This window comes from Chrysoperla carnea, chromosome 1 (genome assembly GCF_905475395.1).
Source record: "Chrysoperla carnea chromosome 1, inChrCarn1.1, whole genome shotgun sequence".
Taxonomy (NCBI): Eukaryota; Metazoa; Arthropoda; class Insecta; order Neuroptera; family Chrysopidae; genus Chrysoperla; species Chrysoperla carnea.
The window spans coordinates 51,388,236-51,532,414 of NC_058337.1; the positions used below are offsets into that span (position 1 = coordinate 51,388,236).

The 144,179-nt window shown below is 29.1% G+C and overlaps 16 protein-coding genes across 18 annotated transcripts in view; 9 read left to right on the plus strand and 7 right to left on the minus strand.

The window, feature by feature from the left end:
• Nucleotides 1-4,371: 4,371 nt before the first annotated feature.
• Nucleotides 4,372-12,885, minus strand: LOC123305769 (mitogen-activated protein kinase p38b-like). 2 transcript variants are annotated; one of them, XM_044887586.1, is made up of 7 exons: nt 12,684-12,885; nt 12,342-12,449; nt 9,648-9,981; nt 8,245-8,479; nt 6,358-6,437; nt 4,617-4,869; nt 4,372-4,558 (listed from the first exon to the last, which is right to left on the minus strand). In XM_044887586.1, exons 2-7 carry the CDS (start codon nt 12,443-12,445, stop codon nt 4,482-4,484), a joined length of 1,083 nt encoding a protein of 360 aa, XP_044743521.1. In that variant the 5' UTR covers nt 12,446-12,449; nt 12,684-12,885; the 3' UTR covers nt 4,372-4,481. The 2 variants fall into 2 exon arrangements, with proteins under 2 accessions (XP_044743521.1, XP_044743520.1); XM_044887585.1 differs by lacking the exon at nt 6,358-6,437 and adding an exon at nt 8,031-8,110.
• A 2,874-nt stretch (nt 12,886-15,759) lies between these two features.
• Nucleotides 15,760-37,015, minus strand: LOC123305664 (zinc finger protein Xfin-like). Its single transcript, XM_044887448.1, has 10 exons — nt 36,826-37,015; nt 34,193-35,790; nt 32,200-32,503; nt 23,254-23,406; nt 20,078-20,888; nt 19,952-19,987; nt 18,661-19,212; nt 17,723-18,031; nt 17,560-17,653; nt 15,760-16,484 (listed from the first exon to the last, which is right to left on the minus strand). Exons 1-10 carry the CDS (start codon nt 36,967-36,969, stop codon nt 15,821-15,823), a joined length of 4,665 nt encoding a protein of 1,554 aa, XP_044743383.1. The 5' UTR covers nt 36,970-37,015; the 3' UTR covers nt 15,760-15,820.
• Nucleotides 24,995-27,067, plus strand: LOC123305762 (zinc finger protein 41-like). Its single transcript, XM_044887578.1, has 2 exons — nt 24,995-25,209; nt 25,282-27,067. Exons 1-2 carry the CDS (start codon nt 25,045-25,047, stop codon nt 26,506-26,508), a joined length of 1,392 nt encoding a protein of 463 aa, XP_044743513.1. The 5' UTR covers nt 24,995-25,044; the 3' UTR covers nt 26,509-27,067.
• A 6,794-nt stretch (nt 37,016-43,809) lies between the features above and the next one.
• On the minus strand, nt 43,810-54,323 carry LOC123305674 (zinc finger protein 2 homolog). The gene is made up of 7 exons (XM_044887458.1): nt 54,267-54,323; nt 49,962-50,375; nt 49,395-49,695; nt 47,707-48,070; nt 46,228-46,423; nt 45,631-45,798; nt 43,810-44,508 (listed from the first exon to the last, which is right to left on the minus strand). The coding sequence occupies exons 1-7, from the start codon at nt 54,282-54,284 to the stop codon at nt 43,810-43,812; spliced, it is 2,160 nt and encodes a 719-aa protein (XP_044743393.1). The 5' UTR covers nt 54,285-54,323.
• Nucleotides 54,324-56,625: 2,302 nt separating this feature from the next.
• On the plus strand, nt 56,626-61,114 carry LOC123305774 (sperm-associated antigen 7). The gene is made up of 5 exons (XM_044887596.1): nt 56,626-56,932; nt 57,000-57,156; nt 57,740-57,911; nt 57,970-58,129; nt 59,755-61,114. Exons 1-5 carry the CDS (start codon nt 56,854-56,856, stop codon nt 59,856-59,858), a joined length of 672 nt encoding a protein of 223 aa, XP_044743531.1. The 5' UTR covers nt 56,626-56,853; the 3' UTR covers nt 59,859-61,114.
• Nucleotides 61,115-63,549: 2,435 nt separating this feature from the next.
• On the minus strand, nt 63,550-65,587 carry LOC123305781 (ejaculatory bulb-specific protein 3-like). The gene is made up of 3 exons (XM_044887607.1): nt 65,554-65,587; nt 64,936-65,141; nt 63,550-63,909 (listed from the first exon to the last, which is right to left on the minus strand). Exons 2-3 carry the CDS (start codon nt 65,138-65,140, stop codon nt 63,692-63,694), a joined length of 423 nt encoding a protein of 140 aa, XP_044743542.1. The 5' UTR covers nt 65,141; nt 65,554-65,587; the 3' UTR covers nt 63,550-63,691.
• Nucleotides 65,588-66,218: 631 nt separating this feature from the next.
• Nucleotides 66,219-92,735, minus strand: LOC123305682 (calcineurin-binding protein cabin-1-like). The gene is made up of 27 exons (XM_044887471.1): nt 92,563-92,735; nt 90,949-91,050; nt 90,674-90,882; nt 88,435-88,660; nt 87,134-87,727; nt 85,645-86,513; nt 85,179-85,247; nt 84,878-85,090; nt 84,682-84,816; nt 84,441-84,573; nt 84,187-84,308; nt 83,932-84,121; nt 83,459-83,615; nt 82,566-82,713; nt 82,369-82,503; nt 81,922-82,090; nt 81,459-81,731; nt 80,827-81,008; nt 79,746-79,919; nt 79,405-79,609; nt 78,251-78,934; nt 77,700-77,937; nt 74,777-75,027; nt 72,768-72,931; nt 72,119-72,458; nt 71,329-71,463; nt 66,219-68,984 (listed from the first exon to the last, which is right to left on the minus strand). Exons 1-27 carry the CDS (start codon nt 92,614-92,616, stop codon nt 67,491-67,493), a joined length of 7,665 nt encoding a protein of 2,554 aa, XP_044743406.1. The 5' UTR covers nt 92,617-92,735; the 3' UTR covers nt 66,219-67,490.
• Nucleotides 92,736-94,586: 1,851 nt separating this feature from the next.
• LOC123305780 (oligosaccharyltransferase complex subunit ostc-B) lies at nt 94,587-95,668 on the plus strand. Its single transcript, XM_044887606.1, has 3 exons — nt 94,587-94,782; nt 94,859-94,932; nt 95,388-95,668. The coding sequence occupies exons 1-3, from the start codon at nt 94,644-94,646 to the stop codon at nt 95,622-95,624; spliced, it is 450 nt and encodes a 149-aa protein (XP_044743541.1). The 5' UTR covers nt 94,587-94,643; the 3' UTR covers nt 95,625-95,668.
• A 1,409-nt stretch (nt 95,669-97,077) lies between these two features.
• Nucleotides 97,078-98,792, plus strand: LOC123305764 (zinc finger protein OZF-like). Its single transcript, XM_044887580.1, has 2 exons — nt 97,078-97,243; nt 97,336-98,792. Exons 1-2 carry the CDS (start codon nt 97,109-97,111, stop codon nt 98,560-98,562), a joined length of 1,362 nt encoding a protein of 453 aa, XP_044743515.1. The 5' UTR covers nt 97,078-97,108; the 3' UTR covers nt 98,563-98,792.
• A 2,552-nt stretch (nt 98,793-101,344) lies between these two features.
• On the plus strand, nt 101,345-104,027 carry LOC123305766 (RB-associated KRAB zinc finger protein-like). The gene is made up of 2 exons (XM_044887582.1): nt 101,345-101,546; nt 102,842-104,027. Exons 1-2 carry the CDS (start codon nt 101,415-101,417, stop codon nt 103,907-103,909), a joined length of 1,200 nt encoding a protein of 399 aa, XP_044743517.1. The 5' UTR covers nt 101,345-101,414; the 3' UTR covers nt 103,910-104,027.
• Nucleotides 104,028-105,808: 1,781 nt separating this feature from the next.
• Nucleotides 105,809-109,860, minus strand: LOC123305710 (zinc finger protein OZF-like). The gene is made up of 2 exons (XM_044887507.1): nt 109,732-109,860; nt 105,809-107,916 (listed from the first exon to the last, which is right to left on the minus strand). The coding sequence occupies exons 1-2, from the start codon at nt 109,858-109,860 to the stop codon at nt 106,723-106,725; spliced, it is 1,323 nt and encodes a 440-aa protein (XP_044743442.1). The 3' UTR covers nt 105,809-106,722.
• A 1,184-nt stretch (nt 109,861-111,044) lies between these two features.
• LOC123305754 (zinc finger protein 845-like) lies at nt 111,045-115,433 on the plus strand. The gene is made up of 3 exons (XM_044887569.1): nt 111,045-111,198; nt 112,849-113,734; nt 113,980-115,433. Exons 1-3 carry the CDS (start codon nt 111,064-111,066, stop codon nt 114,963-114,965), a joined length of 2,007 nt encoding a protein of 668 aa, XP_044743504.1. The 5' UTR covers nt 111,045-111,063; the 3' UTR covers nt 114,966-115,433.
• Nucleotides 115,434-116,161: 728 nt separating this feature from the next.
• Nucleotides 116,162-119,466, plus strand: LOC123305765 (gastrula zinc finger protein XlCGF57.1-like). Its single transcript, XM_044887581.1, has 2 exons — nt 116,162-116,534; nt 117,876-119,466. Exons 1-2 carry the CDS (start codon nt 116,382-116,384, stop codon nt 119,070-119,072), a joined length of 1,350 nt encoding a protein of 449 aa, XP_044743516.1. The 5' UTR covers nt 116,162-116,381; the 3' UTR covers nt 119,073-119,466.
• Nucleotides 119,467-123,933: 4,467 nt separating this feature from the next.
• Nucleotides 123,934-132,397, plus strand: LOC123305720 (probable WRKY transcription factor protein 1). The gene is made up of 8 exons (XM_044887519.1): nt 123,934-124,065; nt 124,163-124,390; nt 124,485-124,696; nt 125,991-126,303; nt 127,672-128,012; nt 128,078-128,215; nt 129,152-129,604; nt 131,703-132,397. Exons 1-8 carry the CDS (start codon nt 123,944-123,946, stop codon nt 132,395-132,397), a joined length of 2,502 nt encoding a protein of 833 aa, XP_044743454.1. The 5' UTR covers nt 123,934-123,943.
• Nucleotides 132,398-133,214: 817 nt separating this feature from the next.
• Nucleotides 133,215-136,502, minus strand: LOC123305771 (pyrroline-5-carboxylate reductase). The gene is made up of 5 exons (XM_044887588.1): nt 135,872-136,502; nt 135,531-135,808; nt 134,213-134,449; nt 133,761-133,972; nt 133,215-133,445 (listed from the first exon to the last, which is right to left on the minus strand). The coding sequence occupies exons 1-5, from the start codon at nt 135,960-135,962 to the stop codon at nt 133,376-133,378; spliced, it is 888 nt and encodes a 295-aa protein (XP_044743523.1). The 5' UTR covers nt 135,963-136,502; the 3' UTR covers nt 133,215-133,375.
• A 3,031-nt stretch (nt 136,503-139,533) lies between these two features.
• LOC123305779 (AP-1 complex subunit sigma-2) overlaps nt 139,534-144,179 on the plus strand; it is a 7,322-nt gene continuing 2,676 nt past the window's right edge. For both annotated transcript variants that reach the window (XM_044887604.1, XM_044887605.1), the window contains exons 1-4: nt 139,534-139,690; nt 139,777-139,955; nt 140,026-140,134; nt 141,594-141,731. In XM_044887604.1, the coding sequence (XP_044743539.1) occupies nt 139,688-139,690; nt 139,777-139,955; nt 140,026-140,134; nt 141,594-141,731 (429 nt within the window). In that variant the 5' untranslated portion in view covers nt 139,534-139,687. The remainder of the gene's footprint in view (nt 139,691-139,776; nt 139,956-140,025; nt 140,135-141,593; nt 141,732-144,179) is intronic.

Below are 144,179 nucleotides of genomic sequence, written 5' to 3' on the forward strand. Positions count from 1 at the left end.
AAATGGCATTAAACTAAGTTCTCTTAATCCAATGATTATGTTAAATAAATCTAGCACATTTTGTCTATTAAGTCTGTTCACGCTGTCAAATTTGTCTAAGAAATTGATCACTCAGAGTTTTCCTGCTGCTCAATGCATGCCAAGTATCTATCACTGAAAACACACAATTTCTTCACGCACTGTGGACACTTCGAAACTTTGGTGAATATCATTATTACGCACATACCACGGAAATTCATTAATTTTTCGTAACACTATTGTTGAAATCTTTGCAGAATTTCGATATTACTATTGCTAGCAGTTCCCTATACCTAGTTGAATGACATAGATTATCACGCAGTTTTCTTTTCAACCAGATGTGTTTACGCCAAGTAAGTCTTCTATCAAGGTGTATACCCAGATAGTTGACTTCATTTGGCTCTGGAAAACTGACACCGTTCATTGTACCAGCTGGACTCGTTTCTTTTCTAAAAATGAACGTTACTTGAACGGATTTCATATCGTTAACTTGAATACGCCACTTATTCAACCAATGTTGTATTTTATCGATACTGGTCTGTAGTTTTTAGAAGCTACACTTGGATCTACATCAATGGAATAGAATTTCAGAACGCCAGCTTTCCAATATCGCTATAGTTGTCGTTTGTGATCCCACATTTTTTTAAATGTGATTTAAAACAGAGCAATATTTGCCACCATTTCTCTAAGATATTTTTATAAAACTTGAATTAAAAACTGGGAGCATTATCTCCCACTACTGCTATGATACATAACCATAACAAAGAAAAACTACAGAAGTTTTAAAAACTCTTAAACTAGACTTATAATACTGTTATTTATTACTCTATAAAAAATGGTTAAACACTCAATTTTAACTGTAATAAAAATTTACTGGGCAATAAATAAAAAAAATGAATATTATAAAATAGCATGGTATTTATTTGTTTCCAAATTACAGTACATGAATGAAGCTCTGAAGATAAAGTTTGAAATTATGTGGTCCACAATTTTTTATCAATAGATCAGATCATTTTTTGCAATAACTATTAAAAAAAATATATAAAAAAAGCTTCCCACAAAAATATGCCTAAACTTTATCATCGGGCATATCATTTTATAGGGCACACTACATAACTAGTTTGTTAAAAACCACACAGGTGGAAAATTTTATAATTGGAAAATATACTTATTCTTATGCTAGAGTTTCCTAGGAGAATATTGGCGTTATATAGCGGCCGTAATGCAACATTGAATGTACAAACTATGTTTATCAACGTATTTTTCCACCGCTGTATAACGCCGCCGCTCTGCTAGAAAGGCAAAGCTCTATTCATTTTTTAAGCATTTTATACTTATGTATAACGTTTCACGGGGAATATTACCAAAACTAGTAAACAAGGGAGAAATTTAATTGTACACGAATAAAAATTCATGATTTATTCAAATTTCACATTTTCAAACCAATAATCTGCAGTTTTTTTTTCATTTTAGTCAAATTTTTTCTTTAAAAGTTATAAAATATAACTTTCAGCACTTTGCATTTCTACATTTTCCTAACAGTATACTAGTCCATGATTTATTAAATTTAATTAATTAATTGCTTTAGCGACTTGCATCATTGAATGCTAACAATGAACGATACAGTATGCCAAAAACAAAATTATTAAATTATTTTTTAAACTTATTCCAGATTTTAATGGCTTAATAACAAGAATACTAGAAAGCAGCATGAATAAAATAGCCCTAATACATAAGATTGTCATATTGTCTAGGTATAGACTTGGGCTGTGAGATAGAACAAAAAATGTATTGGCTATAATAGATTAGACATAGTAATAGTTCACGAAATCATACAGTAAGAACAAATTTATACTTTGCGGCTTAGTTTGTTTTAAATTCGCCGCTACCTTCATTCTTTTGTCTAATTAAACACTATTTTAACCAATGATGTTTATCCTGCTTTCAAATATTTTACACAAAAATCTAATTCAAAATTTCAAAATACACAATAAGTCTTTTGATAAAATAATAATAATAATTTTGTTCTTTTTTGAAAAGTATTTCATGCCACTTTGTGTATATAATATCAGGCAAATGTCTTAGGCGTAGGAGTAGCGCAATACAATTGGAAAAGTCATATTAGAAATATTATCATACAACATTACACATAGAATTAAGCAATTACGTTTGGAAATTAATGAACTTTTTTCATCAAAATAGATAATACTTACCGTGTACTGTGTGATTTTTATGTACAACATAATCATCCCTTTAAAAAATAAGCATCTGAATCGAATTGTATTATACCTTGAGCAATTTAGTAATTTTTCTTATTTTACCTGAGGTTATTGTCGCGAAACTTTTTGAATTTATCCAAGTCGACTATTCGCCGCTTGGCAAAAAAATTTAAGGTTCAGTAAAAAATCAGACAACATGAAAACATTGTCGAAACGTGAGGTCTGAACTGACAAAAAAATAATCAAATTCATTGGCATGTGGCTGGTATTATATATCACACAAAATAAAAATTGAAAAATATTTTTTCAAGAAAAAAATTTCATGATATCTCGTACATTGTCGTTGTTTTATGAAAGTTTAATTTTAAAAATATAAAACCCTTTCACAAATATAGTGGTAACAAATGACTAGCTACTGTTATATTTTTACGGCACTTGGAAAAATGACACTTGTTGCAACATAATTTCTTTATACAATCAACCTGTCCATAAAATTGTATTTTTTATGCTTTGATGGTGTGCACAACTCAACATTGTATACTTATTTGAAGGTTGGTAAAACGTAATCTAATTAATTAAATGTAAAACGTAATGTATAAAAGGTTAATACAGGGTGGGGGTTAACGATTTGTTATTTTAAACAAAATGAAACATTTTTGAATTGCTGATCTCAAAAAGAAATTAAATCGTTAAATCTGGAAAACTCTAATCGAGATACTAGGCCTCCAAAGAAATTACACCTACTATAGAGTACTCGTCCTGTTACTTTAAAAATTACTGCTGCCCATCTAATTCTAGATTAGGTATGTATTATATTTTATATACATTATACAGAAACTTTAAGCATTGTACTTATTTTTGAGATAACAAAGCTAATGTCTTATCTAAGGCTGAGCCGCTGAGTTTTAAAAAAGAATATTTAAACTGGACTTTCAAAAATCTACTTTTACCGGAATAATTCATTTTATAATGAATACCTTTTTCCGCAACTCTGGCAGTAAAAATTTTATCTAAACATTTAACAATAATTAAAAGAGTTTATTAATTCAAAATTATAGAAAATATTTACTCTAAAAGCAACCATCATACATTTCTTTACTCTATTTCAAATTTAGTTAGTTCAGTTTTGCAACACAATCCCAATGATATTGTGCAGCTTCATAATTCTTACAATAGCAGTTGAATATTAATATAAAAAACAAAGCCATAATTAAAACTTTATCCATTTGGATAAGAAAAAATTTGAAATAAAATTTTAATCTCAATATTCCATGACATTATGGAAGAGGACAAACAATCTGAGACAAAATAACCGGTTATAGTTGCCAAATTTATTTGAAAATCTTTATAAAAATAGTATTAATACAAAATATGGAGTAATTAATTGTATTATTTTCTGACCAATTCTGTAATTTTTCTTATTTTATCTGAGGCTAATTTGGCGCGGCACTTTTTGGATTTACATTTTCTTTTATTAGTTATATAGTTATCTTATATAAAAATATAGCTTGGAAAAGTTCAATTAAGACCTATCCGTTATCGAAACCATATTCGAAATAATCACTATGTTTCTAACTGGAATGGATAAAAGTCTATATTCAAAGTGATACATAATGCAAATTATAATTTTAATATTTCAATATTGAATCATTTGTTCCTCCTGTTACGCTTCATCAATTTTTTTTTATGTAAAAACAGCCGTGCTAGTGAATTTACCGCATGGTTTACAGAAAAGCAAAAATTAATTATAATATATAGTCACTGTTGTGCAGAAATATATTAGAAAAGTAACCAACGCAACAAAAGAAACACTTAAAAAATTTTGAAATATATATCCAAATCCAGAAGTTTATAGTCGGAACAACCTTTGGAGTTTCAATGAACAGGAAGAACTTCACTTATTTAGCTTCTTCTCATTAAAAAAGCTTCATTTTAAAAATTAACACAAGAATAAAATATTACTCTGTTTTTAAAAAACACAAATTCAAAATAAAAGTTAATTTTTCATCGTAAATTATAAAAATTATTGCCTATATTTTTTAATATATTAAATTTTATAATTTTAAATATATAAATTTTTATGAGCACCAAATTCAATTAATATAAAAAACAAAATTAACAAAATAAACGTTAGGTGCGACCATTTTTTATCTTTTTAATAGGTCAAAAACAAAAAATAACAAACATAATTGGAATTTTACTTTAAAGTAAATACAAAACTAATTAACCAGTAATTAGTACTACCTATGATTCACCATTATCGGTTTCCAGTTGATTGGAAACTGGTGGTACGAAGCTAGTCACTTCTTCATATACTAACTCTGGAAAAATATAACTATTAGATTGGGTCCTATATATAATTTAATAAAAAATGTATACCTCTCCATTTGTCTACTGGTAAATCATAATCTTCAAATGTTTGATCATATAAAGCAGATTCGGGCTCATCACTTGGATCGGAATATTGTGCAAGATACTGATGTGCTAATGCTTGTGTTGCTGTTATACGTTTATCGCTGTCTAATTCTAACATTTTATCTAGTAAGTCAATGGCTAATGGTGATGCGCCACGGAATACTTCATTTAAATCTCGTTTTCTTAACGGTGGCAGAGATTTTATATAATTTCGTGCCTGAAAAAAGAGGAGATCCTGTTTTTGTTATTGTTATTTACGAAGATTATTTAAAAAAAATGATTAAACTTGAAATTTAAAATGGTAATATAGTTTTATAGAGTAAGCCATTTAAATCGATAATGGAAAAATCTTACAGGGTAACTAAAGCATAGAAAAAATTTTCAAAACAAAAAATATTGGTCTGAAAGTTTGATATCTTTTAGATTCATTGAATAGCATACTAGTAAAGGATAGAGGGATGCTTTAAATAAGAGCATTGGTATTATAAATATTATCAAATATAATAAATGATAGCTCTAGGATATTTCGAAATTTATTAAGAAAACTCAGGGTAGGTCAAATTCAAAGTATCTAAAAGATATTCCTCTTTGTTCTTAACTTTATTGTTTTATAAATTTTCTTGTATTTTAGTTACCCTACAAAATTTTCTAATATCACAAATAATATACATTTGTAATATGAAACATTTAAAATAAATTTAAAACGCGCTTTCATAAATTCGATTATACTCTACTTTATTTTTTAGATTTGATTTTGGTGAAACATTCTTAATCTATCATCGTTTCTGCTAAATCACCATTAATTATTTACAAGAATAGAAAAGTATAAAGAAAAAGGCATTTAAAAAGTAATGACTCGAATTTATAAATATTCCATCGCAAAAAAATAATTGATTCAAATAAGGCTAATGTTACGTTCCCGTCGATTTAACAAACGTTTTTGCCAACACACGTTGTTTTCCATGCATCTTTGTTAGAATTATAACCTGTTAAATAGAGCGTTGAAATTGACGATCGCCTGAACAGATCCATTTAATACATGTTTAACGCAACGTGTAACTTGGGCTTAGCGGAATATTTAAATTTTAAAGATAATTCATGAGAACTTTAGGTATTTGATATCACATGTCAAATTCGTCTTAACGCCTAGCTCGATTTAAAAAAAAAAAAACAACAATTATAAATATATATTTCAGTTATCTGGTATCAATTAGCTAATTGTAATTACTCTCCTGAGAAATGTTACTCTCACTAATTTAATAACACTTCTAAGGTTTGGTTAAAGGATTCTAGGTTATATTAAATTCAGGAGAATAATTACAACTAGCTAATCCATACTGAGGATGACTACATGGTGGAAGTCCAAATATTATGTATTCATAATACATATTAAAAGAAATTATAATAAAATAAAAAAGTGAACTAGGCATTGAAGCGAATTTGAAATTTTATTTTCACTAAATGTGTTTTTACATATTGAAATGGAAAAATGATTCTTTTATACTTTCGTTTACCATCACCATTTACTTTCTAATAAGTGGATATAAAGATTCATTTCGTATAATAAATTATTTATCCAAAAGTTATTATTTTTAAAATAACAATCACTGATAAAACATTTACAAAAGCCAAGTTCCAAACAGTGTAATTTATATTTCTTTTCCTCATAAGTAATAATATCCAAAAATACATAGAAATTGTTTACCTCTTCACTAGTAATTTTATTGAGTGTTTCTTCACATGGTAAACCACGCAGAAAAAATATTCGTGTTATTTGATCAATATCTAATTATGGTTAAGGCCAGAGATTATTATATAGCATAAAAACAATGTTAAATAATTTTTAGTTTAAAACAAATTATTAGTATTATCAAACCTTTGGTTTAAGTGTTTGTTAAGAAAATACTTTCGAAATGTGTTTATCTTAGTACAGTAGAACCTCGATAACGTAAAAACCTCTATAAATTAAAAAAAATTTTTGTTTCCTTCTTTTCAGAACTAAAATCTCTTTTACTTAAAATACAAAGCCACTTTAACTTATACAAATAATTTGGGCATTGGACCTCAGTAACTTCAAATAATGTTTTTAAAAGCTAAATAACTTAAAGCAGCTATATTTGTATTCATAATTTGACCTAGCCTTGTGTGTATAATAAATAATAATAATAATACATTTATACACAACACAATATGTATAATCAATAATCCAAGAACATAAATATTGTTCATTAAATAAAAATATGAACCATAAAAAAACTCCCTAACTTAAACACTTGATAACTTAAATTATTTAACATTTCCCTTGCTTTTAACTTATCGAGATTCTACTGTATTACAAAAAAATTCCGAAGTTATAGTTATTAAATAAATCAATTTTAATGTTTAAAACTATACGATTTTATTTCTCATACTATAAAACAAAAAATAAAAAATATTTTTGACGTAATTTGGGAGCTTTTGAGGTATTTATGTTACAATTTCAAAAATAATATTATAGAAAAAATTTAATTTATTGCATCAAAAAAGGTCTCAAAGAGAGTGATCTACGTACAGTTACCGTTATAAAAAATTCGATCTAACAATAAGGTTCACGTTCCATTATTAATGCCAGTAAGCTGCCCAACACGGTTATCATTTATAATAATAAGATAAGTTATCATTAATAAAAGAACGCAAGCTAAATTAAATATTTGTTGTTAATTATATCCGTGTTCAATTCAAAATTCGAATCTTTTTTAAGTTACACGTTTGCTGCAGTTATACTAGCTGTGGCAGTAGACATACGACATTTAATCACAATCCAAATTCTTTTGATAGGTTCTACAAAGCGAAGTATATAATAAAATAGTATACAATGAGTTGATATTCTAAGTTGTGTCCCTATCAGGAATCGATATAGAATTTAAAAAATGCTTTAAAAACCTAAAATAAGCAATGAACGCATAATCACAAGGTAAAATTTCCAACAAAGCAAAATTTCATAAAAATAGGCTTAGGATTTGTATTTTGACTGTAATAAGCAGTTTTTTAAAATCATTACTTCAAATCAAAAATTATTATTTCGGGCAAGCATGGTTTGTATGGATTTTGAATATGCTATCTTATTGATCGTTTCCATATACCAGACAATCGTAATCACCGCAGCTCACAGCTGCATACAAAAAATAACCTTCGTATGGCTTTGCCGAATATAGAAATACTTTTTTCTGAAGGGTTCACGTTATTATAAAATGTCACATGATTGCACCGATTACAATTGTAGGATATTAAAGTAAACGTGTTAACAGTGCGAAATGCTTTCATACATAAAAAACAGTGTTTTTATTATTGGTTTAGTATAAAATCACAAAACTTCAAAAAAGGTTTTAATGAACTTACACTCTCTGATGATATTTTTTGCATAAATTCATCATTTGGTGTTCCAAGTATTTCCATTATTAAATTCAATTGATGAATATCTAAAAAGTTATGACTAAAGGAATGATATTATCGTGTATTATCAAAAAAAATAACAAATCTACTTTTAGTAACACTGTTATCAAGGATTTCAAGGGTATACATCAAACGAAAATATTTTATAAGAAAAGGATACGGTCTGTACCAGGAAACAATGTTTTTCCTGTTAATAATTCTGCCATAATACATCCAACTGACCATATATCAACAGTTTGATTATAATGCATCCAATTCAACATAATTTCTGGAGCACGGTACCATCGTGTTGCCACATAACCAGTCATTTCATTTTCTGTTGGACGTGCTAAACCAAAATCCAATATTCGTAATTCACAATCTTCATTTACGGCAATATTTGAAGGTTTTAAATCCTATTAAAGAAAACAAATTTTTGAAAGAGCAAAAAAATATTTATATGTTTAAGTAAACAGAAAACACAAACTAAACTACTAAACTTTATTATTGAAGAAACGATAAAATTACACAGAAGCTGAAACTCGAACACGGGTACTTTAAATATTCGGTCTAGTACGTAACCAACTCCGCCACTTCTGTTCTATGTGAGTGACATCAATTATATGTAACATATTGTGTTTTTATTCTATTTATGGGTTGTGTATACCGAATACAAAAACGTTTCGTAATATTATACAAGTCATAAAAATTACATATTTTTTTATTATGAAACTTAACTTTTTACATTTATTTCAAATTATTGTGTACTTTATATATAAGTTAAAGTCGCTCTTACAAGATACTTTCAATAACTTTTATTATATTAACGCATTATATACCATTTAACATATGAGAGTGGGACTGAACACTTCAATGGAAAACGCACATTACGTAATTTCAGAAAGAAACGCAAATATTACACAGAAGCACGGATTTGAACCTCTAAATATCCGGTGTTGGGCGTAGCAATGGAGGATAGCCGTAAGGAGCACAATCTTAACTAAGAGTTAAAGTGAAAAAATAGCAGTTCTAAAATAGATCAGAATGGCGCTTGTGTAGCAAAAGGTGTTTGATGTGAACTTCTCTATTCTTCTCTAACAACTTATTTAGACCTTCATCTTATCTTAGTAGTTTGTGTTTTATCTGAACTTCTCTACCCTTCTCTAACAATTTGTTTAGATCTTTATTTTACTCATATGACTTTTTTTTAGAACTTGCACTTTTTCTACAGTAGCCCTAGCAATTTTTTGCTTTACGTGGAAACATTTTATAAATAGAGATGCTTCTCCTTGCATTTACCCTCCATAGACGTAACCAACTCTGTCACTCCTTTTCTATGTAACCTCTTCGTATCTTTTATTCTATTTTTTTTATGTTTATGTAAATAGAACGCACAAACTAAACTACTAAACTTTATTTTCTTAGTTTCATTGTAATTGTACTGTACATTTTCTTCTTTTTTAATCAGCCTTATGAAAAAAAAAATGTATAATTCAAAACGTTTTGGTCACAATACTCTTCACTCCTAATGTATGAACAATTTACATACCAACCCTATGATATATGAACAATTTAGATACTAACCCTATGTATAATACCAGCAGAATGAATATATTTTAATCCACGTAAAATTTGGTAAACTAAAAATTGTACATGGTCATCACTCAGTCGCTGTGTTCGTACAATATTATTTAAATCAGCACCCATTAAATGTGTTACTAAATATACGTTATTAAAATCTTCTAAACCATTTTTACCCGGATGAAATACATCTAATAATCCAATTACATTTTCATGATTCATATGTTTCAACATACGCAATTCACGATAAGTACGTTTTGCATGCACAGCACTTTGAAATGGACGTGCTAACTTTTTTATTGCTACTTTTAATCCAGTTTGTGAATCAATAGCTGAGCTAAAAACAAAAAAATGCTATTATTACTTCGGTTAATCTTCATGAAGTATTTCATCAGTTTTGAATGTACTTTAATCTTTATAATTATAATCCAATCGATAGGTAATTTTTTTTAATCCTTTAGAAAAGCAATTTTTTAATGGTAGAAGATTTCTCCTTGAGTATAAATTCAAGTTTTGGACTAGGCTTACAACAAAATTGTAAATACCTTCATAATAAAAAATAAATTTCCTAAAAGCTTTATTTTTTAAGTATTAGTAATTGCCTAAGGTAATTGCCTTCTATCGATGGCAATTCTCTAATATCACAAACGCTAGAAATCATGGCCGCAAGCTTCGTATAATATCAGATGATATTGTGCTAATCAAAACATTAAGATATTGGCTAGAACTTTTTCGGGTTGTTACTTGGCTAGAACCTTTTCGAAGTGAAATTTAATAAATTTTTAATGAGACAAAATAATAAAAAACAAGGCCGTCTTATTTTAATTTGAAAATAATAAATAATTATTTACGATGACTCAAGGTAGATTGATAAATTTGGCCATAATAACTAACGAATCGAAAGTTAATTTCAAAACAGATGATATCATTAAAAAGTTAACCTAATTAACTTAAAAGCTAGAAAAATTTAAAGCTCGTCCGAGTGTTTTATTTCCTATTAAATTTAACTGTTACTTTGTGCCCAGAGAGGAAGGGATTTGTAAGAGAAATTTGTAACGTTTTCAATGTTTTAATCACATACATTATACGATGTTATTCTCTAAAGTGAACTGTAAAGGTTACATGTTGGAGAGAACACGTTTATGTACAATTAGTTTCGGTGGCCTCAGGTATATACATTAAGATGTGATCCATGGTGTATCATAATATTGTGCTATGAATCACAAGTTTTTATTGATAACTACTTAATATTTAAATTCTCAAAAAATACATAATATCTAGGAATAAAAGAGCTATAAAAAGAGACTTCTCTCATGGTTATTTTATTATAAAAAAAATAAAAATCAACCATAAATGTTAATTTTTATCCCTGGTACTACACTCTCTCCTATTCATTTTTTTTTTCAAGTGTAATTACTAAAAACGATTTAAATCAAATTCGATTTATAAAAATACCGAAAAGACAAAAAAAAATTCAAAATTCCTTCAAATTTTTTTATCCGAATCGAGCTTTGAATTGAGATTGATTCAAATAGATAACTGGACCTGAAAAAAGCGAGTATAATAGACCTTTTCATTTTAAAAAGTGATTACCTTTTGTTTCGGACAATGTTCAAAAAAGAATGTGATAAAATGAATAACAAATATCTTGTATCTTCGTCCTTTTTATTACTGTCTGTACGAAAAAAAATAAAGAATCATAATTCAAATGAAAAGGTCTATTCTGAGCGAAAAATTATTTTTGAGTCCATGTTAAAAATTTCATAGCTCACTAATAGATTTAAAATGAAATTTATGTGTCGAGTGCTTCTCGGCGTCAGTTAGTATTTCTAAATTGAATTTCTGACAATGTATGGGGTTATACCCATGTATAGATCTTGTCGTTTAATTACTAATAATTTTTTATTCAGGCAAACAATAAGTTTGACAAAGACAATGGTTATTCATAACATGATTTAAAATTCGTAATATTACATTAGAATTTACAATTTACGCCTAATTTGCGTCCTCACGGGTAAACAGTGGTGTTTACAAAAAAATGTTTCAAACAAAAGTTATATATTTTTTGATAAGGAAGATTTTTTACATTTAAACTTTTTTTCTATCTCTAACGGTTTACAAGATGGTCAAGACCCAATTGACCTGTGTTGGTCATTTAAGAACTTGACCTCACTTCTTACGCCCTGAGTACGCTGTAAAAATTTCAGCTTGATATCTTTTTTCGTTTTTGAGTTATCGTGTTGGCAGACAGACGGACAGACAACCGAAAATGGATTAATTAGGTGATTTTATAAACACCTATACCAAAATTTTGTTCATAGCATTAATATTTTTAAGCGTTACAAACTTGGGACTATACATAGTATACCTTGCATATTACATATATGCATGGTATAAAAGGTCTATTGTTATTCTATAAAAACATTACTTAAACAAAGACCCATATACCATTATTAAATCAAGAAAATTGTGTTGAATCTATTCTTGTTTAAGAAAAAGTCATAGTTATTCGATTCGGTGTGATAAAAATATCAATCAAATGCATTCAATTTGAATGATTCTGACATTTGGGATATATTTATTGTATGATGGATATCAAGCGGTATATTCAACTGTTCTTGTAGAATTCATTTGTTATCAGATTTTAAATCGTAAAAATATTTTATACTACAAAAGCTTGAAAAAAAAAATGCATACCAAACTTGTCCATATGCACCAGAACCAACAGCACTTAATTGTTTATAACGAACAGGTATATCCCACTCAGTTTTATTAATTTCCATTCGATAAAATTCCGTCATCTTTCTAAAATAACAATAAAAATAGTATAGAAATTGATTCTGTCAGTCAAAATAATTACTAAAGTGTTACTAATAATATATTTATAATTCAGGTGTAATCACGCATTAAAACAGATAATATATAAATAAAATTTATGTGTCTGCATACAACCACCTACATTAAAAATAACTTGAGTACTTCTCTAGAAGTTATGCGATAATATTTATTGTTATTTGATTTAGATATTTTATTACATACCAAATTTTTCTTGGTTGATCACAAAATCTTGGTTGTATATAACGTTATATTTAACAAACAAAACTCGTAAACTGTATTAGATAAGGTACATAATTGACTATTATTCGATTATTTTACAACATTTGTACATTTTATCTGTAAGGTTAATTATTTAATGGACTTCATTCGATTTTATTAGCACCTGGCCATATGACTCTGTATGACTCCCACTCAACAAGATGTGACCATTCATAGACAAACATTTAAAAATATATCATATCGGCGGTGTGAAGTTCATACAGCTTATTATTATTATGTTAAAATTGTAAAGGCGCGCTCTCATGATTCAATATTAATTGACCAATTAGAATTATATTTGAGCATATGTACAGATTCAACTCAACTTTTATTGATAAACTATATTCAGTCAATTGGCTAGTTCAGCAGAATAATAGGCGTTTTAATTAGAGCGTCTCACAACAGTATATACTAGACTCAAGACTGCCGACTATGAGACATACTATAACATGTTTTTAGCTATATTATGTATGTTATATTAGTCATTACTTTATACGCACAGGTAGCTCAGTTAGTGTAATTTATTATTTTAATGATTACTTAGTTCAAATCCAGCAGCAGTCTCAACATTTTTTTTTTAAATTTATTATCATACTAGAGTGATACCTACCCGCTTCGCTGGGTTTAAAAGTAAAGATTGATAATGATTGCTCTCGCTTATCCCCTTTCTATAACACTCGAAATAATAGTAAGGATTGATTTACACAGGTAAAATATATGTATGGTTTTCTACTTTTTAAAAAAAATATATATTAGTCGTAATTATTCATTGAGTATATAAGAAAAGATGGCCGTGAAATATTTTATATTGACTATTTTTACAGAAATCTGTAATTTATGGTAATGTCAAATGACTACTTTTACAGAAATCTGTAATTTATGGTAATATCAAATTAATTTAATTTTTAAATTTTTTTTTCCAATTAATTAATTAATCTTTATAAATTATATCTCATGCGTTATTCTGAAGTATGAGCTATTTTGCTGTACAGTTTCATTAAAAACCATTCGTTAGTTTTAGCGTGAAAGCGTAACAAACAAACATGCTTACTTTCGCATTTATAATATACTAGCTGTGAACTACCCGCTTTGCTGGGCAACATCCCCACTTGCACCCCTCCCTCCACATTTCCTTGCGTGGGATAACAGTTTTGTAATGTATACGTCATGCTCTTTTATTTGATACCCCACTTAGGTATATTTGTAAATATTCGATAATTCCTTCCCCCTTTCTCGCTACACCTTTCTACCCTCCGAAGGTTAAAAGTAGATAAAAACAATAGATCTTTGAAGCTGGTTGTATATCGTGTCAATATTTGAGCTTAATCGATGCACAACTTTTTTAGTTTTTGAAGCATATCCCTTTCAACCCCTATTTCAACCCCTTACTCTACTATAATATGGATGTATTATACATAAAAACCTTCCTCTTGAATCACTCTATCTATTAAAAAAAAAACCGCATCAAAATCCGTTGCGTAGTTTCAAAGATTTAAGCGTACAAAGGGACATAGGGACGTAGGGACAGAAAAAGCGACTTTGTTTTATAATATGTAGTGATAGAGATAGAGATGTAACTCTATTAGATTTTTATCTATTTCATTTTTGTTGTCTTGAACATTTCTTATTTTAATTTTCGATAACTATGTATTATTGTAATTACGTGTTGATTGGGTTTAGTTTATCGACTATAGTATAGTTGGTTGGGTTATGAAGTTTTTCAGTTCATATGTTCAAAAATGGGAAACCATTACAGAAATCGGAGATGTTATCGTAACCGATATTTTCTTTGTTCAAAGATATTATATAAATATAGTCAATTGAGTAATGCGCAGTACCACTGTTTACTTACTGTTTCGGCAGCCTAGCATACTGCCACGAGACGCTCGAGTCTCAATTCGTATTATTTTTTGTACGATCACATAAAAGCGCGATCGTTCTTTTACACCCTGTTTACATTGTCAATTGAACAAAGTTCTTTGTCCAAATTTTTTTATATGATTAGTCCAAATTAGATGGCTTTAAATGGCAGTATAAGCAGTTTATATTCCAATCCAATAATTTAAATAAAGACAATCAAAATTTTTAATTTTATCCATATATATTATATCATGTATATATGAAATATATCAAGGTATACTAAGTTTAGTCCCAAATTTGCAACGCTTAAAAATATTGATGCTAAGAACAGTATTTTGGTATAGATGTTCATAAAATCACCTAATCTATTTCCGGTTGCCCGTCTGTCGCTACGATAACTCAAAAACGAAAAGAGATATCAAGCTGAAATTTTTATAGCGCGCTTAAGACGTAAAAGGGAGATCGACAGAGAATATATCGGTAAAGAGATCGAGTTCGTAAATGAGCAACATAGAACAATTGGGTCTTGCGTCCGTAGGCCTATTAATAACTATGTATTGAAGTGATATAAAATCAACAGCTAGTATTGAGCTTCATTTGATTGATCAAAAGGGTTACTTTCTTACGATTAATTTGGAAAAAAATGGAAAATTTCATTAGTTAAAAACTTGAAAAATATTTTCCTATAAAGAAAATTATAGCAAGCGGAACTCGTTTTTCCATAAAATACATTTAAAGTTATGAAATGAATGGCATTTGTGTGCTACTTCTTCTAAGAGGTATTTCCTACAAATCTTATATAATAAGATTTATAATATATTTATATTATAAGCATCGATATTTAGAAAACTATAGTATATATCGAACAATTTTACTCTTAATTTTCCAAAGTTCTAACCGAATCCACCCTGAAAATTTTAAACAGAAGTCTCAAATAATTTCATACTTAACGGCATTTCTTATCGAAGAACGTCCTTAAATCGACGTTCACGTATCTCTATCCTATAAACATACAGTTAGTTCTATTCAATTATTCTCAATAAGAAGCAGCTGTTAAAAATTCAATAAAGTAGAATTAAAGTAACCAGTATAAAAAACTAAATTTCTTTATTTTAATATATTTGAAGCTATAACCAAAAATTAACATAAACCATATAATATTATAATACATTAAATAAAATTAATAAATTACTCTCTATTTACGAAGTATATAAGTACATTCAAATTTGAGAAGTAAAAATTGAACTATTAAAACCTTCACCTAATTCTGATTTTATAGACTGCTGTTGGGGATGTGTAGTTGGGGATGTGGTTGACGATTGGATTAATAAAGATGTTGTTTTTAAATGTGATGGAATTTCATTTATCGATTGCTGTTGAGAATTTGTAATAGGTGATGTGGATGACGGTTGAATTAATAATGATGATGTTTTTAAATGTGGCGGAATTTCACTAATTATTGATTTTTTTTGTTGTGTTTCATTAAAAAAGTTTAACATGTGTGATACTGGCAATGGAAACATTGTATCAGCTCCCCCACTGCTTGCATCTGTTGAAATATTATTATTACGTCCAATTAAATTACTAAATGCAGGATTACGTCGAATTTCTGGTTTGATAGGTTGTGGTGCTGATTGATTTAATCGTGCCAGTGGTTTTTGTGATGCTGGGAGATCTACGCCGTGAACATTCTTTTTATGTTGTGTTAACATGTAGCCCATTAGAAAAGCATCGTTACATATATCACAATAATAACGTTCACCAGTATGACGACGTATATGTGCTTTTAGATCATTACTCTGAGCAAATGCTGCATCGCAATATGTACACGCATATGGCTTTTCACCCGTATGTGTACGCATATGTATTGTTAATTTATATGCTCTGTAACAAATAAATAATAAATTATCGGAATAAAGATTGATTCACATTATTAGCTTGGTGCAGAACCACCTTTCAGAAATATTTATAACTTCATACTATAGATAACTTGTTACTTGAGTATAGAATGACTACAATGCCAACTCAATGGTACCGGCCTCGTTTATTTTTTTACTAAAGTAACTATAATTAAACTGCACACTTGAACATATGCATGTTGTTTATAGTCAATTACATGAGATAGATTTTAGCAAATTTTTAATATTCTTTATTCTACTATCTGCAATATCTTCTATGGTTAATTGCTAGTTCATTATTTAAATAGTGATAATTATGGCTAACTCTGTTCTGCACCCAACAAATACATGCGGTTCGTTTTGTTCTTCATAAAATATCCATAAAAATATTTAATTAAATTTTGAAAATAGATATTATATGAATAAATATGACCAGATATGGCTCTATGACAATCGATGTCGTATTACTAATGCTGCTCTTGAATACATTTTGTAAGTCTATATACAGCATGTTCGAAAATTCTGGACCGGCCGATTTTTTGGGAAGAGAGGCTAGGTATCAAAAAATGACCTGTAGAAAAACTATTGAATTTTAAAAAACAAATTAAATGATAATGTTCCCTTTGGCCTTGAAATGTTCATATGAAAACTCTTATTATTCGCCCTAGATTTCCGAAAGGCGCTTAACTTAACGTACAAATATATATCCACGTGCCAAGTCAACATGGGATCAATTTAGAGTCAAATCACTAAACGTAACCTGTTTTACTCATTTAATTTTTTGTTTTTCGGCCATATCTTAAAAATAAAGATAAAAATTAGAGCATACGTAAACAATTTTTACGAGAATTAGGATTAAACGGAGTTCTAGGTTGGCTGTAAGAAACACTCTTACTGACACTGGATGGGTGAATGGGGATAAAGATTAGAAAATAGATTAAATAATGAAGAGATCTCAGAAATTATAACCGCTGTTTTAATATGATATTAAAAAATATTTCCCTGGTTTTACGCGGCAGACATTTAAGTTTTTATATAAAAGTAAATTTAATAACATTTACCTTCCAAAACCTTTTCCACAAATAATACATAGATGATTTTTTTCACCAGTATGACATTTTTCATGGGCTTTTAAATCCGTAGTCCTAGGAAAACCTGTTCAAAAAGTATCAACAATTACAAAAACTATTTAAGAAGTTTGAAACTTTTAATGAAAAAAATTACCTTTGTCACAAAATCGACATTTAAATGGTTTTTCGCCACGATGTCTTCGAATATGCACCAATAAATAATCACGCTTAGTAAAACGTTGTCCACATTCCGAGCATAAAAATCGTCGTGAACAATCATTAGCCACTTTTAAATGTTTTGCTAAATCATCTTTACTTTCAAATTCCTGATCACATCCCTTGCATCGGAATACTTTCGTTTTATTGCCATGTGCAAAAATATGTGTATCTCGATATTTTTCCGTTGTAAATAATTTATCACATATATGACACTTAAATTTTTTATCAGGTATCAGCTTTTCACCTAGAAAATATATTTTCCTTTAACTAAACAAAAAATTTTCGGCTCAAAAATTGCAATCTATTACAAGTGACATTTGCTGAGTGCTGAAATCCTTTCTTCAAGATTGGGCAACAAGTATTCTTACTAAAATACCGATTGGAAAGGTTGGAAAAGAATGGAACTATTCACTAAGCCACACATGGTGGATTTCGTTCACATACAAGCCGTGTGAATGGTACAAATTGCCTGCGGATTATGTTTGAGCAATCTTTATAGTTCAACAATTAAAGGAAAAGCAGAACAAAAGTTAAAAATCAGTGACATTTACATCATTTTTGTTGATTTTGCAAACATTCGATAGCATAATTCGATAAGCCATCAGTAGATCAAACGTTTCGTCGATTTACGTGCCTTTTTGTCATCAATAGATGTTAAGATTGGAATTGTTGGATTAAACCCTAACACCAAAAAATAAATAACTGAGGCCTGTCGCACATTGAAATTATCATTGCCGCACCATCATTATTGAATCAACTTAAAGTTTCAGGAAGAAATAAGAGTACGGTGGCGCAGTATAGTTAACGTCTTAGGCAGCCTACAAGGTGAAAAGGATTTTTGTATGAAAGGAATTTATTTATATCTTTTCTTACCAATGCCATGTTTAGCAGCACGATGTTTAACCAATAATTCTTCCTTTGAAAAATGTTTTTGACACTCTTCGCACGTGAAAGTATGTCTATCAATTTCATGTACTTTTAAATGACGTAGCATGTGATCACGTCGTGTAAATGTTTTTGCACATAAACGACATTTAAATGGTTTATAATTCTCATGACGACTATTCATATGCCGTTTTAGATGATCAGCTCGTGTAAATTTTTTATCACATTGTGTACAACTGAATATATTTTTATTTTCTTTACGATTATGTCGTTGTTTATGTACTTCAAGATTTACTAGTGATGAAAATCGTTTGTCACATTGATCGCACGGTAGGTCTAACGTTTCAAGCTTTATTTTTTCTGCTAATGTTGCGTATGTTTCTAAAAGGTCATTATTTTGTTGTTCATTGTTAGTGCTACTGTTCTGTTCATTTTCGATGCTATTTACATTTACTGGTTTTATATCTTCATCACCTTCGTCAATATTATCTTGAAATGAGGATTCTAAATAATTATCATCACCACCTTCGTCACTAGAACCTAGTCAATAAAACAAATTTATTTAGTATCATTAAGTTTTCTAAACGGTTATTCTAAACGACGCTATTTTGTTGATTATAAAAACGCAAATGTAACTGTTTCAAGGCACAATAATTTTTGATATAAATTCTTTATTGATAAAAAAGTTATAATCATCAGGTATGTGAACTGATTTTAACTTAATTGGTGAAACGATTAAAAATAAGTCCATGTATTAATTCTTTTAGTTTGTTCAAATTTACGGACTGGGTTGCAGATCGTGTTTAGTAAAACTGCTTACAGAATATGTATAATTATAAAAATGATCATGCTGACCCCAAATTTGATGAAGCAATCCAAAAAAGACTAGACGCAACTTTTGAGAGCCTTGAAGGAATTATAATCATGCCATACGGTAAGGAACTAAAACAACTTATAAGGTAATTTAGAATGGAGTATATGTATACCAAGTGTTTTAATCGAGAAGTATATTAAATTTCCGAAATGTTTTGAGTTCAGGAATGTATTACAACAAAGCGTACATTCATTTTTCTAATGACCGAGTACTTCCCCGATCCAAAAGTACTGAGTATATATGCCCTACTCTGTATGAACTAAGAAAATTGAATGTTATAATTCTTTGCGCTCTCGGGCTATCGTGTCCCATTTTTATGAAAAATGTAATATTTTTTTTTATAAAAGTGTGTTTCATATTTGGTGAATCTCATGTACAAATGAAAAAATTTAATAAAAAGACTACCTTGGCAATCCACAGTGTGACCCACCAATGGTTGAGCTATAAAGAGGAAATACATTTATAACAAATGTTTTTCAAATTTCATTTTATAAAGGTAGAACAGAAATAAAAATAAAATATACAAATTACCTGAAGAATGATCTGGATTACTACTATTTTGATTACAATTATTTCCTTCTAATATATTAACTTGTGGTTCTAATAAAATATGCTCTCGACTATTCTGATCATGTTGTTCTGACGACTGTGTTGTTGTTTCATCCGTACCAAAACAATCTTGAATTTCAATATAATTATCGATATTATCTAATGAATCTAAAACTAATGAACTTTCAGCGGATGGTTCATGTGATGTCATATGTACTTGTAAACTATCAGCTCGCATAAAACCACGATTACATATTGGACATATATTTGGTCGTTGGCCAATACATCGACTCTCATGCGAATATAAATTATCAGCTTTATTAAAACCACGCTTACATGTACGACACACATGCGGTTTAGTTTTTAAATGTATAACCATGTGTCGTTTTAAATGATCCATACGTGTTAATGTACTATTACATATTTTACAACGAAATCGTTTACTTGGGAAATGTTGACGCATATGTCGACTTAAGTTTGCTTCACATGCATACACTTTTGTACATATTTGACAGGTATGTGACGATGACGTTGTTTTAATATTTGGTTTTGTATCATTTTCAATTTTAGTAATGTAATCTTCTGTTTTTATTTCATTATTATCACGAACAGGGTATTCATTGAAATCTAAATCATCTGTTGATATTATTTCTTGTTTGATATCATTCTTTTTTATTAATAATCGAAAACTTGAATCAATTAATTCACATTGTTGTTTAAATGTGTATGCATTTATTAATTTACTAATACAGATTGAACATATTAATGTTGGCAGTCCATCTCCGTCTGTTACCTGATAATTAAACGATAGAAAATTCACGATTAGATTCAAAATTAAAACTGAACTAAATATTTTTGTGTTTAAAGTAGTTGTTTCACAGCACTGTAGTCAAAAATTCAATGATTTGAAAAATGACCGAATTAACTAAGGAGCTTGGCATGAATCAAGTCCAGGTTCGATTCCTGGTGCAAGTGTACTTTTTTTAATTCTCTTTAACTAAGATTGACTCGACAAGATAAATTTACGCTAGCTACGCTAGTCTGTATATAGTTTACGCCATTTGTATCATAATAAAAGCGTCAATTATAATCGAGAAACTTTGGCGGTAAATAAAAATTGTATACATGAGTATAATAAACAAACATAAATAATAAATAAAATGTAATTCTTTATCAAATACCATCAACATTCCTATTAGTAAGAGAGCTTGTGAACAATTTTAACTTTATTAAGGGTCGACTGGTGAAAACCCCATCTTTCTAGCATGTATGGGCGTATTTTTTCAATTTTCCGGAGAGTTGCAATGAAAAGTTGAAATTTTTCGCTTTTTCACGGAGGTTTCACGAAATTTCGCGTCGAATAAAAACCCCGCATCTTTCTAGCATGTCTAGAAGTGCCTTAGAATTTGTATTGTCAGTAAGTGAGTAAATCAGTCAGCTTCACTTTGCGAATTTGGAACAGTCTGGTTAACATTTAGACCCGACTAGCTTGGTCTAGCTTTTTGATAATTCCTTAAATACTTAACTACAGGATATAAAAATTTCAAAATGTCTCAAGAACATTTTTTCATGAAGAAATTTCTCTTTAAAAAAATTTAAGCGTTGGAAGGATGTCGCTACTTTTCAGCCAGACTAACTTATTTGGGCGTCCTTCAAGGACAACTCAAGATTTTCCTTAGTGCCTCAAGAATGTACTTCAAATTGTTCACCAGCTTTCCTACTATATAGCTAACTATTGACGTTTTTATGAAAAACGCACATTTTCATAATGCGAACTGATTTTAACAGATTTGATATACATAACCAGCTCACCTTTGAATGATTCTATCGACAAGTAGTTTTCGAAATATTCTGTATTTTCTGAAAATGTAGTAGCAATTTTAACGTACAAATTCTCAAACCTTATATCCATTTTGGAAACCTGAGTCTACTAATCTATTGAATCATCCACAGGTAGCCTTATGCATACTAAATTTGTTAAAATTAGTTCGCATTTTGGAAATGTGGGTTTTTAATTAAAACATAAACAGTTAGCTATAGGAAAGTTGATAGTATTTGAAAACAATTACATTTTACATCTGCTTTTGATTTAATATGCGGAGTGATCTTTTTAAAAAAATACAAATTTGATACTTTTCGTGTTTCCCGAACATCCTGCGCATTACGAAAATAATTTTAAAAAGTACAGCCAATATGCCTCCATCTATCCCAGAAACAAAATTTTCTTAAAATCAAGCAGTTTGTCCTTAATCTTTCTTGTCGAATAACGTGAATAACTCTGTATACTTTTAAAGATTTTTATGTGTCGCATTTCGATAAAGATAAAAGCGCCAATTTTTGAAAGTATAACATTATTATACTTATAGAATTAAAAAAAAATGCAATTTATTCAAATCCAACCTCTTGGTATGTAACTTTTTTCATGAAGTCCAAATAAAGTTCCGAAAACCTTTGCATATTTTTATCTATAAATTGTTTATGGATTAGACCAATAACCATTAGCTAGGAATCTGAAGTTCTGCTTAAAGTTATATGGAAAAATTCAAGCATGCAATCTTACGTATAAGCTTAAAATTAACCGATTTTTTAACATTCTAATATGTTTATGAAGATAACTAGTTGACCCGTGCGTGCGCGCGACCTCAATCAGGGCTCTCTTAGCACACTTTGACTCTCTAGTAAGTCTGGAAAGTCAGCACCCTTCAATTTCAGTCAGGTGAAATTTTCACTTAAAATGAATAAAGTGCCAATGATTGGCATTTTATTAAAACGAATATTTAAATTTAAAACTTTTCCAGTAGATACAATAAATAATTGGAAGACACTATACATGTATTTTGAAAATATTTATCCAAACACCTAAAGGTCGTATCCACAAATATTCGGTCACACGGACTGGCCCGTGAATTGCTCGAATGTCAAACATAATGATATAGAAAAATGTTCCAATGTTAATTTGTTGGTTCACATATTCGTAGCGAGATTGGGTCATCATATTTATAATCAAAAATTGTACAATTTGACGTCTGACACATGATCGACTCACAAATCAATCTGAATGAGAATAAGTATGTTTATTAGAGACCTTTACTCAATCAATAAAAATCATTAGACAAACATTTAATTAAAATGTTAAATAAATAAAAATTTGTGTTTACTTGAATTGAAGCACACGCCATTAACATATCAGCAAAACGAAACTTATTTTCTAGTATTTTAGAATTTTCGAAAATATATTGCATATCACTCGATTCATTTTTACAAGTCCTACATAATTTTTGAATTTTAACATCATCACTATCCATTTTTTTAAATATTGCACAGTATAAAACGTTTTTATGTATGAATTAACTTTTTTTTTTCTGAAGTATTCACGAATACCAATGACGACTCAAAATTAGTGATGGGCTAATTAAGATTCAATCTGTAATATATTTCATAAACTGTCATATTTTAATTATTTCTATTCGTATTTAACAACCAAACAATGAAAATTGCGATTATTTTTGTAATAATATTTTTCATATTTATAAACCATTTAATAAATTACACAGATTAAAGTAAAAACATATACACCATTTACTAATGTTTCAAAAAAAAAATTTTTAATAATCGCTCATCACTAATTCAAACGTAAATATTTCCGTATTCATTTTCTTTAAAATAATCACGAATCCCTTCACAAATATTATTATTAGGTCGTATATAGGGTGGAGTTTTTAATATATAAAATTTGTGACATAAAAACTGAAAAGTGTGACAATTAAAAATAAAAAAATTTCAACTTTTCGTTGTTGAATTTTAAATTCAGTATGGTGACGTCATCGTTGACGTTACCGTAAGTTATGACGTCAATGTAATGAAATGTCAAAGCATTTTGAATAACATACTAACAATTAACAACTGACCACTTTGGTCATGGCGTCTGGGGTTAAAATTCTAACTATAATAAAATTTTATAGGATTCTGTCAATACTATATATTTGGTCAATACGCCACCCAGCTGATATGTACGCCATATTGCTGGATACTAACACTGCATAAGAAGTCGAAGCGAATTATATAAATGTCGTACAGAAAAACAGCTTCGAATACTTATGCAGAGTATCTAGCAACGTCATATATATTTGCTGGTGCAGAGCCGAGACACCAAGGGGTGTGACATTCATATTCTCATCTGTACCACGTAAAACTGACCTCATGGTGCTTAAATTTACTTTTACATATTATAGAAGCATCTTTTTCAACATGATTCCCGGTGGGTCATTTCCCACGAAAAATTTTAGCATGAGCTTGTAGTCTCAGCTGTGTCTCAGCCTCGTAATGACTAAATAACATTCGAAAATTACAGTCCATAAAGATAAAAAAATAAAACTCTAAGAAAGAAGACCAATAGTTGTGAGTGTAGATTATTCTACAGAAAACTAAGTATATCCATTAAAATAGTGAGTAATGACGTCATAACAATGTAATATCAAAGCGTTTGGGAAAATTAGGACCGCATAGTAACAATACTGGCTATAATCCAGGACCTAAGTTAAATATAAGGTGTCTGAATACTCCAGCCACGTAATTATTACATTCGAAAATTACAAGTTATATCCATTACGATAAATACTCTTATGTCTTAGTCGCACCTACTTATGGAATAAAGTATTAGAATTAGAATTAGTCTTCCAGCAAGAAGACTAATAATTCCATAAGAAGGTGTGGCTTATTTTAGTATATAGTATAGTATATCCATTAAAATAGAATGTAGAAGGTAGTGTATAGCCGTGGATAGCCTCCATAAACATACCGTTAATTCATTTATACTTTTTTGTGGGGCGGGATTTATTTAACTCTTTTTGCATAGCTCAGTAGTTACAGTCTTTTAACAAAACTATTTGTATTACTACATAACCATTTACTGCATTTATAGCATTTCAAATGTCAAGCGTGACCTTATTATGGACAACAAAGACGTATTTGGTTATTATTTGACAATTAATTTAAATACCATTTGTCGTGTATGTTTAGGAAAACCAAATATTCCAGAAAAACTAACACCCATTTTTGATTCAACAAAATTTTCTAGTGTTTCAAATTTAATAATGGCGTGTGCCTCTGTTCAGGTATGATACTATAGGAAAAAAATAATAAATTTTATAAATAATTGAAGTTTTTTTTTTTTTTTTTTTTAATAGATAATTGAAGATGATGGTCTACCTAGTCATTTATGCGATGACTGTTTAACACAATTACAAATCGCATTTCAATTTAAAACAAAATGTGAACAGTCTGATGTACGTTTACGTGAATATTTATGTTTATCGACAAATGCAATTATTGAAAAACAAGAAAGTGATGAGCAATTTTACGATATCACAAATACCGTGTCAAAATGTACTACAAATGATGAAAATGTTTTTAATATCATCACAACTTCCATAGCAACACCTACGACAAATGTAAACACTGATAATGTAATCGATACTACATCGTTATTAATTAATTCCACTAATATTGAAAAGACTAGCAGTGAATCTCAATCTACTGTAAATTACGTATTCAAACCAAATTTTGTTATTAATATACCAGAAGATGTTATAACTAAATCAATAATAATTCCAAATTTCCCCACCGAAAACGAGAAAATTAAGGCTGATGAATTACTTGAACGACAACATATAGAGGAATCAACCAAAATTAGCGTTGAAGATGATTTAACAAACGAATTTATTATTTTACATAAAAAACATAAAACGAACGATTATGGGAAAGAAAATAAAATTGTAGATGATAATAAAAAATCGGAAATAAAAGAAATAAAATATATAACAAACCGGCAACATAAATTCGATAAACGTAATAGAAAACGTACTATTTGTAAAATAAACTCATCGTACATTCCAAAACTACCTAAAAAACATCAATGCGATACCTGTGGCAAAGTTTTTAAAGCAAAACAAGGTTTAATACAACATCTTCGTATCCACAGTGGGGAAAGACCATATGTATGCCATTTATGTAATAAACGATTTATTAATGGTGGACATTTGCATACACATATGCGAACACATACCGGTGAAAAGAAACATAAATGTTCGGAATGTGTAAAAGCATTTGCTACAGCTCAACAATTACAAAAACATATAATAGCAATACATACAATGGATCGGCCATATCAATGTAGTTATTGTCCGAAACGTTGTGCGAGTTCGTCAAATTTAACAACACATATACGGATTCATACCGGTGAAAAAAATTACCATTGTGATCGATGTCCGAAAGCGTTCTCAACCAAAGGGCAACTATTACAACATATCTTAATACATACAGGACAAAAACCATTTTTATGTGAATTTTGTCAAAAAAGATTTACGCAACGAGCACATTTAACACGTCACATGAAAATGCATCGAAATTCATAATTACATTCAATAAAACAATATTTTCGAAAACATATAGAATGGGTTAAGAGAAACGAAGTAAAATAATTTATTTTTAACCAGTAATTAACATCGAATATGCCTTCAGTCATATAGAAGAAAAGGAAAAAGTCATTAATATTGAGATAAAAATCAAAACCAGGATTTGATTAATAAGTTTTCTTTTTTCCCTTGGATCCATAAACAATTCAGTCAACTAGTCATTGACACTATATATAAAATCTGCCCAATATGCAAACTGTACTGTGTGTGCGCTATCGAATTGATGAAAACGGCAGAAACATTGATCTGAGTCTTTCAGCCGAAACTTCAAGTTATGGAAACAATGGATTTTAAGTTTTGATTTAGAGAAATTTTTACGAGTTCTTAATACAAACCGGCAGCATTTACGGCTTCTTAATATAATTTGAAAACGAACTAAGTTAAATAATAACATCGTTTTACTTCTAATGTACAGAAAATTTTTCTAAATTTTTTTTTACTCTTGACTTACACTATTTATTTAAAAATATGTATTTATAAGCTCGGAGATATGATCAAAAGTTGCCTTCAAATTTAATTAGATTTTAATTCTTGAATTTTACTTACAATTAGTCTGTCTCTGATTTAAAACATAAATCTGAAATCCCAAAATAAAAGATTATTAAATTTAATTTATATTTAAAATATAAGAAAGGTATTTATAATTATTTATTTTGTAATGATTGCTACCTGAAAGCTAAAACAGACTAATGCGACAAAAAGTTGCCAAACATTTTACCTTTTACCAAAACAACATTTTGTTTTGTTAACCAATATTTGTTTGATCGGTTCACATTGGTTTTTATTGAAAGCACGTAAAAAAACATTGGAAACAACATTTTTGCTGCACCACCGTGTTTTGGGTCTTATGCGCTCTATAATATATTATAAAATAAAAATACTTATGAATCGAAAAAACAAGATGCTTTCAATTAAAAACACACGTAAATCTTGGAAAAAAATAGTTAGGTAAACAAAGTAATGGAGTGGAATTTATCCCAACTCAAATAAATGGTATAGACTCCGCTAAGAGAAGGATGAAAATTGTCCCTCATAACCTGTGTGTATGTGAAACCTCTGTTTATAATAGAAAATATCATTGTTGTAAACCTTCGAAATCTGTTGTCTCATCTTAAAACAAATTGATATTAACAAAGAAACGTACGTAAACTCTAAAAATAAGTAAACGTATTATACATATTCTAACTAAATCTAATTATATTATCTAAGATTCTAAGACATAGTCTTTGCCACATAATAGATAATTATTTGTATGAGATTAATTCGCTACGCATAGGGTAACGTCAAATTACTTTCTCATATCATTGATAAGTTCTTTTAATTTACTAAATGTTAAAAATTAATGTGATATTTGTATATAAAAAAACTAAACTAAACTTTTTTACTATAATATATTGTATTTTTAATGTTTCAACCTTGCCTTTTAATTATGATAAAAATTTTTAAAGGTAAAAAATCAGATAGATAAAATATTTGGAATCTGATCTGTACTATTTTTAAATATTAGAAAAATCACTCATGAGGTCAAGCAGTCAATATGGAAGCCATAAGCAAGCTTAAATCTTAATAAAATAAAGTTCAAGAACTAAAATCCCGATAACTACAAGATCACGCTCTAAAAACTATGAAACAAAAAAATATTATCATCTGAAATTGTTATGGTAAGTAAAATCATCATTCCAGTCGGGCGACCTCTTTGATTTAAGTTTTTCTACAGGACGGTTTCCCGATTATAATCAGAATTTTACTTATCATAACAATTTCACATGATAATATTTTCTTCGTAAACCCGATCATCTTAGTCAAAAAAGTGACCAACCTCAAAATCTAACGGAATTAGCTGAATTTTTGTGCAAACCTTTAATTGATGATAAAAATGTTGTCTCAAAAGATATATATTCTCACGCTCTCACGCGTGCGCGTCCTTAGATATTCAAGTCCAAAGATAGCGAAAATCTATTTTTTGAAATAGAGGGCGCATCAGGTTAGGCGCTCAGCTTACCGTACTTAAGTGCTGGGTCAATATTTATAAATATAAGGTATTAAATAATGTCTATTATACGGTTTATAGCTGAGATACTGTTTGTCTGAAAGCTTTTTTTGTACATTGGATCGTTTTTGAAATAAACGGCGCAGAATATGGAGCGCAAAGATCTGATGTCAGAACATGATGTATCACATCAAACTCTACAAATTTTGTTGAAGTTATTTTTTGATTGATTAACTACAAAACGAGATATTTGGGTGTATAGATTAAAATGAACCACCCTGTATATTTTTTAACTTTCAAATAAAGTGCTCTCAAATTGTTATGTATTAACTTAATATGTATTAAGCTAATGAAGAATTATTAGCGTAAAAGAGTGTAAGTTCATTTAAAGCAAAATTCAGCTTTTTTAACTTCCCACTATAGGAAGTTATTGTAATGGGTCCGATTTTGGAAATAGAAATTTTCAACATATCTTTACGTTTCATGGTTAGGACAAGGCATTAACACCAATTTGGAGAAGAAGTATGTGTGTATGTACGTGCGCATACTCTGCGTCACGGATTACATAATTAAAACATATACTATATGTAATCCGTGCATTTTTTGTGATACTGAGATACATCATATTCACTATAACAGGAATGGCGGATCAATAACACGCAAATCAATCACAAAGTTCACTATGAAGTATTATAATACGAACGAGCGCGCGCTCGTTTGTTATTATAGTTACATCATAGGGCTTTTCATTTTAAAATCATGATTCACATTTGTTTCGTACTAAATGATTTATAACCAATGTGATAAAATGAATAACAAATATCTTCTATCTTAGTCCTACTTATTGCTGTCAGTACGAAAAAATAAACTCTGCACTTGCGCATATGACATGATGAAAAGGTCTACTACAATTGCTAATGACACATAGTTTGGCTGTATTTTAAGGTTGATTTATGTTATATTTACGATTTTTTACGGCGCTGAGATCTTGAAAATATATTCGAAATGACATGTGTTCCTAGACACTGTACTCTGTACATAGATTGTGTCATTTAATAGACCGACCTGTAATTAAAATCTTGAGATTTCTATTCGTAAATTTTTTGGAGAAAAACAGTCTTATAACAAAACTTTGAATAATAAAACTTAAATAACAATTATGAAAAATAATATTTTTATTTACAAATAAAATTTTAACTTTTTAATTAATTATTTAAATTCAAATTTATAATTTATTATTTATAAAACGTGTTGACGTTGATACTCCAGGTGAATTCTCATTTTGAAACAAAAAATCTACGTACTTACAAGTTTTATGGTGAATAGGCTATTTTAAGATGTAAATTAAGCGTTAATCACGAAACGTACATTATTTATCTACGCATTTCCGAGATATTTGAGTTCATAGATATTTTTAGTTATAAATTCTTAAATAATTATTAAAATATGTTTGGATTTTGTAGTTAAAATCAAAGCCATATGAAACCGTATTGTATCAAAATAAAAACAAAACGTTTAATTTACACCTTAGACTACAAATCCATTCCATTACCAAACTTATTTTAGTACGTATGTTTCTTTTTTCAAGTATAAGCATTTTACAATTCTCTTGGATTATGGTCATACATTCGACTATTTTACTAATTAGTACCAAAAATATGTTTTCATTTTTATGTTTGGGACTTATAACGGACACATCATTCTGTTTGCTATTAATTATCCAAATAATTATTAGTATGTGTGGCTTGCCATTTTATGACATGTCATATATTAATGAAGGCTGTGTCTATTGCATTTTATCTTAACAACATAATTTGTACAAATATTTATTTCGATTAATAAATTCATATTCTGAAGTCATTTTTATTATTTCGGGGTTTTAGGGTTGATTTTCTGGAGAAAATACTTCCAGCATATAACCAACAGTTATAGACTCCTATACTCGGATTGAATTTATTTAACATTATTTTAAAATTGCTAAAAAAATCTGTAGCATTAAATAGAAATCATTAATAAAACATTTAATTTAAATAAATAAAATCTTTTTCTTCTATAAAATTTTAAAACCTTCGTTAAAATTCTACTTTTAAATAATATAAGTTTATCAAAGAAAACCTTAAACCGTATTTAGATGTTTATCTAAATGAGGCTAATTCTAGACAATCTAGAAAATTGACGGCTATTAAGTAAAATAGGGTTTTTCATTAAGAAGTTTCTTTGGGTTGACTTTAGCTAAACTCTTGAAGAATCTGTAGTTTGTGATAAAATCTTTCGAACAAATTTATTAATTTATGATAAAATTGTTCAAAACATCAAATCATAAGGTCAATTCAAATGAAACTTCTTAATGGAAAGCGCTATAGATTACAAAAGTTGAATTTGCAATAAAAGAAAAAATGCATAGGCTAGTAATTACAATGTTTGACTAGATGAGCTACAAGTCTCCCAGATGCCTATAAGAATAACGGTCTACTCTAATAATCGTGAACATTACAGCTCAGTTACATTAACAAATTTTAGCCTCAAAAAGTGAGCATCAAATTAATTTGAAATAAAATAATAGATACAGTACGCCAGGGACGTGTTAAAAAACATAACTCCAGCTGGTTTATGTCACAGTATTCTATATTATAGCTTATAGTTTATAAGCTCAATTTATCTAATAAACACTGGACTTGACCGGTAAGATTATCTAAAATGATATATATCGTTGAATCGATAACATTATTTGAATATTTTTTAAACAAAAACTTGCATTTTTTTAAATAATAAAACATTATTATACGTTAAAAAAATCAACTAATATCTTATTCGTTTATAACGTAAATACTACATTTCTTGACGAAAAAAAATAAATAAAAATCGAGTTCACAGATGATATCAAAAAACGAAAAAGCAATATACCGACATGTCAAAATTACTTTCTATATTTCAATAAATAGACTTAATTTTTTTTTTAAGAACTTAAATTCGTAAATAGTTGTTGCCCTGAGAGAATATATTCTTGGAATGTTATCTAAAGCTCTAAATATTTATCACACTATTTTTCGAAAGACAAAATTTTTAATTTATTTATATTCATCTTGCCAAATACTCAGTTAAAACTTAAAAGTATTGATCATTTCTCTTATTCGACTCATGATTTCCATAACATAACAAACTTGATTTTAATTGTACTTTTTAACAAATTAGAGTAATTTTTAAAATACAAATTCATATCTTACAAAAAAAAAAAAAACATAATTTATGTTATGTTTACCAAAAACCTCCTAAGAAAATGTCTAAATGTGTCTGGGAATGTTTGGGAGAAGCTTTGACTAGTCAAAATTATAAGTAAGTGCGGGAATCCTTAATTTATTTATGGTAAATTGAAAATTTTTGAATTTTTATTATAAATTTAAAAAATGAAGTAAATATTTTGTTTGAGGGCATAAATCGATCCGCCAATGAGTCTTTTGTTACCATACAGTTGATTGCATTTATCGTGCAAACATGTTTAGAAGTGCTCATGAATTACCTTAGATCATTGAATTACTGACCAAGATACTTTTTATCGATAATAAATGAATCAAGTTATGAAAAATATGTAAATAGTTTAAATTGATTCATAAAATTAAAAAATTTATTACTTATGGGAGAACAAATTCCGTTTCTTCTCTTTTAAATATTGTTTCATTTTTAAACGTAATATCGATTTCTTCTTTTTTATATGGTTGAATTCGTTCACTTTGACACTCAACTCCATGAACATTTTTCTTATGCTGTTTTAATAAATATCCCATTAAAAATGCATCGTTACACAAATCACAATGATAACGTTCACCAGTATGCCGTCGAATATGTGCTTTTAAATCATTACTTTGTGCAAAGGCAGCCTCACAGTATGTACATTGATATGGTTTTTCTCCAGTATGTGTGCGCATATGTAATGTTAAATTATATGCCCTAAAAATTAGGTACCTAATATTAAAAAAAATTTTGAAAAAAAATTAATTTTTTTAAATCGATTTTTGTTAAATATATTCGGTTTCCGAAAAAATCTTACCAGCAAAATTTTTTAATTACATGTTCTTTAATCTATTTCTAATTTAGTGAAATTTTAAAAATTTGATTTAATTTAAACGTGATATATTGAGTTGCATAATATTTTTTTTAGTTCCTACGTGTCAAATTTAGTCTTTTACGGTGATAAAATAATTTAAACAATTGAATGAGCTACTTGTTGAAATATTCTGTATAGACAATGTTGAAAATCAGTACTTGCATTATTTTTAAATTGAAAAAATTGAAAAAACTAACACATTTATGTTTTGCTTAGCACTCAGAACGCCGTCGTTTGTTCTAGTTTTCGAAAATTTATCGAAGTATTAACTAGAAAACTTTTTTCGTTTTTTATAAGGCTCACTAGCCGAAGCTACCTTCAAATTTTCATCTTTCTATTTTTTCTAGTTTTGGAGAAAATGGACACCAAAGTTTTGTCCTAATTTGCTCCGTCGTTAGAAAATAATGATAATTACAAAAAAATGTTTCAAATAAAAGTTGTTTATTTTTTTAAAAGGGCCCTTTTTTTATATTTAAACTTTTGTTTTATCCCTAATGGTTTACAAGATGGGTTCGTCAAGACCCGTCTCTATTCGTTTTTGAGTAATCGTGATGACGGGCGGACGGATAGTCGGAATTGGTCTAATTAGATGATTTTATGAAAATCTACACACAAATTTTGTGTAAAATTAGAATATTTTGATATATATTTCATATAAAACGTGTTCTGTTATTAACTGCAGAAACCGTAAACAAACAAACTATGTGACAATGGGTGTGGTTTGTTTGTTTACGTCCAATGATAAATTGTTTACTGATAAGTATTATTATTTTCTCAGAATAATAAAATAAAAATATTAAAAGTGGGACAGTTTAATAATTTTATATATTTTTGATTCTCTAATTCTGAGAAAATAATAATACTTATCAGTAAACAATTTATCATTGGACGTAAACAAACAAACCACACCCATTGTCACATAGTTTGTTTGTTTACGTACAATAATTTAATGTTTTTGCAAAATAATATAATCCAATTAAATCATGTTATAATTTTTAAAAATCCCTACTTCAGTTGAATATTATTAAATGAAATTTACTAATATCTTCTGATTATCATTGGCTGCTGGTTATCGAATGATAGTCAATCAATAAACAAATTTATCAATTTTTCTCATACCTGTAGCTCCCAAATTAGGGCTCAGATCCAAATTTGGAAAAGAGTTTTTTTGTTGCTCTTGATGAGCTTTTTTTGGAAAGTTAGGTTTCTGCAGTTAATAACAGAACACGTTGTATACAGTGTATTAAAATTGAAAAATGGTCTGATTTGCGAAAGAGAATCTGACGATCAAATTTTTTATATAGTACGTTTGTATTTTCACACATGTTTGTAAGTCACATTTAAAAGTTTTCAAAAAAAGTGATATAAAAAAATTTTCTAAGCAAAAAAAAAAAAAAAACGCGTTAGTCGTGATTTATTCAAAAAAATTTAATGCAAATAATGGTGATAATTAAATATTAATTCATCAGATAATACCCCTCCTCTCTCGAATCAACTTTCAGACTAAATAAAATATTAAAAATTATACGTACCTCCCAAATCCTTTACCGCAAATAATACATAAATGATTTTTTTCACCAGTATGAAACTTTTCATGGCGTGTAACATCCGTTGAACGAGGGAAGCCTTTATTGCAAAATCGACATTTATAGGGTTTTTCACCACGATGACGACGCATATGTACAACAAGATAATTTTTTTTCATAAAACGTTGCCCACACTCCGAACATAAATATTTTTTTGAACATTGTATATTCTGTTTTTCATGTTCCTGTAAATCATTTTTACATTCAAATTTTTGAAAGCATGCTTTACAAGAAATTTCCTTCTCTTTTGGTGCATCATTATGCGCTTTAACATGTGTATCACGATATTTTTCCGTTGTAAAGCATTTATTACATACATCGCATTGAAATTTTTTCTCAATTGATTTTTTTTCACCAATTGCATGCCGTACAGCTTTATGTTGTTGCAATTGATCATTACGATTAAAATCTTTGCTACAAATATCACATTTAAATTGTTTCGTTGTGTTATGTAATTTAATATGACGTAACATATGATCACGACGTGTGAATTTTTTTGGACAATAATTACAACAGAATGGTTTTACTTCACCATGTCCTAACATGTGTCGTTTTAAATGACTTGAACGTTTAAATTTTTTATCACATAACTTACAAGAATATATTACTAATTCTGACGACGCTGTGTTAATTTTTGTTTTACTTAGCCGTCTTTTATGTTTCGTTCGATGACTTTTTTTAAGATCATCATAATCATTAACTTCATCATCGATACCACTTTGGTCTGACATTTTTGTATCAGAGACACTTTTCGACTCTTGTATATCGACTTGTGGTTCAATAAAATCATGTATGTCATCATTTTCTAAATTTTGTACTAGAATATATCGTTCAATATTATCTAATGAATCTAACATAGGCTTAACATCAACCGTAGGATCATGATTACCCATATGTGCTTCTAAACCATCAGGACGATTAAAACCACGATTACAAATCTCACAAACATATGTACGATCGCCCTTACATCGTTTTAAATGATTTATTAAATTATCCGGATGATTAAAACCGCGATTACATATTTTACAAACATGCGGTTTAATTTTTAAATGTATAATCATATGCCGTTTTAAATGCTCTAATCGTGTTAAACGTTTATCACATATTTTACAAATATAAATCTTAGGCGGATTATGGATGCGCATATGTCGTTCTAAATGACTGGGAAATTCAAATTTTTTCAAACATATTTTACACGTTAAAGAATCGTTCGTTACATGCTCGATTTGTTGATGTAATTGTAATTCGTGTTTTGTGGGAAATGTTTGAGGGCAGTTTGTACAACAATGTGATTGAAATTCTTTTTCATAAATGTAATCATGTTCGTTTGATATGAATTCGTTGTTATCGTTGTTCAAAAAATTTGTACCCGATAATAGATCATTTTGTTTTTCATCAATGGGTTCTTCTGTTAATTGATTGTTAATCCAATCACGTAGCGATATGTCTGTTTTTTCACATTGTTCTTTAAAATTATATGCGTTGTTTAATTGATTTACACAATCGAGGCACATTGACGATGGTAAACCATCACCCATTTCCACCTAGAAAATATTTTAAACCACAATTAGTTTGACTAAGCGTATTTCATTCCTTTGCTTATAAAAACATATTCTAATTTATTTTTCAAGACATTTAAAAAACTTCCCTTAAATTTCTTAATTCTGATTATTCAAATAAAGCGTTTTTTCTTTTGCAAAAAAATTCTGTTGTTCCGGCAAAAATTTAATGAGGCAATTTTCGGCACTGCTAGACGTGAAATTTACTCAATGTGGCTATATTTAATAAGGTCAGTTATATCACTTTCACTAAATTGACAATACTTGCTAAATGAAACTTGCTTGTAGAAAAGTGCGAAATACGAAGCTACTTCTATTCTGCTTTCTAATATGTCAAGTAACTTATCTATATTCGACTTGAACAGGACCACGTTACGATATTCAATAATATTACACATCCATGAAGCAAAATAATGTCTCAGATCTCATATTGATTGTTGCCCGAGGCGAAGCCGAGGGTCCCGGCGGAAGTGGAATGTGGCAACTTCGTTCAGCACAGCGGAAAGAAATTCGACACTTTCTGCCCAGAGATAATAATATAATACGCAGGTAGGTATTTTGATCTTTAATGTAGTCATTATCAGGCGTTGACTACCGGATAATTACCAAACAGGATGATACGTTATTAAGTGTTAATTGTGTAAATCTTTCACTAAAAATCTAAAATCTTTCTAAGGGATTTAAAAAATTAATACTAACAATTTATTCTTCTTCTCGGATACAAATGCCCCGAAAAAAATATAATATCCAAGGTTGACGCGGTAGACGAAATACTCCAACGAAAAATTCTTATTTATTCGTTTAAATCTACTCAAGTTCAATAATTTTTACAAAAAAATAGAGGTATTAGAAGAGAATATTTTGACTTCCAAGCTTATTTTTTATAGCCTTGAAAATTATCATGAAATTTTCTTGATTAAAAACAAAAAGCCACTTGAAACACTGAATTAAAACATGTATTTTTTTCAAACTTTTACAAAAAAAATTAAAAAGTAAAAATTAAACAAAATTAAAAATTACCTGAATGGAGGTGCATGCCATTAACATTTCAGCTAGCACTAATGGTAAACCTTCAAGTTTTACATAAACTGATTGTAAATGTTCTGATTCAGATTTACATGATCGACAAATATTATCTAAATTAAACTTTTGTATTGTAGTCATTTTAATTATTTTCAATATATTTACATGCTATTTTCTAAATGCAATGTCAAATAGTCATAGCTGTAATTAGTTGACACAGCAAATACAGAATACTGAGTGATTACATTACACTGATTAAAAAGTTTGTGGGCACAAAAAACACAATATTTAATAAGGTCTGTCAAACAAAGCAAAACTTTCATTAAAGTTGAATGCAGACATCGAAAACAAAATATGCCTGATTCGACTATTTTAATTAAATTCACCTGTGTAATTATTTTACCATGCGATAACTGGGAGCGTAAATTAGAATTATGTTAATCAGGCTGCATATCCAATAACACTAACTTAGTTTATCAAATAGAGGTACTCTACCTCTCGGGATTTTATCAAGAATATCCGATATATGATTTTCGTACCCGGTCTCCGCTCGAAGGTATGAAAGTTATTAGTGGCCAAGGGAATGGAATAACATCATTTAACAAAAAAATTATAAATTCAAAAATTTTTTGAAACCGAACACTCCGTTTTAAATTTAGAGGATGGTGGCAGCTCTAAAAAAACCAAGCCGAGAACCTATTTTTAACCGATTTGTTATGTCAAAACTTACCTATTATTCATCTTACATTGTTGTATTAATGCTGAGCACTTTGTATTAGGATTGGCTGAACCCTATATTTGGTGGCAAAGGCAGTAGTTAAAAACAATCACTTTTGATTTAATTCCTGTAGCCATAACTGTAAATGATATGAGCTGCCTACTCACGAACGATATAAGAGAATTCTGGCTACCCACGAACGACATAAGAGAATTAAATATAACGTATTTATTGGACTGCTCCAATAGATACAAGGCAGTCACAATGTCCAAATTAAGCTGATCAACACGGTGAAAGTGTAGCCTACCAAGGACTTAGTATAAAAAAAAACTTTTAACAAAAAGAAAACCGACTTCAAAAGAAAAATTTTTCCAAAACAAATTAAAATGCACTAAAAAGTAAAAAAATAACGATAATAGAATGTAGTTAAAATTATTGTTATTTTTGGAATCGGTGTCAGCCAAAGAAACAACTCTGACCGAACAGTTTGCAACATTAGCTTGGCTGACATCGACTCCAAAAATAACAATAATTTTAACTACATTATATTATCGTTATTTTTTTACTTTTTAGTGCATATTAATTTGTTTTGGAAAAATTTTTCTTTTGAAGTCGGTTTTCTTTTTGTTAAAAGTTTTTTTAATTTTGTGATTTTTAGTGAACCTAAAGTGCACTAACTAATTTATCACTAAAAAAAGAATCATCGAAATCGGTTGGCGTGATATTCATCCTCTTGTCGTATATACTTAATGCAAATTTAAGACTTTTATGATTTTCTCATGGATACCGTTATCAGAACTCGACCAAAATGAAATGGGACCACACGGGAAGCACTAGCTTTCAAATAGATAAAGAATTATCAAAATCGGTTCACCCAGTTAAAAGTTCTGAGGTAACAAACATAAAAAAAAAAACAGTCGAATTGATAACCTCCTCCTGTTTTATTTGAAGTCGGTTAAAAACCGGGGCCAACATACTAGGATATTGACTTCACATTTTTACTATAGATACACAGTTATGTAAAATGAGAAAAAATCTTTTGGCTTGAGTATTGTTGGATCGAAATAGATCTCGCTATGTGGACCAATAGCACTCCCGCCTATTACGAATACAAATTTCAAATCTAAATTTTTTCATCAAATATATATTTTTCAAAAAAAATTATATTTACATTTTTATTTCTTTTCAAATTTTTTATAATTTAAATAATATCTTACAAAATTATAAAACTGTTTTTAAGTGTATAATAATTGTTTATATACATACTACACATTTTATTTAAAAAATACAAATATAATATTATTTAAAAATAAAGAAAATAATTAAATTCTAAGTTAGTTTTTGGTTTTCTTCTCTAAACAAAATTTCCATATCGAAAACATTTAGTTAATAATATTGATTCGAATGTTCTAATTAATGGTAGTACCATGGTAGTACCTGTATATTAGTCCGCAAAGCTACACTACCGTTGAGACTTTGTGTATGTGTTCTACATACTCTTGAGTTCAGCGTCTTATATAACCAAATTTTCGATACCGAGATGTTTTTTAAAGGGAATCGGAAAACTTTTGATTGTACCCCTAAACTTCAAAATGAAAGATTGTTATTAATCCAATTTTTTGTTATTCTAATAGAAAGATAATCGTAAAACAAATGATTTTCTCCGATCCTCAATAAAACGGAGTGTCTATGTACCGTCATCTTAAAAATCGAAATTTCTTTAGTATCGGTTAACGAATATCCTGTTATATTGACGGTGGGGAAAAAATGATTTTTATTTATTATTTAATTATCTTTCTGTTAGAATAATCAAAAATTCTAACATAAAGATCGCATTTACTAAGTCTCAACGGTGATTAAATCAGTAATTTTTTTGGGCTTGGGTCTGCGGATTATATATATTATTATCTTAAAAAATTTGTGAGTAATCGTTGAGTGCAGAACAGAGTTGATACCATTGGTAGCAATTTTAGAAACTTGATGCTATATGTTTAAAAAAAATATATGCAATATAAATTATATAGGTGATATAACTTTTTTCACTCTGTGAAAAACAAGCAAAGTTATATCAACCACTCAATATGTATGGCATATTGCATGCACTAATTTAAAATAGGAAATATAAAGTTTCAAAATGTTTTCCATGTGGTGCCCACTCTATTCAGTATGCAACGAATATCGGTTTATCCAAAATTATTAGATAAATCTTGTGATTGAAAAAAAAAAACTATTATAATAATTTATTGTTTATGATAACCCATTTGGCAACAACTTTGATTTTTTAAATGTCACGTGTAATTCGTGTAGGTTGCCCATTGCCCACTCAAGAGTTAAAATTCAGTATATGTTCTAAATTAAAAGCACTCACTTCCCTCGATCTTCTAGGCCAAATTGACAAGTTCCGCATTCATTATACAAAATTTAATATTAAAGTGCCATCAAATAAAACACAAGCTATTATTTTTACAATCTCAAGATAAATAAATAATTTCGAATCAAATTAATTTTAGATAATTAATTCATCGTCAAGAAAAAAAACGATAATGATATTCATCTTCAGAAATTGTAATTTTAAATCAAAGATTATTGTTTTTTATAATTATCAATTGAATATCAAATTAAACAAGATGGAAATAATCGATAATTATGTTCTCTTTTCACACAACAAATAGTTGCCCAATTTGTCCACCAAATTTACTTGAGACATGTAATTGATAATTTGAAAGCGACAAGTAAATTTTGCGCACTCTATGAACAATTAACTATTTGTCGTTGCAAGGAAAATCGTGCACAAAGACTTAGCCTCTAGCTTAGCTCTCACGTGCTTTCGATAATTATATGCACACATTGCATAATATAATACTTATTTAATTTATAAGTTGTTGGGTTAGAACATCTAATGATGAAGTATTTAACATTGACTTTTATTTTCTTGGTAGTTTGAGGGTAACCATATTTTTTCATTTAAAACACTTTTTGGAGCTAAATTGATGCAGATTTTAGCAAACAGATTATAAATTATTGAAATAGATTTAATCAAAATCGATTCTTTTCTTAATTATTAAAGGATTTTCATGATTTAAAGATTTCTGTGACGTGGTTAGTAACAAAATTAGTGCTTTGTGGACGCACAGAATTTATATCTGTAATTCTTAATAAATATATAAAGAACTTAATTTTTCCAATTAAATATTTCTTTGGAATTCAATTAATATCACCCCTTGTTTTCAAAATATTGGAACGTAAATGACTAAAATTGACGTAGGAAAAGTGAAAAAACATATAAACTACAACCAAAGTGCGCAACACATAATTAGAGGAATTTGTTTTAAAAATAGGTTCATTCATTATATGAAAAAAAAAAAATAATTAAGATTACAGATTACGAAAGTAATAATGTCGCGAATGATGAATGAAGTTCTGTATGCATCCTTCCCCTTCTACACAATGTAGTTTTAGGTTTATAAAAGTTACAAGATACATATCTTTTCTTGCTAATAAGAATGTTTTCTTAAATAATTTCATAAATTTTAATCGTACTATGTATTTATAGAGTAAGAGCCAGAAATTTTTTTTCGCGTATTCTCACTGGTGTAGGGACCAATCTTTGGGGGCTACAAACCTTGACTAACGGTTCCTTCGGTAGGTAGCGGGTAATCAGGGGTGCAGTACCCGAGCTCTCTCACGTTAAAGTATAAAAGCTGAAATTCACACAGAGTGTTCAAATGACCATTTTAAGTCAATATTGAAAAAGACATATCAATCCGAAGGGGCTAACACTCCCCCAGACGTGGTAGAAAGTCAAATGCAAAAATACACAATTATCTACATTTTCTTCCATGATTATGAACTTATTTCACTGCAAGAGTTATTTTATTATTTAAATATGTTCAGTATCACGTACTGAATGTAAAAGCACAAAATCCTTACAAAAATAAGCGGGGGAAGTGCCTCCATTTTAAGGAAAACCGTTTTAGGCTATATCTCCATAACCGTGCGCTTTAGACCAAAAATGGTAATAACTTTTATTGTAGATAATTAAATTACCTACTTTTTTGTAAACTAATTTTTTTTGTATCACTAACCGTTTATGACTTATACAACTATGACGATTTACTTATTGAATATTTGAACGATATGTCTTCTAATGTTAGTTGGATGGATTGATATGTCTTTTTCAATATTGACTTAAAATGGTCATTTGAACACTCTGTGTGAATTTCAGCTTTTATACTTTAACGTGAGAGAGCTCGGGTACTGCACCCCTGATTACCCGCTACCTACCGAAGGAACCGTTAGTCAAGGTTTGTAGCCCCCAAAGATTGGTCCCTACACCAGTTAGAATACGCAAAAAAAATTTCAGCTTTTATACTTTAACGTATGTCTGGCAAGTGCTGGCTCTTAGTCCATTATATAAAAATAAAACAAATAAATCTAAACATTTTAACAGTCGTTATATGCAACAGGTGTTTTAAATTTTTTTTCTATAAATTTCCTGTATAAGAAGGTATGCTTTCATAAATAATAGACGTTGAAAATAAACTCATTAAAAGTTCCAAATGAACATTTTTTTAACACCAAATTTTATTAAAATAACAGCTGTACCTATGCTAATAAAAATCATCAGATTTGGAACCGCAATAGCTCATTTGGAAACTTGGTAGCTAGGTAGAAAAACGCCTAAAATATGGTAAAATTTTGTGTTAAAAAATGTTCCTTTAAAACTTTTGATGAGTATATAAAAAAAATTATCCTTTTCTAATCTACAATAAAGAGATTGCAATCTCACTTTCTACTTTTGTTAATAAAACAATAGGCTTTTGCCCAATCGTAGATAACAAAACACAAAATTATTTTTAATAAAAAATAATTATTATTATTATTTTTAGAAAATAAAATCAATAAAATTAGACATTCAGTCACGAAACAGAACACCAATCAGAAAGTGTTTACGTCACGCCATGCCAAACGCTATTAATGCTGTTTACATTTTAATATAACGAAGCAGGTTACTTGATTTATTGTCAACCACAAAAATGATGATTTACTTACAACTGCTTACAATTTGCATACACAAAAATGATTGTTTGGCGTTTTGTCATTCAAGTCGTGATGTCATTCAAGACGCCATGATACTCTACATTGTTGTCGAAGTAAATTTGAATTGGTTTCTGAAAATACATAATGCAAAAAGTGTTTTTTTTAATAATACTTTTTTGGTGTAAATCAGATATTAATGTAACGTATAAACCAATTTTTCAAATTTAGTACAAAAGCCTATTGGGTAAATGTTTTTTAATATTTAAAATATGAAGATGTCAAAATGGGCATCAAGCAGATTCACGAATATCTTAAAGTACTGTAATTTTTAAGAAAATATTTTTGAATTTTTATTAGGTGAATGTTGTTTTTGAAAAATTATTTTATTAAATAATAATAATAGTGATACGAATATTTATACTAGAAGTAATAGAAGGGAGGCTGTTGTCTAGCAAATAAGACTTTTTAGGCCTATTATTTTCTTTAAGTATGGTAGAACTGATCTTTATTTTAATTGTTTCATCTCGAGTTCCTCCACGTCGGTAGAACACTTTGAGCCAACAAGTGAAAGGGCAGATAATTCGCACCTTCAGTGTCCGAATAGGTCGTGCTCCTATCCAATCCAATTTCATGAGAAATATATGCAATTTGAAGCGTCAGTGCAGAAAGAAACAGCCGTAACAAAGACGTTAGCAGCTCCCCATGGTTTTTTGCCATAGAAACAGATTAACCTTCTGATATTGTATTCAACAATTCACAGTAATCTTTCTTCTAGTACACGTGTAAATTCCTGTTCTTCTAGTTCACGCGTAAACTTTGTTTTAAGTTTGTTTTTCTTGATTTAATTTTTCTTAAAAAGTCAGCAACTCGAAGCATGTCCCATGTTGATATTATATGCCCCCAAAATTGCTGCAGTTTTGAAACCTTGTCTACTTAGTCTTATTTTTATTGATACTGCCATTCATCAGCAATTATATGATTTTATTGCTACTAAGTTTAATATATTCGTAAGGACAAAAAATTCAATGGTATTATGGAACAATTTTTAATCTCTTCAAACTGATTTTTCATTGAAATATTTTCTAGAAAATTACTTTATTTTCAAGATATTAAAAAATCCCAGTAAAAATATAACACTCCATATTTTCCAAAAGCTGAACAATAATAACGAACGGATTCATTAAAAATTAAAAATAAAATATATTTATCAACACCGAATTCATTTATTTTCTGGAATCTGCAATACTATTATCTAAATAAAAAAGATTAAATGTATCGTTGGTGGTGGTAAATGATGCTGTTGATGATGTGGTTGGAATTGAATTATTTTGTTGATAACTACCAGTTGAATTAGAATTTTGAAATGATGGATCACTATTATTATTATCAGCACGATGTTGGTTGTTTGTTGAAACCGCTTCACGTAATACAGCTGCAGCTGCTACAGTTGTACTAATTGTTGTCGCTAATGGTATAAATGTTCCAACTGAATTCGTTGAATCAGATGTTGTGTTATTTGTTAACATACTTAAATCGCGTATTATTATTTGATTTACAGATGATGGCACTGTTGGTGCGGTTGATGATGTAGGAGTTTGAATAATATTGGTTAACATATTATTTGTTGTACTACGTTGTTTACGATATTTTATTGGAGTTTCAACAAAGCCTTCAATATGTACCGGTTCAACACGATTACCACGAAATTGCACTTCTTGTTCGACCCAGTGACCAGTTGAACGTCGATGTGCTTTTAATTGACCCGATTGTATGAAGCGTGCTGGACACACAGTGCATGCATATGGACGAGAACCTGTATGGCGACGCATATGTAAAGCTAAATCGTTTGATTGTGTAAATGCCCGACCACATAAGTTGCATACGTATGGACGCTCCCCAGTATGCACACGTGTATGGCGAACCTGTAGAAAAGGTTAATATTATTATTTCAAAAGTAAAAAATCAAAATCTACGAGATATCGCATGTTAAGCAAAAAGATACTGATACTGAGTACTTTGTTTTCTTAAAATTTTTTGCTCAAACATTTCTTATTCTAAAGAACCCATGATTGGATAAGAAAATGGCTTTCTGTGAAACTTTTTCAAATCGCTTCCAAAATGTTCCTCGGAACGTTCTGATTATAGTACATAACTACCGTGTGTGGGAGGTGTGTGTAACACCACCACTGTTAAACATATTCATACATACTTTGTAATGTTTGTATATTGTATTACGCTGTCTTGTTAGTAGGTGAGTTGTACGATGCACTACCGTCTTGATAATGATAATATACTATAACTATAGTAAATGTGTAGCTTTGATCGCCCGTAGCTCGAAAACTACCCGTTAAAAAATTTTGTGGCCGTGAAAGCTTTTGATCAGAACAGTTCGAAAAACCTTTTGGGGGGTGGCTAACAAATTTTAACCACCCCCAAAAGCTTTCACGACTTTTACAGAAAACTATTTAAAGAAAAATTTTACTGAAAACTATTTTCCTATTCAATCGTGCAGGGTCCTTTTTCGGTTTAAAATTTTTTCTAAATCCTAATTTATATTCACATTAACTCGCTCTGCATATTGAAAACGTAGCTTAATCTAATGGAGTTTTAATTAACTGGGTGCTATCTGATTTTTATAGAGTTGAAAACTATGGAAGTTTTTTCTTACTAAAGTAAATAATGTTACCTTGATAAAACTGTTAAGGTCATATATTAATATCATCACCGTATGCTTTCCCCTCTTACATAAAATTGGTAAAACTTAAAACATCAGTGTATAAAAAAAATACTCTGTATATTTCTTGAATGTGGCCATACTTCTTGCATCAAATAATTACCCGTTACTGAGCCGATATTTTGTTCGTTTTACACGTGAATCAAGTTTTATCTTAACCTAGTTTCAGGCGATTATTAAAATTTTGTTATTTAAATTTTTATAAATCAAAGATTTTAAGTAGTCCGCGAACTAAAAGTAAAACTTATTCTGATCTTTGCTACACAAAGCGTTGAGCGCCAACCCACATTTGGCTCTAATAATTACTTACCAATTTATTACTTTTATTAAATGATTTTCCACATAAAGTGCATAGATATGGTCTTTCTCCGGAATGTGTACGTTGATGACATTTTAAATCATGTGATCGTGGAAAACCTTTCCCACAAACATTGCATTTGTATGGACGTTCGCCCGTATGACGACGCATATGTACAATCTAATTAAAATAAGATTCTAATTATTGAAAATTAAATGAAAGAAATTACCCTAAACTCCTATGACAATAACAATATTAAAACATTTACTAGAAATATTTTGTAAAATATATACTGGTGAGGTAAATTTTTTTAATCGCTACTGTTAGTGTACAATTAACAGAAAATGAGATATTTTAAAACAACTGATTATCTTGACCTTTGGCTTGAATTGAATTGAACTGTTGCAGCGTACAACATTTTTCGACCGAATTTCTGCATGTGATTTGTGATAGAAAAATAAACCTATGCACAGAAAATCATTTTACCAGTATTTATTGAGAGACTTAACTCTGAAAACTAAACATTATTACATGTAAAGTTTTTTATAATGTATTGTTGATGTCAAAGGAGCCTCAATAAAATTTTTTTCCAAATGTAAAATATCTTACCATATTACTAGAATTGTTAAATTCTTTACCACAATATATACATAAATGTAGGCGTCCTGGATCTTTTATTTTTGTATGTACCCTTTGATGTGTACGTAAATTATCTAATCGATTAAATGCTTTGTTACATACTTCACACACATGTCGTTTATCTTTCATTAAATGCTGTTTAATATGCTTAGCTAAAGTATCACTACTGTAAATTTAAAATTAAATAATATTATTCACACGAAGTGTATTCTCTTTTCAGTACTATTAAAAAAAAAAAAAAAAACCAGTTGGCACTGGAGTCTCGTGAGGTTTTTACCTAAAACTGGCTTTAAAGAAGTATGATCGCATAATGTGCCCCACAAAACAACAGTGCAATAATTTTTTCGCAAATTTAATTTTTTTATTCCACGTTTTTACGGTGTCATAGGCGATATTTTATTCTTTAACTAGAAAATATTATTGGAGTATCTTCAAAATATTTGATTTTATATCAAAAATGATATATTTATTATGATTTTGGTTATAGTTATCAATTATATGGCTTTTCAAATATGTCATTTAATTTTCAGGCTCAGCAAAGGCGTCCGTAAATCGGCTCGAAAAAAAATTTAGTATAAAAAACAAATGGTTTGACAAATTTTTTCTAGAAGCATAAGTTTCTAACGCAGAGCTAGTCCATTCAAAAGAGAGTTTCAGAACTTGGCACTCTTTGCATAGAGATCCTGTTAGCCAAAGTTGGATTTTCGAACACTTATAAAAAATTTTGCAGTCCAGAAAGCGAGAAAAGCGCGAAATCTCCAGTGTGAACAAGTTAGAATATAAATGAGAATAAATTATTTAATATTTAATGTTTTATTGTTTTAACCTTAAGGTTCGAACTAAACAGTTAAAAAGCTAAATATTAGACGACTTTTTCCCCTCTATTTACAATTAACATCTGGATGTATAAATTCATATGCATTGATGACTATTCTATCATATTACAAATGTGTTTTTTCAAAGTATTGGGGATAGGACCCCGAACTTGTTCATCCCCTGAGTCCGAATTTTCTCCCGACGGCCCTGCTTTTATATGATTTGGATTATGGCGTATCACGAGTGCCATATTTATTTTTATACTAAGCTAGTCTATGGTGCCTGCACTGTGGAGATAAGTTCAATAATGACACATTTATTAAAATCGGTTCACACATGCATTTAATGTTAAAATTAGAATTATGTTTTTAAGGTATTAATTTTATGCTTTGAATGTTTTATTTCAATTTCCAAAACCGGTTATGGATTCTAAGATTTGAATATTTTACGGTTTAACGATATTCGATTATGATTGATAGTATTGTCTTAGCTACATTTTTAAAGCACAGCTTTGGTTCCTAAAATCTATTTTAAATGTAACTTTCTAGCATAACTACTACTCAAATCCGAAAAAAATATACAACTTTCATTTAAAAAAAATTTAATTACATAGTCCGGTAATCGGCAACTTACCTATTAAAAATTTTATCACAAATAGAACATTTCAAATACGTCCCTGATTCCGGAATTGCATCTTTTTCATGATGAACTTTTAAATGGCGAATTAAATGTTCACCACGGACAAATGGTTTATTACAACTATTGCACATATAAAGTTTTTGATTATGACTTTCTTCAATATGTTTTTGTAAATGTTCATCAGTTAAATAAGCTTTTTCACATTGGTTACATTTATGTATTAAAACATTACGATGTAATGTCATATGTCGTGTCAAATGATTTGCTCTTGAAAATTTATGATTACACACATGACATTCATATTCTTGTCCATCATATTCTTCACCGTCTTGATCCATTATATCTTCTATACTTGGATCTATTTGGAAAAATAGTATTGTATTAATTTTTTTGAATTAAGAGAAAAATAAAAGAAAATATTTAATAAAAATAAGTGAAAAGAAACAATTGATTAAGTTAATTGTTGAAATATCCTGTATAGGATGTGAAGTGTTGAATGTCATTTATTTTTAATAAATTAGAACAGTTTAAAAAACCAACACCATTATGACAACCTTTTGGCCGCAAATTGTTTTGGTTTTCGAAAATTTTTGAAAGTATTTTCTAGAATTTTTTCGTTTTTTCAAAATATATTACAAGACCATTAGTTGAACCGGCCTGCAAAACTCCCTATCTGTTTTCCTCAACTCCCTATCTTTTATAGTTTTAGAGAAAATAGACAAAGTTTTGTCCTAATTTGCGCCCTCAGGAGTAAGCAATTATGTTTACGAAAAAATGTTTCAAAAAAAAGTTGTTTATTTTTTTATAAAAAAAAACATTTTTTACATTTAAACTTTTGTTCTATCCCTAACGGTTTAGACGATAGGTCTTACGGACGTAAGACCCAATTGAACTATGTTGCTCATTTACGAACTCAAACTCACTTTTTACGTTCTGATACGCTATAAAAGTTTCAGGTTGATATCTCTTTTCATTTTTGTTTTAACGTGTCCACGGACGGACGGACTACAGCACATGTTCCCCTAATTTTTATGCCATATAAGATGTTTCCGCGTAATCCTAACGAACTCTGCAGTGTACTATGGGCATTATAACGATAGCCCACTAGTGTAAGAATTATAATAAATCGCTTTTTCAATTTTGAACCAATAATGAGATGTAAATCTGTGATTTATGTATTATGATGGTAAGTTTGATAATTTTAAAAAATAGGGATTTAAATCATGATCTGTTTTTGTCTTCCGTTTATGTTAAAAGAAAGTAATTGACAACATAACACGTACAAACAATGGCTGAGAGCTTGTAATTATCGAAAGAAATGAATAGTGAAGTGCACTTCAAAAAACATTTACTAATTTCCTATAGTACATAGCAAAATTATTAAACAACATTTGAACAAAAAATGAAATGGGCTTCTGATGACTACTCAAGGACCGGAGTAAAAAACCACTAAAAAAACAAATCACATACTGTTAGATTAGTTTTACAAAGATATGGTAGCATCTCATAGCAAAGACATAAGAAAAATCTAATTTTAATAGAAGATTGGACATGGGAACGATTTTGATCAAACTTAGGATAAAAAACTTTTCTAAGCTAGCCGAGACTCCAGTTTTGAAGAATTTTGTGTGATAAAAAGAAGTTGTTATTGATAAATAATTATTTGAGAATAATAAATTTACCTTGTAGTGAATGATTTTGATTTTCCACTATAGTATCACCATTGGTTTCTAAACATTCATTTTCTGTTTTTAAAACAACATCTGACTGTAATTCATCGTCATCTTCAGATATAGCATGTTCTGTTTTCATATGATGTGAAAAACTTTTTTTATATACAAATTTTCTATCACAAAATTCACATTGAAAACTTAATTTCAACTTTGATTCACTTTTCATTTCATCGTAGGTTGCACTATCAACGCCATGCGTTAATAAATGACGTTTTAAGTAACTTGGTTTCGTAAATGATTTTATACACAGCTGCAAAAAATAAAAAAGAGAAAAACGTTAGCGGCATTCACTTGCATGTTATTACTCATTCGGTATAATTACTTATATATCTTCTATACGACACCCTGTCTATAATGTGTTAAAGCTTTTCCTTAATATTTTCTCCCAAGAAAAAAAGGTTTAAACTCGATATAACGAAGCTAGTTCACATAATTTAACTAGTTCGCATAATTTTTCTTGTATAAGTATTATTTATCTTTTAAGAAATGGTAGAAAAAAGAAAACCAGTTACTCACATAACATTGTGCTAAATTTTTCCCAGTGTGTCTACGGCGATGTACTTGTAAACCTTTGTAACTTGATAAAAATTTATGACAGTCAACACATTCAAATCCGTTAGTGTCACCACCACGTTTTTTACTTGATCGGGTTTTACCAGCATTTTCTTCATCACCAATTTCAAAATCTGGATCATCATCATTATCACTTTCCTCTTTGAATTCATCCTCTTCATCTTTAATTGAAGTGGTATCGGGCACTGCGGTATTTAATGTAGATGGCGGTATTTGTTCTTCTGTAATTTGATTTGCAGACAGAGGTACCACTGATATTTCATCAGAATGATATTCTAATTTATGTTTTTTCAATTGTACCGATTTATCAAAACTGTCCCCACAAAATTCACAAATATGTTTTTCCATAGATTTTTCCTTAAAATTAATAATAAACATTGCTTCACTAATTTGCAGGACATGCAAGATTAAATAAGTAAGGTAGAAAATTAAAAAGCACAAAATTATTAGGTATCTGCTTTTTAAAGTTTGTCCGTTTGTGTCCAAGTTCCAAATTTGATCATCATACAAATTAATTCACATTTTGAATACCTAATCATTTCTTACTTTTATTCTTAAAAAATTAGTTCATTTTATGTAATTATGCAAAATCATTCCACATAATTTTGCGTATAAAATATCGAAAAATAATTTTACTCGCCAAGCAGTTATTAAAAAATTAACCAACCTATTAGCGTTTATGAAATAATTTAATAGGGAATATTCATGTATTTTTTTTAAATATTTTTAATTCATTGGTTGCACCGTTATAACAAAGTAAAAAATATAAATACTGTTTAAAAATGCTGTATTTAAGTGTAAAAAAATATTTAAAATACATTATAATTTTGAGATATTTAAACGCAGTTTTTTTGGCGCTCTCTGTTCATGACGTATAAGTACGTGATCTGTCAATTTTTTACAGTTCAATGTATATTATTATTATTTATTTTCACCATAAGATACAAACGTACATAGGTATAGTCAACATGAAAATTAAATAAATTAAATTAAACTATATGGGCACGACGTTACAATATGATTCTTCAGCTCACGTTTAAATTTTGGCATGCAAAGTGTAAAGTGTATAATTTACACTTAAAAAAAATAAATTTACAACACAGAATTTACAATCGTTATTATTAAGTTTTCTAATAAACAGCCGTAAAATAGTATAATTTAATGAAATACCATATAAAATGTAAGTAATTAATATCATACAGTATGTCAACAAATTTGACAAGCCCGTACTTTGATGTCACGTCCGTATAAAAGTTTGAATTTCCGTTTTTAGAAATTTTTAAATGCCCTCACTGAATTTGTACTTTTTTTAATTAATTTTAAGTAATTAAAAAGATATTAATTACTAAAATAATGGTTTAGTTGATATGTCCAGTCATTAAAGTTGCGGAAGAAAAATACTTGAACCAAATTTAAATTTCATGAATATTCCTTAATTTCAGTCTTTAAATAAAAATTAATTTTGATGGGGAAAGTATGTACCAGAAAGCCAAGATACACACACCCTTACCCTAATCATTTTAAAATGTGTTTAGAAAATTTACAAGTGTTTCTATTTACCGAATTTATCAAAACAGATACCTAATATTTTAGATAAACATAATCAACTATGTATATTAATCGGAAGTTTGAAAATCGCGCTTCACTAATAAACAATAAAGTATATTAGTCCAAGAGCCCGCTTCGGCCAGACGCACATCATTTCATAAAGCCCTAAAGTTTATCTGCGCACGTCACCAACACAGGTAAGAACGATGAGCGACTATGTAGTTTAGGTAGTGGTTACCTTGGCAGGTAACAGGTAACAAAGGTGTAAAAAACAGCACCTCAAGTACATTAAGACATAAAGCTCTATTTTTTTACATTTTCTTCAGAATAATATTTTAAATGACGTCATCCATTGCCAGACACCTAGTATAGTTTCAACCCCCTGCCAGACACCCCCAAACTCTAAAAAATTGTGATTACACTTACATTATAGTATAAAAGCTGAATTTTATATATGTTTCTTGGGGGGCTATGAAAAGAAGTTACCCCAGTAGCCAGACAGTTTTCAAGGTTTTTTCCATCTTGCCAGAGGCCTTGAGAGTCCGCCGTCGGTGTAGCAGCACCTCAAGTACATTAAGATATAAAGCTCTATTTTTTTACATTTTCTTCAGAATAATATTTAAAATGACGTCATCCATTGCCGGACACTTAGTATAGTTTCAACCCCCTGCCGGACACCCCCAAACTCTAAAAAATTGTGATTACACTTACATTATAGTATAAAAGCTGAATTTTATATATGTTTCTTGGGGGGCTATGAAAAGAAGTTACCCCAGTAGCCAGACAGTTTTCAAGGTTTTTTCCATCTTGCCAGAGGCCTTGAGAGTCTGCCGTCGGTGTAGCAGCACCTCAAGTACATTAAGATATAAAGCTCTATTTTTTTACATTTTCTTCAGAATAATATTTAAAATGACGTCATCCATTGCCGGACACTTAGTATAGTTTCAACCCCCTGCCGGACACCCCCAAACTCTAAAAAATTGTGATTACACTTACATTATAGTATAAAAGCTGAATTTTATATATGTTTCTTGGGGGGCTATGAAAAGAAGTTACCCCAATAGCCGGACAGTTTTCAAGGTTTTTTCCATCTTGCCAGAGGCCTTGAGAGTCCGCCGTCGGTGCGAGTGCGAGGCAATATATATTCAGGCGGGTTTAAGTGAGATGGTGAGTTTAATAAAAAAACAAATCTAAACAAGTGAAAACAAACAATTGACTGAGTTAATTGTTGAAATACCATGCATAGTCAGTGTTGATTTCTTTATCACATTACACATACAAACATGTGACACATACATAACTGATAATCAAGTATAGTACATATTATAAAATTTCCGCCTAATTGGCGCCCTCACGGATAAACAGTGATGTTTACGAAAAAATGTTTCAAACAAAAGTTGTTTAATTTTTGATAAGGAACATTTTTTACTTTTAAACTTTTGTTCTATCTCTAACGGTTTACAAGATGGGTCCTACGGACCCAAGACCCAATTGACCTATGATGCTCATTTACGAACTTGACCTCACTTTTTACGTCCTGAGTACCCTGTAAAAATTTCAACGCGATATCTTTTCTCGTTTTTGAGTTATCGTGTCCACAGACGGACGGACGGACGGACTGACAACCGGAAATGGACTAATAAGGTGATTTTATGAATACCTATGACAAATTTTTTTTCCTAACATCATTATTTTTAAGCGTTACAAACTTGGGACTAAACTTAATATACTATGTATATTTCATACATGGTATAAAAAGTTATCCATAAATTTTTCGAGTTTTGTTAATATTTTTGAGAAATTCAAGTTTTGACTGTGTGAGGTAATAATATTGTTTATCGTATGAAATCCAATGAACAAATATTTTAAATGTAAAAAAAATAAAAATAGAGCTTTATACCTTAATGTACTTGAGGTGCTGCTACACCGACGGCGGACTCTCAAGGCCTCTGGCAAGATGGAAAAAACCTTGAAAACTGTCCGGCTATTGGGGTAACTTCTTTTCATAGCCCCCCAAGAAACATATATAAAATTCAGCTTTTATACTATAATGTAAGTGTAATCACAATTTTTTAGAGTTTGGGGGTGTCCGGCAGGGGGTTGAAACTATACTAAGTGTCCGGCAATGGATGACGTCATTTTAAATATTATTCTGAAGAAAATGTAAAAAAATAGAGCTTTATATCTTAATGTACTTGAGGTGCTGCTACACCGACGGCAGACTCTCAAGGCCTCTGGCAAGATGGAAAAAACCTTGAAAACTGTCTGGCTACTGGGGTAACTTCTTTTCATAGCCCCCCAAGAAACATATATAAAATTCAGCTTTTATACTATAATGTAAGTGTAATCACAATTTTTTAGAGTTTGGGGGTGTCTGGCAGGGGGTTGAAACTATACTAGGTGTCTGGCAATGGATGACGTCATTTAAAATATTATTCTGAAGAAAATGTAAAAAAATAGAGCTTTATGTCTTAATGTACTTGAGGTGCTGTTTTTTACACCTTTGTTACCTGTTACCTGCCAAGGTAACCACTACCTAAACTACATAGTCGCTCATCGTTCTTACCTGTGTTGGTGACGTGCGCAGATAAACTTTAGGGTTTTATGAAATGATGCGTCTGGCCGAAGCGGGCTCTTGCTCTATATGTCGACGAAATAAAGTAAAAAAAAAGACAATTAAAATGATTTGAGTCAAATTACCTTTTCATGTTTACGCATATGTGATTTAAGACTAATTTTACTATTTAATTTTTTTGAACAAATTTTACATTGATTAGGATTTTCTTTTTTAATGGATTTATTTGAATTTTCAGTATCTGAATCCCAATCATCATTTTGAAAATTATTATCATCATAATCAATATTGATATCGATATCTGGTTTAACCACTATATTTAATGAATCGGTTTCTTTTTCTTCTTTGATCTTTAAATCTTGAGCCAAACCGTGTATATATTCTCTTAATTTTACGTCTGTATTCTCACATTGTTGCTTAAAATAATATGCATTGCATAATAATTGAATACATGGTCGACAAATTGATCCAGGTAAACCATCTCCACAAGCTACCTAAAAAATTGATTTTCAAAAATACTGTTATGTTGTTATTATTATTTTATAATCAAATAAATAGTGAATAAGTTTATAATGATTTTTAAGTAATTATCAATTTATTAAAATTATTTTTCAAATTTTTTACCTGAATAGAAACGCACGCCATCAGTACGTCGGATACTTGTGTTTCTAGACCCGCAACATTCATTCTTTCGAACAATGATTGCATTTCAGCACTCTCATTCATACACGATCGACATATTTTATCCATAACAAATATAGGTTTATCTTTTTCTGGTTCAACCATTTTGCATATGTGTTTGAAATAAATTTTATAATTTAAAATGTTATTTAATTTTGATTATAACAACCCTGTTCACTAAACGCCATTTAATAATTACAGGCATAGAAAAAATAATTGATTACAACTCTTAACAAATAGTGTTTTTAGTGGTGGGTTGAAACAAGTACTCGTTCGGTTAGGCAAGATTACTAAAACCAAAAACATATATTATTTTTCAGTAACTTTTGTGAAAATTTTCTAATAAATTTTTTTATTAAACTTTTGAAAATAAATCGATTTTTAAAATTCAAAATGTATGTCCTGTTAAAAAAAACGCGTTCAAAAAATCTGCAAAAACAATCTATAAAATAATTGGATTTTGATACGGTGTGAAAGGTTGAAGGAATTTCAATATTGCTAAGTTTTAAGTAGCCTGTTATAGCCTAAAATTGAACTACTGAAAACGGGTTCACTACCTGTTTTGTATACATACGATGTCTAAATATTATGTACAATATATTATAAATAAGAAAGTAAGGATGTTTGTTTGTTTGTTACGCTTTCACACAAGAACTACCGAATGGATTTGAATGAAACTGTACAACAATATAGCTCTTATATCAGAATAATACATGAACTTTAATTTATAAAGATATATTTAAAAAAAGTTAAAAAATTAAAATTAATCTGACATTTTACTGCTCCATCTATAATCATAATTTTGAACCATAAATTAAAGATTTCTGTAAAAATTTAAAATAGTAAATGTAAAACAATCCATGGCCATCTTTTCTGATATACTCAATGAATTATGACTATTTTATACTTTAAAATAATTGAAAAGTGTGCATATATTTTAGCTGTATAATACAATCCCTTCGAATGGTTTGGAAGGGGATAAGTGAGATCAAAAGTGGTGGAGGCAATAAAGCAGTAGTTTTTGCTTTTACGCCCAGTGAAGCGGGCGAATATCAAGCTAGTAACACATATATATAAGCATATTTTTATGAACTTTACTATAACGGAAATTCTACCTTAAGAGAACTATTTTCAAGTTTGTAAAAAGAGTTTCAAAATAGTAGGGTGCTTACTCATTTTTGCGGAGATAAAGTGCTATATTAAATCACTTAGATAGCAAAGATTGTTTTCTTTTTACAGGAACGAAAAGCAATCGAATATGTTTAGTTATTTTATGCTCTGTGCCCTATGGAAAGAAACATCGCACTCTTTTCGATTGAATGTATGGTTAAAAATACGCAGAATTACGTCATCAACATATTTTACGTTTAAATTTTTTTAGTTAGTGTATAGCTTTCAAGTTTTTAGAGGAAAATTGTTTTTTAAATTCTCCATTTTCTAAAAGCACGACAGTAACTTTAACGTGTTTATCAAATTTTCTGCGAATTCCTAAAATTTTTCAGTCCAAAATATCTATACTTGTTCACTAAAATTCAAACATAATAAAACTGAAATGTTTAAAAAAATTGTTTTTGAAAATAAAAAATTTTTTAAGTTTTTATTAATTTTTAAAAATGTATGTATTTGTTTTGCATGTACTAGAAAACTGGAACGCACACTATCCTTGGCAATTTAAATACAAAATTTAAAATTCATACAAACATATTCAAGATATTTAAAAAAAAAATTAAGTCCCCGATTACTAAATTTGTAAATAAATACATGTATTGTTAATTTAAAAAAAAAAAATATCCAGTAAATTGAATTGATTAAATTTTATTGTTTGGTTAATAAATTTGTTATTTTGTTATCATTGATATAAGTCAAGAATAGTCAGAGAAAGTTGGTTAAGAATAAAAAAGATAATTACCTGCCCTTTCTAACCCAGAAAATGTGTTTCAATTATAATAACATTTAACGAAGAAAAAGAAACAATTATTTTTATTCCATATTTGTAAACATTTTCAATAATCAAATTAAAAAGTTATCAAAATGGATTTGTTAGGTTCTATTTTAAATTCAATGGATAAACCTCCTAGTTTAAGCGAAAAACAAAAAACATTAATAAGAAGTATGTAAAGTAGCTTTTCTAGATTCACCCTCTTTAATATTTTTCCACTTATGATTTTTCTTTCTAGGACAAAAGGAAGAAGTTGAAAAACGACAAAAAGTTGAAAAAGAAAAGCTAAGAAAGTTTAAAGAAAATGTAGAAGAAAGAATTAATAAACATTTTGAAGATAAATATAATATTGATATGAAATTTGAACCAATGGATAAAATCCAACGCACTATTGTGTAAGTATTGTTGACTTCGATTGATGGTAAATTACCAAAGCTGTGCTATCACCTATTTTTTAAATATTGACCTCAGTTTTCACACTGTTCACAATAATTCACTTATATACATTTAGAAACTAATAAAAAATAAGTGAAAACAACAATTAACTGAATTAATTGTTTATAAATATACTGTACATACAGTATTGTATGTGGACGACAAGGTTTATTGTTGAATATCTTGTGATGTTTACGAAAAAGTGTTTCAAACAAAAGCTGTTTATTTTTTTAACGAACATTTTTTACAATTAAACTTTTGTTTAACAATTAAACACAATATATTTATTATATGATAAATATTATAATATAAGACAAAATTTCTGATACACTCCTTGCTAAGGAACTGTTCACTTGAAAAATGTGAACAATTTGAAAATAAATGGCTGCAATATCTGAAGAATCCATTTGCCATCCCACGGTTCATACGGTCAAAATATATACTTAAAGCCACGGAAGATATTGAATTATCAAAGATTCTATATAAAAAAAATCGTTTGTGTATTCAACGCCATATTTTTAAATAAGTATTTGGTATTTCCAGTCATGACCTAGCAGAATCTGCAGGTTTTTTATCATATGCATTTGGTGAGGATGGTGTTGATCGACATGTACGTATTTATCGTAAAGAGAATCCACCATGTGACGATGAATTGTCTGCACGACGTAGAGGAGAAGAATGGAATGATGAAATAAAGCAACATGTTATGGAAAGAGTAAGTTTATAGTTTTTAATTTTTATAATAAACTATTTTTATTTTTAAATTAATGTAGAGAGAACAAGAGAAACGAAATCAAGCAATAGAAAGACGTCGAAAACCTGAAATAATAATGCCGAATTCAAATTATAAGGATAAATATGCTCATTTAATTGGACAAGATTCTGCATTGGAAGCAGCTAAGAAAACCGAAACAAATAAAACTTATGGTTTTGGTAAGCATCAATTTCTAAGTCTTAAGCGTTGGCCGCCCCTTATGGAAATATTTTTATGTAAGAACTCTTAAAATGTCTTCAGAACTTGGAATAAGACTTCGTGCAAGTCTTATTTTTTCTGAAAGTTAAGCTAATTAACACTTTTTCAAAGTTTGAAAAAGTGTTAATTAACTTTAATAACTCTGAAAAACTCTTATATATTCTGAAATTTCGGACTTTGTTTTCTTATTGAATTGAAGATGTTAAACACTGAAATTCAACATACTCAAAGTGTGGAATACCTGGGAGTAACTGCAAGGCAGTGTACTATTTGAGAAATTTTTCCACAAGGGCGGGTTTAAAAGTTATTCGTTCAGTGTGGAAAGTCTTTTTAATCCTTTAAAACTCTTCCTTTTTCTTTTTTAACCCCCGAACCAAAAAAGGGGTGTTATAAGTTTGACGCTGTGTGTTTCTATCTATCTTTCTGTGTATCTGTCTGTGGCATCGTAGCGCCTAAACGGAAGAACCGATTTGAGTTTTTTTGTTTCGTTTGAAAGATAATTTAATGGGGAGTGTTCTTAGCTATGTTTCAAGTGCGAGTTTAGAGTTCCGTACCCGGAACAATTAAAAAATAGACAATGATCCTCATAATCGGTTCAGTTTGGAGAAAGCTCTAAGTAACAAGTGAAATTTACAAAATTTAAAAACCCCCCGACAATTTTTTTGCGTACGGAACCCTAAACTCGCATTTGAAACATATCTAGTTTTTTCAAGTACGGAACCCTTTTGCACTTGAAACATACCTATGAACATTCTCTCCATTTAATTACCTTTTAAACAAGAGTTTTTTTTAGAAAAATATTTCCAAAAGGGCAAAGCACATAATTGGCAGGGATAACACAATTATTCAAAACATGGTAAAATTTAACTTTTCCAACAAAACAAATCGAGATGTATACCTATATCTCGACTGTATCAATTTAAATCATAGAGATAATACATATAGAGAACGCGAGGGATCTGCTAGCCTGTAAGTGGATGCGATATGATGAACGAGAGAGAAGACTGCCAGTAAGTTCCCTGTGTCCTGTCATAATCATATGAGGCATACAGATTTTGTGTCTGCTATTTGTATTATTTTTTGTATGTAATGGACAAGGACGCAGAGGAACTCACAGGCAGTCTTCTCTCTCGCATATATCGTATATATAATTTCAGTTAACACAAAGACCAATCTGACTTGATTGAATTATCATGGGCTGGGTTGAGTTTTAACGGTTTAACTTTTTTCATGGCTAACATTAGAAAAAGTGATATATACAAATGATTCATTTTTTATCAAACTGTAAAATGGTAATAATTTGTTGTTCATAAAAGGGCCATATTGTCGCGGCATATGGAATTTTATGGAACCATTAACATTATCCACTCTCGTGGACATATATGTGTTAGCCCTTTGGCTGGTTGCTACATCAAATCGATAGACAAGAATTATTCAGTTGAATCACGATTGCGAAAAAGAATCTTTATATTTATACCTCCATTGCGGATATTATATATTATGTACTCGTGTGGCCAACGCTTCATGAGATTATTTTTATCTTTGTATATGTGATTTAATTCTAAGTTTTTATTTTCATTTTTAGTTCCCAGCGAAAATAAAAAAGATATTCGATCAATCGAACAAACAATGGCCGATATTCAAGCTAAAAAACGTTTGAAAACTGACCATAATTCAACGTCTAAATAATTTTCGCTTTAGTTTTTTTTATGGATGTTATATTTTTCGAAATGTTACACTGTAATCGCTAATTCTCTCTAGTTATCTTTTTTTAAGAATATTATTTTTAGATAAACGGGTAACAAAAAATTATAATAACTAAAATTGCTTGAATTCTATTTTGGATTGTTAAATCTAGGTTAGAGATGACTACTCTAGATAGATAGTAGCTTTTCTTTAGGTAAATAATGCTATACTTATTCTTAATCTTTGAAAATAAATAACCTAATTTAATTTTGAATGAAAGTATTTTTCTGGCAGATACTCTTTTTGTCAAGAGATGAATACAGTTTTATATTTTAAGAAGAAAGGTTCATCAAATCACCAATTTTGTCAAATTTAGTATAAATAAAATATAAAAAAATCAAATGAAACGTATTTGTCTTCATCCGTTAGATGTAATTTAATATTCTACGCGTTCAAATAGGCCTGCCACTTAAAAGTTCCGAGAAGTCGGGAAATAGTGAAATTATATTACTCGAATCATCGAACTGTGCGATATTTTTTATTTTTAGTACATACAGTTTTTCTCGAACTAAAAATTTAAATAAATCCCCTTCCAATAATTTAAAATGAAAGCTGCTCAGAACTGTCGAATTTACCTGATTATGAAACAAATAATAAAAAAAATATCCTTATTTACTGAACTGAAAAACTACACGATTTCTGAAGTCTCTCGATCAAATTTGCAGAGGTGATAACCCTACGTTAAAAGCATGCAAAATATAATAAAAGAGTCTTCGTTCATGTATGCCGTATTTTCTTCTTAAGTGCCCACTACCCGACTCACGGTTATGGAGCTCTATGGTGTTCCGTTGATAATATAACTTTGTTGTGTTTTGTGAAAATCTTATTTTAACACAATAGTGGAAGCGATGGGAAAGCATACATAATTACATACATTCATTCATTAAACTTATACTGAACACAGTGTTACACGTTTGACTTCTTTCAAACGAAGTATCTGTTCGTGGGGGGTGGTGAAAATCTGAAATAGGCTCCCTAACTGAAAAGCGAAGCATTTCGATGGATAATAAGGATGTATGAACCGTTAGTATGCATATAAAACAAAATTCACAATGAGATGTGAGAATCGATAAACTATTCCTTCGACCTTCGCGACCGCATCGTTGAGTGTGTAAATTTACGCTCAACGATTAACTAATTAATGTTTAAACTGAACAATTATTAAAAGTTTCGACTAGAATGGAATTTTTAAAAGCTCTTATACATAACAAAATGTTAAATTCTTTAAGGAATTTTTTTTAAATTTAAAAATTCTTAAAATAAATTATAATTCTTTTCAGAGAATGTTTCGTTTTATAGTACATTTAAAAAAAAAAAAAAAAAGTAACTTTAAAAAATGTATAGATTCATATGCTATATGCAAGCATTGAAGCAGTTTACATGGTGTAAAATCACGTACTTAACTCTTATTTTTATCTAATAATTTTTTGTTTTGTTATTTTTGTAGAATATATAATTAAAATATTAAAATTTGGTTACTGAAATAGAATCCGACCTTAACCGTAATTCGTGTCGACCGTAATTCTAGATTTATTTTAGTCATTAATGGCAGTAAAACTCCTTAGATACAGATTTTATTAGTCATCGAATTTTAAAGTTAAATCAGATCAAAACTGATAAATTTCTGTAAATTTGAAAATAATACATTTTAATGAAATAAAATGGAATTTAAAAAGTACAATTTTTCCTCTTCTTCTTAAAAAATATTTAGTTATTCATTTTGTAACGACAACGGATTTGGAAAAAATTTCTTCAAACGTCTATCAATCTTTTTTGGTATTTAAAAGGCCAAGCTCGTTAACAAACAACATCTCTTTACAAAAATTTGCAACAAACAATATCTTGTTACAAAAATTTGTAACAAACAAATAATAATTCAATAAAATGTAAAATATTTTTTTATTCGTTTTTAAATGTAGAATATAAAATGTATAACCATTGCACCTTTCTTGTGACTACTGTGTATATAGCTAAAAATACTATTCACCAAATAGTAGCGAATTGCAACGTTTATTAGTTTTAAATTATCGATAAAGTTTTCATAATGTTTGAAATCTCCAGAAAGTACGTTTGCAACGTATAATGTGGTCGAATTTTAATTCTAAACCTTTTTAAAGATTGTAAGGTAATAAAATACAATATATTGTCATAATAATATTATTTACTGAAGAAAAATTTTCAAATTTCAGAAAATAGATAAAATAAGATTAATTTAAATGAAATACAAAAAGTAATTCAATTTATTTATCCTTCAATACATTAATTTATTTTTATTAATTCTTAAGTGCCTAAAAGTAGATGCATAGACAAATCTTACAGTTGTGGATACCATTCACGAATAAAGTACAATTTAATAATTTCGTATCCAGTCAATCCAGAATATCATGCGTGTGTGTATTTAACAATTGATTTTTTTTTTTTTTTTATTTCTTAAAAATTATGTAATAATCGTACATGCTCGATTTACACGAATGCAAGTATTTTTTTAAATTATTTTTTGTTTGTTTTAGCTGTAATAAGATATAAATTACAATCTGTATAATTAACATTATGATTTGTAAATGCCTGTTTTTATGTAATATTTATTAGGTATTTAATTAGTTATAAATAAAAATATTAGAAACATATATTACGAATTAAACTTGTGTTTTAGGAATTTTATTATTGTTTGTTTCTTACAACAATGTCAATGTGGCTTCGAAGGGTTCTGCATAATATTCCTCATTTAATTTGTTATAGAGTATATTAAACGATTCGTATATGCACCTTCATGTTTGTTAAGTTTATTTGGACGTAAAAATTTGTGCTACGTACATGCATGATGGTGGAGTGCAAGTAGATGCTAAAGATTCTTTGTTTGAAAAGAATGTATGAGCAAATTTAAATTAAATCCATTGACGTGTAAACTCAACTTCTGTAGAGTTGTATGGGAAATTTTACTTAAAAACTTTTCATAAACAGACAGACGATAATCAATTTAAGGTGATTTTGAAATCGAATTACAATTAATACCGCAAAATTGTTATTATTTTGCAAATTAATAGCAAAATACTAAAGTGAGAGACAAAATTAGTACAAAAGAAAAAAATTGTGCGTTTTCTGACAACGCATTTATTTATTAAAACATTTATTTATGTTTTTGGTAGGATTACCATTTTACAGTAAACTTAATTAATGTTCAATCATTTCATTCTGGAATTCGTTTGAATGACGGAAATGGCTAATTTTGACTTCGACACGATCAAGCTAAAAATCAATCTCTGATTTTAGTATTAAATGTTAATTGTTTACGCCAACATACTGCTTTTTACAGTTTTTGCAAGCAATATAATAAAAATTTGTTATATGTAGTGATACCAATTTTACTTGTAAAAGGCTCGTTTAGTTTACAAACATTATTTGCTCCCACAATTAAGTTTCAGAAACTTATTATTGTATTTAAAGGTTGTTACAAACAGTAACAAACATTTCATCAAACACGTTTGTCAAACAATTTCACCAAACATTTGTCAAATAGTAGTAGGTAAAATATGTTGCCAGTAATTGACCCTATTCGTGGAAATTTAGTGATAAAAAGAAAATAATTATAAACTAAAACTCCTTCAAGGCTTTTCAATCCGATGTATCATTAAAGAAATAACCTTTCATTAATAATTTTAAATATTTTATTGATGTTTTAATTAACCACAGTAATTTAGATAAAAAAATTTAAAACTGAGATTTATTTTATTTTTATTTATCTACAAATTCGACATTTAAAAATAAGTAAAAACTATTTAGTCTTCTACACTTTTAACGGTAGTCAAAACATCTTTATAATCTTTGTTGGCTAAATATCGTTTCTTATAACTACCAGTCGGGTCAAATTTCTTTTCCAATTGCGCCCATGCCTCCTTTTCATTATCAATTAAAAAATACATCACTTTTTGTGACCCTTCTTTTTGAGTTTGAGTGCATTTAGTACAATTTGTTTCAATAGCATCTGGTATTGATTCTGAAAAAATATTTTTATCTTAAAAAATAGTCTTTTAAGCCAGCATAGTAAGTCCTGAAGATTAACTTAACTAATTTCAATTTATGAATTCATTCACTTATATACAATTTTAATGTTCACTAGCTTACTGTGTTGGCTTAAAACACTGGCCTCGCGTATTCAAGACATTAATAATAATAAAGCCCCATTAAAGCCCACTCACTGAGAAAAAGGCCTCCTCTAACAGTGTCCAATTAGCTTTAGACTGTGCTTCTCCCATCCATTGACCACCGACAAAAGCCGCAGGAGATAGCATAATCTATTTAGTAATATTATTTGTACAAAAGGTTGATTAGTCAAAATAGAACTGATACCAAAAAAAATCTAGTATGAAATTAAATTAAAGTATGAAATTACTTATATTATTTTGTATAAAATTAGTAGTACCATATATACTTTTCTGAAAAAAAATCGAACGTTACGACGCGCGACATACAATTAGTATTTTATAATTGCACGAGATGGCATATAAAAACTTTTTAGAAAATTTTAGTTTTCGCATTTTTTCAGGGATGGTACCGATCTAATTAATTTGTTATGTGAAATATTATCTGAATATAAAATTTCGTCCAAATCGTTAGAGCCGATTACCGAGATAATTAGTTATATACCAAAATGCCTTAGCCTCCCTTTAATAAAATCATTCTTCTAACGAAATCTGTAATGTAACTTTTCTTCTATCTGTACCGAAATCGAGTATACCTTTAACTGGCCTTCATGGATCAAGGTCTAATCCAAGGTACCCATAAGATGCCCAATTTTGATACGAACAACTTCTGCTTGAATTATTTTTCGGTATCTGACTTACCTTAGAAGAAATACCTCATTAAAGGGTGGTTAATTAATAATTTCTGGGACACACATATAAAAGCATTGCTCGGTTAAAGTAATCAGATAAAATATGATATATGGTAAGCATTGTGAACACACATAGGCGAATCAAATAAGGACATTATTTTGCAAGATAAATCGAATTGTGTTACTTACGTTTTAATTCAGCACCATCATTTGTACAAGGGCCTTCACTTAATAAACATTTAACGTAATTTTTTAATAATCGTTTATTTGATAAAATATCGTCAAGATTAATATTGTCGTATTTTGTTGTATAAGTCCCTTTAGGTTCATCAGTAGATACCACAGCAAATAATAAATATAACAGAACAAAAGTTGAATTTATAATTTTTAACATGCTACAACATACGAAAAAAAATGCGAAAAATAAAAATATGAAGTATTAAACAACCTTCAGATCGTAAAGTCTTATTATATTTTTGTAGAAATAAATAGTAACAATGAAAAAATTACACAAATGGTGGGAACTATACAAATATTAGTATGTATTTCAGATAATATTGTCGCCCGCTTCAATCCCTAAGGGTTATAATCACAAAGAAAAACAAACGCCTAAAATCTTTACATTTTTGTTTGTGGGGAGAGAGCTGATTTTGTTACTCTTGTTTTAAATTTGGAACACATTTTTTGAAGCAGGTCGCTATTTGAATATGGATGTTGTAAGTATTTTATATTTGGTTGTTAGTTTTTCGATTAAAAATTAAAATATATTCGTATATAATTTCCTAATAAATATGTTTATGTACTTACGTGAAAAAGTTGTGGTTGTAACTTGTAGTCTCGAGGTTGAAATCAAAAATAAAATGAGTATACTCTTATTTATTATTTTATTTCTTAAATAAATTGCAACAATTTTATATCTTATTATAAAACTATTAAATTTCAACATGCAAAATTATTTGATTTACTAAATAATGTCACGCAATATAATCCTGGAACCTCTTATCAACCATACTTTGAACAGCCTAAGTAAAAATTCGGCTCATTCTCATTCGATTTTCAGAAGTCAAACATCATTTAAGTATGAAAAGGTAAAACTAATGGCATTCAGGTAATTGCTGATAGATAATTTGAAATCATTAAAACTATTATAATAAGTATTATTGTCTAATGTATGTAATTTTTGATTATTAAGCTGTTATCTTTTTAATTTTAATTTTAAAAATTATTTTTTTTATTGCGCAATAGTGGAAATAAAAAAAATTACTTCAAAATTTAGACTCAGATTATCTAAAAACGTTCTTTTTCCCAAAAGAAAATTTTGTGCCACCTGTAAGTGCAAATGGTCTGATTGCTATCGTTAAAGTTAACAGTGCATTAAGTTATACGACTTCATAAAAAGTTATATCTATATACATAAAAAACAGAAATTTTGTGATATTCATTTATTAATCTTACAAGATACAAACATCGATATAATTATGAAGAAAATGGCTTAAAATTGTTATGAAATGTTTGAAGTATAATAATTTGGTAGAAGATATTAAGAAATCATCCTACAAAAATCAAAATAGTGGCTTTAATTGTCTCTTCCTATAGAAATATTTCGCACCTAAAGTTGAATACTGCTAGAAGTAAACATTCTCCATTATAAAGTTAGTAAATGCTAGTACATTCTACAAGTTGAAAAATTATCATACCTGAAAGTTAAATCAATCGATTTCTAGATAAATCTGTGAGAGTAGTCTACTTATGGAAATATTTTTCACTATGAGTGCGAATGTATGTGATCAGAACTACAACAAATCCTAAGATCAGTCAATTCGATGAGAAAATTTGTTTAAATAGATTTGTGCAGAATTGAAAATTTCGAAGGTTTTTGGCAGAAGACAATGTCTTTTCAAATAAATTTGTTATTTTGAGAGTAACGTGATCTAAATTTATATGTATACGACCTGCATATACATGAGGCAAGGTTTTAGATATACTACAAGTGTGCATTTTGTAATCTCATTTTTTTAAGAGCAACAATTTGAAAGACTCCCGGGAAAAACTGGATTATATATCAGGATATCTCCGATGATTTCTTTTAATCAAAAATGTAGACCAAAAATATTGATATAAATGTAGACCAACATTGACGTACGCTTTTTTACGTTGATGTACTCTGATGTACACAGATGAACTACTGTACATCAATTGTGATGTAAGTACATATACACAGACAAACAAGTGTGCATCTAAACTAGATCTATTATGATTTCAGTTTTAAAATTTTTTTGATCAAAAGAAGAAATCATCGGAGATATTCTGATATATAATCCAGTTTTTCCCGGATTGCTGTCAAATTTACGTCCGCAACCATAAAGATATTTTACAGATACCTAAGGATAATTAAGCCAAGAAAACCGTAGTTTTGACGAAAAAGGGCGTTTGAAATCCTCGATCCTTCTTGCATGTGATTAGTCAGGTGTATATTCTAAAGGACAATTTCCCGCTTTCAAATTCAAAAATAGTCCTTCTGATTTAGACCTATTGGTACAATCCCAGGTTTACGGGTAATTGGTGAAAAAACAATCAAAAGTACAGTTTTCCACCATTAGGGAAAAAAATTTAAGGGTTTCATGTATTCTGGTCAGGTTTAATTAGTATACTTCAAAGAGCTTAAATATATGCACCGAAAAAATTCGACGTTGGTCTAATTTCGAACATGTTATAAATTAAATATGAAAAATGTACAAAATATTTTAGTCATCATCCAAAATAATAATTTCAGGATCAGTGTTTTTTGGCGAAGGAATTGGTGGTGGCTTTTTAGTCATTGGTGGTGGTGGTGGTAACGTTGATACATATTCTACTCCTGATGTAGACAATGATGATTTACTTGTCGCCGTAGACGATGCCGAATTATTTTTTGATAAATTGGGCTTCCGATAATTTAATAATTTCGATGTTTGTGATTTATTACTTGGTGCCGTTCCCGTAGCTGGTGAAGTAGTTGATGGAATAATTGACGAACTAGATGATTGTGGTGGCACCTTCGGTATTTGTGTAATTGATAAACTCTCCGTATTTGGCTTTGACGATGGTCTTTGATGGGGTGGTGAAATTTGAATAGGTGATGTGCTTGGAATATACGGATTTGTATCAATAGATTTTGATTTCTTTAACAAACTAGTTTGTGGAAGTGGTGGCAAAATGGATGTTGCTGATGTTGTAGACTTTAATGATGTTGTTACTGTATTTGAATGAGCTGCAATCGGTGCGCCATATGGATTTACAAACACATTATTATTACGTGATGTTTGTGACGAATGAGCTGTTGGGGGAGATGAACTAGGAAATGGATTTGGAATAGGCATTGTTGGATAATTTATTGAAACAGATGACGTCGATGATGATGTATTTTTATTTGGCGAATTTTGTTTTTGACGTTCAGCTAATTTTTGTTGCAACGTCTTTCCAGAATTTGATGTTGATGGCAATTTCGGTGGAATTAAATTCACAGCTGCAGACGGTGGAGGTGGAGGAGATATTTGTGTGATGGATATATAAGGTCGATCTTTAAATAAATTTATATCCTTTTTATATAAATCCTGCTGTTTTGACGTTTCTTTATTTTTATTTGATTTTTCTTTTCCGTAAACAGCTTTTAAAATTGAATCTTTATTTGGAGCACTTTTTGATTTCATCAACTCTTTTGTCAATAATTTAGAATAACTATCTTTAGTAGATGACGATGATGATCTACTTCCTAAATCTTTATTCGAAAATGATGAATATTTTTTATTCGAAGATTTAATATTCGAAGGATTTCCGATAGAGGTACTAGTTGAGGGATTACCCGCACTAGGGTAGTTTGCTAACAAACTTTGTGCAATTTCTTGTGTTAATGCGTTTGGAAATGATTGTAACGCTAAATTTGATTGATATTGGCGCATTAATTCTTGATAATTTTGCATCATAACACTTAAAGCTGCCGTTGATGGATCTACTTTACCACCAAATGAAGCGGCACTCATTAATAAAGGGTGGAATGGATAAAAATTTAATGCAGATGGCGGTAAATTCAGATTGGTTAATGCAGCTGCTGTAGGATTTGTATATTTGTATTTATTTATAGGTGGTAATAAATCATGCTTGTTAATATTTGGTGGGCGACCACGTGGGCGGCCACCAGCCATTGATGATGAGGATGAGGATGACTTTGATGTTTTTTTGTGACTGGAACTTTGCTGAAACTATAAACAAAAAAATGTAGTATTAGCTATAATTTTAATTATTTTTCATAAATATCATATTAAAGGATTCCGCACTTTCTTTAAGGGAAATTACTTTTGGTAAAACTTTCCAACACTCCACCTTGACAATTATATTAAAATTATTCACGATCACAAAATTCTAAAAAGAGATGGGCGCTCAATGTATAAAACATGGGTATAGCATTCGTCTGGTGTGAAAAATCGACTTTTATTCTATTCTCGAAGATTTATCCAATAATAATTAATATTCCGCCCACACATACACATAATTCTGTGGGTTATTCTTGGATGAGTCTTTAAAAATAACAATGGCATTTCTCCAAATCTCAAAAACCCGAGCTTTTAAAAGTTACTCTGAAGACTTTTATCTATTCATCAAGGGCTAACAAAACTCGTGGTTTCAAAAAGTAAATTCGAAATCCATTTCTTATAGGAAAAATGCAGTGTATGATCGTTTAATTAATATGTAAGATTTTATTTTTATAACCAAATGTAGGCTTAAGGAGTAAGGGTAGTTGAAATGGTCAAAATGTTAGAAATTATGAATGACTCTACCGTGCTGAAATATATTTTAAAATTATCATAGCAAATCGATACAGAGGCTCTAAAATAGAATATTAGTTTGTATAACTTCTGTGCAAAGTGAGATTTTTCAGATGAATTGTGGTGTTTGTTGTGATTGACACGAGTAATGTATGTATTTTAACGCAGTTCAAGGAAATGCAAATTTACTACTGGAAATAATTAAAGGGACAAATAATGCGTTGTATAGCTTTAATATTTTAGTTTTCTAGATAAGTTTTCTGAGACCTTAAGATTAAAATTTTTAATGAGCTGCTGTAACCGCTCTATATTGCGAGAAAAATTATGATATTATGCTCGTAAGTTATAAAGATGAGAGATAAGACATCGAATTATAGCTAAATTATATCCATAGTTAATATTTTAATTATGAAAAAATAATATAAATAAATAATTTTCAACAGGGCCGGATTTAAACTTCTGCCGCCCCATCATTGAAATATCACTAAAAAAGTTAAGTAGTTTTGATATCTTATTTTTTTAAATTATTCAATTTTTAAGAAATTTAATGATTAATTAAATTTTTTTTTTTTTTTTAAATGCAAAAATAGCTCAAAAGCTTTCTTAATTTTTCCTAGAAAACCAAATTTAAGTTTTATGATACCAGCAAGTTAAAAATCAAATATTACCATTTCAAATCTTCAAAAAAATGAATTAATTAAATTATTTCGAAGATAAATTTTCACTTAAGGTGTCAAAATTATGATTTACAATATTTCGATGTGACAAATATTGTATGAGTCCAATTTCTTAAATTATCTATTAAATGATGTATGATTAATTAAAAGAACAAAAAATTTCTATTGAGAAATTTTGATGACAATAACAAAATTTTTTTCCATTTTCCAAATTTGGCCGCCCTAGAAAATTTGTCGCCCTGGGCACTAGCCCCGACTGCCCCTAGTGTAAATCCACCACTGATTTTTGGTATTATTAATATATAAAAATCCCGTATCACGATGATCGTTTACGCTAATCTCCGAAGCTACTCAACCGATTCCAATAAAATTTTGTAGATGTGTATTTTTTGGTCCAACTTATAAGATGGAATAGTCTTTATCTCAGTTAGTTAACGTCATTTTTTTATCACGAATTTAAGATCTTTTATAGAGAAAGAATTCATTTCTAAGTTCTATAAATTTTCAATAGATTGTGATGAGAGTTATACAATTTTACTAAAACAATTTTGTTTTTATTTTGTGTAAGTCATGAAGGTTATAAGAAGGAGAACGATCGCTACGTGTTAAAGCATTAGCGCGTCTGTCCCTGAAAATTTGTATAATTTATAGTTCATTTTTCAGCCACCAGCCGCACTGTCATCAAGAAGTAGTATCTGCGAAGTTAGCTGTTTATGAGTACAAGTAGATGAAGTTAGTTGCATAATGTACAAATTGATATATCATTTCAAATTAGCACACAACAGCCCGCTTTTATTGATACTACTTAGCGGTCGCAGCGCCTCACTTATTTTATCCATATTTCGGGGACAATATTTTCTATAGCGATCGTTCTCCTTCTTATAACCTTCATGGTGTAAGTATTCAATATGTCGCGCAGTGTTCCAATTTCAAATATTTTTTTGATGCTCCAATTTAGTACATGTGCCTCACATGAAAGCAATATAAAAAACATGCGTATTCAGTTATGTTGAGTAATTTAGTATAATAATAATTAATTAATTGATTGTATTACTGAGCCACAGCAACGCGTTGCTGGATCAGCTTGTAAAATAAAAAATTACCTGAAAATTATTTGTTTGATGTCCAATTAAGTGGCTGTTTAATGTGGACGCATTATTTTGATTATTTTTCTGTGCTGAGATGCGTTGTTGACAGAATTTAGTTGCCAGTTCTAATGTATTTACTCCTTCTGGTATCTAAAAAAAATAATTCATGATGATATAACAAACGAAAATAAATTGACAAGTAAATAAAAATTTAAAAACATAAATTGAAGCTGGTGTATTCTTTTTTTATGCCAAGCCAAAACCTTTCTTGAAAAACTGTATAAATTTGCATCCACTTAGGTCCTATACTCCCAAGAAAAAACATCTCTACAGAAAATGTTCCTGTAGATAATGTATTTATGTTTTCGATAAAATGAGTTACCAATCACTGAGCCTAGACCTTTTTTACTTTTTATTATATATATATATTTTTTTATCTTTTTTCATTTCAAGTAAAATCTACCAAAATAAGCCGATTATTGGTGATTTCTTCATAAGAGCAGCAATATGTCGATGGGTTATTATTGGTAAGTTTTATTCAAAATCGCATAAACTACATTATACAACCAAAAAAGTTTGCAAGTACTTAATAAAATTTAAAAATTGGGAAATTAATTGCGTTTTAAGAGAGCCTTTTGTTAACGGTGCCTGGTTTGGATGCACCACTCGCATCATCCAGGACCGCTACTGCTTGGCCTACGTATAATCCAGTCAATCTTTTTGAAGTTAAACGTTAAACGAAGAGTATATATACATTAAACTTATATTCGAAATATTTAAACATTGATATTCCTTGTGCACTTACCTTGCCATGATACTGTTTATATATATCGACCAATAAGGTAGAGAATAATGATTCTTTGTTTGGTATACATTTTTGTGCTTTTTGATATTCACGATACACATCCAGTAATAACTGAGCAGCTGGATTTGTATCGAGATTCGATGATGTAGCAGCACTGCCTGCAGAACCACCAACTGAACCAGTATTTGTTGGTTCCGTCACAATTGTATTTGTGCCACATGGATTTGTTGCAATATATTTACCATTACTTATAGCACGTAATAATTCACGTATACATTGTACGCATAAAGATAATGCTTGCTGCGATAATTGTTCCCGTTCTGTCTCACGTAAATATTTTCTGCAAAAACAAAAATTGATTTAATGATTTATTAAAAAATACGGAAATTACTGAATATAAAGTGTTCAAAAATTTTTCAAATATTTACGTAGATATTTCTTCTAGAATGTTAAAATATAGAGCAGTTTCCATAAAGAGGTACCCAATTGTACACGAAAAATTTATACACAGCATGGGAATAAATTGATGCATACTTCAGTAATCATCTACATCTGTTATCAGGATTACCATTCTTACAGTATATTTTAACATTCTGATCAACCCAACCCATCTTTTTAAAGCAAAATTTTTAAACAATATTATAATTACTTGTCAGGATCTGGTGTCCGCTTTAATTGCAAACATAATTCAAGCAATGTACGATGGTCGCCACTCGCACGCAATACTTGCATTAATAATGTAACACATCGACTCATATGCGAAGCAAAACTTCCTGGTCGATCCATTTCACTTACTGGTATACGCCATACTCCCTATAGTTTTTTTTAAAAAATAAATGGATTAAATCAATCAAATAAATTCATTAAATCAATAAATAAATCAATAGTTGTAATCTACTTTGTATTCACCGATGGAGTTAACGAGAGGGAAAAATTTGCATAATTAATTTTTCGTTGAAAAGAAAATCTAAATTTAACTTGCAATTTAACGTCTTTTAATTAACATTATTGGGAAAATTATCTTGCTATGCTTATAATAGATTCGCGATACAATACTTAATAGTATTAAAATAGATCCGTGATACAATACTTAATAGTGCAGGCGCTGAATGGAGTTCAGTGTGCAAAATATGAGTACCGGATTTGATCAAATGATCTTTGTTCAGAAAAGCTTATAGATTAATATTCCGGATGTTGTCAGGAACCCTATTTGCCCAATTTTTGTATAATCACCCCCCTCCCCCCACAGAAACAATCAAATTTCAATTTTTTGAACAAGTAAAACTTCCTTAGATTTTTGGGTCATTTTACGTAAAAAAGGTTCCTTGTGATTTTTTCGTAAAATTCATCGTTTTCAAGTTACTGAAAGTTTAACGCTTAGAAAACTTCAAAAAGGCCATTTCAACGCTGAAGAACAATAATGCATGCTCAAAACAATTTTTGTGCTTATCAAATTCCTAATATTTTAGTTCTGAAGAGCAATTATAAAATTGTTTAATTCTAAAGCCTCAATTTTTAATTATTCAAAAGATGTTATAATTCTTGTTAGTAACAATATGTAAGACTGAAAAATTTAGACCCAAATAACCTAGGGTAGCTTTTACTTGGTTCAAAAAAATGACATTTCACTGTTTCTGTGGAGGGGGGAGGAGAATACAAAATTGGAATTGGGGTTTCTGGCAACATCCGGAATATTAATCTATAAGCTTTTCTGAACAAGAATCAATTGACAAAATACAGTCCTCATATTTTGCACACACAACTCCATCCAGCGCCCAGTCTATAAACTGTCTTTAACCGGTCCAGTGGCCGAGCTCGCTAAGGCATCTTAGCTTGCTATGATCACTGGCTGGGAGGTTGCGGATTCGAACCTAGGCAGCGGCAGTGTGAACAAAAATAGTTAATGGGGTGGTAAATTGATCACACTGTCGTCGCTTGGGTGAGAACGAAGTAACCGACTCCATCCACATCATAAAAATGGAATTGTGTATATTAGAATGTATTTTGAAATAAATAAAGATTAAAACATAATGATGTGGGTGGCCTCTGTTAGAGACATAAATGTCTGATGAACGGAGGTAAAACCCCATTATTATTATTATTATAAACTGTCTTTCAGCAGGCGTAGAATAAATAAATGGATATAAACATTAAGATACTATAGTAATTTGTAACAAAACTGTTCCAATGAATGAGAATGAACTTAGTTATCATTCAAAACTCGCTCTTTTAATATTCTAGTTGTTCTATAGATCACTGCTGCTTTATTGAGATTTAAGCCTGCTTATGACTGCCATATTGACTGCCAGCCGTCCTCAGTGATTTTCTCAGTATTCTAATTAGAAGATCGTTAGAAGAAAAAAACTATACACTAAAAATCTGGTCTGTCAACTTGTTACTTGCTATCAAACACTCTCATTAAATACTTGCCAAAATTAACTAAGCACTTGGACTTGCACTTTCACAAATAAAAATTTATATGCATAGTAATAAAAAATTTACAAAATAATAAAAAAGGATATAACTCATTAAATATATATAGTATTGGGAACATTAACATCAATTTCATCAGTGGTCGAATGGTAAGTGGAAGCCACAAAAGCTAAACAATTTTTATTTCGGTAAAATTTCTTACTGGTATTTGTTTAAAAAACTTACATTAAAAAAATTATTATTTTTCCGATCAGCAAATAAACCTTGTATAATAGCACCATTTGAACACGTATACTGATTTAACAGCAATTGCCGACATTTATTTAAATCACGTGCATCACCAGGTCGGTGAAAAAAATGATATGCCAAACGATATAAGGCTTTATAATGTTGTGGAAAACGTATAACACACAATTCCAAACTTTTAATACATTGAAATGTCATTTTTGAAATATGTTCTGGTGTTAGTGCCACATCTAAAAAAAAAAAAAAAAAAAAAAAATTATTTAATAATTATACAATGAACAATTGAGTATAGAATCTGCCTCAAAAGTCTTTAGTCCCTCTTTAATGAGAAATATTCAGTAGCGTAAGTAACGACACAGAAAAATGTTTCAAATTAATGTTGTTGGGTTCAGAAGGGGTATCTTATAGTCACCTTGAATTTAACTTTGACTTTCATAGTTATTTAAAAATAAATTCAAGTTCGTAGGCGATGAAGGATATAAGACCACTTTAAATTAGAAACTCTTTTCTTATAAAAAAGCTTAGTCATTTTATTGGAAAATTTTTTCTAGACAGAAATTGAATTTAAATATATATTTATACACAAGTTTATTTTTGCCTTCAACATACGATGGGAAAGTGACTTGCTATGGCAAGGTATAGAGGAAAATTTTGAATTACAGTCTTTTTAAAGAACTAAAGAATTAAATACTTTTACTCAGGACCGTTTTTAACCTTCCATGAGAGGTCCTGGGTAAATAAGAATCATGAGGGACCTGTTTAGATAAGTATAGATAAACCTATCCTACGGACTCAGTTTTTTTTTGCATGTTGTAAATCTATCGTAGGCCCTTTGTCGTTTATGGGGGGGGGGGGGTGGTCTGGACAAAAGCTTTTCTGCAACGTTTACCTTTTTTATGCCAACGAGAATTTTACCACTAATTTTAACCTTCGTTAATCCACCGCCTTACCCTTTCATCGGCTCCTTAATCAACAAAATTTTTCCGTCAAATCTTTTCCGAGTCCGCGGTGTGAATAAGAAAATACTAATTACTAATACTTCAAGTTTGGAGCTAGAAGCTTTGAAAATCGCATTGTAAATCAATTCTTTTGTCCTTGAACCGTGTACTTAATCCGCAGAATGGGACGGCTGTAAAGTATAATTTTTTTTTTTACTCAGAGTGTCCAGTTTTTATAAAAAAAGGACTGAAAAATTAAAGTGGTGTTCTGTCTCTTATCATCCCATATATGGGACAAAATATTTTACAACTGTTGAGCCCAATTGATTATTTTGAGTCCAATTGGCTGTGGAGCCCAAATTTTTCAAAATTTCCCTTACATGCCACATAAAATATTATAGTTTGTGATTTTTCGTCATTTAAAATGAAAAATGAATGTCCCATATTTTTTTTTTTATTTATTTATTTAAAACTGGCTTTAGCTACTGCAATACAGCCATTAACAATGGTAGTCCCATATTTGGAACAAAAGTTATCAAGTGATGTAAAAATGAACTAAGTGGTTGATTATCATGAAGTTAAAATAATTATGGAACTAAAAACCTAATTCAAGGTCACTACAAAATATCTCCCTTTAAATCTAAACAAATTTTTTAGAAACATTTTTCTATACCTAACATACTCTACAATATTTTTCTCATTAAAGAGTGGCTAAGGACTTTTGGGATAGGTCGTATATGATACAAATCAGATAATAATTGTTAAAAGACACATTCTTGTTAACTAAGAGATTTTTTTAAAAGTTGATCCTACATAGTAAAAAAAACCTATAACCACAATTTTTTATTTTGCGGAAATTCCAAGAAAATTTCTCCAAACTAATTTACCTAACATAAAGTGCTTGCCTAGTTCTTATTAGTTATAGACTTGAACAACTTTTCAAAAGTCAAATCCAAAATCTTGTCGAAGGAAACAACTTTCAATTATATATTCAAGTAAAATATTGATATTTCTACGAGCGTAATTAAGTAGCTACAAAAAAATGTAGTTAAGGGTTTAATGTAATGTTGTGTAAAGGTTTTTTTAGGATTCTCTCTATTTGTACAAGTGACTTAAGAGCTGAGATAACACCCACCAAAAATCAAAGAACCATCCATCAACAGACATTGATACGGTAATTTTATTAAAAAATTAATTCATGACTTGACAATGTCCATGCATATATCTTATTCAGCATTTAAGGGGTCATTCATTAATTACGTAAGGTTGATTTTTGAGATTTTTGACCCCCTACCCCCATGTAATGGTACATAAGATTTCTTAAATCCCTGTCTCTTTTTATGTAAGATTCGATCTCGTTTTTCAGAATAATAAAATGTTACAAGAAAAGGATCAGTTACACTAAAACTCTCAGTTTATTTTTTATAAAATTTAAAATGGATAAAGACACATTTAATATTTTAAAATTTTAATAAAGATTACAAAATAATGTGTAAATCGAAGCGTAAATTACTAATACTTGAAGAAAACAAATCGGTATCCAAAATGAAACTAAATTTCTAATATTAAATTTCGACTTACAAAATATTACGTAAGAATAGGTTTAAACACCCCCCTTTCCTCCAAGATAAGGGCATGTAAAGATTTTTGTAACCCATCTTCTTCCCCCTCGGGACCCTGGCGTAATTAATGAATGTCTTCTAATTACAGCAATAAAAGTGAATTCAATGTCTTCTAATTGCAGCAATAAAAGTGAATTCGCATTTGTTAAATGTGATACGCTGCAAATGGAATTACGACCTCCGATAAACTTATTTTAACTTATTTTAGATAACAATCATTGTATTTGTATGTAGAGGCTGTATACTGGTGTGATAAATATTGAAAAGAGATAGAAAAAACCTATATAATTTCCCCAAGAAAAAGGTGACTGACGTTGATTATACTAATATTAATTACTTCACCTTTACTTTTATTCGCACTCGCTTTACTACTAACTGTTTTACTACTTTGTTTACTTTGTTCCGAGTCATCGTCACTGGATTCGGAGGAACTGCTTGAGGATGAACCGTCATCGCTTGAATCATCTGAACTAGATGATTCAGAAGAACTTGAACTTTCTTGTGTACTTGTTACTGTAGATGTTGAACTTTCTTGAGATTCACGTCGTTCTGTGCGACTTTTTGGACGCTCATTATTTTCCTGAAAATATTTTTTCTTTTAAATATTCAAACGTACATTTTTGGGTGCATTATTAGAAAATTTTTGGAAAGTACCCCGCATAGTCCTTGAGAAAAGTGAACTCAATTAAATTTTATAAAAGTTTATAGCTTTCGAAATAATTTTCACGAATCTTATACAATTATGCTTGTTTACGAACCCGTAGTCACTTTTTGGATGCAGCGTAAGAAAAGATTGTGTATAATTTTATAGCTTAAAAGAACTAAGTGAAAAATAAACTTCTGAATTTTGGATTTCAGACTCAAAAATAAAGTTAAATTAAATGAATACATACCCGATCGTCATCAACATCGCATGCTGCATCTGGTTTTTCTTGAACAGCAGTGACAATTTTTTCATCATTGGATTTAATCTCACTCATTTCAGCATCATCAACATCTTCTGAAAGTTTATTCTCACTTTCTTCCATACATTGCTTCATTAAACGGTCCATAATTGACTGAGGATCTTCTTCTTTTTTCTCATTTTCAGTACTCTCTGAGTTTTCCGTCTTATTAATATCGTTAGTAGTAGTGGGTGTAGGTGATGTAGATGATGATACCTCTACTGGTGGTGTAGATAATGGTTGCACTTCTGGTTCTTCTAATCTAGGTTTTTTCGTACATATATCATTTGATATATCAGTATTCGAATTGGTTCGTTTTAACGTTTCAGCTTTAGATGATTCTACATCAGAAACTGCTGTTTTTGTTTCAATTTCTATGGCACGTGATTTTTCTTCACCATCCTTACTAACACATTTAACAAAACTGCTATTTGCGCATTCTGTTAAGCACTCATTAAATAGATTTCCGTCTTTTTTATTTATTAACTTTGTTTCATGAAGTTCTATATATTTTAAAATTGAAGCATGAATTCGATAATATATTTCTAATGCCTCTACAGATAATATTTGCGGATTGCTATAATTTATTTTTGGTGGATATTGAGCATTATTTTCATGTAGTAATTCTTTTGCCTACAAAAAAAAATAATTGTTAAATATAATTATTTGTTTTAGCTTTTTTTAATTTTGCTTTTTTTAATCAATGTGTTTGAAAACTATTGCATTAGAACAGCAGAATGAATAAAATTCTAAGAAGAAAAGTATTCTAAGAATGTTTCTTAGTAGTTTTTGGATCCGATGTACCATTAAAAAGATAGGAACTCATTAATTATATCGTTTGTAATTTAGATAATTTTTTTGAATATTATAAGTTAAATTGAAATTTGTATAATAAGCTTAATTGTAGAAAATAGAATTAACAAGAATTTATCTTTCGTAATTTCAAAAATTGATTTAAGTCTCGATTTGTAAAAACATTCGAACACGCTTATATTAATTTACTTGTAATTAACATTATAATAAAATCTTAGACGTCAATTTTAACCTACTTCTATTATTACAAATTTTCAAATATTATTTAAAATAGAAAAAATCTACATTACCTTCATGTAATGTTGCATGTATATATTGGGTTCTTTTCCTTGTTTCTCAGCTATTTTTCCTTGCATATATTGATGAAGCCAACGTTCATCTTGATCAGGCGTTTCATTTATTTCTAACAAATGTTTCCATATTGCATCGGCTGTAATAAAACATTCTAATGCTGATTTTAATAATGTTTCTTTTTGATTTTCTAATCGTTCAAATCTGTAACAATTACAGTTGTTAGTGTACCATATTTAAGACAGTTTAACAAACAAAATTATTACTTAGATTTAAACAAAATTTTAGTTAATAAAATAAATAGTTTTGTGTTTGGTAAGCTTTGGTAAGTCTAACTTACTTTTCCATACTCAATGTGTCTGCTTCAGTCTTCATAATTCTTGAACAAAATGAATGTATTGCATAAACAAATGCCCCATATTCAATCCATAACATTCCACGATCTGGTGATATTTCTAACGACTGTTTAAAACATATTTCTACTGTCTTAGATTTCTCCAAAAACTCTGCATCGCTAAAAAACAAGAGAGCAAGGTAAACATTTTTTGATTAATCGACGAATTACATAACAATTATGTCCGTGAATTTCACGTCAAGCTTCAGGACGTCTTTTAATAAAGCAAAATAAAGTAAGTAAGTAGTAGTTCCAATAATTCCAGTTTCAGATTCCAGTATTTGAAAACGTTTACTGTCTACATGTTTGCCTGAATTTACTTTGTTAAAACGGATTCAAGAATGGAATTGCAAATTAGATTAAATAGGCCTATTAAATAACTTATCACAAGTACTCTGAAATTACATATTCATAATTAAAAAGATTATATTAGTGACACGTGCCTTGTAAAAAGTGATTGTCAGACTGCCAACTTTATTATCAATCCAGTTTATCTTGTATCTCGTGTCTAGTACAGCCAATATAGACAGTGCTTTCTTAGAAATTAATAAATTTTTACATTTCTCCAAGATTTCATTTAGTAATAGCATCATTTAGTAATAAAAGGCGATGTGCAAGACACCTTCAAGTATATTCGAATTTTCTACATATGTAATTAGGTAGTGATATTACTTGAAGATTGTGCTCACAAAGTGATTAATTGATCTTGACGAAATTAGTGATATATTTTTAAAGTCACAATGATGACAAGGCCATGTCTATCAAAGAGAGGCAAGTGCCTTATCAACAGTGCAAAGCAACAAGTGCTCTTTGAGGTAGAGAGTTGATGCATTGTCATAGACACAGAGAGTTTTATTGCCGATGTTAAGAACTTGTAAGTGATCTTATTGATAATAAAACGCTTTAAAGTGATCGCTATAATTAAAAAAGCGAACTCTCTGATTATCTTCTGTGTGTTTTTCAGTCTTGAGGGTTAATGTCTCGAAAATAGTAAAAATGTAAACTGATTAGATTTCTTTTTACTCACTTAATTGGTTCACATGAATTTAATTTTGTTTCTAATAAACTTGCTTGTGATAATGCCATACCAGCCCATGAATCAATCCGCCGTGGATTATTACATAAATCTAATGTATAATATTTAAATGCTTTTGGAAATTCATTAGTTTTGAAATAATAATCTGCTAGCAAATAGTATATTCCAGAAATCTGAAATAAAATATACAAATGATATACAACTCTATTCGTACATATATTATTATTAAAAAAATTGTAGACTTCAAAAAAATCCAAAAAAGTATTCATTTCATTTTAACCAAAATCACCAAAAATATGTAACTTTTCAAAAAATTTAATCCCTTAGTTTTTATACCCTTCCCTATCGCTCTTAAAAGTGAAATTTTTTCAAATACTGTAGTCACTAACAATTTGTAATAACAAAAATTATCTTTATATACTCCTTCCTCTCCTCTTAGGAGTGAAATTTTGCCTTCAAATTTAAAAGGGAGCACACTGGAAGTGCATACTATCCAACTTTTAAAAAATCATTAAAATTATAATTAATTTATAACCAGCGAAAATATCGAGTAATATTAAAAAATACAGCCGAATTGATAATATACTCCTTGTGTTTTTCGTGAATTAAATTTAAATGATTACCTTTTCTGGTAGAGTTGGTTTTAAATTTGGCATTTCTTGTACTTCATCTTCAATGAATGCCATTATAGAATTAAATAGCGGCTGTGGATCTTGTTCAGGTGGAATCAAGTGTACAATACGTTTTAATAAACCTTCTGTTTCAGTTGTTATTGATTCTATTTTATACGCATCAAATTCTGGTATATAATCAGGGCGATAAAAATCGTATAACTGCTGTGCACGTTGCCAGGATAATTTTTGTGGAGATACATTATGATCTTTTAAATATCGAACCTGGGAAACAAATAAAAATCAATGTAAAAAAATAATTCTGATATTGGTATATTTTAAATTACTAAGTAGATTGAAAAAGTTGAAAAATTCAATACAACAAAAACTAAACTATATAAGTTGGATTCATCTTTTTCGAAGATATATATAGCAGAATTTTTATTAGTTTTGAAAATATGAATTTTATACATACTTTATTGTTCTTTTTACTTGGATGTTGATATAAACAATAAAATACTTGTTCAATTTGTTGGTTAATTTTAACACGAATTGGAGCGTAAAATGGTGAACGTAAACTTGGCATAACAATATCCAAAATGAACAACAGCAATTGACCTTCATTAAAGTCACACCAACTGCGCCTGTGAACATTTTTTGCGATTTAAGTTGATCTAAGTTTGAGATTTAAAATAATCAATTTCGAGTTATAAAGGTGCTAATACCACCAAATATAGATGAACTGTGAATTAAGGTATCATTACCTTCTACAACATCGATTTATAAAATTTTTCCATTTTTTCTCTTCGTTATCCCCTAAACGACATTTTTATTTTGAAATATTCGATTTATAAAGGAAATAATGAAACAAAATTGAAAATAAATGAGGATTGAGATTCAGCTCTATAAAGAAATAACTTACTGTCCTAAAAATGTATGTCCTGAAAATAGTATTAATAAGGATGGTGGTATATCATCTTCATCATCATCTTCATCTGAGCCACTAGCACTTTTTCGTTCACATATTGATAATTTAATTCTACCTTTATCTTCTTCCCTAGAAACGTTATTGAAAAAATTTAGACTTGAACAGTGTTTCAAAAAAAATTTACCCCATACCTTTGTAAGATTAAGTGTAACAATATCCACGGACTAACAGTTTCAAATGGTAAACTTGTAACATTATCTTCAGATTCAACTTGATGGCTTATGATACTTGCTAATGTTTCGACCAAATCCTTAAGTGCTTCTTGATTTAAAATGTCCACTAATAATAACAAAAGCATTAACTTTATAACACAGATCGACATTAAATTTGGTGTTTTCAAAGGTGAGTATAAGTGGAAAAAACCTGTTTTTGACCGTGCTCGAAATAATGTAATATCACGAGGCATTTATTTCCACAAAATGCTTACCAAAATTTGAAATAATTATTTTCCCCTTTAAAAAACATTTATACAGACTCTTCAACGGAAATGGGCAAAACAGAGCTAATGGAATAAGAGTTCTAAATTATTTAAATAGAAATTCGCAAATGTTCAAAGAACTGTAAGATTTTTGAACGTTTCTTTGGCATACACTGCACATTGACAGGAGAAAAGAGTTTCACATGCAAACCATCAAGCATTTTCATCTAGTAGATTCGCCAAAATGATATAAAAAAGAACGGTTATTGAAGTTGCAATAAAGGGTTTAATTCCACTTTAAAGATAAGATTTTTTGAAAAGTCCATCTGTTGCAACATAAAGTTTTAAAACAAATTGAGTCTTCATTTAAAAAAATTACACAGCCTATTAATAAATGCTAAGTAACTTGATATTCTAAATTAGAACTACTGAAAACGGGTTCACTTCCTCTTTTAATTATTACAATTATTATCGCCAGCTGGCGAAGTTTATCTCATTTGAATTTGAATATTTTTATTGGTCTTTAAAAATGACAAGTATAAAAGTTATATATATATATATATATATATATCTGATAACCATTTTTTAAAAATACATATAGCTTACATAAAAAACTGCCCTCTTTTTGCAAACATGTTTCCAATAATGTTAAACATTTAATTACAACAGTTTGCCAACGTAGATGAATTTCACTATTTTCATCACTTTTTGTATATTCATTAAATGCTTCCTTTAATCCTTTTACCGTCCATAGAATACATTCCTAAACGAAAAAATTCAATTTATTAATTAAAATAATAATATTATCCTTTGAGCAAAAATGAAGAAATAAGAGTTACATTTTGAACCCAGGTTACGAAGAAATTATTTATTTACTTTCGAAATATGCAAGTTTCAATGTTTTTTTAAGGTGTCCATTCAAAAATTACCGCCTGTGTCTGACATAAGATAACGCCTAAAGGGGAATCAAATTCGTATTTACAAATACCTCAAAATTTGAATGATTTTTTCAAAGTCAATTTAAAGGTGTTGCTGGACTTAAATATAGATGTAGAATTTTTTTAATCTAAATTAATTACCTCAAAGTTATTTTTATGCCAAAAACAATCAAGTAACATAACAATTTGTAACGGGCGATCTGCACCACCCGGTGCTGAATCTAAACGATCTTCTTTAATTTTATTTGTGAATGTTGGAATTAAAATTGATATGATTTGATCAAATTGTCTATGATCAAATAGTGTGACAATTTTATTCAAGTTTTCAAATCTTCAAATATAAAATTAAATAAATTAATTATATGGTTTTGATTTTTTTTTTATTCAGTTCTTTACCTTTCTAACGCTTGCAATAAATTTTTAGAATCCATCATACTAACTTTAGCATTATATTTACAATTTGGTAATGTAATTTGTAACGAATCATCGTATCCATGATGTTCCAATTCTGATATTAACTGTAAATAAATATAAATATGCACATTTATTGTTCGAACTAACTTGACTGCTTTAAGCTGTTGAAAATGTCCAAAATAAAATATTACCTTTAGTAAAAGTTCAATCGCATGACAAATATTTTTCCGATTTATTGCTAAAATTGTTTTTAAAAAAAATACACGTGTAAAAAATGAGGCATAATTTTCGTTCCAATCATCTGTTTTACATGCCACGAACCATATTTGTGCTTCAGCTTCTAATGGGAAAGATTTCTCCATAGAAATACTAAAAATTAAATAAATCGAATAAGTAAAGCAGATTTATTTTCATATTAGGAAAAACGCATATTATCAAATAGATCAGGTTTTTAGAGGTCAAAATGCTTATTCTTACTTAATATTGTTGTTACATTTTTGAAACCATAGATCTGAAATTAATTCACCATACAATAATGTTATTTCAGCATCAGTTTGTAATTTTTCAACACAAACTTCTGGATCTAAGATGCAAGGATGTGAAAAATATAATCTGAAATAACAAAATTTTGATATGAAAACTTGTACGTCTTATATATATAGATTAAATTTACCGGTATAATTCGTAAGCTTGTATAAATACATTTATTAATTCATTTGGCCAAACTTTATCCCATTTTGCAGCAACGGCTGGGACATAATATTCTAATAAAGTAATCATATCACAACGAAATGATGTACTTGGTGTTGACGTAATAAATTTATCCCAAAAATTTTTTACCTCCACAGTTTCTTCATTTGTTCCAAAGTAGTTTGCATTAGAAAGGCTTTTTGACAAATCACAAAAAATAAAATTGATTATACTGTAAAATTACTCTTAGCAGCGCTCCAGACTTACTATATTTATTTTTATACCTTTTGTTATCAGATTCATCTTCGTTTTTTTCAATTTCTCCATCCAAAACCGTTTCAGAATTATTTGAACTGCAAAAAGAAATATATAAATTCATACCATGAATTTAATTGTATGTTGGATCATACCAGAGGCATTTGGCTTATCCAGTTCAATATTTTTTACACATCCTTTCGTTTTACAATTAACTGTTAAAGTCTAGGTATCTCGATAATCATTACCGTATGCACCAAGGAAGCAGGTGCACCACGATTTTTGGTGCACCTTCTTTGCGGTGATTGTAACCTCTCTTTAATTTGGAAAATAATTAGACACCTTGGTAAGGCAAACGAGCCTTTGACTCTTGTGTCCGCGATTGTTTCTCTCAATTTGTATTTCAATAATCGATTTATGTTTTACAAACACTCATGTGGGGAACTGTACGCAGTGTTAGCTAAATTTGTACACAAATTAATTAAAACAACTTACTATAATGACACAGGTAAAATACGTTTTAATGCTCCTCGTATACTATCATCACGTGCAACACGTTGGCCTTTACGTGGTTTTGAACGATTTGAACGACGCTTACTATGCCAACCCCATATTTCTAACATTGATAACGAACTACGACGCCTTCGATTTGTTTGTTTGGTTACTTTCGATTTAATAAATTCTTTTTCTTTAGGATCATCGGTGGCACTTGGACCTTCTGTATCTGTTGCACTCGGTCCTTCTTCTTTGTCTGTTTCTGAAATTTCAACAACGTTTTGTTGCAAAACAATAGTTTTTTCATCTTCAATTTTTGTAACGGCTTTTAATTCATCATTTACTGTTTTTAATTCTTCTAAAACTTTATTTTCAGAATCAACTACTTCTTCAGTGACTGACTCACTTATGTCTTCGGTAATCACTGTAGTTTTAGAATTCTCTTCTTGATTTCTCTCTTGTTGTTCAGTAATATTTATTAGATCTTTATCACTTGAATGGCTTGTAAGTTGTTCAGCAATTTGTATTAAATCTTTTTCATTGGAATCTGTTTGGCTTGTAAGTTGTTCAGAAATTTTTATTAAAGCTTGATCACTTCTATCTGTTTGGCTGGTGAGTTGTTCAGCAATTTCTATTAGATCTTTGTCACTTGTGTGATTTTTTGTAACATCGTTATTTTCTTGTACAATTAGATCATTGCCTATTTTTGGATCAAGATCCATTTGACAATCATCTGATATTAAATTTTCAGTAATAATTTCACCTTTCTCTTCAGATTTTTCCAATTCAGATGTAATTTTCACCAATTCATCAATTTCATCATTCACCACTCCCTCTTCTTCATATTCCATATCATTAACATTGTGCACCTAACAATAAAAAAACTTTAATTAAAGAAAAAAAGGCTTGTTATTGATAAACTTGTTAGGTTTCAGGGTTTTTTCACACATGTAGCATGGGAGAAGCTCGGAAGAAATGATTAAGTTTTCATAAAATATTACATTTAGAGGATTATTTTTAACGGGGGGGAGGGAGTATATATGTATCCATCCTAGGAGATATATATATATATATTGACATAAATCAAAGTAAATTACAATTGCACAAATTATTAAATCAACAAGGACTATTTAACCTCTCACCCCCAAATGAATATATTTTTAAAAAATTACAAACTCCATCCCCCAAATAGTGATCGAAAGAGGCAGGCAACTCAGGTGCTGCATATTCTTTATGCTTTTTATTTTCGAGGACCTAAAGTTGTTAACCTAGCTAGTCAGCGAAAAATTTCCAAAAATTTTACTCTTGGTATTTTTACTAAAGATAGTCTTGGCCACATTTTTCTAGGCAACCCATTGCAGGAATATTGGTAAACCTTTTATATTTCATGAAAAATAACTTTCATTCGGTAAGAAAATGGATAAAGATCGACTTTAATTCGACTCTTAGACTATATATTCTTAATAGAGAGTCAAACATAAAAAATTACCTCATTTGAATCAAAATATTCCGATTTTTCAATAATTGCTACTTCATTTGCGTCAAAAAATTCATTTTTTTCATTAATAAATTCTGATTCAAAAATAGTATCTTCATTTTTTAAAGTCTCATCTAAATCATTTTCTTTATTATTTTCATCGCATTCCATAACAAATTCATTTGATATTACTTTAACATCTTCTTGTACTTCGACAATATCCTCTTCCATGGAATCCTCCAGCCGTAATACCAATCTCTCTGACTCATCCAATATATCACAGTCTTGATCATCAACAAAAGAATCATCTCTACATGATGGTGTTAATGGATTAATCTCAATTATATCCGATAAACAATTATTATTAGGGCTACTAATGTGACTTCTCTCTACTTTTTCTTCATTTTCGATCTCATCAATTAATTTGCTAATTACGTTAGCACATATTTCATTAATTTCTAAATTTGTAACCAAATCTTTTTCATTTTCTTGAAAGCTAATTTCATCTTCATCTTCAGTCTTATCCATTTGTTGTAATTCAGTATTATTACTTGTTTCAGATTTTTTATTTAAGTTTTTATTTAATTCAATTAAACTGAAAAAATCCTGAAAAAAACATTACTATTTATACTTTTTATGATCATTTTAGGAAAAATTGCCAGACACCATTTTAAGATAATTTTTTTTATCAACTCTTCTGTATTTTTAATTAATTAACAATTATTCTTTAGTTTGAAGATACTAGTCAGTTTAACATTAATTTCTTTATTCAAATTTGTCTATCGTCTCGTTTAAAAAAATACAAACATATAGATGCAACACTCATTTTGTAGCAGGTCAGTAAATAGTGACCAAAAAATTGGTAATTACTTTTATGTATGTTACGAGGCATGAATTTTTGAGACTATTGTAATAGAGTTGTCTTTAGCCTGTAAAATGAGTCGAAACTATGATCCTGTCACTCACATCAATTATTAGAACCCTTCCAAAAAATATTTATAGCCTTCTCCGATAATTTTCATTTTTTTTGTCATCTATAACAATGTAAAACTGAAAGTACTTGATAAATTACGCATGGGTTAGTTAATAAATACCAATTAAGATTAAAAAACTGGGCTAGAAATAGTTGTTTGAAAGAATCTAAACAATTGACTTGAGAGGCGTTCAGATTAGAGTCCCGATTAATTTTTCGTGTTAAATACCGATCCTAATTTGACTTCAGCCTTAATATTGAAAACCTTATTAAATTGTAGTTTTTTGTTTCAAAACTATAACTAATTAATGTTTGTCAAACTCTAAAAGATTATACATACCAAATTATTTTCGGTTATATAAGTGTGCATATCAATTAAACTTTGTCCAACAGCTAACCAAGAATATTCTTCAATTGGTTGATGGAGTTTAATAACTGAAGATGCTTCTAATATTTCTTTCGATTTATTTTGTGCTAATATACGTTCAGCAATTGTTTCAGATTCTTCTATTAATATTTCACCTTCATTTTCATCAAATGGTGTATCCAATGGTGGATCTGAATCCCTTATGAATTAAAAAAAAAAAAAAAAATTTCAGTTAATTCAATTTATCACATCACGTATTATTTAAAAATTTTTTTTAGATTGATACAAAAATTGTTCAGTACTTCAATGCTTTGCCAATTTGTATCAAAAGTAGAATCATAGTAATTCAATCCCCCCCCCCCATCTTTCTATCTGTTTTTAAATCCAATTATAGAATATTGGTATGTCGTACTTTAATAAAAGTTATATACATTATATCTATTTTTGTACCTCCAAGTAGACACCACCAAGTATGCACTCGGTAGACAAACGGCACAAACAATTTTTTTACATCTTAAAATTTTATTTTAATTTAGGTAATTTTTTTGCACATATGTTATTTAAAACTTTCGACTTGTATATTATTTTTCGACATAAGTGGTGAATATTATTTTCAAAATGACACTATTTTCATTAAATTTGGATGAAGTATTAAGAGATACAAAAAATACCTACAAAAAAATTTTGGTATTTGTCTCACTTTAAGTAAAATCGCCCTCGTATTTGGGACTAGAAAAAAAGACAGAACAATTTAAATAATTGTTCCAGTATTATAAAGGGGTGTTTCAAATTGCACGGCACTATTTTAAGTGCGTGTTCTCTTACTAAAATTAGAAAATTAGTTCAAATAAACATTTGTCCGAAAATAATTTATTACTGAGACATTGGAGAAAAGAGATATTCAATATTAACAATACAATATTCAAAGTAGCCACCGTTTGGTTGACTAAAGCATTCAGCATGACGAATTCATGCTTTTTTGGAACTACCCTGGTGGGAAAAATATTTGAAGAAAGAATAAGTCTTAACAACTCTGGATAACTCTGAATTTCTCAACGTTTTTGGACTGTCTAATTCAGAGTTATTCAGAGTTTTTAAGACTTATTATTTCTTCAAATATTTTTTCCATCAGAGTAAGTACAGTATGAGGACGATTCTTGGTATTTGTTGCGGCTTCCACGAACCAATTTTTGTAAACCTTCAAAAACTGTAAATTCTGATTTAAGTTTTCATAAATTCCAAAAGTGTAGTGAGAAAGTAAAAACGTAAAATACTTATCAGAAGGAAGGTTTGTATAGGTTGGGTTAGGTAAGGTTATATTGGCTGTCCACGAAAGTCACACTTAGGACATAAGATCCATTGTGATACCATATATGGAATTGTTTTACCAACTTTTCCGTTGATAATTTCATTTATCTATCCGCTATTCTAGGCATACCAGGTACGGAATTGGTTACGCTTTGATCAACTGAGCTATTGGGATTGACAAAGTTTGTATAAAAAAGCTTAAAATTTTGAAGATAAGTGTGTGTACCAGAATTTGTAAAATGAAGTAGGTATATTTTACCTTTTCATTTTATGGAAAACTCAGCTGGTCTTAAAATATTAATTTTCTACTCGTGACGGTAATATCTTAAAATTAAAATCCCATTTTCTATTTTTGATTTAAAGCTTCTTTGACTTTGTTTTGACTCCTGTATCTCGGGAATAAATTATTTTCGTATATATGAACTTTTTTACTTATTTTGAGCTAGAAAACACGCACCTGAAATAGTGTCGTAAAATTTTGAAACTTCCTGTATAAGTATCCTTGGGATCCTATTTTTGGGTCAAAATTACTATACAAAAATATTTTTATCGAAACCAAAGGCAGAGCCCTTTGAAAAATTCATTAAAAAATTTGTGTTTCGGAATTTGATTAAAGTTGATATATATTATCTAAAATTATTTTCGAAAAGTTTTTTTTTCGGAGCTATTCTGGAGATATATCGAAAAAACTAACCCAATAGGCAAAAGGCTGAATTTTGTTGTTTTTGGAAGATATTTTCTAATTACTTAAAATAATTTACTTTACTTTTTGGCCCCAGTCACCCCTCTCCCATTTTAAAATTTTTTTGACATTTAAAAAAAAATTTCTATACTATAATGCATTTTTCCGTTAGAAATGAGATCTCGTTCGCAATCTGATTATTTAATAAAATTAAATACATACCATTCAGTGTATAAAGCCTTGTAATAATCTTTTATTGCAGTGTTATGTTTATAAATTTTATAACGCAATGCCAGGCCACGTAAATAATGAGGATCTAATACAAATGCTTTACTTATATAATAAAGACATGTGACTTCCTCACGTAATGCATATAATAACATTATAAATTTATCTAAACATGGCCAATGTTTTGGATTACAATTCAAACCCTAAAAATGATATTATTGAGGATAATTATTTGGAATTATACCAAAACTAAAAATAAAAAGTAATACTTTTTGAAATGCTTGTACAGCTAAAATGTAATCCTCTTGTTCCAAAGCAATACAACCGATTCGATTGAACAGTGTTACATCGGTATTATCAATTTCGGCTGCCTGTAAAAAATTTGTTAAAAAGTTATATATTCCATTTTCTCTACAAGATGACTCTTACAGCTACGGAGCAGGTTCAAAAATATCAGCTTTTTCTATTCAATATGAACAGATTGAATTAAGGGAAAAAAATTTTTACCCCCCCCCCCCCCTCAAATTTTAGGGTTTTACGTTCTAGAGTATGTAGATTTCCAAATAGCAAAAAAAATAATAATAATAATATCCACCGTACGCAAAATAATTTCCAGAACTTTTATTCGAAACTATAAAAGATAAAAAGTTGAAAATTGGCATGAAGTTTCAAGTTCTTGGTCTATGGTACTTAATTTTAACTGGTGTAAAGTTCGATTTCTAAAGAAAATATTAACACCCATTCATAAATTTCCGTATTTTCTATCTCTTCTATAGTTTCAGATAGAAGCTCTGGAAATCTAACGGCACTAAATTGAGCGGTTTAGTTTCCAAAGGTTTTCCTCGAAACTTTAAAAGAAATAAAAACTTGGATAGAAAATTTCCAAGGTAGTTGGTCTATAGTGCCTACTTTCATACCAACCCTACCTAATAATATTAAGATGGCGAATTTATTCCAATATCATACGCAATCCACCCTTAGATCATATATTTTAAATAGATGAGCCCAGCGTATACCAAGTATACGCTGGCTTCACAGAGTAGATTAACAAAGACAAAAATACAATATGCAAACAGCTGACGGAGAAACACGTAATACCGAAGGATGGTATTTAATACGCATGATCGTATCACCGGAATCAGCTGCATTAATGATCTGTTTATATTTCACATTCACAACTGCATAAAAATTTATTTTGTTTTAACATTCAAACGAGTAATCCTATGAAAAAAATTTTTCTTAATGGTAAAATGGTAATTTGTACAAAATATACTGTTTTAACTTTATTTTAAAGTGGTATAATCTTATTTTAAATACGCGCCGGGATATTATGTTGTATATTAAGACATGCGTATTATGACCATGCTTCGATATTTATTATCCCTGTCGATCTACTTTGAGACGTGGTTCTCACTCTGTTAACAATTCCAGTAGTGTATTTTCAAAGAATCCACCCGATAGTTTTAAAGAAGTGGAAAGTTGGATACGGTTCAATTTTTTGTTTTAAAATTGGTTTCAATAATAGTAGATTTAAAAAAAATTGTTTATTTGACTACCTTGCAATCTAAATTTCATTCTAGTTAATTTGTAGATATGTTTTGTCGAATACCTATATATTTAAAACCGAAATTGGGCCTAAAAATTTTATTAAACCGCAAAACCTCCTATGTTTTTCTAACATATAATAATTGACAGTTACTAAATATAAAAATTCGAATTGCTGAACCCCATATAAAGTGTAAATGAAATTTGGAATATACAATTTTATTTCGAGTAATTGCATTTTTTTTTTTTTTTTTTGTTACTTGATTAATCAAAATGAAAAATATCTATCTCTTTATACTTATTCAAGATTATAAATTAACAAATGCTTTTAAACATACGTCCAAATAATAATCCAGGGCTACGCCTTTTAAATTTTTTTTGTAAAATAACATGCCAACATTTCGATGGCATGAATATTTTAAATTAACAAATTTCTTTGGTAGACCATCTTTATCTGCTAACTTTGGCAAATCATCTTCTATTATTTCTCGAAATGTATGTAATGATAAATCAATTTCACCATTTCTTTGATAGCTTAAAGCTTTACTGTATTTGCTTAATGTAATTTCTTCCTGCAAATAAATTAATGACATGAGAATTTATAAACCGTAATAATTTTAGTTATTAAAATTTACTTGAGCTTCTCTCGTAATTTTTGGTGAATCTTCATCAGAATCTGATGTCGACGAATCAGTATTTAAAGCTGATATTCGAATCATCTTAATATTTTTTAAACTTTAAAATAGAATATTAAAACATTGTTTTTGTATATTTTTTGAACTTGCGGCTTTGTGATACATGGTATACATTCGCATTATACATACACCCTCAGAATCACTTGACGTTTGGATTTGAAAAAAAAAAAAAAAAACGTGAATAGAATGAATGGGTGTGTTCGAAGAAAATTTCTGAGTATGCTATAAAATATGGATTAAAAAACATGGCTACGTTTTTGACAGTTTGTTTACTTTTATTTAGTAATGTTTTTTCTAAAAGAAATTTTTATTGGGTCGGATCAAATCATTGACGTTACATTACACAGACTGAATGTCAAACGATTTTAAGCGTGCCAACATTTGAGGTAATTGCTTAGGTCTAATCCATTGTAGATTCGTAAGAAAAAATGTAAAGTGCAATACGTGATAAATATTTTTTTTTAAGCCAAAATGCGAAAAAGTTCAGTGAAATCACGATGTTTTAGGAGAAACATTTTGTGATATGAAAATTTAACATTCAATGTATATTTTTTTGATTTTTTTTATAAATGTCCCTATATTCTTTTTCGGCAGATGTTGGCACGCTTCTCACTATATGGAACGATAGTCGATGTTTAGTCTATGTACACTCTAAAGTCAATAAATGAAATACATGAGAGAATAATTTTAGAAATACTGAAAAATTATTGAAATCTGACTTTCCTGTGATATTGTTCAAAATAAGTTTTATTGGCAAAAAACAAAATTTTCCGACTGGTAGTTTGGATTTTCACATTTTTTAAGTTCAGATTTGGATTTACCAATCTCGAAAACCCCTAGAAAAATATTATTTTCTTAATACATTTATCTTAATTGCGTTTTATATTATTGGGAGTCGAAAGGGGCTAATTGAATTGTCCAGCCGCCATTTTGAATTTTTACATTATTTATGGGCACAATTGGTTTCGAAAAACCTGGTAATTGCAACCAGAAATATAATTACAACAACATTTCATTATAATTCAGGTATAACAGAATAAATAAGATGGAATTCGGCATATTTTGGGAATTTTTAGCGAATTTTGAAAAACACATATGTTTAAATAGTCAAAATTGTAAGAAATTAACGCTCTACAAAAGAGAAACGGAATGATTTTGCCGTAAGACGTAAAGAAAAAAAGTTATTGAAGAAAAACCGGAGGAAGGTAAACAATTTTTCAACCCCCCTCTTCTTACAGCACATGGTCCTTGAGGTCGAAAACTTGAGAAAAAGTTAATTAACCATCTCTGAACAATATCCCAAGGTTTTATTAGATTCAAAGTTTCATTTCATGGAGTTAGAATATATCTTCATGCACAAATTCTATCATTTAATTATAATTTCATACAGTGTTTAATAATTCTAGCATCTGTTCTGTACGGCTATAGCTAGAACAACTCTAGTCATAGGTACCTTAAAAAGTGGTTTTCAGAAGAAAGTTACCGATTTCTGATTTTCCTTAGAAAATCCTGGAATTAGTTAAATTCTAGGTAGGGGCCTTAAAAGACAACTCAATCTAAAAATACAACTACTATATCTATAATCTAGTATAAAATCTATGTTAAATTATTGTACTGCGGTTGCATTTTTGAACGTAGCCATTGTCAATCAAAAGAAATAAACTGACATCTAGATTTTCTGATACATTTTTTATCCACGTCCACCATTGATTTTTTTAATTAAAATGGAAACGTTATACGCCATACCGTTTTATGTTTTAGAAGTACCAAATTTAAAAATACGTAGACCATCATGGTTTCATCAACCATCAGCAATGACAATGTTTGCTTTAGTAATACTTTCATACTTTTTGGTTACAGGAGGTATATATTTTTTGGTTATGTTTTAAACTGCGGAAACCGTAATATACAGCCAATAATTTTTTATTTTTTTATTCAGGAATAATATATGATGTTATCATAGAACCTCCAAGCGTTGGATCCACAACTGATGAACATGGACATTCACGACCGGTAAAATTTATTTTTAGACTCGTTTAATATAAATCGAAAGACAAATTAAGCCGGTGCTAGTCAAATCGTCTTAAGTGGTTATTGCTCATATGCATAAATCCATAGGAACACCCATGTTAATCTGAATAAAATCACTTAATCAAACACATAATAAATATAACTTCATTTCAAGTGGATTTTATTGATCCCTTTTCTCTTGCATGCTAAACGTGAGCTCTATTTCTTGCTCTATAATCCTTCATTTTAAAAATATATATTACTCATACTTTGCAATTTCGAAGAGATTACGATACCTGGGCTACCGCTGGCCCGATTTGACAATTGATTCAGGTAGAATTAGGTAAAATAAAATTAAGTATATTAATTTTTTATTTTTGTCCAAAATTCGATTGAATATCGAGTTTCGCTGAATCTGTAATTAATTTATTTTTACTTATCCTTTACATACTTTTTAGGTTGCATTTATGCCATATCGAGTGAATGGGCAATACATTATGGAAGGATTAGCGTCCAGTTTTCTATTTTCAATGGGTGGTTTAGGATATGTAATTCTGGATCAAACACATAGTCCAACTACACCGAAATTAAATAGAATTTTATTAATTTCAGTTGGCTTCATTTGTGTTATTGTATCATTCTTTACAACGTGGGTGTTTATGCGAATGAAACTCCCTGGTTACTTACAATCTTAAATTTATACATTTTGTTGTATGTAAATTTTATCTGTATGTTTAATGTTTAATAATAAAAGTACTTTTCAAAAAAACAAAATTATTTTTTCTTGCTTTATTTGATGATGTAACCTCATGATGATAAAAAAAAATCTCACAGACCTATGTTAACTCGACCCCATAAGAGGTATGCCCAATCCGCGAATCACAGGGTGAAAACACAAGAGAAAAAATTCTCAATCCGTGAATCTTATCTGAATATTAGTATCTGAAATTAAGGGCATGGATATCGGTGGTGGGTGGCAATAGACACTCAGAATGTTAAAATTCGGAGAGTTCCATTGTTTTTAATTAAAATTTTATGCAATATTTTGAATTGTTATCTGTTTGGATTCAAAATCGATCTTGAGTAAGGTTACATAAATTATTTGAAGCATATTTATTTATCTGAGTAAGTATACAAAACATCAAAATATCGAACCGTATTATAATTCGGTGGTACAATAAGTAATTAATTTCACTATCTTCCGACTTCCCGGAACTTTGAGTTAATCTTACCTCGTGGTTGAATAAATTTTTTAGCCAGTATTGCCAAAATAAGACCTGAGATAAAAAATCTAAACCATGTTTAGCTTTCAAACATAGCGTCAGCATGAAAATACCTCTTATTTAATCGTAAATTACATAGTATTAGCACCCACTGACGAATTGAAATTTTGAGAACATATTTTTAAATAGTTTTCCAAAAAGTGAAAACAAACAATTGACTGAGTTAATTGTTGAAATACCATGCATAGACAGTGTTGATTACTCTATCACATTACACATACGTAATACATAGTATACAATTTACGCCTAATTTGCGCCCTCACGGGTAAACAGTGATGTTTACGAAAAAATGTTTCAAACAGAAGTTGTTTATTATTTGATAAAGAAGATTTTTTACATTTAAACTTTTGTTCAATCTCTAACGGTTTACAAGATGGGTCCTACGGACCCATAGGTCAAGACCCAATTGACCTATGTTGCTCATTTACGAAGTTGACCTTACTTTTTACGTCCTGAGTACGCAGTAAAAATTTCAGTTTGATATCTTCTTTCGTTTTTCAGTTATCGTGTTGGTAGACAGACATCCAAAAATGGACTAAAAAGGTTATTTTATAAACACCTATACCAAAATTTTGTTCATAGCATCAATATTTTTAAGCGTTACAAACTTGGGACTAAACTTAGTATACCTTGCATATTACATATATGCATGGTATAAAAAATCCAAATTTTGAGTCATCTAAACTTATTTCTGCCTTTAAGTGCATCAAACCATTTAGAAAGCAGTTTTACTTTTTTGATTCAACTAAACTTTCCCAATTTGTACTAGTCAATATATTTGCTACGGGACCATAGAATAATATAACCTAACAAAACCTGCCGAACCCTAACAAAAAATGTTTAATAGCAGATGACAGGACTTCTTTTTCGAAAACTGAATATTTTCTTATAAAAAAATGAGTACTGAATGTGAAGTGATTATATCGGATTTTGAAAAAGTATGTCGTATTTGTATGAAATTTGACGAAACTTTTTTGTCAATCACATCGTTTCAAATAATACAAATGATTTCATCGTGTGCTTCAGTACAGGTAAAATTTAAAAACAAATTTCAAAATACATAATTATAATTAACAGATTTTCATAAAGTTATAATTTATGTTATTTACTCATTTATAAATAGATTTGGGAAAATGATGAATTACCAAATCAAATATGTAATGCATGTTTTTTACAATTACAAAATGTCACAAATTTCAAGCAACTTTGTGAAAAATCCGACACTGTTTTCCGCCAAATTATCGAACAGAATAAAATCAAAACTGAGAATAAATTGGAAAATTTGGAGATTGAAATAAACCCTGATGACTCTGAAATAGTACCAAACAATTTTCTCAATGTAAAACTCGAACATAGTTCTGATGTATCTGATGCAGAATGGAAAGAAAATGATTTATCGAATGATCCAGAAGATTTTGTTAAAAATGAAGACGAAGATGTTAAAAATGAAGAAGTTGAAATACAGAAAAAAGTATATGAATGTGAAAAATGCCATCAAGAATTTAAGAAAGTTTTTAATCTAGGACAACATATGCATCGACGACATAAAGCTAAAGGAATTAAATGTGACAAGTGTTCGTTAATATGTTACCATCCGTTACATTTGAGTAGTCACCAAAAAACACACAATCGTATAGAAAATGAAAAAATTGCCGCTTCGGATAACTATTGGTGTAATGTTTGTGAGAAAATATTTTCAAATATACATAAATTAAAACGCCATCAATTAACTCATGGTGAACGAAAATATTCTTGTGATAAGTGTGATCGATCTTTCAAAGATAAATCAGCTTTAAAAAAGCATGATAAAACAGTTCATATCACTGTGGAGTATGAAGCATGCCACGTTTGTGGTAAATCGATTAAGAAAACATTTTATACCAAACATTTACGAATTCATGGTGAACGCGTTAAGTTTTCATGTGAGATATGTTCAAAAGACTTTTTTAAAAAATGGGATTTAGAAGCTCATGTTAAGCACGTGCATGAGAACATAGCTCAGGAACGAAATCATTTATGTAACATTTGTGGTATGGGTTTTCAACGTATGAGTCATTTACGTAATCACTTTTTAGGTCATACAAAAGAAAAACCATATGCTTGTGATAAATGCGATAAAAAATTTGGACGAAAATATTCTTTAATGACACATATATCACGCCGACATTTAAATGAACGTAAGCATGTTTGTACATATTGTTCACAAGCGTTTTTCAATAAAGACATTTTAACCCGACATGTACGACGTCATACTGGTGAAAAACCGTATAAATGTCATGTATGTGAAAAAGCATTTATTCAAAAAATTGCACTTGATTTGCACATGAAAGTACATACAAATGCAACATAAATGATTTTAGTAATCAATAATTGATATTTAAATCCCTTTTATGCCAGCGGTGGGTAACACCTCGTCTCTCGAAAAGTTTCTATGTAGTCCGCAAAGCCTTTAAGACATATGCGGACTGTAATATGTAGAATAACATGGCTCCAAGGCTATATTGAAATGATGTTATGAATTTGATTTGATGTAAATTCCAAAAAGTAATAAAATTGATTATGCATTTGTTTTCTAGTTAATTATATTATTGGATTAATTTATAACTCAATTATATCTTTACGTTTTACACGGGACAGTACAAAATTAAATAGTACTTTTTAGGTGATTAAATAAAAAATTTAAAACTAAATTAATACATGCTTAAAAAGTTATAAATAAAGATCAAAACTGTGATTGTATAAGATTTAAGATTACAATTAGCTGAAGATCACGAATCATGGATCACGGGTACTTTCATTATTTTTATTTGGCTCAACCCCCCCCCCCTCTCTTGACTTCTGTTTTAGGGTATAAATACTATAGGTGTACATGCCGAATAAAATAGAAAGTTGAAGTATCTATATCATATTGACATCGAAGAGAGCTGGTCATAAAAACAAAATGGGAATAAATAATAAAAGTAATAGTTACATTATTTAGATATAAAAGATCACATTATAATGAATATAGTTTTTTTTTTTTAATTCTTAACAGTTGGAACACATGTTCATGTTATGTACTCTTTATATGATTCTTTTGCACTTCATGCAAAAATTTGTTTTCATTTTTCTTAACTCAGATGTACACAAGTATATATTTTCTTGAATTTGGTTCTTGGGTTATTGCCGCTTCCGGAATAGATTTAATAAGTAGGATAATTTTTATGAGCTATTTTATTTCACTATGAAAAGTTGGATTTGTCGTAAAACTTACGAAACTTGTAAATTTTACGACATCCTTGCATTAAATGAATAAACAAATGACAACCGACCGGAAAGGTATTGTAAAGCGGGCTACGCGGAAATCACGCGAACATTGCTTTTTCTAGGAATCGCAATTTTTACGATAGTAGGTAATAATAGTCTATTATTAAAGAAAAGGGAATCAAAGAAAGCTTGTGAAAGGTGGGTAAGACAGCAGGGAGAAATATTGTGTGTTGATATTTATTTATAAAGTTACAAATATTCACCGAAGTGGGTTGATAACGCATTATTATAAGGACCAGTTATTCGATATCGTAAAAACTATTTCCTATTAGTTAAGGTGTTTGTCTTCATACAATATTAAAAGTTTTGGATTAAATGCACGGTAATATACTTTTGTAATAATTTGCAGGCGTTTTTTTAACCTAAATTTTTGCTATCAATTAATGTTGAAACTATTCGGTTTACAAAAAAAATGTTTGCGTTTTTATAAAGAAAAACTTTCTAATTTTAAGTGTTCGTCTAATGTTTGCCAGTTATAAATCAGAGTGTGGTTTTAATTGAACCTGATAAATTAGATCGAATTCAATACCCATTTAAGAAACGTGTCTTTGAAACTATTTTCCCGATTAAACCTATTTTTCGAGTTACATGTATGTGTCAAGTTAAAAAAAAACACTCGGTATAATTTTCATCTATACGGTATCACTCCGACTGTTATAACACTAACAATATCAATATACGATGACTTTAAAAGTCTTGTTTTTATAGTTATTTCTTTTTAACCACAATACTCTAACTATAGTTATTTCTGTTAAACAACAAAAATTGTTTAACTTTGCGTTAAAATGTTTCAGCAATGAAACGGTTAATAATTTGGGTTTTTCTTTTTTAACTCGAAAATTGATAACAAATACATCAATTTTCAGTTAGTTTTGAAAATTCCTAATAGTTTTTTTTTTTTTTTTAGAATACTAGACAATTATGTTAAAGCACACTCTTTCATTATGCTCTCTGTGTTAATGATTCGAACTTTAATTCAGCTTATATCGAATTAGAGACTGTCAATTGACTTCAAATTTTATGGTAATTGTATTATAATATCCATCCTTAATAATAATTAAAAATTTTAGAATTTTCTGATACTATGCTCATAGCGAGACAACAACCTTAAATGAATCCGACTTAGGTTAGGTTAGGTTATATTGGCTGTCCACGAAGGACACACTTAGGCTATGGAGCCCATTGCGATACCATATGTGTTTTACCACCTTTCCGCTGATAATTTCATTTATCAGCTCCTCAATTCTAGAGGCTGAGTGCACCTCCGTCATGCATATACTCTGCACTACACTAGCCCATCACAACTATTAATTAAATTAAATTTGTTGCGACGACGGGAATCGAACCCGCTACCTTAGCATTCCGCGGACGGAATTGGTTACGCCTTAACCAACTGAGCTAATAGGGCGACAATCCGACTTAAGTTTCACCAAATTCTGAATAAAATTTTTTATTAATTCCCCTTAAGACAATTCTAAAAAATTTGGAAATTTTGTGCTCCAATTCGATAAGGATATACATCATTTTATATAAATAATTATGAACTAATAAATACAAAAGTCATCCATCTCGTAGCAAAACCTTCACTCGATAATTCTTTATTTTGATATATTTGATAAAATTTCATCGCTGAATTATGGCGTCGTAGATATGGTAGTTGTGTCAAAGAATTATCCACATATTATACACTGAATTATTATGGATTAATTTGATTTGAAATCCATAATAATTTGGTTTTTTGTAAAAATGATGGTTTGAAATTTTAGAACAATGTTTTATGAATGCAGCCACAGACAACTAACTAGTAACTACACAGGCTATGATTATCAACAAGGGTAATAACAAGGATTTAATATTTGAACTAATTTGAGGAAAATACGTGTTATCGGGTTTATCATGGAGTATGTGGTTGTAAATGCGTCAAGTTTTAATGAAATTTGCCGTGTTTGTATGAAAAATTCGGATAATTTTCTGTCAATATCTGAATTAAAGATAATAGATATGATGATATCGTGTACATCAGTACATGTAAGTCAAGTTTTTAATTATTTCAAAATTATGTTGAATTTGATAAGTGATCCAAAATCACAGACATTTAGCTATTAAAATTATTATTGATAGCAGAGACTAATGAGGACAACTCCTCCATAAATGTATCAAATAAAATTACAAATTTGTAACGTCACAATTACGGTGTTCTGGGCAAAAAAATATAAGACCCTTATATTAGTTATAACATTTTAAAGATTCCCTAAATTAAAAACACATTTCTGTATTATTAAAAAGTAAATTTGAGTTGCATAGCTGAAAATCTGAAAGGCACATTTGGCTGGAAAATAATGAAAGCTCTGAATTTTCGTAAAGAAGAATATTATCTGTTATACCGGGTGTCTTTCTTTTTTAACTTGATATATACGTGAATCTCGAGATATAAGTTTAATAGAGGAAAATGCTTCAAACAAAAATGTTATTTTCAAAGGCACGCATCTTATACGGGTATTGAATTCGATCTAAGTTTTCGGGTTCTATTAAAAACTTACGCTGATTCATAACTGGCAAACATTTTAAATTAGAAAGTTGTTCTTTATAGAAACGCAAATAGTTTTTGTTTGAAACATTTTTTGTAAACCGAATAGTTTAGACAGAAATTAGATTTAGTAAAACAAACCACTTTAATTGGATTTATTGAAAAATTTTTTGAAGAGTGTCTAAATCCGCAGAAACAATTATACGAAATAATAATTTTGATGCGGAAAAAAAATCCTGGATTAAATTTTTCAGTCCGTATTTGCCTAAACGGTTTACCTTACGGTTTTCGGAAAAATGTTTCGAACAAAAAATATTACCTTTTTAATGAACAACAACTTTCTAAATAAATTTATATTTTTTCCCCAATATCCTAGATCAATTTTTTGTATTGTATAAATACTTATTTCGACTACCAAGTAGTCATCATCAGTATGAATCAGCTAATCGTAGTTACTCTTATTGTGTATTTTACTCGTTGTTAATTTGGTGTCAGACTGCACGGTGAAAATATCTTACGAGTTCTCATTTATTATCTTTGACAATATTGATAAAACAACTTCCAAATTTAAAGTTTTCATCTAGCGATTACCAGTTATAGAGTAGAGTGAGCTTCTCATTGAGCTTGAAAATTTAAGTAAAGTTTAATGATTGCGTAAGATGTGCGCCTATATAAATATATATTCTTTGTTATCGATAAAACTTATTTTTCGAGTTTCAAGCATATATCAACTTAAAAAAGCACTCTGTACATAAAGCATTTTTATTTTAAAATTGGTTCTATTTATTAATTTCAGATTGAACAAAATGATGATTTACCAAAACAAATTTGTAACGCGTGTTATAATCAATTAGAAAATGCATTTAATTTCAAACAATTATGTGAACACTCTGACAATACATTTCGTCAAATAATAGAACAATGTCAAGTAATAAAAATTGAAGTTGAAGAAAATGAAAATGTTAAATTAGAAGATAATGAACATGAAAATATTAAACTAGAAGGTAAAGAATTCGAAAATAATGAAATAATAATAAAACCAGAAATTGTACAAGAATTCGAAGACGAAGAAGAGTTCCAATGTGTTAATAAAACTTCAAGCACAATAGAAAATTTTGTTACCAAATCATTAGACAATCCTATTACAGTACAAAATTTATCAAATAATTGTGAATATAATGTTTTTAATTCACACTTTATGGATACAAATGAAAAAGAAAAAACTGTAGGTAATCAATATCAAAATGAAAACACAAAAATTAAAGATAATCAATATGTATGTGAGTTATGTAATAGTAAATTTGATAAAGTATGGTATTTAGGATATCATATGCGACGTGCACACGGTGCTACAGGAATACGTTGCAGTCATTGTGCATTAGTATGTTATCATCCGTTACATTTAATAACTCATGTAAACTCACATGTTCCACCAACTCCATCGGTTAAACAAAAATACAAATGTGATACATGTAAACAATTATTTAATACTGTAATACAATTAACAAAACATCAGAGAACGCATAAGAAATCTTATCCATGCAGAGTCTGTGATGATAAATTTGATAATAAACCAGCATTAAATTTACATACAAAAATTTTACATAATGTATTGAATAGAGAAGAAAATCAATCGTACTATCAATGTACAATTTGTAATGAAGAATTTGAATATAAAGCATCATTGAATTTGCATGTTCAAGTTATACATCTTAACAAAGAGTCAATTCAAAAGGAAGCAACACCCAAAGCTAAAAAGTGGTTTAAATGTTGTGATTGTAGTCGGAAATTTTCGAAACATATACATTTACGAAAACATATGAAAAAGGATCATTCAAATTGGAATCGACGCGAAACTTCTTAAATTTAAACAGCATTAATGGTATTATTTAATACACAGTAGAGCTTGGACAATCGCTGGAGTTTCATAATATCAGTATAAGCTATTAAAGTTTAAAAACGGGTTTTTAAATATTTTTCAAGAGGCAATTTTTTAAATAAACAATACAATTTCTAACAAATTTTGTTCGAGAACAAATTTAATAATTTGTTATAATATTCCAAGAATTTTTTATTTCTGTATTTGAGACAAGTGCAATAATTTTGAAAATTCAGAGTTTTCATCAATTTGATTTGATTTCTTATTCCACTATGGAAAAATACAGAAGTATGAAAAATTAATTATACATAAAATAAATTTTGTATTTTTTGTATTATTCACGTTTGAAATTAAAAACTGTTAAAACTACAAAAATATCTTCAATTTTATTTGAAATTTTTATAAAATTATACAAACAATCACACGTGTATATTTTAATCAACTTTTACCAATGTAATAAAACTTACACAATAGCTAATAAAAACAAAAACGTTTTAAATATGAATTTTCCATAGAGATGATAATACTATATAGCTGTAGACAAAAAAAATTTTTACAAAAAGAAAACCGACTTTAAAAGAAAAACTTTTCCAAAACAAATTAATATGCACTTAAAAGTAACAAAATAACGATAATATAATGTAGTTAAAATTATTGTTATTTTTGAAGTCGGTGTCAGCCAAGCAAAAAACTCTGACAGAACAATTTGCTAAATTACCTTAGCTGACACCGACTCCAAAAATTTTAACTACATTATATTATCGTTATTTTTTTACTTTTAAGTGCATATTAATTTGTTTTGGAAAAGTTTTTCTTTTGAAGTCGGTTTTCTTTTTGTAAGAAATTTTTTTTATTTTGTGATTTTTAGTGAATCTAAAGTACACTAACTAGTTTGTCACTTAAAAAAGAATCATCGAAATCGGTTGGCGTGATATTGAGTTATTCGCCCTCTTGTAGTGCATACTTGATGGAAATTTAAGACTTTTATGGGTTTTCTCAGGGATGCCGATGTCAAAACTGGACCAAAATGAAATGGGACCCCACAGGGAAGACCAGCTTTCAAATAGATAAAGAATTATAAAAATCGATTCACCCAGTCGAAAGTTCTGAGGTAAAACATAAAAAAAAAAAAAAAAAAATACAGTTGAATTGATAACCTCCTCCTTTTTTGGTTGAAGTCGGTTAATAAGTGAAACGCAATAAGTGAATTTTTGTTTCTTGACCGCAGAGAAAGAGACAGAACTGAGAGGCGTTCTCCCCTCTCATGTTTTGTATATACTATTAAGGTTATAGCACGTACAAGAGAGACGAAGAAAGCTATACGCGCCTATCTTATCTGGTCTCTATTGCGATTAACCGAGCAGCGACTTTACAGCTCGAATGGTATTATCCATATGAAAGTTACATATTTAAGAAAAAATAAAATTTTTTACCTAAATCATTTTTTGAAAACCGAAATGAAAAAGCGATTGCAAAATTAAAACATTTAAAAGATGATAAAAAAATATTCAAAATTTCAACGGAGATCCATCAATTTGAAGCTGGGGGTGCAATAGAATTTTTGTATTAAAGAAGTTATCACCAAAAAAAGTTTCTGACAAAAGTTATTAGTCTTTATAATACGAAAATTTTACTTTAAAGTGTCCCTTTATCTACTATCGAAGGTTAAGGTCAAATTTAGGATCACCATCAGATGTTCTCGACCAAACAAAGATCTTTCGTTCAAATTGAGACAAGCTGTATAATATTATTTAAAAAATTTAGGAATTTGGGAATCCAAATTAATTTTTTTGCCTTAAAAAATAAAAATTATTTTAATAAATAATATTTTATTAATTAATAAGTGAATGATCAAAAATACAAAAACTATATACAAAGGGCGGGCTGTAAAAGCATAGGGCGATTCTGATTGAAAACTTCTGAATTTTTTTATTTAAATTCAGAGCGTCCCACAGTTTACAATAAAGTATAAAACTTGTTTTTTGCTGTTTTATTTAGGTACTAATAATACGTATTGTTTTGGAAATATAAATTTTTTGGGTTCAAATACGACCGATATGTCATTAATTTTTTCGATCTTATAAAACTACACTCTTTAAGCAAAATAATATTAGCAATAACAACACCCGTTCCGCTAGAGATCTAACCCGTCTCTAGATACCCTTCCATTGTGATGGTTTTTTGTGACCAATCATCTATACTTTTCTTTATTCTTTCCAAATATCCTAGCCTAGCTAATAATTTGTTTTCTCAAATAAAGCCCGGTTCAAGTACGCTAGATAATTATCTTGATATTTTCTTCTTCCAAATTCTGAGAAAGTTCATCGTTAAAGTTTGGAGTGCTTAGTATCCACAATCGTACACTTTCTTGTAACATAAAGCCCATTTATGCTTATGATATTAGAAATAATTATTTATTAATTATGTATCATAAAAATTTAATTTTTATTTCGTTTCTTGGGTTAGCTTAGTTATATTTTTTAGAGTACTTTAAGGTAAGACACACTTTTAACATAAGATCCGTTGTGATATCTTAAAGACGGCTGATTCATACTCAGGTACTACTCCATGAACCACTATGGGAGTTTTGAAGGGAACGGAAATAACTTATTCGAATAAGTCAATATTCACATTACAAGAGCTGGACCGAGACACGAAATTTATGATAAAATGCTTAAGCAAAATCGGAAAACCATGAGAAACAATATTGTTTAATCAGTAGATAAAAAAATATACTTAAGTAATCTCTATACAAAATTATTATACACGAAATAATTACGTATTGCACCAAAATTGAATCACTCACTGTGACTTTTAATATGTTCTTTTAGCCAACTTTTCGAACCAAACGCTTTATTACAAACTAAACAACTGTAAGGTCTCTCACCAGTGTGTGTTCGCATATGCGCTTGCAAAATCGCTTTAGTATGGAAAGCTTTCGAACAAACTGTACATTCGAAAGGCCGTTCGTTCATATGCGCACTTAATACATGGCGTCGTAATGCTTTATTCTCACGATATCTTTTATCACACATGTCACATGGGAATGGTTTTTCACCAGTATGTGAACGCATATGTCGACGTAATTCAGATTTGCCACGTAAACCTCGACCACATATCGTACATAATTGTTTTAATGGAATTTCTTGATTACGATGAATTTTCATTATATGTTCCTTGAGCGTAATTTCTCGTACAAATTTTTTGGGACATTCATCACATGAGAATGGTACACGTTCTTGATGAATTTTCATATGGGCGCCCATATTTGAACTGATTACATTTTTACCACATATGTGACAATCTACACGAGGACGTGATCCACTGTGATAAATTTGTTCGTGTTTATTTAACATAAATTTTCCTTTAAATGAACAATCACATTTTAAACAATGAAATTGTTCCGGTCGATGAGCAACTTGATGTTTTTTTAATTTTGCTATGGAATCAAATTTCTTGTTGCATTCTTTACAATGTAGTTGTGATTCATCATGATTGTTCAAATGCTCTTCTAAATGAAGCCGATGATAAAATTGCTGATCACATTTGTCACATTTGATTGGTGGCGAGTCATGTTTTTTCTTCATATGTAATCCTAATCTCCACACACCATCTAATGTTTGATCACATTCGTCACATTTATACTGAGAAACTTTGTATTTTTTACGTTTCTTTTTATCACTATTTGCTTTTTCATTTTCAGATACTTGACTATCGTCACCAGTAGTATGTTCATTATATACGTCAGTATCATCATCATCCTCGGAGAGATCTTCACTTTTAATGAATACTTCTCTTTTAACGTATAATTGTGAGACTAGTTCATTGTTTGCTTGTACTAAACTTTCATTTTCAAGTTCAGTTTTAATTTCAATGATTTCACGCAATTTTTTATCAGATTTTTCACATAGTTCACGTAATTGATATGCATTTTCTAATTTTTGAAGACAATCCGAACATACTTGATGTGGTAATTCATCGTCCATGGAAATCTATAAACAAAAGAATTAATATTTAAAAATAAATATGAGTGAAATTTACAAAATTTTAAAAACCCCCAACAAATTTTCCGGTTACGGAATCCTGAACTCGCACTTGAAACATATCTAAGAACAGTCTCCATTTAATTACCTTTTTCCTTAAAGCCTTTCCAAACTGAACCGATTTTGAAAATCATCGCCAATTTTTCGTTTACGGAACCCTAAATTCGCACTTGAAACATAGATAAGAACACACTTCTCATTAAATTACCTTTCAAACGAAACTAAAAAATCAAAATCGGTTCATCGGCTTAGGCGGCACGATGCCACAGACAACACAAGCAAATAGCGACCAAACTTATAACACTTCTCTGTTTTAAGTTCGAGGGTTAAAAATAAGCAAGGATACAAAATTTCCGCATTTTCTTATAATACATCTATACTACTAGAATAAATTTGAAGTTCTTTTGTTTGATATTTGTTTACACACGCTAATTTCTGGAGCTAACAAATCAGACTCGAAAACTGGTTGGCTCATGCTTAGGCCATTTATACAATAATTGGGTGGCCATTTGACAAAAAGATATTAAATATCTGACATTGTTAATTGTTTATTTAAGTTATTTCAAAGCGGCAAGGGGTGATAAAAATTTTTCAAACGAGCTATAATGATTCGAAATTCGATTATTTTTCGTAGATATAGCTGTTTGAAATTATGGTAATTTTTCTTTAATACTTTGGTTCTGTATAAATCATTATTATGGAATTCATTTGATTTAAGATCAAAATAAATTTTTAACACACTAGAGAATCAGAAATCAACAAAATTTGAAAACTATTATTAATTTATGCCAAATAATTATTTTTTCCTAATTTAAAAAAAAAAGAAAAAAAAGCAATATAATTTAGATTCCTTGGAAACAAAAAATAGCAAATATTGAAATATTTTTGTTTTCAACATCGAATCATCATAAGTATACCACGTAAGTTTCTAAAAGCCACTGATGTGTATTGATGTTGTTGTTTAGCAAAGACGTAGGTTCTTTTTAAAAATAAAGTATCTCTTAGCTGGAAAACCCAATAGTAAAAATATACCAAATGTCTTTTGTTTTTGTTAAACAGCACTGTAGATTAATAAAGACAAAAGTAAACTATTTGGCATTTTATTACTAGAGTAGTTTTTTCGAAGTATCGAAATTTCGAAAACTAAACGAGGAATTGAAAATTTTATTGAGTATTTACATTTTATTTGAACGAATTCTATACAAATTTGTCATCAAACTGAAGTGTCTTGAAAATTTTATATTACGATTGGTTTTTGTTTCGAGCAATATATTAAAAAACTACTTAGTCTAGTAAAACAAATCCAAACATCTTTTGTTTTTTTTTTCTTTCTTTGATACTGACCTAAACAAAACCGAAACGATATTTAAAAGAAAAGGTATATTAATTATGTTAATTATTCAATTGTTTATATAAATAGACGAGCGATTATATCATATTCAAAGCAGGCTGTGCTTACGAAAAATTTAAATACCGAATTTCATTAATCATTAATTTATTTTAAATATTGTAGTTTGCTCCTGCTAAGATTCATAATATATTAAGGAAAATTAATGTAACTTAACTTAAGTATCTGAGACAATTTGCGTAAATCATATTTAGTTCATATAATGGTATAAGATAAATATGCTCAGCAAGAAGTTCATCCCGGTGCGAAAATAAATTCCAATAACTTTTCGTTTATTATATTATTAAAAATATCTCTTTACACATTTTAGATCATTATAAATTCTTAATTATAAAAACAAACATTTTATTACTTACACGCAGCGAAGAGCATGCCTCAATCATCGATATTATATTTTGAGTATTAACATTCAGCATATTATAATTTCCACGAAGACATATTCGACAAATTGAATCAAAATCATCTCGTGTGATATTGGTTATCATTTTCTTTTAGAAAATAATTATCAATAATTGTGATTTGTTTTATTGAATGAACTCATTTGACAATGAATTGGTTCTACAGTGCAACTCGACCTCTATATACAGACTATATATAAAAATGTAAAAATATGGAATTATAGTTTCATCGAGGTATTTTCCATGTATAGTTTGAATGGCAATCAACTTATCTAACTATATATTTTAAGCAGTTATCCGCCCACGTCTTTGGGAAATTTCAACTTTAAAAACAAATACTATCGCGTTATAGCCTTCATTCGCCATTTACCTTCACTTCTCCTTTTGTCACAATTTCATTGGTTTTCATTTTTTGGTGCGGAACCATATTTTTTTTGAAAATAAAATACAGCCTATGTTATTTCCTGATAATGTAGCATTCTATTGATAACTGGGAGTTGCCAACCGCCAACTGGCGAAATTGTACTATTAAACCAGGAAGTGGACCCATGAATACGAACCCATATATATAACATATACTATACACGAACTACTAAATACACCATAAAATGGTATTATTTAGGAGGTTACGGTACATTAATTCAGTCACTGAGAATTAACTTCTAAAGATTTTATCAAAGCTAAGTTTGCATTAAGTTGAAGTTCAGTGAAATTTTAATGGTAGGTAGGGAATGCATCCAGTGGGCACATCTTGAATTTTAGAAGTGAAATCAATTATCCTCAATTTTCGATAATTATCGAGAAATAAAAATGGTTCTGACAATTTTTGTTTGGAATCTTTTCCCAAATTTGGGTTTATTAAAAAAAGTTACATTGTTTCAAAAATAATAATTCGGAGTCGAATAATTTGTTTTGTCTTTCGACCTTAATGTAGTTGTAATAACAGGCAATCTTTTTCGTAGTTAATAACAGGCGCAAAAGGTATGTCAAAATTTTAGACGTAAAACCAATGAATTATCCTCAACGTACCATTTTTGAAACTTAACCATTTTCGAAGATAATTGCCTTTTCTTAAAATTAAAGATGACCACCCCGTTGGAAATTCAACAGGGAAAACTTCACTAACCACTACATTAATAATTCTGTATATGGTCGTCAGATCTACACCGTTTGTACTCATCAGTACTTGTTGACGTCATTACTGTAAATTAAAATTTTTTGCCATGATGAAAATTTAAATACACTGATTTTTATTTAAGAGGACAATGAAAATTACCTGAACAATTGAACATGGATTCTGCGAATGTAATAAGCATAGTTAATTTTCAAGAAATATGTCGTGTCTGTTTAAAAAATACGGATACTCTTGTTTCAATATCTTTATTTAAAATTATTAATATGATAAAGGCATGCACGTCGGTACAAGTAAGTAAATGTTAAGACTAGATTAATGTAAACAAAATTTACAGAACTTTTAAGAACATTGCATACTAATTTATTGGAGACGATGTTATAAGTCTAATGCAAGTTATTATTTATGTTTGTAAACTTTTTCAGAGATAAATGATAATCTTAATAAATTTTTTTTAAATTATACATTTTATAATTTCAACCTCGTTAGGGAGCACGTGATACTCATTATCATTTTTCATCATATACTGCTTGCGTTTACCTACGGAATCTATTGGTAACAGTAGACACGACGTGCATTTCTTCAAATTGCAAATAATGATAAAGGGAGCCATTCCAATGATTTACACATTATTATAAGATAATAAATTTTATAATTACAATTCAACCATTTTATTTCTCTTGCCGCCAATAATGTCATTTGATCCCCAAAATACTTATGGAGTGTTTTCTACTTTTAATGACATGGTAGCAATGTAAAAATGTGGTGTATGGAAAAACATTTTATTTTCGTCATATTCTTTATCAATAATTGTATAAAAAATCACGTCATTAAACAAAAAAAAGAGAGGTGTTGTGGGACACCCGGTAGGAACTATATTCCAATCGTATCTTCGTATATTACAAATGTTTAATTGCGCTTGCTTTTTTACTCAGATTTGCTTTGATTTTTTTGTTGGTTGAATGATTGATTATTGTACATTTTCAATTTTGTGAGATCATTTTGTGCTTTTTTCTTCTGTCTATATTTTTTTTAATATTTAGTGCGATTTATAGTCGATTTGCTATAAAAAAAAAACACAATTCCAAAAAAATGAAAAATATACAACAAAAATTATTTGAGAATAAAAATAACTATATTAGTATTAATTATAAATATTAGTTTTGTGGTACGCTACCTTGCAGGCTTAGTGTAATTAGTTTATTGTAAATGGATTTTTTTTTCTCTCACGATACTGTTTGCATTTCTGTGCATTGGTAATTTTAGATTAAATTTTTTTTTTTCATTTTTTCTCTTACGATACTATTTGCATACTGTGCATTGGTAGTTCTGAATATTTTAAGTATTAATTTAAGAACTCAAATACTTGTTTTATTGTTTAAAGAATTTAATATTATAACCACTTCAACTCTATACTTTATGAATTAATTTATTAGTTTAAAAAAGACATACTTCTGATTTAGCAGTCAACCCAATATGTGCGTACATACATTACCTTCATTTGACTTGATCAAGATATTTATTACTGGTAAATCACAACTCATTTTTTTGAATGAAAAAACAAATTTTGGACAAAAAATAGAAATTGACAGATTGTAAAATATTCTCAAAGTTCATAGCAAGCTAGTGTTAGAACGTGCGATAAGGAACATAGTTCCAAAAACTTATTTTCGGCAAGCAAAATCAGTTTACCTAATTAAAATCCAAGTTTATTATGTACGAAGTACCAGAAAAATTCCAATCTGATATATATTAAATAGTTAGGAATGAAACACAAAAGGGGGGGTAGTTAGAAATGTAAAACAAACTACTCCAGATTCAACATAGAAAAAAGTTTTACAAACACTATTCAAATAATAATCTAGTAATTATTCACGAAAACTAAAACAAAACTAACTGTGCTATTTGAACATAAATTCTTTTTTTTTTTTTTTTTTGTATAGGTAAATGAAAATGATCAATTACCACAACACATGTGTAATTCTTGTTGGCTTCAATTACAATGTGCATTTAATTTTAAACAATTATATGAGAAATCCGATGTAGTTTTAAGACAAATATTACAAGATCACCAAATATTCTATGACGATTATTGTGAGAAAGATAAAACAACAGATTCATGCAATAATTTAAACACAGATTCAACAAATTATGTTTGTGAATTATGTAACAGTAAATTTGATAAAGTATGGTATTTAGGATATCATATGCGGTGTGCACATTTTGCAACAGGCATAAAATGCAGTAAATGTACCTTAATTTGCTATCACCAATTACATTTAAAATTGCATGAAGAATCACATTCAAAGTTATACAAATTTACATGCGACATATGTAAGAAACCATTTAAAAGCGACGCATCGTTAAGAAAACATCAGGGATCACATCAAAATGTAAACCAAATTTCTAAAGATCATAATTATGGTGAAATAACTGATAAACAATTTTATGATTGTGAATTATGTAAAAGCAGATTTAATAATGTAGAGAGTTTAAGTTCTCATATGCGACAATCCCATAACGCTGAAGAACTGAAATGCAGTAAGTGTACATTAATATGTTATCACCAATTACATTTAAAATTACATGAAGAATCACATTCAATTTACAAACATAAATGTGACATTTGTGATAAACGATTTCAAATAGAAGCAAAGTTAAAACAACGTCGTGTTTTCTGTGTATTCCATTCAAATGAATCCACATCATTGTCTTATAATAATAATTTTGAAGAAAACGAAGAAATTAATTCACGCGAAGATGAAGAAACTGATTCAAAATCTGATATAATCTTACGAAAACTTTTACAAAATAATCAACTATTTGACGGTAATAATTTTAAAATACAATTACAAATTCACCGCAAGATCTAGATAAATTTCTATATTTATACAATATCTGGTATTAAATTCACATAATAGAGATCATTCGCTTTAAACCGAACCGTTCGGTGATCATGATCATTGTAGTCGAAATTCATACTTTCAATATAAAAATTAAAGGGATTGGGTTGGACTTAAAATTTTATTTCAAATATCTGGAGTTCTCATTAAATATTTTTCATCATTGAATAGGTAATAATGTTGAGAAAAATGAACCAATAGATTCGTGCAAAGTTGAAAAAATAGATTCAAATTCCGACGTAATAAATAACCAACTATTTGAGAAAAGTGAAAAAATAGATTCATGTATAGATGAAAAAACTGATTCAAAAAATTATGTTTGCGAATTATGTAACAGTGAATTTGGAAAAGTATGGCATTTAGGTACTCATATGCGACATGCACATAATACTAAAGGATTGAAATGCAGTAAATGTGCTTTGATTTGTTATCATCCATTACATTTTAAAATGCATGAAGAATCACATTCAGTTTACAACCACAAATGTGACATTTGTGAAAAACCATTTAAAACTGAAGCAGAAATAAAACGCCATCGTATATCACACTCAAATATCCGATCACTAAAGTGTACTAAATGTGACGGTATTTTCAAAGATCAAAGGAGTATCATTTCTCATATGAAAACAAAACACTTGGATAAAGTATACACATCATGTCCGATATGTGGTAAACAAGTTTGGGATAACATACTTACAAGTCACATAAAAAGAGTGCATGGAACACGACGATTTTCATGTAACTATTGTACCATTAAATTCTATTATAAATCTAATTTGAATAGGCATATTAGAGAAATTCACCACAAAGTACTGAAACCTAGACATTTATGTAATATTTGCGGCAAAAGTATTCGCAGTTCAAGTGATTTAAGAATACATTTACAAACGCATACAGATGTACGTCCGTTTACATGCATTCGATGTAATAAAAGTTACAGATCAAAATCAGCATTGTCAGCACATATCCATCGTGATCATTTAAATCAGCGTAATTTTGTCTGCAATATATGCTCGCGAACCTTTTTTAGACGTGCTATGTTAGAGACACATATGCTTTCACACAGTGAAGACACTCAATTTAAATGTTATATTTGTGATAAATCTTTTAAATATAAAATGAGTTGGTGGCGACACATGAAAGCAAACCACAAATAGGCAAAGTTGAGTACCTTTGAAGTAATATATTGCCCTTGCCGCGGGGCCCCAGGCAGCTGCATAATCCATCTATTGGTTAATGCGACCCTGTTTTCTGGGGTTTGTGAAGGACTATCGGTCCATGTAGTAGAAAGTCAGAGAATTTTTTAAATAAATAAAATAAAATAATAGATATAATAACATGACATACTTAAGTGTTTAAATATCCTACATTGAAATTTAATAAGCTTGCTAAGAAAGTGTTAATAAATGTTTGACCCGATATCTTTGATAATTATTATGAATCCATGATTCTTGTTTTATTGAATAGAGATAGATAGTAAATTAAACTTGAAGTTAAAAAGCCACTCCTAAGCAGAAAAGGGATCAGATACAAAAATTTGGTTTGAAAAGCTGCAAATTGGTGACTTAATAAGTCACTAAAACGTACACAGTTGTAAAATTTAAAAAATACAAACATTTATAAAATCACCGAAACATGCAAAATAAAAATTTTTTGCAAAACATGTCCTCAACTAGCAATTGATTTATTTTCAATCAGATAAACAAAAAAACTAACTTAAAAATAAAAAAATCGTTAAATAAAAACTAAACAAAAACAAGTGAAAACAAACAATTGGCTGAGTTAATTGTTGAAATACCATGCATAGTCAGTGTTGATTTCTTTATCACATTACACATACAAACATGTGACACATACATAACTGATAATTAAGTATAGTAGATATTATAAAATTTCCGCCTAATTGGCGCTCTAAAATTTAAAATTTTTTTCGTAAACAGTGATGTTTACGAAAAAATGTTTCAAACAAAAGTTCTTTAATTTTTGATAAGGAACATTTTTTACATTTAAACTTTTGTTCTATCTCTAACGGTTTACAAGATGGGTCCTACGCACCCAAGACCCAATTGACCTATGATGCTCATTTACGAACTTGACCTCACTTTTTACGTCCTGAGTACGCTGTAAAAATTTCAGCTCGATATCTTTTTTCGTTTTTGAGTTATCGTGTCCACAGCCGGACGGACAACCGGAACTGGACTAATTAGGTGATTTTATGAACACCTATGACAAAATTTTTTTCCTAGCATCATTATTTTTAAGCGTTACAAACTTGGGACTAAACTTAATATACTATGTATATTTCATATATGCATGGTATAAAAATACAGTAATTTACATAGTGGCTTTAACAGTCGGGACCCAATAATATTTAGACCGGCTCCAATCTTCCCAATAATAAAGAAAACAAACAAATGTGCATACATACATACATACATACAAGATACTCGTGAAAAACATAACCACTCCTTGATAGTCGGGTAAGAAAAGTAAAGCTTAAACTATAAAAAGGTTAAAGCTCCAATTGTGCAATGGCAGTGATACAATTAACTAGGTAAGCTTATAGTAGAACAATGTTGTATGAATTTAATTACAGTCCCACAACAGCATTGAAAATTGATGATTTTGATTTAATTTGTCGGATTTGTTTACAAAAATCAGAATTTATGTTACATATAAGTACATTAAATATAATACCAATGATTGAAGCATGTTCTGCTATACGAGTAAGTATAAAATGTTTTTATGTATTCTCTGGTGGAAAAAATATTTGAAAAAAGAATAAGTCTTAGGAAACTCTGAAAAAATCTTAGAAACTTTAAAAAAGTGTTAAGAACTCTGAATAACTCTGAATTAGACTATTCCGAAAACGTTGAGAAATTCAAAGTTCCTAAGACTTTTTCAGAATTTCTTATTCTTTTTTTCAAATATTTTTTCCACCAGGGTTAACTCTATTTTTGCAATTTAGAAATTATTTTTTTTTTTTTTAACACTGATTTGGAAATATTTAATAAAATTTAAATGTGACTTTTAAAATAGACAATAATTCCAAAAATTGAAATTATCTGAATGTTAATTCAATATCAACTAAAATACAAGTTTTGTTAATCAATACTTGGTGCTTTTAAAACCGGAAAAAACTTTCTCTTCAACACTTTCATTTATATCTTTGAAACTCAATTTATTTTATTGATATATGTTAAGGATACTAGTTCCTATCCTTATTATTTACTAAAAATTTGAGTGCCTAGTTGAAAATAAAGTAATAAATAAAGGGACAAACTTACGCTCTAAACCCCATCTCTCCACGATAATGTATGAAAAAAAATCATATTTTCCACTCATTTTCTCTATATTACTTGTAGGAGGAAAGTTTTACAATTAGGTTCACAAGAAATTGGATAGTGTATTCATTTTTTATTTTGTTAAAATTCTAGCGTATCATAAGGTGTGCTAGCCTAGAATACTAGAGATTGAGGGTTCGATTCCTGTCTATATGTATATTTTTTTCATATGATTATTGTTATTCCATATCAGATACGTTATTTAATTAGTATTAAAAGAGAAACTTACCTTGCCGAGTAAATCTTTTTAACCAAAAAAAATTTGAAAGTAAATGGTAACCACATCAGTTGGTAAAACACAACCTTAATAGCACCCTTACCTCAAAGGATGGAAAGAAACTTCCATTTAAAAATGTAAAACATCTTAGTATTCGATTTTTCAACGATTGTTCGAATGCCTGAATTTGTACATGGCATTAACTGATAAATCAGACTCCTGATAATCTGACACCAATATTATATTCTTTACATTTACATTAAAGGCTTTTTTATGTTCTTAATCTGAATCGTTTACTTTATCAACACCACTAAAACTATACGTGGATGTGTGTTACTACGGGGCCCCTAGAATAAAAACAAGTTTAAATGTACTCTCCCCAAAATATTTAATTGAATTATAATTGATTGAATTATTTTATTTTAATAACATTATAAAATATACATATTGATGAACTTGATTAAACAGAGCTTGACAAAAATAATTTGTTATTTTAAAATTGTCAGATCACTTTAACTGATACTTTACCACAACAAGTATGCCAAAAATGTGTAAAACATTTAGAGAATGCATGGCAAATTGGTAAACAATGTGAATCAGCTGATAAACATTTACGTAAATTGATTGAAACACAATCAGAATTAAAGTTAGAAATAAAAAGTGAAAATTTTAAAAATGAAAATGATTCAAATTATGGACATGACGATGAAGTTGATACAGAACTTTCAATAAAAAGTGAAAATAATACGGAGAACGATGACGTGACGACGAACGACGTCTATGATGAAAGTTCTACACATAAACATTTATCCAACAATATAAAACGTAGTCGAAAAATATTGAATAAAAAAACTACAACTAAATGTGAACAATGCGATGAAAGCTTTTCTCATGTTTGGGGATTAGGTTTACATATGAAAGATAAACATTCTGTGGATCCGTTGGCCTGTAAAAAATGTGATCAACAATTTTATCATCGGTTACATTTAGAGGATCATTTAAATAAACACGACAACATAGAATTTAAATGTAAAATTTGTGAAAAACAATTCGATACTGTAAACATTCGACGTAAACATGAATTTAAACATAATCCAAAAATATTTCATTGTTTCAAGTGTGATCGATCATTTAAAGCAAAATATATGCTTAATAAACATGAACAAGACCATCATAGTGGGGAACGTCCTCGAGAGGCATGTTTAATTTGTGGTAAATCAATAATGCAATCAAATATGGGTGCACATATGAAAATTCATAAAGAACGAATACCATTTTCTTGTCAAGAATGTCCCAAGAAATTTATTCGTGAAATTACACTCAAAGAACATGTACTGAAAATTCATCAAAATGGGCAAATACCATTGAAAGAATTATGTACGATTTGTGGACGAAAAGTACGTGGGAAATCTGAATTACGTCGACATATGCGATCACACACTGACGAAAGACCGTTTAGTTGTAAGTTATGTGATAAACGATATCGTGAAAATAAGGCGTTAACACGGCACGTATTAAGTGTCCATATTAACGACCGCCCGTTTGCATGTACAATTTGTTCGAAAGCATTTCACACTAAAGCTATATTACAAGCGCATATGCGTTCACATACCGGTGAAAAACCGTACAGTTGTTTAATTTGTAATAAAGCATTCGGTTCGAAAAGTTGGTTAAAGGCACATATAAAAGGGCACAGTGAATGAAATAACATTCTATTCTATTCAGAATAATTTTTGTTTGTAATTTAATATATATAATATTTGCTAAGTTCACACTTTACAGTTTTAAAGCACTCGATATCTGTGATTCGAACCATAATTTATTTTACACGATGATAATATTGTATGTACATTTCTGCGTGCTGTAAAAGTGTGAACTAAGCAAAACCTCCGTCGTAACTCGCAAGAAAGCAAAGAAAATGTCGAAGTAATACTTTAAATTTGCGTCCGCGCATTATAAAAAAGCGTCTGGCTTTCTATAAATTTAGCACCCTCATATATTATCTATTTCTTACTAAGAGTACATGCGGACGCGTTTTCTTCTGATTTTAGAACACAGACAAGAAGTAATGAACATATTATAATGTGTGTAAAATAACACACCGTACATGTATAAGTAATAGGGCTTTTCATTTTAAAATCACGACTCACATTTGTTTCGTACTAAATGATTTATAACCAATGTGATAAAATGCATAACAAATATCTTCTATCTTAGTCCTACTTATTGCTGTCAGTACGAAAAAATAATCTCTGCACTTGCGCATGTGACATGATGAAAAGGTCTATATATGATATGTGTAACTATATATGTAGGTAAGATTGGTCGCCATTTTTATGATAATGACAAATAGATAAAATGTTCTTAAATATTATATTAAGTAAAGGTAAGTTTTTTTAATCAATCAAGGATGTTCCCTCGCCAGTAATAGAAAAAAATAAATTAGTAGATAATGATCCGAATTTTTAGTATGCTATAGTTCACGAAATATATTATTGTATAAAACAAAAATTTGGGTACCTTACCGTTCAATTAAGAGAGTTTTTATTAATTGAACGGTAAGGTACCCAAATTTTTTTATACAATAATATATTTCGTTAACTATAACATACTAAAAATTCGGATCCTTATCTACTAATTTATTTTTTCTATTATTGCCGAGGGAACATCCTTAAATGAACCTTACACAAAAATTAATGTATTTTTATGAAATATAAGTACATGTACATAAATATAAATTATATTACTTAAACATATTTAATGCTTTGTCCTGAATAACTGACGAATCAACGCACAGCCTAAGCCGCTGATTGTAGAGACCTGTATCTTGGAGAGTGTGTTTGTTTGACGTAGGCACCGATAAGAAATATTTGATTTTCCGAAATTATACTCTTAAGGGGATGAAAAACGGGGCAAAGTATGAGACAACTTGATTCCTTGGTCCAATCTACATCAAATTTTGATAAAAATTCTTTTAAAAAAATTGATGGAAGACGTGCTTTGTATTTTATTGAAACTGATCGCCTAACGGGGTTAAAAAGGGGTATAAAGTTATTTTGGGGGTGATTTCCATCGAAGTTGATATTCGTCATTTTTGAATTAAATACTTAACCGATTTTTAAAATTATTGCATCCGTAGAGAGTTATATTATCAGCGAGTATCATGGGCTAAATTTTATTTAAAAAAAATAAAATAGGGTTCCGCACCAAAAAAACAAAAGGTAGGGTAAGTGAGGTCAAGGAAAGTGGGGGTTATAATATGATAATCTTTGTTTTTAAAGTTGAAATTGCCCAGCAAAGCGGGTGGATATCTGCTAGTTAGTAAATAATTAATTAAAAAAAACTTCTAAAAATAATATTTGATAAAATTTCGTCTATTTGACATTATCATAAAAATGGCGAGCGATCTTACTCACAAATATATCCCTTATATTATACATAAGGGATACACATAATATAAATTGCTAAAGGATGTTTACATTTTCGAAATTGGACAAATTACTTTGACCTTTTCATTTCAATTACGATTCATTATTTTGTTATGTTTCGGACAGACAGTAGAAGTTGGACAAAGATACAAGATATTTGTTATTCATTTTATCACATTAGTTTTTTAACAAACTGTCCGAAAAAAGGGGATTAATCACTTTTTAAAATGAAAAGGTCTATTTCTTTTAGGCAATTAGTACAAATTGGATAGCTATAGATGGCATTATATTCCATTTCCAATAATTGAAATTTAAATATAAATAATATTTCTAATTTTACTTATGTATTCTACTTAAATAATTAATTAAAGTACAGTAAAATGATTTTGAAATTATTTTTTTACCTAATAAAAATGTATTGAACAGATGTGAAATTAGCAACTATTACTGAAAGCTATCCAAGTTATTCTAATTCCATCAAAGAAATTGAATAAAGAACTTTGTCAAACTTTTTTGATAATGGACTCGTTCAAAGCAACAATGCACGTTCACTTTTGTGCGGGTACCCTAAAAAATCCAATATTTTTTCCACTTACGCCACGGGGTTGTCTGCCGTCCCTTTTTTAACCTTCGTAAATCTACCTGAGACCTCCACTTTTTAAGATTATCTGAATTTCACGTAAATAAGCTTAAGGAAAATTTAATAGTATGTTTACAGCATCTACGCTAGGGCGTTCTCGGCATAGGCTATAGCAGCCCGTACCTGCCCGTAGAAAAGTGAATACGCTAATAAGACCGAAATTATATTTATGAAATAGACGTATTCATCATACATATTTTCATAAGTTAAATATTGTACATTTATATAAAAAATATAATTTTTTCAAGAACTTGTAACAATATACACAAAAAATAAAACTAAATATTTATGAAAAAAAATTGTTTGTCGTGTTTTTTAAACTACCATTTCAAAATACTGAGCTGGCCTCTTCTGATTTAAATATGAAACGGCGATTGGGAGAAGAAGAACATATAATTAAATAACAAACGAAAATTTCTACTAATTTACTTACGAACTTGAGTTGGGAATTGTTATTAAATGTTTTGTTTTTTTGTTTTTTGTTTTTTGTTTTTTTTTTTTTTTTTTTTGTTATTGTTTATACACCATAGAGATAGATGTTTATGGAATTTTAGTGCTAAGAAAGACTATCTAGCGGTAGAAAAAAGAACTATAGTATTTCGCTCGCTTAGATATATAATATTTAATGGAAATGTTCACAAAATTGTATATTGCATATCATATTCATACATATGTAAGTTAGGTTGCAGTAACAATTTTTGACAAACGCTTTGAAACGCGTGATGTTGAAGTCACTGGCGTTTGAATTTATTGTTTAAAGAAACCACTTTCAATTGTGAAATTACATAAAAAACAATTAAACAAATTTTTTTGTTCCTAATAATTTTTGGTAAAATTTCGAGAAAAAAAAAATTAAATTAAAAAACATGCAAGTTCTGTATTAATTTGATGGAAACGCATGAATAACAAGGATACTTCACCATGAAGGTGTGCCATTTGTATTTTCCTTCCCCGAATCGGTATAAATAATTAGGGCTCTATAGCTCTAGAAAGAAAACATCCGCGAGTATCATCTGTATAAATCGATCTCTTGCAAACAATGGATTAAAGAATTGATTTATGGATTTAAATGTAATACTTTTTTGATTGAAATTTCAGTTATTGAAAAGTCCTTATTGAAAGGACTGTCGTTCAAAAACATCAGAAAAGAATCAACCCAACATAAATAAACCCAATTAGATTTATTTAATTTGATGACATAAAATTTTGAAAAAATTCCTTTGATATTTAATTAAGACGAGGTAGATATTAATTGATATACCCATCAAAAATTAGTTTTAGATAATGTCGTAATAAAATAATGATTTTAATGTCAACATTTGTATAATATAATTTTTTTTCTTTAACGTCAATATTATATGTAATAAGTGTTTCTTTAAGGAATTAATTTCTTAATGATACAGTTTGATACGATATAAAATACGAATTACAATGTTTATCTGCGACCTAAAATACAATAAAAACAAAGGTGTGACTCTTTTGAAGTAGGTATTCAAAGGTGTAACTTAAGGTAGTACCAGCATGAAATCACTTTTCGACAGATTTGGCCGAATTTTTTTTCTCGGGTTTATAATAGCTTTATTTATGAATTCCTAAAATTTCATAATTTTTGACCGTTTAGATCGCGAGATATTTAAAGACAAAGTTCGCGATTTTGAGGGTCATGTCCCATTTAAAGCATGTAAAATGTCCGGTCTCTCTCCTATTTTTTATGATATTATTATATATGGAAGAAAAAGTAGAAAAAAATGTTTATACAATACAATTCTAAAAAAAAAATTTAGAAATTAATTTTCACTTTCGAGATATAAATTTTGACGTAAACTGACCGAAATTGGGACGTTGGCATAATTATTTCCCATTTTAAACGGTCAAAATTTCTGAAACTTTGGGAATTAATAGTAAGCATTATTAAATTCTTAAATTTAATTTTTCGTTAAATTCTGTCGAAAAAAAAATTGTACCATTGCTTTAACATAGAAACTGCAAATACCATGCTGGTACATCCTTAATTTGATTTGTTTTGTTTTAAGAATGTTGATTGATGATGGAGGAAGTTGGTAACATTGTGAAGTGAACAGTAAACTGAACACTATTAAGTATTAAGGATAGTCAATTTAGTTAATAAGATTTATTAAAGATTTTGATATTAATTAATTAATTAATATAAATAAAGTGTATGAAATAAACATTAAATCAAAGAATAATATAATTGTATAATTTACTGATTAATATAATAATTACAAATATAGTGTAACTAAACGGTGATGACAGTAAATAGTGTTGTATTTGTATTTATTAGTATTCAGGAGTAATAATAATAGTAAAATAATGAAATGCTGTTAATTAGAGTGTGACTTACGTTAAGATATTATTAATAAGCATAAAGTGTGATTTTTAATAACTGTAAACATATAACAACCAATTTAAATGATAAATAATAATGAAATGATTTTAACAAAATTATTATTATTCATAATAAATAATTGTAAATGTAAAATAAATAATGATTATTTCATATGATTCATTTGAATTAGTATGGTTGATGTCAACATCATGTTTAATATTATTAACATTGACTACAATCATATTTGGTTGTATTTGTTGGAAACATAAAACAACACAAAAGTAAGTAATTAGTAAAATTAAAATTAATTAATTAATTAAAAACAAAAGAATTGATTGATTTAATTTATTATTTATTTATTTACTGTTACTTACTTAGAGATGATTTACTTGGCTTGGATGGTATGGTCAAACAAATTACAAATCCTGATGAGAATGTCAATCATATGAATCAAAATATGATAATAAATTTAAATCAAAATCAAATACATTCAATACAATCAAACACATCATCACAATGTTTGAACTTGTCACAGTCACAGTCACACCACATCAATCATGATCAAAATAATATTTATAATAAAAACAACATTCTTAATTATAAAAGGTTTTATTTTATTTTTTTAATTTTTTGTTTTATTTGAATAAAATATAAATACAAAATGATATTTTTTATTAATATTATTTATATTTACTTATAGTAATGTTATAACAACGACAACAACAACACCTATTGCTGGTGGACGACCGTCTGGTGGTTCAAATTCAAATCGTAGTCTACCAGATATACCACGTACAACAGTCATAGATACAGATGTTGATGTCCAATGCACCACAGCTGATACTAATTCAGATATTTATGCAACTGTTGATGATAAAAATATTCATAAATCAATGATTCATAAGAATTATAGTCAGTTTTTTGTTTTACTAATTATATTTAATTAAGGAAGGAAATACATATATCTAGAATGTCGAAAAATTATTTATTATTACGGTAATTTATGTAAATGTATAATTACGCGTAATATTTAATAACTTTTCGCTGGAAATTATACAATTTCTGTGGAAATATACCTTTGGAAACAAAGTCGTTATGGTGATCCTGCGAATTAGAATGTATAATTTTTATTCCATGGTAAACATTAAAAGGGTGGTGACGGAGGTTTACGCAAAAGTTAATTAGTTAAAAAAAATTTTTCGTGAAAAGTTTGAGCTAAATCAATCCAGTAATTTTTGAGAATTTGGTGCTTTATTTTTAATAAATTTATTACTCTCACTCTTTCAAAATTTCATATTAATTTAACTAAATGAATGAATATACAGTCTGTCTTAAATATCATATCCAATACTAATTCAACGTTAAGAGTTGAAGTACCTATATGCTTGACAATATAAGCTTCTTGTTACGCGATCAGTAATAATGGAGGTTTTTATCAAACATGGAGCACACACATATATACATGGACTCTTTTAGGATTCAAACTTAACGTTTAATACGTATTGGGCATGCCATTTAACACATGCTATATATCCATTGATGCAGGTATATGTATCTCCCACCTTATTTCCCTCTGAATGATTGGCAAAATAATATTCTCATGGTTGACTTTTGGCAAAAAACTTCTTTCTATTGTAATTATAACTGTCAACGTAAGATTGTAAATTCCTACATATTGTAATCTAACTAGTAAAATTATAAATTTATCTCCAAAAAAAGGCCAAAAGCCACCTCAACCCGTGCTAACTTGACCCAGACCAAATAAACATAACGCAATAAGGTAAATTTTGTTATTAGGTGTTAAGTTAGCGCTAGTTGGAGTGGATTTATTGTAACCCGTTTACAATCTTACGTTGACATAACTTATTCTGTGCACACAGTGTTAAGCAACCTGAAAACCTCGTTTTTTCGGGATTAATGTAGGGTTTCCAAGCTAGATAAGCTTAAAACCGAAAAAAAGTAACTGAATTATTTCTGTTCGAGGTACTAATTTCTTCTCTTATAGTAAATTAGGAAATCTCACTTTCAGTTGCCTCACTCTGTTGTAACACGCCGTATTCGTGCAACCAATTAATTTCTTGTCTAGGATGGATGTTTTTGCAAAAAACAAGTTTTGGGCATGTGTTTAAGATCTAAGCTTTTTACCCCAGGGGGATTTTTAAATAATAAATTATAATCAAATAAATATTTTTATTACTTATTTTAGATGATGATGATAGTCCGTATACAACATCAATTACATCAACGATATACAGTAATGACGATGCTGATAAAACTGTATGTATAACAACAATAGCAGCAGCATTAACAAGTCCAACAGCAACACAAGCACGCCCCAGTTTATCACAACAAAGTTCATTGAGTCAAGCAGATGCACCTTATGCTAGGTTAAAAAGTGTTGAACATCCATACGATCAATTAAAAAAAGAGCATCCATATGCATCTGTTAATAAACATCAGCAACATGCAACGGCGCCAACAACAACTAGTAATGGAGATTATTTAGTAGATAGAAACAGGTAAATATTATCAATATAAACTTAGTTCATATAAAAGTAATTTTACCATAAGAGGTAATTAGTTCATTGAAATTGAGAAAAACAAGATAAGTAAATAAATCCAAAAATCTTCAGTCGTCGTTGAAAAATTACAAAGTCATGAAAATATTTAAATTTAAACGGATATTAATCTACTAACGATAGCTAATTGAAAAAGGCCAGTCCGTGTTAGGTTCAATTAACTTAATTGGATTGAGTTAGCGCAAGTTGACTTTTATTTGGTGGCTCTCATTAGAAGACTTGTTGTGGATCATTGGGCGGGCAGATATATTTTCGAAGCGTATAACATTTAAAGTTATCTCACTATTGTTTAATTATTCTTTATTTAATGATTTAAATATTTACAATGAAAAATTATAAGTTATTATTTATTATTTTGTATTAATAGAACCGAAAAATGAATGTTATTAACGAATTCCCCTTAATTTCAAATAATTATTGCTTATATACGCGGCTGATGGGAGGCAATTTTTTCAATAGCACCTGTAGTCATCAACCTTGGGTATTCAAATTTTGTGACGATTTTCAATTAGCAATTAGCAGGTGTGAAACCAAAAGTTTTAGACCGAAAGGCTGATTCTGCAAATTGTCATAAGATATACACAGTGTTATAAAATATTGTATATTATAAATAAAACTGCAATTTTTACAAAATACACAAGAATCATAAAACTAAATTAACAACTACTATAGAGCGTTACTACCGAGTGAGATTAGACGAATGTCATGAAACCATAACATACTGATATATATTCACAGCCTACGTTTAGATAGTGTTTATGCCTACAACTGTACTGTTCAACTTATAAAATTTTTTCCTCTTAAAAAAAATTTGTGATTTAACTTCCTTTTTTTTGTACCCTCCTTAGATAAAAAATTAAACACGCTTTTTGAGGCGTGCAATATTATCTTGGCCAATTTAATTTACTTAAGGATGTTTGGGAGATAGATAAAAATGCTACAAAACGAATGAAAAATTTGTAGGATTCTCTTCAGTTAATACTAAACCTATTATAAAAATTTAAAAAAGATTCAATAAGCCATTAAAAAGTTAGAAAGTCTCTTACGTGTTTAAGTAGAGAGGGCAAGCCCTCCTTTTTGAGATTAAAGAGGGGAGGAGAGAAAAGTTCAAAATAATAATTTGGTTATAAAGTTGGAATTGTCAAGCGAAGAGGGCGGATAAAAATTAGTTATCCATAAACAATATATTTTGATTAATAAAATAGATGAACGTAACGATCATATAGTTGAACTTTAAGCTATAACCACTTACCGTAAAACATCCAAATAAGATATCTTTGTTCTAATTATTTGATTTACGATTTTTAGTAATGAAATAGTATTAAGTAAACAATCACATTCACCAATTCATTTAAATACTGAACAACAAAAACAACATGATAATATACTATCATTATCTTCATCGCCACCAATAGCACCACCTAGAATACGTCGTACATCATCTATAAATAATGTAAATAATTCCCCTACATCCACAACAACAATATCAGCTAGTATTGCTGTGGCTGGTCATATTTCAGCTAATCAAGAACTACCATACATGACACCACCATTGATACAACAGCAGCAACAGGTAATAGCATCAGCAGTAGCATCAACCCAACCACAACAACAACATAACTTTAGTGGTGATTCACAAGATTCATCAAGTAAGTTATTAATTCAATTTAAATATAGGTAAATATAAAATAAATATTATATAATTGATTTGTAGAGGGTTATACAAGTATAAGTGTACGTGAACCATTAGCTAATATATTAGCACAAACAACAACAACAACGACTATGAATATAAGACAACAGCAATTAGTTAACGATACATCACATTATGCAACTGTATCTGATGATTCTGGTACGATTATTTTTATTATTATAATTAATATGTAAGATAACAACGCTTACTTTATTTATAACTTCTTTTTTGTTGTATTGAATTTATTAATCATTGTTCTCACATTTTTTACACTCCTGATAACACTTGGAGCTGCGTGAAACCGTCGACAAACTCAATAGTTGATGTTAATCGATTTTAGAGGATGATAGATAGTTCGTAGATTGGATTTTAATCACAGTACATGTAGAACAAGCTGTGCATATTTTTGTCGACTGAAGTTGCTTAGGATTACTCAAATAGTTTTGCATTTTTCTTATTTATCTCACTATAATCTCTGGCGATCTATTTTCACCCAGGATGGTATTTGCACTTTATTGTACTGGAATAAAACTTCGCGTTACATACTTTCCAGGCGAAAATTTTTTAGCATATTATGTCAAGGTAACATTAAAAGTATGGAAATTCAGAAGCTAAAATCGTAGCTGAAGAGAAACCATGACATGATAAGATTTTCTCTCATTGTCGTTTTAATGACGCACCTTATGTCCCGAAAATAAAGATTGAACAAGTTTAAATAAAAAAAGATTGCCCTGGTTGTGTGCCTGTCGAGTTCAATAAAATAACTTCCCTTAAAAGTAAGCAGCGCTAACTCCCAAGAATTATTATTCATATTTATAATAATAAAAAATTAGAAGAATACCGTAATAGGTTCCTTAGCCCTTCTCAAGAACAACTCGTCACCTGGCTACAGAGATGTCTTATAGTTGAAGGTTTCTATGAATAGTTTCTCGCTTTATATCCAACATGCTTCTATACGTGCGAATATAATGTATAGATGTTTTATCGTTCTCTATACATGCCGTATATGTAGAATGGTCAGGCAACCCCAACTAATGAAGATGATAGTTCGTTCAACCGAATTATATTTATTATGTAATTGTATTATATTTATAGATGAAATGTATGCAGCCATTGATGAAGCACCATCAACATCAACAACATCAGCAATATTATTAAATAGAAATCATCAAATTATAAATAGAACGCCTAACAATCATTTAAATCATGTTATAGAACATGATGATGTTGATATATATACAAGTGATAGTGATACTTATGCACAAATATTACAACCACCATCACAAACAACACCAACTACATTATTAACATTTAAAAACAGTAATAACAATAACAGTATACAACAGCAGCAACAACAACAACAACAACAAGTAACAATACCACAACAACAATTATATGAAAATACTGATGAGAGTAGTAAAGCATTAGAACCCCCACAGCCACCAAGTGTTGATAGTTTAAAACAAGTTACGGCATCACAACAGCAACAGCAGCAACATTCTAGGCAGTCATCAACTACTTCAAACAATAATTTATTAATAAACGCAGGTATTAATATTATTCATTTATTATATTTATTATATAACTATGGATTCTAGTAGTCTTTAATAGGGGTTGGTTTAGGTTTAGTTTAAGTGTTTGGTGCGTTCAAGCGCGGTGATTTCAGACATGTATTCTATTGTGCTATTCTAATTATCACAAAACCCATAAACTACATTCTAGCCCTTTAATTTCTAGAAGCATTTAACTTCGTGCAAAGTCCACCATCTTTTAAGAAAGTTCATGCGTCAACGATATTAGTAGAGAAATAAAAAAATTATGATAATACAAAAGTTTGAAAAGATTATAAGAAAAAATACATAGTTATTGAATTAATTTCGTTGAATTTTAAGTTTAACAAGTGAAAACAAACAATTGACTGAGTTAATTGTTGAAATACCATGTATAGCGTTATTTTAATTGTTTAGATTACGCAATCGTTTGTTTTTTTACGTCATGTAAGTAAATAATGATAGTCACCCGGACATACAAGTCACAAACATATAACTGATATTCCCATCTTACACGGACTGTATAAATTTGGATTTTGGCCCCAATTTCCTAGATTTTCCATTTTTTGTATTATATAAATACGCATTTCACTACCAAATAGTCATCATCAGTATGAATTACCTAATCGTAATTACTCTCATTGTATATATGTTACTCGTTGCTAATTTGACAGATAGAACAGTATAAATTGTAGGTACATGAAACTATCAATGTGTAGTCCGTCGCCAAATTAGCAACGAGTAACATACACAATAAGAGTAATTACAATTAGCTAATTCATACTGATGTTGACTACTTGGTATTCGAAATACGTATTTATATATAAAAAAAATTGATCTAGGAAATTGGAGCAAAAATCCTAGAGTTATCATTTATTATCTTTGATCATATTTATACGTACTGTATAATTTGGGCCCTCACGGATAAACAGTGGTGTTTACGAAACAATATTTCAAACTAAAGTTTTTTATTTTTTACCTTTAAACTTTTGTTATATCTCTAACGGCAATTGACCTATGTTACTCATTTACGAACTCGACCTTACTTTTTAAGTCCTAAGCACGCTATAAAAATTTCAGCATAATATCTCTTTTCGTTTTTGAGTTATCGTGGCGACAGGCGGACAGACAGACAACCGGAATGGACTCTTTAGGTGATTTTATGAACAGTTATACCAAAATTTTGTTCGTAGTATCAATATTTTTAAGCGTAACAAACTTGTGACTAAACTTAATATACCCTGATATATTTTATATATACTTGGTATAAAAAGCCTAAACCTCCGCGCGCTGTTTTTGCTCAGTACTTATTTTGCCAGTTTATCCGTCTTAATGTTCCCATCCGCATAACTATGTTCAGGAACTAAGCAGAGGAATTTTATCTGCTCTGGTCCATTATAGCGCTTGCCTGTGTTGCACTTTCTTTGATTAGTGTGACTGCTTTTTCTATTATCAGGATTTTTCGCCTTTTAAAGTGTTGTAACCATTCTCTAGTCTAGTTTAGTTCTTCTTTTGGATATCTAGCATTCAAGGAACCGAATATGTCATTGATCTATCCGTGGAGAAGAATTTTTCAGTCTTAGGTAATAACGAGTATCTCTTCCTGTTTCTCTAAGGGTTTTTAGAGTCAGTTCTACACTCACTTCTTTAATTTACTTCGAAAGAACGGAGCCTTAACAATCAAATCAAGTTGTTGGAAATTCAGGTTCAGAATCAATGGTTGCGTCGTTCAAAATTTTTATGGGCACAATATCCTAAAAATTCGGGTTTTTTATGGGGATTTAAGTTCCAAAGAATTATTTTTGCTGAAAACATTTAAGCGCTCGGTGTCAAAATTAATAAAAAGATAATTATTCCGTAATCCGCTGCTTTTACTGAGAAACTTATATTTTAGGAGAAAAATAAAAAAAATTAAGTTTTGCGACATCTAAATTGTAATATTTCGCTCTAAAATTTTCACAGATCGCTACTAATAATAAAATGAAGACAAAGCAATATTCGTTACTGTTTAAAATGTGTATACGTTGAGCATTATAGTAATATTGAGTTTGTCACATTAAGTTCCGACTTTTATAATAAATTAACATTTATTTCAGGTGCATCAACATCATCGCCAAAACCAGAAAAACGACAAGCAAATAGTCCCCTGCCACCACGTCCATCATGTGGTAGTACCAGCAGTGATGATATCACTGATCAACAACAATACGTGAATACTGATAATATTATTATTGCGAACAATGATAATAATATAGTAAAGAATTTAGAAGATATGTATGCAAAAGTACATAAAAATAATAATAAAAAGAAACTTAATATTAATAAACAGCAACAACCACAACATCCTCAACAATTAATTGTTAATGATGACGTTGATAGTGGTGGCTACAATAATATTAAAAGACATTCATTAAATAATAAAATAATAACAACAAATAACAGTGATAAATTAGATGTGAATAATGATAATGATCCTGGTTATGAAACATTATTATTACATAAAAATAAGAAAGATTTAGATGCAGATGTAGAAGATGAATCAAATGAATGTGAATCTGAATGTGATCCTAATTATGAAGTATTAAAACCAAAAATAATTAATAATAATATAACAACAACAAATAAAACACCTTTGTTATTATATCAACAGACATCATCAACAGATATTGATGAACCTAATTATGAAAGTATGCCACATGATGACGATGATGAACCTACTTATGAATCTGTTTTAGATAAAAATATTATAACACAACAACATAGTAATTATAAAAGTGATTCTAAATTATAAAAAAATAAATTAAATAATATATTTATATCTAATTAATATATTAATATTATATAAGTATACACAATATAAATATACATTATACATACATATTAATTTATAATAATATTATTCATTATTTATTATTATTATTTTTATATATTATATTTTAATAATAATTATATACATATTTTATATTTTAATATTTGATTTATTTACTTACCTTAATGATAATGTCAAAGCCTTGCATGAGGAGGCCATAGATAAGACCATTATTAATTTAAAATTGAACTATCGTATTTTATTAAATAACTATCTGTCAAATCAACAAAAACGAATTGTGTCCTGTTTATATTAAAAGACGCATAATTTTACAACAGTCAGTATATCTGGTATCCCAATTACACACACCGGAGTTTAAGAGAGTGCACTATGATATTAAAGATCAAGAAGTGACTAAAAAGCTCACCGCTATCCTTCATCAACGGAATCTAATCAAATTGGATGGTACTTGACGTAGCTTTTCGTATTCCTTTCTTAAAATAACAATGATACAGATTATCTTTTTGTAGTCAATCATCTACACGGTTGGCGAATCTCCTATTATCCTAGACGTAGACACTAGGATATGAATGCGGTATGATGAAATATTAATCTTGTTATTTGTACCTGTAGAAGCTTACAAGGAATCAGGTCCGCAACTGCAGGGATCAATCCGCTTTGAAAGAAGTTCCAGTAAAGAAACTTTCAACGTTCGCAATCACATTTGGTCCGACTAGAATCTTGTATCTTCATTTGATAACTTTAGGTCGCCATGCTTCCAAAACGAGTACAAGAGATCTTTAGGTGAAGTTCTAGGGACTTGTGAATCCTTCGTACAATTTATTTATTATTATTAGTTACATTCACAACATTTAAAGACATAGGTGGTAAGTATTAATTAATATTTATTAAAATTAATTAAAAATTGAGACTACATACATTTTGTATTTATTTAATAAACTATTTATTAATTGCATCTAATTCATTCGCTTTCTTAGTACAGGTTTCAACAGCATTTATTAAGGTATTTCTATAACAAATAATAAACGAATTAATGAAGAGCTAAGTGCAAAAAAAAAATTAATTAACAAACGGGTTTAATTAGTTACTTATTACCGAAAGTCGCATCACCGATTGTAAGTACATTACATTACTTTTAAAGTTGCCAATAATATTTTGAACTGATAGAATAAATTTACGATTTTGTCTTCCTACAAAGTTGATTACAAGTTTCTTAAAAATTTCTGGGGGAGGGCAAGACATAAATTCAGTATCAAGCAGAAAATGTTAACATCAGAATAATTTAATAAGTATTTAAATATCAATTCAATAATACTATACATACCTAATGTTGCCATTTTCCAAAGCATGAACACCAGTGATTGTTGTACCACCCGGTGAACATACTTCATCTTTTAATTGAATTGGATGTTTGCCAGTTTCTAGTACAGTTTTAGCAGCACCAAGTAATGTTTGTGCAGCTAATTTTATAGCTGTTGCCTTTGCGATACCTTGTTTAACACCTCCATCAGCTAGTGCATCAATTATAAGATATACCTAGCAAATAAATTCAAAATTATTAAAATGAGTATGCCCTGGTGGAAAAAATATTTGAAAAAAGAATAAGTCTTAGGAAACTCTGAAAAAGTCTTAGAAACTTTAAAAAAGTATAAGTAAGTCCGTAAATGTTGAGAAATTCAAAGTTCCTAAGACTTTTTCAGAATTTCTTATTCTTTTTTCAAATATTTTTTCCACCAGAGTGTTAAGTAAAATTAAATAATTTTTTTAATTTCTTACAAATGCTGGGCCACATCCACTTAACGCTGTAGCAGCATTCATTTGATACTCTGGTATTTTTAAGCAGATACCACTAATACTACCAAACAATGTATCAATCAATTGGTTATGATGATCTGTATCTGTAGTTTTATCCATGCAATAAATAACATTACCAGCACCCACCTGTAATGGGGTATTTGGCATAACACGTATTATTTTGTAATCATACGCAATATTATTTGCATCCATAAATTTCTATTAAAAATAAATTTGCATTAAATTCCTCTTAAAATATTATTAAGATGTCCCAAAATCACAGCCACAAATGCTAAAGGTGTCGAATCTGTACGCTTTAGTTAGTCTTTTCTATTTACCGTTCTTTCCAGCCTCATCGCTAGAATCTCCACTAACAAATCCTTGCACCTCAGGTATTAGACACTTTTTCTTTAGCAATTTTTCCCAAATTAAATATTTAAAAAATTATTCGTAATTCAAACGAGCCACTCAGATTGCGTCTTTAGCTTGCACTACCACGGGTACTAACAGCTAAGTGAAATTTGGTGTAATGTTTTTTTCCCCTTTCCTTCGTCAATTAATTTTGAAAATGGTTAAAAATTTAATAATATTCCTCAACTGTTTGGGGACAATGACGATCGTGAATTTTGGGACACCTCTGACTATTGAAATTTTACTTGTAAATTTTCGTGTAGCCGCATTTCGACGATAAATTATAAAATTCGTCAAAATAAAACTAAAATAAATAATAAATTTTTCAAGATTTCGTCTAGACCTCTGGCACAGAAGTAAATGGTCTTATTTTAAAAATGATAGAACTTCATTAAATTAACCTTAAAGCATATGCAAACAATATTTTTGTTGAAAATTGAAGTCTTAATTTTAAAATAACAGTAGTTCCCGTATGGTGATGCGAGTAGTGCCTCCACACCAGAAATGATTTGAAATTGTTTTAATAAGAATAATTAAGCTATCCTATTGATATCCTATCCTAAGAAATACCACATCATTCTTAAAAATTAAGGAGGAAGGCCTCTGGTTTTTTGTCCTTCGAGATTTGCATTTAACGGTGGAATTATACTATGTAGCATTAAAAACGTACCAGTTATAAGTTCGAAGTATTATTACGGTAACACTGTTGTAAATATATTGTATACCTACATTAATAAAATATAATTTGCTGGTTTTCACGCTGCAAATTCAATTTAAACAAAAAATTATACCAAAGTTTCATCCATATCTTGAAAAAATTATTTTCATTTTTATGACAAACTTTTATCGTTTTACGGCTCCCTTCAAGAATCGTGTTTTTAATACTTACCAATTTATTTGATAATGCATTTAATGTAACCCCAGCTAATAAAGATATAACTATTTTATTATCAAATGCTGATTTTGCTGATTTACTCGATAATAATTTATTTAAATCATTTAAAACTGTACTCATAAATATATTTGGTTTGACTGATAAGACAATCACATTTGATGTTTCAATTAAATCAGATAGTGAACAAATATTACAATCTTTTAATTCTGCTGATTGTTTTAATTTATCTGGATGTGGACCATTTATGTATATTTGCGATGCTGGATATACTTCTATAATAATTAACAAATATTTAATGCATAAATATAATATACATTTTATTTTAATTAACTTACTGTTCGTTATTAAACCATTTACAATTGCTTTACACATGTTACCGCCACCAATAAAACCTATTTTATACGATAATATTTCTTTTCCACTCATTTTATTTTATGTTAATTAAAATCAGTAATTTTGTATCTATTCCTATGTATTCCTTTCTACCCAAAACCTATGTGGCTAATTAATTACTTATTACCACAGTCTTAATAATTTATTATAAAACACTGTTAGTATTATTTACACATTAGTAATATTTTTTATCAGCTGATCTGTCTTATCTATTTTCTTACAAAATTTCCTAATTTTATCAATAAATTAGCAGTGATATGACATAGAGTACAATTATTTATATTTTTTTTAACTTTCGTGCTATTTTTTTGAATTTATATATATTTTGTATTAAAACAATTAACTTGAAATTAAAAGGGGATTTATTAAGATGAGTTCTAAGGTGCTGCACCAAACCTACTTCAAAATTAACAAATGTCAAATTGACATATTGAGAAAATTCACAGATATTCTAATTAATAAACCATGAAACTGTTTCTTGACCAGTTTCTATTTCTTAGAAATTACAATCAACAATTTTAACAAGAAGTGCTTTTGAATTAAACTTGTATGAACGATTTGAATTGATTCATGATCCGAAACTCTGGAACTAATTCGCAGGCGCAAATGTAAATTGTTATCGTTGTAAACATGAAGGTTGCCTATTCGCTCCGAGCGTGAATTTCGTTTCCATGACAACGATACACTACTTTAATTATAGAATTAATGGATGCATATATAATTGTGTGGATTGCATTGAAAACTTACATTTAAAATTTAATATTCTTGTTTCACAAATTTAAATAAATAATTACGATAATTAACATTTGAAAAATAATATTTGTACAATTTGATTTCTTATTTTCACAATTTTTAATGCATTAAGTTTAATTAATTAGTGTTTTTCAATCATTTTAATTTGACAGTTTCTATATCATTAACATGTAAAGAATTGCAAATTAGTCATAACAGCCCACTTTATCTCCAAAATTTTTCACTTAAAGCGCTGGCATCGATTTTATTATCCCTACCATGACTACGCACACAACGAATATGCTTCATGGTTGTAAATGTAATTTGCGCAAACGTAGGAGGAGCTACACATGCGTTTCCTTTAAAATGAAATTCCTTCAATTTGGGGAAAGTGGTCTAAAACGATAAAACTACTTGATAAAAATTTTTCTGGCAATTTTCACCCTGTATACAGAGCAATTCAACTGTCATTGTATACCACTCACTCTGTAGCTGTTTATCACATTTATGTAAATTAGTTTATTACTCAACAAGTAAGTTATACTAAATTATATTATTACTAACTTGATACTCTCCCGCTTCACTGGGCTTAAAAGTAAAAACCACCGCTTCATATCCTCCATGATCTTACTTATCCTTCTTCCATAACACTCGAAAGGATTGTTTTACACAACTAAAATATATGAGTATATCAGATAAGATAGCTATGATTTTTTTGACATTTACTATTTTAAATTTTTACAGAAATCTGTAATTTATGGTTAAATTAATTTTTTTTATATAGCTTATATAAATTATAGCTCATGTGTATGAGCTATATTGTTGTACAGTTTCATTCAAATTCATGCGCTAGTTTTTGCGTGAAAGCGTAGCAAACAAACAATCAACCTTACTTTCACATTTATAATATATAAGGATAATCAAAAATATATGAATTCGCTGTGGAAAAAACTGTAATTTTTAATCTATAATAATATATTTTAGAGCTAATCTAAATCAAGATTACGATAAATAAATATAGAAAATGTAAAAAAGTTAAAAATATTTCTATGACAAAAGTAAAATTCCATGTCATTAAGATATGATAGAATGCAAACAACTATTGTACAACTCGGTAGTTTATTTAATTAGGCAGGAAAGTCGGAGGTTGTGGGTTCGATCTCCTCAAAAATATAATTTTCTTCGCATCTAGCATTGATGTCAAAAATGTTAAAATAGGGTAATGTGTATAAAGAAGTTTTGATGATAGAAATTTTATTGGCGACAAATGTTTTATGTTAATTTATTTAATTGATACATCTATGCACGATAAGGTTGTTAGATCTCTATAATATGGATTGACGACTATCTATATGTCGTAAAATGAAAAGTGTGAAACCATATAGATACTAAGACCACAGAGGCGTAAAAACTTAGGAAACGCAATAAGTGAATTATTGACCGCAGAGAAAGAGGCAGAACTGATAGGCGTTTATACGTTAATATGATTGTATGTACTGGTATTTTCTCTATCTTATCTCTGTCTTATCAAAGACAGCTATGCGCCTATTAGATCTGGTCTCTCTACGATGATCAACCGTTTGGGCGGCGACTTTAGAGCTCTATGGTCTTAATATCTTTATGGTTAAGGGTCCCGTCGCCGCAGAGTGAGTGGCTGAGATCCCTGGGAACTAAATGAAATTATTGCACGATACGATGTATACATTTGTTGCTATTTCATACGAAGTAAAAACTTGTTAAAAATGCGATTAAGTGCCGTTTCATTTTTTTTAGTTTTTTCCACTTATTTGAAAGCACTAATTTATACTTTAAATTTGATCAATTTTAAAATTTCAATACATTGAATGATTTATACAGCTATATTCGAACTGTGCATGCGGTTTATTTCAGGCGCTTCCATGGTTTATTTCAGGCGCTTCCAACGATACACTACTTCATTAATATAAGTGTATGGATGGACATATAAGTCTATGGTTTATATATACGGTTTACATTGAAAATTTAATACTCTTTTCTAGCAAATTTAAATAAGCTATTATGTCAGTTTACATTTAAAAAATATTATTTATTTATTCAATTTCGTCTCTTATTTTCACAATTTCTAATGCAACTTAAGTTTAATTAATTGTTATTTTACAATAATTTTAATTTTACATTTACTATACCATTTACATGTAAACAATTGAAAATTACTCATAACAGTCTCTTTTATCGCCAAAGTTATCCACTGGAAGCGCTGGCGTCGATCTGGTTCTCCCTACCATGGAGGTTAGAGAGAAGGAGAACGATCGCTACGCACTAAAGCATTAGCACGCCTGTCCCTGAAAATTCGTCGGTAAGTAGTATCTGCGAAGTTAGCTGTTTATGAGTATAAGTAGATGAAATTGCATAATGTACAAATTTAACAACAACCCGCTTTTATTGAGAAAACTTAGCGATCGCAGCGCCTTACTTATTTTGTCCGTATTTCTGGGACACTATTTCCTACAGCGCCAGCGATCGTTCTCCTTCTTTCTAACCTCCATGCTCCCTACCATGACTACGCATAAAGTCAATAGAGATCATAGGACTTTTCATCATGTCATAAGCGCAAGTGCAGAGTTTATTTTTTCGTACTGACAGCAATAAGTAGGACTAAGATAGAAGATATTTGTTATTCATTTTATCACATTGGTTATAAATCATTTAGTACGAAACAAATGTGAATCGTGATTTTAAAATGAAAAGCCCTATTGTAGAATTCTACCACTGTAATTTGTTATGGATTTGTTTATAATGTTCGATAAGTAGTTGGTAAACATGATTGTTTATTTGAATTATTTTGTCTCAGTTGGTACTAGCAATAGATAAAGAAAACAGATATTACTTATATATAAATAATAAAAGATAGCCATTTATGCAAATAAATGATGTGGCAATGGGAACTACGATAAAAAAATCTCAGTAATGACATAAATTGATAAATGTTTTTTAGGATAGTGTTGAGTGAGTGAATGGTTGAATAATAAATAAATATATCAATAAAAATGGTAAATAATATGAATATTAATAACAAATAAAATTCATTGTCTAAATTACGTTCAAAGTAATTAAATTAATTTTGTGTTGATTGCAGATGCAATTCATGTTATTATTTAGTAGGCAAGGTAAACTTCGTTTACAAAAATGGTTTGTCGCACATCCAGACAAAGTGAAGAAGAAAATAACACGAGAATTGATTACAATGATATTAGGTAGAAAACCTAAAATGTCTAGTTTTATTGAATGGAAGGACTTAAAAATAGTTTATAAAAGGTATTAAATCTAACTAACCTAAATAGGTGTATTTATAATTGAATTAATTGATATTATATTAATTAAATAGATATGCAAGTTTATATTTCTGTTGTGCAATCGATGAAAATGATAATGAATTATTAACATTAGAAATAATACATCGTTATGTTGAATTATTGGATAAATATTTTGGAAGCGTAAGTGTATAATTATTAATAATAGACAGGTTGCTCGAAAAAAGGTCTTACACTTTCTGTCATGTACAAAGTGGCTCGAAATAAGTAGGTTTAGCCAAAGTTTTATTTTTAACGAAATTCTAATTAAAATCGATTGATAAACATAAAGGATATAACCAATTAAATAATCTTATTCTTGCAAAACAACTTTTGATATGTAGTCTCTACGGCAATTATAGGTTATGACACCGCCAAGGGTTCTTTTCTTTCTATTTGTACATTTAAATCCTTCATATAATCGTAGTTATTGATATTTTCAAAAATTGATTTCACACGATGTTTTGGCTCTATAACGAACGTTTTTTGAAGCAATAAAAAAATTGGCCCATTAGGCTTGCTTAAAATTCATTGAATTGGATTTCCAATAGTTTTGGAAAAATGAAGCATCCTCTGAGCCAAACTGAGCAATTTGAAAATATACAGGGCGTTCTGTTATTAAGATCGTAGGCCTACAGAATAAGCTCATAAAGACGAAGGAAAAAGTTATTTACCAATTTTGGATCTGAGCCCTAATTTGGGCGCTACACGTATGACAAAAATTGATAAATTGGTAAATTCACTGACTATCATTCGATAATCAGTAGCCAATGATAATCAGTAGATATTAATAAATTTCATTTAATAATATTCAACTAAAGAAGGGATATGAACTGATTTCAATTGGATTGTTTTTTAAAAAACATTTAAAAAAAATTATTATATTATTTCATTGGTTTGGTGAAATCCCACTTTTTTGATTATTATATTTTTGCAAGAAAACATTAGATTATTAGTAAAAAAAAACAAATTACGTCACAGAAGGAGTGTTTTTAATTTAACGTAAACAAACGAAATTACTAAAACTTAAAATGCAATTAGTAAAAAACAAATTACGTCACAAAAGGCGTCTTTTGTTTGTTTACGTTAAATTAAAAACACTCCTTCTGTGACGTAATTTGTTTTTTTACTAATAATCTAATGTTTTCTTGCAAAAATATAATAATCAAAAAAGTGGGATTTCACCAAACCAATGAAATAATATAATAATTTTTTTTAAATGTTTTTTAAAAAATAATCCAATTGAAATCAGTTCATATCCCTTCTTTAGTTGAATATTATTAAATGAAATTTATTAATATCTACTGATTATCATTGGCTACTGATTATCGAATGATAGTCAGTGAATTTACCAATTTATCAATTTTTGTCATACGTGTAGCGCCCAAATTAGGGCTCAGATCCAAAATTGGTAAATAACTTTTTCCTTCGTCTTTATGAGCTTATTCTGTAGGCTCACGATCTGCAGTTAATAACAGAACGCCCTGTATAAAGCTGCACACAGTACATATTAGCATTGGCGTTGTGAAGACCTTTTTGGGACACTCTGAATAATGATTTGATTTTAATATAATAATTAATTTGATAAAATTTTTTTTATTAGGTATGTGAATTAGATATAATATTTAATTTTGAAAAAGCATATTTTATATTAGATGAATTAATGTTGGGTGGTGAAATTCAAGAAACAAGTAAAAAAAATGTTTTAAAAGCGATCGCTGCACAAGATTTATTGCAAGAGGTTAGTAATGGTGATAGTGCCATTGATTTATAACAAGTAAAGTATTAAATAAAAAATAACTAATGTAATATATAATTTTTATTTATTATTATGTTATATTATTATTTGAAAAGTATGGGATTTGATGGATTCAACATAAATAACGTGCATGTATCGAATTTATTAGTTAGTAAACGAAGGATTTATTTATTATCTATCTTCTGTCCTAACACATCTTGACTTCTTTTATTTTATTTTTAACTAAACAAATACAAGAACAAGTGCCATTATTTTTTTAAATTAAATTTTGATTATTCTACAGTTTGTACAGCGTTAAAATCTGACGTAGATCTTTACGAAATATAACGAAAAGTAGTACCATTGGAGGTAAACAAATGTGATAATGAACGCTCTTTTAGTTTACTGAACATCTCGGAACTTACGGTTCGTCATGTATCTTATCTATTCAGCCGCATTCACTCCTTTGAGGCACCCCCTATATGTGAATTTTTCGACATTGTAAAACCAACTCAATCTAAACTCAGATAAAACTTATTAAACCTAGTTGAAATCGATCCTAAATCAGATAAACTCATTTTTATACCCGTGCGTTATGTTGCAAAAACTACTGAACTACTGCAATAGTTTAATTTATCATTTTTTTAAACTCTACTAATAATATGACTATAGAAAGTCATTAAAATATAAAAAGTAAAGTATAATATTCCCCTTCTTCAGTGCTCGTGGGTCATCGTAATAGTTGGAATGTGCATGAATAAGGTGAAAAGGAGGTAAATACTGAATACATTATGGTGAACCACGCAACGAAGTCGCGGGTATTGGCTTGCGCAAACGTTAAAATATAATACACAGACAAAACTACAGTACAGTGGTACCTCGAATTACGAGAATTTCACGCGTTTTCTAAATTCTCCTGTTGTATACACTATCTTATGCAATGGTGTTTAAAACGACATTTACTTCAACATACGTGAATTTGATTTACGCGGTTATCACTCGATCCCATGTATCTCTTAAGTGTTATTATAATAAACAAATCTTACTACTCTTATTCGAAAACTAAACGAGATCTTATGATTATTATAATCCACTCATTATCCAATCTCGCTTACTTCTACAAGAAACCACTGTTAGATTTTGACACGGTACGAATTGCAGAATCTCCCTTTAAGTGTATTAAATACAGATAAGTAATCTCTCATTAAATTGAATAACGTTAATATATTTCATTTAGTCTAGCAAGGAGCGATTCATTAATACTGAAAATGTTGCCATAAAATTGTTTCTTTTTGTTTCTTGGGACACCCATAAGTTACTAAACAACATACAATTTATGTTGTCGGTTCGAAAAGCACATTTAGTCAGTAGATAGACGCATTTGTATCAAGTTTCATCCCATCACTTTTAAACTTTGAGATGCGGTATCTTGAAAACGGCTCATTTTTCTTTAAAAACTTCTCTAAGAATTTTCGACATAATTTCATATTAAAATAATTTGATCAAATAAAAGACGTTAATTAAACACTGCCCATTTTTGAAAAGACTGACCGTAGCATCTCACAGCTTTTATATGTAAAGTGTATATGTTAAAATTTTTGAAAATTTGAAAATAGATTTGCCTCAATTATAGTATTCATTATTTCTAGAGGCAATAAAATTCAAGTTATAACGCTTTAAAGTTTTAGAATCGTAAAAAATACGTTTTTGTAAAAACTACTCCATAATTTATTTTCACAATTCAAACACAAGTATATGTACACTTTACAATAATCTCATCTACAACAAACTCTATTTCGAAAGTATATAAAACGGAGTCATAACAGATCTCTACCCCTACCGTTGATCTATGATACTTCTATGTTTTCGGAGGTGTCATAGGAAATTATAAACTAATCCTAATTTGTATATAAAAACTAGGTAGTTCATTTCGAACCATTTTTAAAACAATGTAGGTTTTAATATAATCTCTTACCGCTCTTTACTAGACTATTATATTAATTGAATTAAATTTAACAAATAAATGGTGCTATAATATAAGTACTATCTATATTAATACTATAATAACAACAAGTTCAAGTATTCGTCCAGTACAGTTTACAAAAATGGTATTTTTTATAATTAATTAATTAATTTTAAATTAAAATAATTTTTTAACTTATAACTTGTTGTTTATTAATTAATTAATTTTATTATGTAGTTAGTTCTAGTCATATACGTGTCTAATTTAATTTTAAAAAATATACTTTTACTTATACTTACAAGTGACTACTTTTTTGATTTTATTTAATGTTGTTATTTCAAATAAAAAAGTGTTTGTATTATTATCATAATAAACTTTACTTATTGTATATTTATTATATTTTAATTAACTATTTAATAAATAATAAAATTTAAATTTATCTACTATATCTATCTACTATTATAATAATTGTATTAATTAATAATGTA

Bases quoted from the DNA above. Each gene is read 5' to 3' on its own strand.
- LOC123305674 (XM_044887458.1), bottom strand. The intron at 46,424-47,706 runs GTAAGTTGCCGA...TTAAATTTACAG, and splicing joins TGTGATAAAATTTTTAATAG to TAGTGATACTTTAGCTAAGC. The intron at 44,509-45,630 runs GTAAGTAATTAT...CCTTTTCTACAG, and splicing joins TTAATAAAAGTAATAAATTG to GTTCGCCATACACGTGTGCA.
- LOC123305682 (XM_044887471.1), bottom strand. From the start codon at position 92,616: ATGTTATTTTACAAAAAAAATTTAAAAGGCGTAGCCCTGGATTATTAT. The intron at 83,616-83,931 runs GTAATTAATTTA...TTTTTCGTTTAG, and splicing joins GGCATAAAAATAACTTTGAG to GAATGTATTCTATGGACGGT. The intron at 81,732-81,921 runs GTATGTATAAAA...TTTGTTTCCCAG, and splicing joins CAAGTAAAAAGAACAATAAA to GTTCGATATTTAAAAGATCA.
- LOC123305754 (XM_044887569.1), top strand. From the start codon at position 111,064: ATGGATTCTGCGAATGTAATAAGCATAGTTAATTTTCAAGAAATATGT. The intron at 111,199-112,848 runs GTAAGTAAATGT...TTTTTTGTATAG, and splicing joins AGGCATGCACGTCGGTACAA to GTAAATGAAAATGATCAATT. The intron at 113,735-113,979 runs GTAATAATTTTA...ATCATTGAATAG, and splicing joins AAATAATCAACTATTTGACG to GTAATAATGTTGAGAAAAAT.
- LOC123305664 (XM_044887448.1), bottom strand. From the start codon at position 36,969: ATGACTACAATACAAAAGTTTAATTTAGATAATATTTGTCGATCATGT. The intron at 19,213-19,951 runs GTAGTCTTTTTA...TTTATTGACTAG, and splicing joins TCACACTGTGGATTGCCAAG to GTTCTAGTGACGAAGGTGGT. The intron at 18,032-18,660 runs GTAAGAAAAGAT...TATATTTTCTAG, and splicing joins TGCTGCTAAACATGGCATTG to GTGAAAAGCTGATACCTGAT.
- LOC123305781 (XM_044887607.1), bottom strand. From the start codon at position 65,140: ATGTTAAAAATTATAAATTCAACTTTTGTTCTGTTATATTTATTATTT. The intron at 63,910-64,935 runs GTAAGTAACACA...ATATTTTTTCAG, and splicing joins TGATGGTGCTGAATTAAAAC to AATCAATACCAGATGCTATT.
- LOC123305769 (XM_044887586.1), bottom strand. From the start codon at position 12,445: ATGACGGAATTTTATCGAATGGAAATTAATAAAACTGAGTGGGATATA. The intron at 4,870-6,357 runs GTAAACAATTTC...CTCTTTTTTCAG, and splicing joins ATAAAATTACTAGTGAAGAG to GCACGAAATTATATAAAATC. The intron at 4,559-4,616 runs GTATACATTTTT...ATATTTTTCCAG, and splicing joins ACCAGTAGACAAATGGAGAG to AGTTAGTATATGAAGAAGTG.
- LOC123305764 (XM_044887580.1), top strand. From the start codon at position 97,109: ATGAGTACTGAATGTGAAGTGATTATATCGGATTTTGAAAAAGTATGT. The intron at 97,244-97,335 runs GTAAAATTTAAA...ATTTATAAATAG, and splicing joins CATCGTGTGCTTCAGTACAG to ATTTGGGAAAATGATGAATT.
- LOC123305762 (XM_044887578.1), top strand. From the start codon at position 25,045: ATGGACAACAAAGACGTATTTGGTTATTATTTGACAATTAATTTAAAT. The intron at 25,210-25,281 runs GTATGATACTAT...TTTTTTTAATAG, and splicing joins TGGCGTGTGCCTCTGTTCAG to ATAATTGAAGATGATGGTCT.
- LOC123305710 (XM_044887507.1), bottom strand. From the start codon at position 109,860: ATGATAACCAATATCACACGAGATGATTTTGATTCAATTTGTCGAATA. The intron at 107,917-109,731 runs GTAAGTAATAAA...TTTTGTTTATAG, and splicing joins AGGCATGCTCTTCGCTGCGT to ATTTCCATGGACGATGAATT.
- LOC123305766 (XM_044887582.1), top strand. From the start codon at position 101,415: ATGGAGTATGTGGTTGTAAATGCGTCAAGTTTTAATGAAATTTGCCGT. The intron at 101,547-102,841 runs GTAAGTCAAGTT...TATTAATTTCAG, and splicing joins TATCGTGTACATCAGTACAT to ATTGAACAAAATGATGATTT.
- LOC123305780 (XM_044887606.1), top strand. From the start codon at position 94,644: ATGGAAACGTTATACGCCATACCGTTTTATGTTTTAGAAGTACCAAAT. The intron at 94,783-94,858 runs GTATATATTTTT...TTTTTTATTCAG, and splicing joins ATACTTTTTGGTTACAGGAG to GAATAATATATGATGTTATC. The intron at 94,933-95,387 runs GTAAAATTTATT...CATACTTTTTAG, and splicing joins AACATGGACATTCACGACCG to GTTGCATTTATGCCATATCG.
- LOC123305774 (XM_044887596.1), top strand. From the start codon at position 56,854: ATGGATTTGTTAGGTTCTATTTTAAATTCAATGGATAAACCTCCTAGT. The intron at 57,157-57,739 runs GTAAGTATTGTT...TGGTATTTCCAG, and splicing joins AAAATCCAACGCACTATTGT to TCATGACCTAGCAGAATCTG. The intron at 57,912-57,969 runs GTAAGTTTATAG...AAATTAATGTAG, and splicing joins AGCAACATGTTATGGAAAGA to AGAGAACAAGAGAAACGAAA.
- LOC123305720 (XM_044887519.1), top strand. From the start codon at position 123,944: ATGATTATTTCATATGATTCATTTGAATTAGTATGGTTGATGTCAACA. The intron at 124,697-125,990 runs GTCAGTTTTTTG...TACTTATTTTAG, and splicing joins AATGATTCATAAGAATTATA to ATGATGATGATAGTCCGTAT. The intron at 128,013-128,077 runs GTAAGTTATTAA...ATTGATTTGTAG, and splicing joins TGATTCACAAGATTCATCAA to AGGGTTATACAAGTATAAGT.
- LOC123305765 (XM_044887581.1), top strand. From the start codon at position 116,382: ATGTTGTATGAATTTAATTACAGTCCCACAACAGCATTGAAAATTGAT. The intron at 116,535-117,875 runs GTAAGTATAAAA...TAAAATTGTCAG, and splicing joins AAGCATGTTCTGCTATACGA to ATCACTTTAACTGATACTTT.
- LOC123305771 (XM_044887588.1), bottom strand. From the start codon at position 135,962: ATGAGTGGAAAAGAAATATTATCGTATAAAATAGGTTTTATTGGTGGC. The intron at 135,809-135,871 runs GTAAGTTAATTA...TAATTATTATAG, and splicing joins AAATGGTTTAATAACGAACA to AAGTATATCCAGCATCGCAA. The intron at 133,973-134,212 runs GTAAGAAATTAA...TTTATTTGCTAG, and splicing joins GTGGATGTGGCCCAGCATTT to GTATATCTTATAATTGATGC.